The 110415-nt window shown below is 43.5% G+C and overlaps 9 protein-coding genes and 1 long non-coding RNA gene across 10 annotated transcripts; 5 read left to right on the forward strand and 5 right to left on the reverse strand.

The window, feature by feature from the left end:
* The first annotated feature begins 21026 nt into the window (after window positions 1–21026).
* Window positions 21027–22184, forward strand: LOC130197204 (uncharacterized). The gene is made up of 2 exons (XR_008832401.1): window positions 21027–21256; window positions 22087–22184. It is a non-coding gene; the product is annotated as an uncharacterized LOC130197204 (long non-coding RNA).
* A 20251-nt stretch (window positions 22185–42435) lies between these two features.
* Window positions 42436–53981, reverse strand: psat1 (phosphoserine aminotransferase 1). The gene is made up of 9 exons (XM_056419992.1): window positions 53816–53981; window positions 47354–47414; window positions 47020–47089; window positions 46270–46475; window positions 44457–44629; window positions 44114–44283; window positions 43464–43592; window positions 42978–43115; window positions 42436–42793 (listed from the first exon to the last, which is right to left on the reverse strand). The coding sequence occupies exons 1-9, from the start codon at window positions 53870–53872 to the stop codon at window positions 42691–42693; spliced, it is 1107 nt and encodes a 368-aa protein (XP_056275967.1). The 5' UTR covers window positions 53873–53981; the 3' UTR covers window positions 42436–42690.
* Window positions 53982–55731: 1750 nt separating this feature from the next.
* Window positions 55732–59688, reverse strand: kiss1rb (KISS1 receptor b). Its single transcript, XM_056418943.1, is given in 7 exon segments — window positions 55732–55968; window positions 57112–57264; window positions 57337–57575; window positions 57780–57811; window positions 57813–57883; window positions 59029–59153; window positions 59466–59688. Coding segments are annotated over 7 exon segments (1080 nt in total).
* Window positions 59689–62227: 2539 nt separating this feature from the next.
* isca1 (iron-sulfur cluster assembly 1) lies at window positions 62228–66788 on the reverse strand. The gene is made up of 4 exons (XM_056418896.1): window positions 66691–66788; window positions 63499–63552; window positions 63184–63289; window positions 62228–63086 (listed from the first exon to the last, which is right to left on the reverse strand). The coding sequence occupies exons 1-4, from the start codon at window positions 66769–66771 to the stop codon at window positions 62938–62940; spliced, it is 390 nt and encodes a 129-aa protein (XP_056274871.1). The 5' UTR covers window positions 66772–66788; the 3' UTR covers window positions 62228–62937.
* A 496-nt stretch (window positions 66789–67284) lies between these two features.
* tut7 (terminal uridylyl transferase 7) lies at window positions 67285–82600 on the reverse strand. The gene is given in 29 exon segments (XM_056418956.1): window positions 67285–68909; window positions 69273–69301; window positions 69303–69331; window positions 69412–69476; window positions 69665–69834; window positions 69941–70056; window positions 71351–71442; window positions 71536–71583; window positions 71725–71902; window positions 71985–72062; window positions 73969–74082; window positions 74196–74285; window positions 74406–74509; window positions 74781–74832; window positions 74994–75094; window positions 75243–75329; window positions 75824–75974; window positions 76151–76806; window positions 77605–77782; window positions 78086–78214; window positions 78321–78567; window positions 78708–78777; window positions 78907–78958; window positions 79151–79239; window positions 79325–79502; window positions 79662–79772; window positions 79958–80112; window positions 80199–80695; window positions 82522–82600. Coding segments are annotated over 28 exon segments (3906 nt in total). The 5' UTR covers window positions 80677–80695; window positions 82522–82600; the 3' UTR covers window positions 67285–68850.
* An 808-nt stretch (window positions 82601–83408) lies between these two features.
* Window positions 83409–84966, forward strand: LOC130197019 (cyclin-O protein B). The gene is made up of 3 exons (XM_056419471.1): window positions 83409–83750; window positions 84191–84376; window positions 84471–84966. Exons 1-3 carry the CDS (start codon window positions 83409–83411, stop codon window positions 84960–84962), a joined length of 1020 nt encoding a protein of 339 aa, XP_056275446.1. The 3' UTR covers window positions 84963–84966.
* Window positions 84967–86299: 1333 nt separating this feature from the next.
* On the forward strand, window positions 86300–89400 carry mcidas (multiciliate differentiation and DNA synthesis associated cell cycle protein). Its single transcript, XM_056419670.1, has 6 exons — window positions 86300–86616; window positions 86744–86823; window positions 87344–87404; window positions 87555–87775; window positions 88378–88488; window positions 88567–89400. The coding sequence occupies exons 1-6, from the start codon at window positions 86541–86543 to the stop codon at window positions 89005–89007; spliced, it is 990 nt and encodes a 329-aa protein (XP_056275645.1). The 5' UTR covers window positions 86300–86540; the 3' UTR covers window positions 89008–89400.
* A 4369-nt stretch (window positions 89401–93769) lies between these two features.
* Window positions 93770–105123, forward strand: LOC130197245 (cell division cycle protein 20 homolog B-like). Its single transcript, XM_056419819.1, has 11 exons — window positions 93770–95772; window positions 99537–99746; window positions 100663–100730; window positions 101128–101179; window positions 101458–101574; window positions 101893–102110; window positions 102232–102326; window positions 102532–102760; window positions 102875–103000; window positions 103218–103341; window positions 103773–105123. Exons 1-11 carry the CDS (start codon window positions 95721–95723, stop codon window positions 103868–103870), a joined length of 1389 nt encoding a protein of 462 aa, XP_056275794.1. The 5' UTR covers window positions 93770–95720; the 3' UTR covers window positions 103871–105123.
* Window positions 96789–98351, reverse strand: gpx8 (glutathione peroxidase 8 (putative)). Its single transcript, XM_056419818.1, has 3 exons — window positions 98074–98351; window positions 97656–97917; window positions 96789–97090 (listed from the first exon to the last, which is right to left on the reverse strand). The coding sequence occupies exons 1-3, from the start codon at window positions 98275–98277 to the stop codon at window positions 96927–96929; spliced, it is 630 nt and encodes a 209-aa protein (XP_056275793.1). The 5' UTR covers window positions 98278–98351; the 3' UTR covers window positions 96789–96926.
* Window positions 105124–107049: 1926 nt separating the features above from the next.
* LOC130197243 (granzyme A-like) lies at window positions 107050–110139 on the forward strand. The gene is made up of 5 exons (XM_056419817.1): window positions 107050–107116; window positions 107273–107420; window positions 108985–109117; window positions 109625–109900; window positions 109981–110139. The coding sequence occupies exons 1-5, from the start codon at window positions 107050–107052 to the stop codon at window positions 110137–110139; spliced, it is 783 nt and encodes a 260-aa protein (XP_056275792.1).
* The last annotated feature ends 276 nt before the right edge of the window (window positions 110140–110415 follow it).

The following is a 110415-nucleotide window of genomic DNA, read 5'->3' on the forward strand; positions in this document are numbered from 1 at the left end:
TGAACTGAGGTGTGTCATGTTATTTTTAATCACCAATTATTACTTTATGCTGTTACGTCCACAGATTGTCCTCCTCTGGATGTGAAACAGGTCAGACACAATTTTGTAAACACTTTAATTAACTTCAATTTGAATTAGTATAGCTGCTACAAAGGTACATTAGATTTGGGTTTCTCAACCTGAGCCCATTTTAAAGGTCTTCTACACTCAAAAAAACGATTCAAGCCCTTCTTAGAGGTGACACATTTAAATATTGTTTGATACATTTAAATAAATCAATTACAAAACGAAGATATTTATATTGAATGGGTGTAACACAAAATGTATGAATACTTTCATTTATTAGATTTATTTAGGTTACACTCACAAAAACGATTCAAGCCCTTCTTCGAGGTGACACATTTAAATATTGTTTGATACATTTAAATAAATCAATTACAAAAATAGATGTTTATATTTAATGGGTGTAACACAAAATGTATGAATACTTTCATTTATTAGATTTATTTAGGTTAGATGGTGTGCATATCAACTCAAAATAAATGTGTTTCATTGAGGACTACCCTTTGCGCATGCACTTTCTGAAAATCAGTTGTTTACATGAGGTGAACACACTTTCAGGGCTGTATGGTGGTGTAGTGGCTAGCACTGTTGCCTCAAAGCCAGAGGGTCGTGGGTTCAATTCCCAGTTGGGGTGTTCCTTCTGTGTGGAGTTTGCATTTTTTGTTAGTTAGTTAGTTTATATTTTGAGCTGGACAAACATAAATTAATTTAATTTAATGAATATCGTTATTTTATTTTAGATGTATTTGATACAAATGAGTTGGACTAACTTAATTACATTGTATTGCACTGATGTGCTAAATTTGAGTTGGAGTTGCATTTAATTATTGGATGGAAAACCTGCCAACAATTTCATTGAGTTCATCCAATGAGTCATTTCTTTGAGTGTAGGGCAGTGGTTCTCAAGCAAGCATCACCCCTGTCGCGATCCACATCGAAGAACATTTCTAAAACTGATTCAATGAAAAGATGGTGCAGTTTGAACCTGAGAATATCACAGCATGCCAACACAAAAAAACAGTTAGACATATTTCTTTTTACGCTCAATTAGTTGCATTTTATTTAAAAACCAAATTGTGCATCTTAGGGACACAAGGTAATACAATATACATAACAATTCAGTAACTTCCACCTTTTTTAACAGACTCAACATGCTTTCATAAACACACGTGAAGTAAAAAAATAGGGGAAATAGTTTCAAAGCTTAGAATACTCACTCACTGATTCTATGACAGACCCGAGTATGGAGGAATTAATCATAAAATTCAAAGTCAATTTCTCAGCATTACAAAACATACAGAGCAATTGAAAAAAAATTTTTTTATCTTGTCCAATGGGAGAACTGGAAATGTGTGTTTTGCTCCTCACAAGAGTCTAAAAGTCATGGAGGACTGAGGTCATAGTAGTGCAGTAGTGAGGTCATAGTAGTGCAGTAGTGAGGAGTGAGGTCATAGTAGTGCAGTAGTGAGGGGTGAGGTCATAGTAGTGTAGTCGTGAGGAGTGAGGTCATAGTAGTGCAGTAGTGAGGGTTGAGGTCATAGTAGTGTAGTAGTGAGTAGTGATGTCATGGTAGTGTAGTTGTGAGGTCATAGTAGTGCAGTAGTGAGGGGTGAGGTCATAGTAGTGTAGTAGTGAGTAGTGATGCCATGGTAGTGTAGTTGTGAGGGGTGAGATCATAGTAGTGTAGTAGTGCAGAGTGAGGTCATAGTAGTGTAGTCGTGAGGGGTGAGGTCATAGTAGTGTAGTCGTGAGTAGTGAGGGCATAGTAGTGTAGTACACTCAAAGAAATGACTCATTGGATGAACTCAATTAAATTGTTGGCAGGTTTTCCATCCAATAATTATATGCAACTCCAACTCAAATTTAGCACATCAGTGCAATAAAATGTAATTAAGTTAGTCCAACTCATTTGTATCAAATACATCTAAAATAAAATAACTATATTCATTAAATTTAATTAATTTGTGTTTGTCCAACTCAAAATATAAACTAACTAACTAACAAAATATGCAAACTCCACACAGAAGGAACACCCGGACTGGGAATTGAACCCACAGACCTTTGGCTTTGAGGCGACGGTGCTAGCCACTACACCACCATACAGCCCTGAAAGTGTCTTCACCTCATGTAAACAACTCATTTTCAGCTGGCGCATGCGCAAAGGGTAGTCCTCAATGAAACACATTTATTTTGAGTTGATATGCACACCATCTAACCTAAATAAATCTAATAAATGCAAGTATTCATACATTTTGTGTTACACCCATTAAATATAAATATCTATTTTTATAATTGATTTATTTAAATGTATCAAACAATATTTAAATGTGTCACCTCGAAGAAGGGCTTGAATCGTTTTTGTGAGTGTAACCTAAATAAATCTAATAAATGAAAGTATTCATACATTTTGTGTTACACCCATTAAATATAAATATCTTCGTTTTGTAATTGATTTATTTAAATGTATCAAACTATATTTAAATGTGTCACCTCTAAGAAGGGCTTGAATCGTTTTTTTGAGTGTAGTGAGTAGTGATGTCATGGTAGTGTAGTTGTGAGGGGTGAGATCATAGTACTGTAGAAGTGAGGAGTGAGGTCATAGTAGTGTTGTAATGAGGAGTGAGGTAATGGTAGTGTAGTCATGAGTAGTGAGGTAATGGTAGTGTAGTCATGAGGAGGGAGGTCATAGTACTGGAGGAGTGAGGTCATGGTAGTGTAGTTGTGAGGAGTGAGGTCATAGTAGTGTAGTAGTGAGGAGTGAGGTCATGGTAGTGTAGTCGTTAGTAGTGAGGTCATAGTAGTGTAGTAGTGAGGTCATGGTAGTGTAGTCGTTAGTAGTGAGGTCATAGTAGTGTCGCAGTAGGTAGTGAGGTCATGGTAGTGTAGTTGTGAGGAGTGAGGTCATAGTAGTGTAGTAGTGAGGATTGAGGTCATGGTAGTATAGATGTGAGTAGTGAGTACATAGTAGTGCTGTAGTGAGGAGTCAGGTCATAGTAGTGTAGGAGTGAGTAGTGATGTCACAGTAGTGTAATGTTGAGGGGTGAGGTCATAGTAGTGTAGTAGTGAGGAGTGAAGTTATGGTAGTGGAGTCGTGAGTAGTGAGGTCATAGTAGTGTAGGAGTGAGGAGCGAGGTCATGGTAGTGTAGTAATGAGTTGTGAGGTCATAGTAGTGTAGTAATGAGTAGTGAGGTCATAGTAGTGTAGTAATGAGTAGTGAGGTCATGCTCAGAGTCTATTACTTTGTTTAGTGTTCAGCTGAACCAGATATGAGAAGATGGGTCTTTTACTGTTTTTTTACTGCTCGAGTGGGACGGATACACACTCATCACACTGCTGTACCAGAACTGGGGCGTTTGCACCAATTGCACAAGTTTTTTGTACAAATAGATTACATACACGGTCAATGCACAGACCCGCATGGAATGCGAGTAACGTACACTCCCGCCAGACGGACTGAATGATGCGAATGGTGCAACGCAAACAAATGTATCTCGTGCGAATGAAGCGAAATATTTCACAAAGTCCAGTGAGTAACCTCACGCTAGTTAAGAATTGTGAACAGACGACACGCTGCATAAAAATCCCCTTAAAAATAAAAGCATTGGGGATTTTTTGGCCTTGGAAAGTCCTGAGAAACTAGAAACGGAATCCCCGCCAGTGGTGGAGAAAGTACACAGATGTATTACTTAAAGGGACAGTTCACCCCATATATCAAATCCCCATAGATTCCCTCTTATTCGAAGCACTGTTGTTCAATCTAAATTGTTTTTCGGTACAAGTTGCCTTGAAGATATTTTCGTCCGTAGAGAGTTCTGCACTCGCCATCCTCAAAGCGCCAAAGAAATTAAATTAAAATAAGTTAAGAAATCTCAGTGTCTCTTTTCAGAAATCATGACCGGGTTACTCAAGATAATCCACCTTGTTGTCAGTAGTACAATTTTCTTTTCAACCATAGTTTCTTGATTTTAGCGGTGTACCGCCCCTTTAGGTAAATAATTGTAATTCACACACACACACACAGTCCTGCATTCAACTGTGACTCCATTAAAGGTACAAAATATTAGCATTTAAATTGATTTAATGAGTATCATAAGTACTATATATACTGTATATATATATATATATATATGCATATAAGTATAGATGTGTACATCACTTCAATGTTGCAGCTGTTGAAGGTGGAGTTGATTCATCTATTTACCTTACAGCTGGGTGACTCTGGAATTCTTATCCGTCCATTCAATAAAGTCTAATCTTAACCTATAATGACGGAACAGAATGTATTTGTTTCCTGTGTTAATAATAAGTATTAATAACAATAAATGGAAAAGGACCAGTCGCTAAAGGTAAACCGTAGGATTAGAAGATGTAAAAAATGGGAACACAGAAAAGTGATGACTTAAAGGTTTTTAATTGGCCTGCAATCGAATTAAAGGACATATCACTGGGTTGATTTACACTACATTTCCATTTTAAAACGCAAGTCTTTTGCTACATTCACACTGAGCTTCGATGGTTTTAGAACACCGAAAAACAATTGAATTTGGAAACGCTCTTGAGGACGGATACGCTTGAAAACTCTGGGTTAAGTCCTCATGTGGACGGGCTTGTACGGAGAAGTTTTGAAACGATGGCATAGGTACTCGCGTCCGCTACTTGACTGGGTCTTATGCAGCGTTCACACCAAAAGCGTTGCCAATTTTTCGCCCGAGTAAAACTTTTGATGTGAACGCAGCATTAGCAGTCACGACGTGTCCTGATCCAGAGATGTCATTCGTCACGCCCTAATCACATGAGCAACAGTTTGACCTTGTAGTCAGTTTAGCGAAGAAATCTCTGGTCCCACTTTTGGCCCTCCTCCGCATTGTTTTCTGCAACTAAACCAACTGCAGTGTGTAGAATATCTTTGTGGCAGCTGTCTCTGATTTGGACTCGGCTGCTGATGATTGGCAATCAGTCAGCAGCCGAGGCCACTCTTATAAAAGTTCCCACTTGAGAGTGGAGGAGGGGAGAGTGAGCAGAGGCGCAGTGTTGCGGTCTGCTTGGTGTGGGTGTAGCCGAAATAAACATGTCGTTCAACGAAACCTCTTGGTGCCTGCCATGGCTGATCCTTGGTGCTGGTGGGGGAAACCCACGGGTAGCGGCGTTAGACCTGCTACAATCTTCTTCCTGTTTACACCATCACGTGCATGCCCAGTCACGTGTTATCGCATGTGTGCCGGACAAAAGCCTCCGCGCCGCTTTAAAGGGACAAAGAGCAGGACAACGAACAGGACTTGTGCAGTCTCTTTGCCACAAACGGTTATCCACAATTTGACCCCTTCATCAAACCTCTCTCAGTCTGTCTAATCCTGTGTCTCTGTCTTCCCTGTTGTCTCTGGCTCTCACACGTGGAGTGTACACACACATAGCCGACGCCTCAGCCATTCAAAAACACACCTCCATCTACCGCACATACAAACTAATATCTCAGGTAAGCACGCGGGCCTAAAGTGACCTGCTGTCGTCTGCGTGAATCCACTAAAGCTCCGAAAAGGTAATATCAAGCCCTCCCCCACCTCTTTCAAGGGCCGTGATGTGGAGGCACAGGGGTGAGGGAGGGGAGATAGAGGGGGGGAGGAATAAACAGATTTATTTGCCTGTGCCCCTCTCTGATTATTTTGCCCCTGCCTTTTGTTCCAGACCTTATGAAACCCAAATGTCAAGTGAGGCGAGGGGCCTCATATCGAGGCCTGTCAATCACGTCCCTCCATGCACCTGAAGCCCCGGCGCCGGATTATTGGCTTCAGCACGAGGGCCAGCCGCCTCCGCCACACAGCCTCGGGCGATGCGACGGCCAAGTTGGCTTTTTCTCTTCTTTTTTTCTAAAGAGGAACTTCATTTGGCAGCTGATGCGCGAGGAAGATTGCAAGGTAGCGGATTTTGAGGTGAGCAAGCGAGATGTGTGTGTATATAGGAGGCAGGTGAAGGGGAGGGGGCTTATCGGGGTGCGGAAAGGGATTAAGGGGGGTTGAGGGGGGGAGTGGGTGGAAAAGAACCCCCCGGCTTTAGCATCTTGCTCGGTGCACTGATCCCGACCAGCTATCAGCACCTGTACACGTGTCTCTTAATCTCGCTGCAGCCCTCTCCCGTTCCAGTCCTGCCTCCTCTCTCATACACACACACACACACACACTTCCATATGAATACACACACAATGACCTATCTGCGAATCTCTAATATCATACTCCCTCACTATATTTCTAACTTTGACATCCATGTACTCATCCCACTGGTCAAAGTATTTACCCTTTGTCAGGCTATAAAAGAGCACTCCACCTATGGTAGCGTTCCTATAATAACGCAGTCTGACGCATTGTCATTTGTGTCAAATGTATTGCATTCCAAAGCATTTTTGAGCCAAGACAGGTGGCGTAGTATGAATAGGCTCCATGGAGGGAGGAGGTTAGGGTTGATGGGCGAGACTAAAGGTGCGTTCACACCTTAAAGCGATGCGATTTTTCGCGTTGCCCAAAACTTGTGAGGTTACTCGCTCGACCATTTGCCGTGTTCACGCCATAAGCGTCCAGACGCTCCGCGAGGGGCGGGGCTTATCTCTGTGTCTCGTCTCCGTAAAGACCGTTATCATCTCCTTCATCCACCAGAATAACTCACCACTAGTTCTGCTTTATATTTGTTGTGGACATCCCACACACTAACGCCCTCGTGTTTGGGTTCATGACGTCACCCGTAGGCTCACCCAGCTCGGTCACTTTCACCGATGAAGTTAGTGTTACGTCTGAAAGACTTCCGCTTCCAGCGCTACGAGAGCGGAACATCTTAACGTGTGTCATTGTGTTCATAACATTATTGTCCGTCTTGTTCTGATTCAACAGCGGCAGATCAGACGCATCTCTTAATCATCTCTTAAATTGCCTCGCGCGTAATACATAGATATCCGACCGATGTATTCAGTGGATATCCACATCCTCGGGGGAAGTATAGAGGCCAACGGCCATGCTGGGCGTGATGGAGATGGATGGAACCCAACCAACAGAGATTTTTAAGGCACCTAAACCTAAGTAGTTTTGTGCCTAAATCTATATAATATATATATATATTATATATATATATATATATAATATATATATGTCTGCATATTATATAGAAAAGACCAAATTCATGTAACAAGACACATGTTGAGGGCTTTCTTCGGAAAACGCACAAATTATGGACCAGACGAACCGCTGTATGAAGATACTTTACGTAGATGCAAAAACAATCGAAGAAATATAGCATGGGACTAAAATGTAAAAGAAGAACACTAGATAGAAACAGGCAACTGTTCAAGGCATGGACACGACAATAGTCCTGCAGGTCCCAGCTGTTGTCCCCCGGGTCAGTCACAGGTTTATTTTCTAGACCACCAGCACAATGGTGTTGTCCTTTCACCACCTTCCCTCCTCTGGGTATATAGAATAATAACCTGTCTGTCATTGTCCGTGTGCGTTGGGGGTTAAATGTCTAACTAATCACACTGCACTGAGCACGGGTCGTGTAAATCTCTTGTCCTGACTGCAAGCTGCGTCCAAATCCCTCATGCTCGCCCCTTTAACACGTCATTAATCCCCGGCGGCCGCCCCTTTGAACAGGGAGCTTGTGTGAAGGGATAACCAGGCCTCCTCAGACTCAGATATGGAAGAGGCAGAGGCAGCGCTGGATTTACTCCGCTACCAGCAGGTTAATCCTGCCTCTGCACTGAGCGAGGGTGTGTGTGTGTGGTGTGGGGGGGGAGGGGGGGGGTCTTTATTGGAGACAGTTAAGGATCGGCTCCATCACAGTAACGACTCTGGGGGAACATCAGCATCTGGTGCTCAAAGTCATCCAGTCCCCCCAAAAGGAAGAAACAGATTTGCTGCCATTTCTTTATTAGATTACAAATGAATGGATGCAAGTGTTTGTGCTGAAAGAAGAAAAAAAGTGAAAAATACAGAAATAGCACGCCAGATGACAAACAGGGCGAGACGCCGAAGGGAGAAAAAAGGGAGACAGACGGAGATGAGGTACAATTAATTAACAGGAAAGTGGTGACATCGAGAACAGCAAAAAAAAAGAAATCCCGAGGGCCGAAATAACGCAGAGAGCTAATCATGACATCAGTTTATGGCAGACTTTGTAGAATGAAAGTCTCCTGGGTGACCCTTCATTTTAAAGATGAAATGAGTAGGATTATCCCAGAAAATATGAATAAACCACACAGTGCATAGACTTAAAAACAACCCCTCCCAATCGTCGCTTGTGACCTTAAAAGACATAAACAGGGAAATGATCTATAGAGGGGGCTGTAAACGTGTTTATTTCTGCGGACATGTAGGCCATTTTAACATTGGAGAATGTTATGGGAACAATGGGAAGGACTCACTTTTGAAGCCTCAAGTGACCTTTGAGGAACTGCCATTTTTGGCACTTCCGTGTGAGCTTCATTTGTTTTGTTTACAACTTACAAAATAACGCTTAACACTGGCAAATGTACTTATTGTTCAGTTTAGTGCCTTTGTACCCTTCACAAGACGACCATAAGGCGGCTAAGTTCGCCTCCCGTTTTTTGGACATGAAGCCCATTCCTTTGTCTGCTGCGCAGAAGAGACTCAAAATATGCGGGAGGGACTTTTTGTTATTATTTTTTTGTACATTCTGTCCTCTCCTCAACCTAAAAGACTAATCAGCCACTCGACGGGGCTCTGGCGGCTAACCAGGACTAATTCTGCCTCCTGCTGGCTGGTGACACACACTGGGACGGCACATGATTGGCTGTTTAGCACCGGGGGGTACACCTCTGATTGTCTGCTTAGCATATTTTCTCCCCTTCATTCTGATGGCACATGCTCGCCCTTATCCTCATCACCTTGCACAAAGCAACACAGAGTGTGTGTGTGTGTGTGTGTTTGTTTTACATCACGTGCCAAAAAAGTGTGTTTGTGGAAATACACATGAACAAAATTCATCATCAAGCTCCCTCCTCTCTTTTCCTCCCTCCTTTATTGTTCTTCTTCTTTTTTTTCTCTTCCGCGCCGCGGTGCAGATCACACAGAATGTCACCTCCGGAAACTTCCGAAAGCTAATTAGCTGTTAGCCGTGTTTGTGTTCTTGACTGACGACAGGATCATTTACTCCGGTCTCCAGCTGGCTCTGTTTGTCGGAGCCGTGTCATTAGCATGGCAAATGAGTCCCCCGCTCAGCCAGGGCTCTGCCTCGCCCAATGAGAGGGGATCGGAATGCAAATCAATCGGAAGGGAGGGCGTGGAAAAATGGCAAAATCCATAAATTGCGCCGGAGAGTGTGTGTGTGTGGGGGGTTGGGGGGGGGGATATTGGGGAAAACATTTTTTAGACTTATTTTGTTGTAAATAAGAAACACAAAGGTCAAGATTGAGGGGGATGGGCTTGTTCCTAGCAGAAATAGAAATGTGTGAGTTTAATTCCCCTAATAGCTCAGATTTTGTCAACTGCCGCTATTCATCACATCGGTGCCAGGCCAAACTAGTTACAGTTACATAAAAATAAATACATACATCAATAAATTAAACCCGGCTCAGCATATTATGCCTCGCAAAGGGACCCTTGTTTGTCATTGCTTCTTCGCAATTCTGCTAAGTGAGCCGCTTGTACATTTCCTGGCGTAAAACAATCTCTTTAATTTAATATTCTGTCATCATGATGTGTTTTTGATGTTATTTCTTGTCTCTTCAACAGCAGGAAGTGATCGGTTACGTTGCTTTGTGGCGAGACGGCTGCGATTTCTTTCTCTCTCTTTCTCCGCACCGTCCTTCAGATCGGATCCTTTCGGTATTTTCGAACTGAGGAAAGTTTGCGAGTGAAGGACGTAGCACACCTAGGAACCTACGCCGTGTTTTTCTTCTTCTTCTTCATCTTCTTTTGTCCGGCTCAGAACAATAGAGGAGCAAGCCTCTGGGGTTTTCTAGTTACATTTATGTTGTTAGGGGTTGCAGGAGGCCTCTCTCTCTCTCTCTCTCTCTCTTCTCTCTCTCTCTCTCTCTTCTCTCTGTGTGGATTTTACTCCGTCGAGTCAATCTCTGCGAGGCTGCCGCCGTCTCCGGTTTCATTTGTAGACAGGTCTGGCGGCTGGGTGGGAGGGGAGGGGAGGGAGGGTGTAGGAGGGGGGGGCGGGAGCAGTAATGTAAGAAAATTGGAGGATTAGACGCCGAGCCCTCTTCCTGTCTGCAGCATCCCCCTCCTCCTCCTTCCCCTCCTCCCCCCTACTCTCCCTCCTTCTCATGCCTCCATCCAACCCCCAGACTACAATAACACAGCATGACATACTGATGACCGCCCCCCCACCCCTTCACCGTTATCCCTAATAGATCTGTCATGCCTTTCCTTTTTTCTTATTTTGTGCGGCTGTGATACCTGGACCCGACTCCCTCTTACTTGTTGTCTCTTTTGGTATAAAAGCAGACTTACGCTCTGTGTGCGTCCTCTTTCTCGCCGCCATTCTCAATCACTCTGCTCCCGTCAGCGGCTCCCCTCATCTTTACCTAGACCCGCTCCGGGCCATTGAAGATCTCTGCATGCCAGTTTGAGGTCAATTTTTCATCGCCATTGTGTTTCTTTGCACGCATGTATCAGAGCGCAGAGATGTGGCGCTGAGGCCACACGAGGCAAAGAGGTATGCAGCAGTGGTGGTGGAGGTGGACCAGGCGGAGAGGGGGGGGTGAGCAATGAGCGGGAGTTCCAGAGTGTACGTGGAGGGGTCTGAAAGGGCCTAAATGGATCCGCGATTGGACTCTCCGAGGTCGTCATCAGCCCAGATTGGAGGCCATTAGGGCCTATTTAAAAGAATTACTTCCAGGATGCAATCAAAAACCCTGATAGGTAATCAATGGCAACTAGATCAGGGCACAAAGGCAGCCCATGTGTCTCAATCAGCCACCATTCAGCAGGACAGGGGAGATCAGTACTGGCCAGGGAGAACTGCCGTCCACTTCTTCTGGGTTGCGCGTGCACGAGGAGCGGAGAACATTCGCAAAATACCTAAAGACGTGCGAGCAAACACACACACACCTCGCTCTCGCTGTAAGGAGGGCGCAATCACTTGGACAATGCTGTGGATCCGTCAGGGAGTTGGTCCGCAGATGGGCCACGTTACTCCGATGTGCTCCCAGACAGTGATTTATCAGGAGGCACAGGTAATGCCTCCAACACCCCCCCCACCCCCGAGCTTCGAAAGAAGAATTACAGGACATGAAGGAGGCAGACTGAAAGAGCGATGGCGGAGGAGAGAGAGGGGAGGAGGCAGGGGTAATGGGGGTGGGGGTGGGGGGAATGGGTGAAGAGAGGTTGTGGACAGACAGGTTGATGTATTAGACCTTCTAGATAACTGAGCCCTCCACACACACACACACACACACACACAAACACACACCTGCAGCATCCAGTGAGAGCGATTATGAGCGAGGGAGAGGGTGGTAATTCCGCTCAATGATGCATGTGGCGTTTAGTTCAGTCTGAGTGCGCCCCGCTTCTCCGGCCCGCTCGCAAATCCGCCCGGCTGAGGGACAAAAGAAGAGAGAGAGAGAGAGAGAGAGAGAGAGAGAGAGAGAGAGAGAGAGAGAGAGAGAGAGAGAGAGAGAGAGAGAGAGAGAGAACCGAGGCCACAAACTGGGTCAATATCGGTCACAAACAGAGCAGAGCCCTTGATGTACCCCCCCCCCCCCCCCCTGACCGGCATGCCCAAGTGGGGGCAAAAAATTAGCACCCACATCTGAGCTGCAGGGACCTGTGGGGGCGCACGCACGCAAAATGCTCACGCACGCATATGCAAACAGCAGCCGCTGCTCGAGGAACGCGCAATAACTCGATTTATGAGGTTCTATACGCCAGCGCATATAAATGCAGAAACACACATATATAGCAATCTGAACAATAATAGCCCTGACATGATAAAACACCATCAAGAAGGGGATATGAAACGCTGCCTGCAATAAGATTACAGGCCGTCAGTCCCCAGTAGGTTCGCCAGCGGGAGTCCCCAGTATAATAAAATCAGATTAAAGGACAATCATATTTATTTCGAGTTTATACAATATATCAAGGTTGCTCAGCAGCTCTTATTGTGATAGGCTGTGGAAAAAGGCGCACCTCTGTGTGCTCTCCTTCTTCTAAGTTGACGTTAGGCTGTGTTTAATGAGCTCCAGGTGTCAAGGAGTCGCGAATGTAACAGGACGTGTTGGCGAGGGCTTATTGATTTATTGTTTTTCAAGGGAAGTTTCGCTACTTTTGTTATTGCCTGGCTGTCGCCGGTAATGTAATTTCACAATCATCTTTCGGGTGAATGAAAGTTGAGGGACGGCGAGTGTAAATGCGAGCGTGCGATCGCTCCAACGGCAAGACGGAATATGAGATGAGTAAGATGATATGATGATGAAGATGACTCGGAGACGTTCAATGTGACTGGTACACGTAAACGGATCTCCTGCTCTGGAGGCGGTGTGCAAATGTTTTAATTTTGAAGAAATGAAATGGATTCATTATTTCCACCAGTAGTAACCACAACCACATATGTACGTAACATAGGTACGTAACATAGGTACGTAACATAGGTACGTAACATAGGTACGTAACATAGGTACGTAACATAGGTGCATTAACATGGGTGTACATTAACATAGGCACGTAACATAGGTACATAACATGGGTGCGTAACATGGGTGCTTAACATAGGTGCTTAACATGGAGTGCGTAACATGGGTACTTAACATGGGTGCTTAACATGGGTGCAACATGGGTACGTAACATGGGTAGCTACGTAACATGGGGCATAACATGGGTGCTAACATGTGCGTAACATGGTGCGTAACATAAGTAAATAACATGGGTACTTAACATGGTGCGTAACATGGGTGCGTAACATAGGCGTAAATAACATGGGTGCTTAACATGGGTGTAACATGTACGTAACATGGGTCGTAACATAAGTAAATAACATGGGTACTTAACATGGGTGCTTAACATGCACGTAACATAAGTAAATAACATAGGTACTTAACATAGGTACTTAACATAGGTACGTAACATAGGTACGTAACATAAGTAAATAACATAGGTACTTAACATAGGTACTTAACATGCGTAACATAAGTAACATAGGTACTTAATGTTATGTTGTGATGTTGATGATATAGAGGTTCAGGTCATTTATGTTCGCTTTCTCTCATTCCAGGCTTCCTGATTGTTTTCACCTGTCATCACACCTGTCTCCTATGCTCATCAGTGTCAGCCCCGCCCCTGATTGGTCCCACCTGTGTCTTGTTACCATGTGCTTAAATTCCCTGTCTCCCAGTGTTCCTTGTCAGTTCGTCTGGTCTTTTGCCATGATCAGGTCGGGTTATGTTGTGCTCTTGAAAGTTTTGATCCCTCACTACGTGAGCGCTTTCATTTTGTTCTCTGCAGAACAAAAAAAAAATGTACTAACAAATACTTTATCTCTGTCTCCCGGGGCGTGAAATGGGGTCCTACTTCCTAAGGGTCTGAGATCGTAACAGAACGAACTGACCACATTATGGACCCAGCCGACCCAAGAACGCTTCACGCCGCTCTGTCGGTACAGGGCGTGACGATTTTTCATCACGAGGAAAAACTGGACAAAGTCAGCCGGAAATACAAGAGCTGAGAGGACGCCAGGGGTTCAGGAAGAATTATCTACACAGATGCAACAACTGGTTGCCCAAATGAATAATTTTTCACTCATCAACAGACTGCTCCTCCGGTGACGTCATCCACAGCTGAGAATTTGCCTGTCAATACTCCAGCTGACGACCCCAGTCAGGCTGTTTCCTCCCATTCTGCTGGCTCTTCCGGAGAGATTTTCCGGAGACTCTTCAATTGCAGAGCCTTTCTGGTACAGTGTGATCTGCATTTTCAACACAACCCAGCAGCTTTTTTATCTGAACATGGTAAAGTGGCGTTTATTGTGTCTCATTTAACGGGAAGAGCTGCAGCCTGGGCTACTGCAGAATGGTCTAGAGACACCGAACTATGTTACTCATTGGCCGATTTCATAGAGACTATGAGGCGCATTTTGACCACTCATCGCCTGCTACGGAGGCCAGCAGAAGACTGTTTCAAATCGTCAGCTCAACCGTCAGGTGGTTGATTATGCCATCGAGTTTCGTACAGCAGCAGCGGACAGCGGATGGAATGTTCCGGCTCTTCGTGACGCCTTCATGACAGGACTTTGAACCGATAAAGGACCAGCTGGCTCCACTGGAGACACCCGGGATCTGGAATCCTCATCGCTGTGGCCATCCGGATCGATAACCGTCTTCGAAAGAGAAGAGAGCCGACGACGCCGAGATGTTATTCCCAGCCTCCAGAATTCGCCTGGGAGGTCGCGGCGCGCGGCTGAGGATTCCAGCTCATGTTACCGGACCATCTGAGGACTACAAATGACTCCGGTGAACCCATGCAGCTTGGAAGAACCAGGCTTTCTCTGGAGGAGAGGCAGCGCCGTCTGGTCATCAACTCGCTTATGCCCCGGAAAAGATCGTGCTCACCAGTCAAAGGAGGCGCTGGTGAGCAAGTTTCCGCAGACTTCCCTCCTCGACCTGTTACTCAGGTAGACATTTGTATTAACAATCAGACCATTGACCAGGGTGTGTTAATAGACTCAGGGGCTGACGAAGCCTTATAGACTGGGGCCTAGTCAAACAGCTAAAAATAAAAACTGTCCCGCTATCTCATCCTGTTAGTGCCAGTGCCTTAGACGGCCGCTTGTTGTTCTGATTACCCATTGCACTGAGCCCATACAGATTACTATAAATAAGGACCATACCGAGCATGCAATTTCATATTTTTGAGTCGACTCAGCACCCGATTATTTTGGGGTTTCCTTGGTTGAAGATCCACAATCCTCACATAGACTGGCCTTCAGGCAAAGTTAAGGAATGGGGAGAGGATTGTAAGGGCAGGTGTAAACTTTCGCAACCTGTTAATGCACCAACAGACTCTAGTAGGATCATTATAGATCACCCTGACTATCCTGATCTACACAATGTACCTTCCTGTTACCATGATTTAAAAGAAGCGTTTAACAAGTCTAAAGCCTTGTCGCTACCTCCTCACCGAGATTTTGACTGTCCCATTGATCTCTTACCGGGCCCCCATTCCCAAGGAGACTTTACTCGATTTCGAGACCTGAGAGAACAGCAATGGATGAATACATCTCCTCTTCACTCAAATCAGGGATTATCCGTCCTTCATCGTCTCCAGCCGGAGCGGATTCTTTGTGGGAAAGAGACGGGTCTCTGAGACCTTGCATAGACTACAGTCCACTAAATGACATTACGGTGAAGAACCGCTATCCTCTGCCACTCATGTCATCTGCTTTTGAACTGCTTCAAACGGCCAAGATATTCACCAAGTTGGATTTAAGAAATGCATATCACTTGGTTAGAATAAAACAAGGGGATGAGTGGAAGACTGGATTCAACACTCAGAATGGTCACTATGAGTACTTGGTAATGCCTTTTGGACTGTGCAATGCACCGCTGTTTTTCAAGCTTTTGTGAATGAGGTTTTGCGGAATTCTTGAATATTTCAGTGTTTGTGTATCTGGATGACATACTGATTTTCTCCCCAGACGCTAAATCTCATGTTAACCATGTCCGCCAAGTTTTGCAGAAACTACTGGATAATCAGCTATATGTCAAGGCAGAGAAGTGCGAGTTCCACACAGAAGAGGTGTCTTTCTTAGGATACATAGTCTCACCTAATCATATCCAAATGGATCCTGCGAAAGTCAGTGCAGTATCCCAGTGGCCCACACCAGACTCCAGGAAAAGGTTCAGCAGTTCCTAGGATTTGCTAACTTCTATAGGAAGTTTATTAGGAATTTCAGTTCTGTTGCTGCTCCTCTGCATGTTCTGACTTCTCCTAAGGTTCCTTCAAGTGGACCCCAGGCGGATCTTGCTTTCAAACTTCTCAGAGATAGATTCACATCAGCTCCCATACTCACCATTCCAGATCCCCAGCGCCAGTTTATGGTCGAGGTGGATGCTTCCAATGAGGGAATTGGAGGAGTACTGTCTCAACGTTCTGCAGAAGACAACAAGATGCATCCATGTGCTTACCTGTCGCGGAAGTTGACAACGGCAGAGCGGAATTATGACGTGGGAAACAAGGAATTGTTAGCTGTAAAAGCTGCCCTCGAGGAATGGAGACACTGGCTGGAGGGTGCAGAGCAACCGTTTTAGTCTGGACAGATCACAAGAATCTAGAATATATAAGAAAGGCTAAGCGTCTCAACTCCCGTCAGGCCAGGTGGACACTTTTCTTTAGTAGATTCAACTTCACACTCTCTTTTCGTCCCGGTCTCAGAATCAAAACCCGATGCTTTGTCTCGTCTTTACGATCCCGAACCACTTGCGGTGAGCCCCAGACCATCCTTCCACTTAACCGGGTGATCGGAGCCTTTTCCTGGCAAGTGGAGTCAGGCGTTAAAGAGGCAAATGTCATGAATCCAGCGCCATGCGGTGTCCCAACAATCTGCTGTTTGTTCCTGAGGCTCTTCACTCCAAGGTCATCCACTGGGCTCACTCATCTGTGCTTTCGTGCCATCCGGGAGTAGCAAGAACAATGTTCAGGATTCAACAACGTTTCTGGTGGCCATCCATGAAGAAAAATGTGGCCGAGTATGTAGCGGCTTGTCCGGTGTGTGCGTGTAATAAGACCTCATCTCAAGTTAAGATGGGCTTGCTCCAGCCGCTGCCGATTCCCCATCGTCCTTGGTCACACATTTCGATGGATTTTGTGACAGGATTTCCCTCATCCAGAGGCAAGACTACGGTTCTAACAGTGGTTGATCGATTTTCAAAAATGGCTCACTTCATCCCATTGACCAAGCTTCTCTCTGCCAAAGTCACCGCAGAGGTCATGATGAATCACGATTCAGGATCCATGGATTCCCTAATGACATTGTTTCCGACAGGGTCCACAATTCATTTCCGCCTTCTGGAAAGAGTTTTGTCGACTCATAGGTGCCACCGTCAGCCTGTCATCAGGATATCACCCTCAGTCAAATGGACAGTCGGAGCGTCTGAACCAAGAACTAGAGACTACGCTCGTTGTCTCGTCTCCCGAACCAGACCACCTGGAGTGACCACCTCACATGGGTCGAGGTTGCCCACAATACCCTTCCTACGGCGGCCACAGGTCTCTCTCCATTCCATTGTGTCAATGGTTTCCAGCCTCCACTTTTCCCTAACAACGAGGAAGAGGTGATGGTTCCATCGGCACATGCCATGATCAGGCGTTGTCGCAGAGTTTGGGCTGGTGCTCGCCAGTCTCTTCTCCGGAGTTCAGCTCGGATGAAGGCTGTTGTGGACGTTCATCGCAGGGTCGCACCCTTCTACAGTCCAGGCCAAAGGTTTGGCTCTCTACCAAAGACTTACCACTCCATGTCGCCTCAAAGAAACTGGCTCCGAGATTTGTGGGTCCGTTTCCAGTGTCCAGAGTCATCAACCCGGCGTGTCGCTTGCAACTCCCAGGACCTTGAGAGTGCACCCAACGTTTGACGTTAGTAGAATCAGGCCGGTGTGTGAGAGCACACTTGTTCCGCCGCCGTGCACCGCCCCAGTTCTTTGAAGTGGGTGACGTTTACAAGGTCCGTAAGCTACTGGAGGTCCGTAATAGGGAGGGCAAGCAATTCCTGGTAGACTGGAAGGTTACGGTCCTGAGGCTAGAAGCTGGATAGCTGCTTCATTTATCGAGACAAGACTCTTATCCACGACTTTTACAATCAGCCTGGGCCATCAGGAGTTGGCCCTAGAGGGGGTACTGTTGTGCACCGACAGATATGCTAGAGAGGTTCAGGTCATTTATGTTCGCTTTCTCTCATTCCAGGCTTCCTGATTGTTTTCACCTGTCATCACACCTGTCTCCTATGCTCATCAGTGTCAGCCCCGCCCCTGATTGGTCCCACCTGTGTCTTGTTACCATGTCCTTAAATTCCCCTGTCTCCCAGTGTTCCTTGTCAGTTCGTCTGGTCTTTTGCCATGATCAGGTCGGGTTATGTTGTGCTCTTGAAAAGTTTTTGATCCCTCACTACGTGAGCGCTTTCATTTTGTTCACTGCAGAACCGAAAAATAAAGTACTTACAAATACTTTATCTCTGTCTCCCGGGTCGTGCAATTGGGTCCTACTTCCTAAGGGTCTGAGATCGTAACACTTAACATAGGTACTTAACATAGGTACGTAACATAGGTACGTAACATAGGTAGGCTACGTAACATAGGTACGTAACATAGGTACGTAACATAGGTACGTAACACAGGTACGTAACACAGGTACGTAACATAAGTAAATAACATAGGTACTTAACATAGGTACGTAACATAGGTACTTAACATAGGTACGTAACATAGGTAGGCTACGTAACATAGGTACGTAACATAGGTACGTAACATAGGTACGTAACATAGGTACTTAACATAGGTACTTAACATAGGTACGTAACATAGGTACGTAACATAAGTAAATAACATAGGTACTTAACATAGGTACTTAACATAGGTACGTAACATAAGTAAATAACATAGGTACTTAACATAGGTACGTAACATAGGTACGTAACATAAGTAAACAACATAGGTACTTAACATAGGCTTAACATAGGCACGCAACATAGGTACGTAACATAAGTAAATAACATAGGTACTTAACATAGGTACTTAACATAGGAGCAACATAGGCACGTAACATAGTAACAACATAGGTACTTAACATGGTAACATAGGCACGTAACAGGCACGCAACACAGGCACGTAACACAGGTACGTAACATAGGTAAATAACATGGGTGCCTAACATAGGCACGTAACATAAGTAACAACACAGGTACTTAACATAGGCGTAACATAGGCACGCAACATAGGCACGCAACACAGGTAAACAACATAGGTACTAACATGGTGCGTAACATAGGCACGTAACACAGGCACGAACATGGTACGTAACATAGGCACACATAGGCACGAACACAGGCACGCAACACAGGCACGTAACACAGGTAACAACATAGGTACGTAACACAGGTACGTAAGATAGGTACATACCACAGGTACGTAACACAGGTACGTAACACAGGTACGTAACAGGCACGTAACACAGGTACGTAACATAGGTACATAACATAGGTACTTAACATAGGTACGTAACATAGGTACTTAACATAGGTACTTAACATAGGTACGTAACATAGGTACGTAACATAGGTACTTAACATAGGTACTTAACATAGGTACGTAACATAGGTACGTAACATAAGTAAATAACATAGGTACTTAACATAGGTACTTAACATAGGTACGTAACATAGGTACGTAACATAAGTAAATAACATAGGTACTTAACATAGGTACGTAACATAGGTACGTAACATAGGTACTTAACATAGGTACTTAACATAGGTACGTAACACAGGTACGTAACACAGGTACGTAACACAGGTACGTAACACAGGTACGTAACATAAGTAAATAACATAGGTACCTAACATAGGTACGTAACATAGGTACTTAACATAGGTACGTAACATAGGTACGTAACATAGGTACGTAACACAGGTACGTAACACAGGTATGTAACATAGGTACTTAACATAGGTACGTAACATATGTACGTAACACAGGTACGTAAGATAGGTACATACCACAGGTACGTAACACAGGTACGTAACACAGGTACGTAACACAGGTACGTAACATAAGTAAATAACATAGGTACCTAACATAGGTACGTAACATAGGTACTTAACATAGGTGCACTAACATGGAGTAACATGAACATAGGTACGTAACACAGGTACGTAACACAGGTACGTAACAGGTACGTAACAGGCACGTAACACAGGTACGTAACATAGGTACATAACATAGGTACTTAACATAGGTACTTAACATAGGTACGTAACATAGGTACTTAACATAGGTACTTAACATAGGCACGTAACATGGTACTTAACATAGGTACTTAACATAGGCACGTAACATGGGTACAACATAGGTACTTAACATAGGCACGTAACATGGGTACTTAACATAGGCACGTAACATGGGTGCTTAACATAGGTACTTAACATAGGTACTTAACATAGGTACTTAACATAGGTACGTAACATAGGTACTTAACATAGGTACTTAACATAGGTACGTAACATAGGTACTTAACATAGGTACTTAACATAGGTACGTAACATAGGTACTTAACATAGGTACGTAACATAGGTACTTAACATAGGTACGTAACACAGGTACGTAACACAGGTACGTAACATAGGTACATAACATAGGTACTTAACCAAGACGCTGCAGGACGTGTGCTTATCCTGTAAATTCAATACCTCAAGTGAAATTATCCTGTCATGAGTTTGAAAGCTATTTGTGTTCATCATTGCTCATGTGGCAAAGACACTGAACATACACATGGCATTCAGAACAAACAACAATAAATAAACCAAGGCCCCTTGGCCTCCGAAATTGAAAGTCTAAATTACAGCAAATGAAATACACATAGTGATTCATGTTGGTCTGTCTGATTCTGAGTCAAGGCTGTATGTAAGCAGTGTTAGTTCATCACTCTCATTCCACCCTTTGCATTGTGGGCAACACTGAATCTGGTTCCCATCTCTTTTCCCATCCACACTTTTCCCTCCACTGAATAGAGGCTCCAGCTTTGTGCTTATGCAACCAGCAGTTTGTCTGCTTTGCTCTCGCTGTCCAGGGAAAGCAACTGTCTAAACAAGCACTCGTATCATTGGACCGAAGAGGTTGTTATCAGAGCCTGATAATACAAAGAAGGTAAATAGATTAGACTGATTCCTCCAGAGGTTGGGGCTGCTTCTTGTGCAATGTAATGTAATACTGACATCATCTTTTTTTAACAACCTTAACCCTGTAAGACCCCTCGTTGTAATATTACAACGTCACTTTTATCTCTCTAAAAAACACATTTGCAAAAACGTTTTTTGGGGAAAGACCATATTTACATAGTCAATGGGTCCTATTGTCTTGCCTTGCAATGCCATTGGATTGTAAATGTGTATATAAGTGTGGCCATAAGGCCATGAACTCACTCTACCTGCAAACTTTCCCGGAAGCACATCTCCTTGTTTCATTCAACTGGTTATATCAACATTGAAGTAAGTAAATTCCATGAAATATTTTTTTTGGTGATTGTTAGAATATGTAGTTCATGTAAATACTAAATTACTGTGGAATTAATGCATCACATTAGATTTTCAGCTTGTTATGTCATTGTTGTAATTTTACAACGTTGGGTGAAAATGGTAGCTAAAATAGCAGGTGCACCTTGCACACTACATGGAGACATTCCACTTCTCGGATGTTCAGATACAGGATAAGTATAATGTATTTGATCATTCACACTTTACAAAAGGGTTATTTGTTATAATTTTAAGTTTAGACCATATTTGATTAATTCTAAATGGGTTAGGGTAACCTAAACCCTATGTTATTTCTATGTTTGCAGTGCGATATAGTCAACTGTTTTTTAAATCTGGACTTTGTTGGTTTGCCCAAATATCTCCTTGTAACACAAGCCAGATAATGTGTGTAGAATGCTTTGGAGGATGGTTGTTCAGGGACAAGTTGTAAATGTTTTGGAATGTGGGAGTTGCATGTATTTTGCATTGGTCAGGGAGAGGGGTAAATGTTTTGGAATGTGGGGGTTGCATTTATAATGCATTGTTCAGGGAGAGGTGTAAATGTTCTGGAATGTGGGGGTTTCATTTATAATGCATTGTTCAGGGAGAGGTGTAAATGTTCTGGAATATGGGGATGTAAGAGTTCTGGGGGGGTTGTATTTTCCTTTTGTAAATGTAAGTAGAGAGCACATTAGGCTAGCCAGACAGTATTGTGTGCCATCAGTGGAGTGTATTGCCTGAATAGGATTAATTTGCATTGGAATTAGTTATACTTGAACATTCTCTAACTATTGTTTCCATTTCAGAATGCCACCAGCAAGGAGAGCAAATGCTGAAATTCTGCTACCAACTAGGCCCAACGTTGCAATATTACAACGTTTCCCTAAAAACTTACAAAAACATTTTTTTTAAATTAATCCTTCATTATCTGCATCAGAAGACTCTTACAACATCATCTGACTTAAAAAAAAAAAGATTTAGATATTATTTCTATGCTTGGGTCTTACAGGGTTAAGGTTGTTAAAAAAAGATGATGTCAGTACTCACAATGGACATTTTCAATCAATAGTTTCCAAAAGCTGCATTTTTTAAATGTAATTAATGACAATAATTTACATATTAGCAACTTACAAAGTTTGTGAACATATGAGTACATTTCTTCCGTTAGCACGGAACAGATTTACTATTTACATCGATGCTGGTGCTGTTTTCCCCAAGTCTGAGTGTCTGTGGACCGATTTTGTGAAGGAGGATGGAGTTACAACTGCACAAGATGTGATCACGTAAACAGATGCGTAGAAAGCAAGGAGGGTGGGATTTTGGGCCGGGGCCATCAGCCCCCCACCACTTTACAACCTGGTGTGATCCCAGCACTAGACCTAGTGCCCCAACGCTGGCCTCCAGCTAACGGCTGATTGAAGGTCTGCTTCCCGGAGTAGTCTCCTGGTGGTGAGGAAAATCAAACTAAGGTATTTGATTCAAGTAAATTAATAAACAAATGTACACGAACCGTCAACATGCTCTACTCCTCTTATGTTGGAGTGAGGACAGACTGGACGCTAGTGACTCACTATCGCTGGTTAGCATGCTCATTTCCACAGATATCTATTCAACGTCAATAAATATACGTCTTTGACATAACTCCAACACTGTAAACCACATTTTGTGCACATTGTTAGGTCATTGTTGGCAAGTTCCAAGACAAAAACAATAGACGCGAACGAGAGCTGGAAAAGTGAAACAAAACATTAAAGCTGAAGTCTGAAAGAAACAAAACAATGAGCTGAAAGACGATAAAAGAGTAACCGCATAGAGTGATGACAGTCTGAGCCCTATCACCACACACAGCCATTTGATTAATTGTTGACTTAGAAATAATGAATGCAAAAGCAATAAATGTGGGTTATTTTCACGGTGTCTTATGTGACCAAGGCTCGCAGCAAAAAACAAAAAGGTGTTGCATTATTTTTTAAATAAACATGCGTCATCCAAGCTTTGCGATTTGTGTTTGAAGCCAATTTTTTTTTTTAAGATCAGGGAAATTGCAAAAGTGCCTCATTATTTCTAAATCACAGCCTTAAATGCAAAAACTGGGAGGCTCAGCCTTTTCAGCGGCCCTCTCGCCCATACCCCCTTGAAGTCCCTTTCCTCTCCCTAAATGCCACACAATTATGAGTGGCTCCAGGTTTGGCAGACCAAGACGGTCGGGGGGGTTGCTGAGGAGTGAGATTGCACGCGTGAGTGCACAAGCGCCCGTGTGTTTGAGCGTGTGTACATTTGTGTGTGAACAGAGAAAGTCATCTTATTTACCCACCTTGGTGTTAGGGGGTGGCCATCGCCCGCCCAGCTAAATGCCATGCAAATGCTGCCGCTGCCGTCGAGCTGCCAATCACGGCGCTTTTGGCATTCACGGCATGCCGCGGGAGCATTTTTACCGCGTCTGTGATCTTTACTAAATGAGAAATAACCCTAGCCTGTCCGAGCCGGGCCCTGCAACGTTTAAACAGCGCTCTCTCCCCAAATTCCCACAGGGAAAAGGCAGTGGAGTGAAGACATCGCATTGTGTTTGAATGATAAAGAAAACAAAGTGGGTGGGGGGGAGGTGGGTGGCTGCGTGGGTGGGGTGCACGAGGGAGGTGTCTTACTCCCGTAGTACAGCCTCATTATGATGATGTGATTTGCCGGAATGGCAGCGGCGGCTCTCGTCACTAATACCAGCTCCCCTGAGCCACGAAAACAGCGCTTTATTAAACTTTATGAAAGGCTTAGCTGTCCAATTTATGAGCCTTCCTGCTGAGGACATGAGCGTGCAGAGACAGGAGGAAACACTGCAGCACTGCATCAGATGAGATTACGCAGAACCAAAAAGTTTTACCCCTGACAGTACTTTTTCTCTCGCTTCATTCTGAAATGCAAACATAAGACATTGTGTTGGATCGGACCACAAACGAGAAGCTGTTCCTATTGGCTTGCAAAAAAAGAAGCTCAGGCTTTAATTTACTCATATTAATTGGCTTTAGTGGGTCCAAATTATATTAAAGCAAGGGTATAGACACCTTTTTTTAACTTCTCTTTACATCCCGACATCATCAATAATTGCTCAATTATTAATTGTCAGTGATTAAAAGACAAAAAACTAAACCTGGTATCTGTGGCAGACACAGGACTGTAATACGTCCGTACAATGGCCATGCTTATTGTTTACATTCGTTATGATGATTTGGGGGGAGGGGCTTCAGCAGACATGACAATTCTCTAGCTAGATTTATTTACTTTTGGAACTCGTGCTGCTAGCTACTTTCATTGGGAAAGACTTGGCAACACTGGACTGGGTTTATTGATTGGACACTTTCCAGATCTAATTTACTCTTGTCAGTTTCTCCAAACTTGTGTCCAACTCCAGCTTTATTGTATTGGAGTCATCATGAAGTAGTTGTGTGTAAAAATAAACTACGCTAATCTAAGAGAAGCAGAAATAAAACATATCTAAAATGGGTTGTAAAACCACACAGCCATCAATTAGGAGAAAGTAAATATAAGATCATGTTGGTTTCATCCTTTTGCCGTGTTCACACCGAGGGCGAACGCGATTTGGGCGGCATGTTTTGGGCGGCGCGAGTTGGGCGGCACGATTTGGGCGGCGCCCAAGTCACACCCCCACGCGCCGCCCACGAGTTTTTGGGCTGCGCGATTTTCGCCCCTAGTTTAAATATTTCCACTTTGAGGCGATAATTTCACAACTTGAGCCAATCAGCTCTTGAGTTGCTCCCCGCGTCATCACTTTCCCGCCATTGTTGAATCAGAACAAGACGGAGGACAAACTTATCATTGCGGTTTGTGGGCACCTGTAGCTCTTTAATACAACCTCTTATGAGTACCGGAATTGCAGAGAATAAGACAGGCACGGTTGATGTTATGTATAAATATAATGTTATGAACACAATAACACACGTTTAGATGTTCCGCTCTCGTAGCGCTGGAAGCGGAAGACTTTCAGACCTAACAGTTAACTTAATTGGTGAAAGTGACCGAGCTGTGTGAGCCTACGGGTGATGTCATGAACCCAAACACGAGGGCGTTAGATGTTCCGATGTTTGTGGGATGTCTACAACAAGTATAAAGTAGAACTAGTGGTTAGTTCTTCATGCTGGATGAGGGAAATGATAAAGTATTTTACGGAGACAAGCCACAGAGATATGCCCCGCCCCTCGCGGAGCTTCGCAGCGCTTTTAGTGTGAACACGGCAAATGGTCAAGCGAGTAAACTCACGCGTTTTGAAGTGAACGTAGCATTAGCCTGCAAACTGACAACAAGAGATGGAGGGTCGATGTTTAGAGACACAACCAGGGTTGGAAATTAGCACCAGCCAGCAGCAAGCAACCAAACGCTGGTAAAATATGCATGTGGAGGCTGGACTTTCTTTACCAGCCAAACAATGGCTCACTATGGGACTGTAGATTTTGGAATCCACCAGCTACATTGGCAGTTGGACAAAACGTTAATGTCCAACCCTGGACATACCCATTCAGTTCTGGCTTTATGACCGTTATCATTATTAATACCTTAATGACTTAGCAACAATTAGAAAATTGAGGATATTGATTATTGATTCTATCATATATAAAAATTACATATATAAATATATATATATATAATATCAGTGTATTCTAATTGGCTAACAGTTAAATTCACTTGTAAAATGCCAGTAATGAAGAAGAAAAAACATGTTGTCGTTTTATTGTTCTGCCATTTGGTTTACAATTAACAATTAAAGCGAATTGCTGCTCAGATACAATACAGAACCTTTTCGGAGCTCCACATTTGACGTCAGACTGTCATTTCATGAAATACCTTTCATAAAATGCCAAACAAAGCAAAGAAACTAAAGTATACAAGTATACCTTTTACATCCTTAAAGCAAAAATATGGCCTTTGTGTTGTCCATTTTATTTCTGATGATCAACAGTTACGTCATCAGACACAGATATGAGTTTTAATTAGAATTTTCTCTGGAACTCCCTCCCTGCCCACTGAGATGTGTATCGAGTTAAATTCACTCATCATATCGGGCTTAAAGCAGATCCACAGTGGAATACAGTTTTTACAACAAGCAGCAAAGCTTCAAAGCAGCATCATAACACCATTATTCATAGCATCGTATAATAACTCCCTCTTATCCCCCATTACAGATCTAGGAAATAAAAATGGCGATGATTGTTTAATCACAATAACACGAGGCTGATAGCATCGTCTCTGTGCTCTGATGAATGATGTATCTGGGATAGCAGAAGCCGGTCTGTTGTGTTTGGCGAGTGGATTGACAGTCAGCCGTACTGATGAGTATCCGTTCTGATACTCGGCACTACGGCTGCACAGATTACCCGTGACAGTCGTGATTATACACAGAAATAATGCCCACAGAGCTGTGTGCGCCGCGCTTGATCCACTCCTGGTGGCAAAAAGGAAGGCCTCATTAACTCCTGTGTCTTTGCTGACATTCTGTTATCACACGCTGACAGACACACGCAGATAAACGCGTGCATTAAATATTCACTAAAGTGTTTATTTTGGCAGAAAGACAGTCGGGCACACACACACGCACACACACGCACACACATGAACACAGATCCCCAGGCAGCAATTAGTCCACCCCCACTCCTCCCTCATCTCACTGGGCTGTAGGTGCAAATTAAATTTGTCTGAATGCACCGACACTGGTCTTTCATCATACATGAACATGTCAGGGTCACATAGAGGCAAGGACCATTTATTTTCCCTCAAGAAGAGATTCATTTTCTGTGTGTCGCTCGCCGATTCATCACAGAACTGAGCTCACGGTGAATCTACGAGCTTCGAAGGCAAAATGGGAGGTCTTAGATCATTTAAAAGCATGGTTACAGACAGGCAGGAACAAATGTTCATTGCCAGGAACTAAGGGGAACAGACTGAGGTCTGCAGAGTGAGAATATGTCTAATTCTTTCAATAGTTACTTTTTTTACTTTCATGCCAGTGATTATTTGTTCCTGCTGTTTTTTGGGACAAAGTGTCAGCCTCGTCTGTCCTACTTTTTCATTGGAAGGTTTTACATTGTAAAAGAGCGCTGGAACAAATTCAGCGGAGGTCAGAGGTTAACTCATACGAAGTGCCGAGTAAGTTTCTTCCTCTGCTAAGAATGTTTGCTAGAAAGTTAAATAATATGACTATAAAACTATACAGTTTTTGTTTGTATTAGGCTACAAAGGCGCAATATCAGCGGCCACGCGTGGAACTCAATAATTGCAATTTCGCAACAGTAATGAAGCAAATGTTATTAATATTAACTATATTTAAATCTGATTACGTTTTTGTATCTGCATTTTACCCAAATAAATTGTATTGGTAGCGTTACACTCCATTGAATACTTGCTTGTAGACCCATTTAAAAATGTTCAGCTATAACCTGCTGTGCACTGGTGTCAAGACTCTTTAGGTTACACACACCAGTAAGTTAATTCATTCATGAATAGTGATAATTCATTTATTTTAAACACAAGATTAAAGAGTTATCAAGAAATGTCTTAAAAGTTATATATGCGAGAAGTTTTTTGCAATTCAGCCCCGATTGTGACACCACATGGAGTATAATCCATGTCCAACCATTTAAATTGAAGAAAAACGATTATAATTGTATTACTATCTACAGGGAGGATCATGTGATAGCATGTGTGTGCCTGTGTGAGTGAGTGGGTGTCCACGGCTAATCTCACATTCTGCTGCAAAAACGTCATCATATTTTTTATGCACAGTTACGATCGCATGCTAAAGGTCCTCTCAGGGGAACTGTGACTCACACTTCATCAAAACATCTTTGACTTCCTGTTTAAAACTGTAATTGACTGCATTGCTCTCTTTCAATGTGATGGATGGTGTGCTTGGCTAACAGCTAATAGCAGTACTATTATCTATTACTAATCACCAGTACACACACTGATGAGTACCTCGCTGCCACTCAGCCGTTGCTAAGCCAGCAGACAGCTTGGTGCGTTCAATTTAGTTTTCGGTAAGATTTTATGAAATAATTTACACGGCGACTTCAAGCCGATTGCCCGCATATATCGGCGCTTGTTTTTATAGTTTGAATAAAGTGTGTTTAGCAATGCCTTAATTGGCGTCTCAACATCAGGATGAGTGAAATATAGGCGATATTCATTCAATCACACAATACAGCAGTGGTCGTTGACACACCTGGCGGAGATCTACACTCTACTGAGGGCGCAGTTCTAATTGGCCATGTGAAGGATCAGGTCAGGTGCTTTCTAGATATCATTTCATTGGAGGACATCTCACATTAACCAGGTATGCATTTGCATTTTCCAAAGCCCATGGACGGAATGGTTTCCCTGTCAGAGTATGGGACATGTGGCGAAATCAGAGAAATATCATAAAGAAAATAAATCCATTACCGGATTTCTTGCATCACTCTGACCGGATGTATCACCATAATCAGGTTTGCAAATGGAGTCAGCGTCTCAGCAAAACCACGAAAAGAGCAGCCGTGCAGTGATTCCGTGCCATATGGCTAAGTTATTAAGTACGCTTGTACCACAGCGGGCGCTGAATGAATAAGTGTCAGCAGTGGCAAAATGACAATGTAACTCTAAAATCAATGGCACTCTGCCGCTAATGAATGACAAGGCTAATTGCGGGAACGGCTTGTTGCTCTTTGGTTTAGATAAATACTCCGACAAGTGAAGTGCTTTAATTATCCCCGGTGTGTATGTGGCTGAGCGCCGTCGCCGCCGCTGCACTCGAGATGCCTGCCGAATGAGACAAGCTAATTAAGAGTGATTTTCCCCGCTCCCCACTCATTAATAACACAACAGCAATTAAGAGTAGCTAGCGGAACATGGTGCATTTGGTGCTAACAAGATTAGCCTCATGGAGCAATGAGTTTACGAGAGAGAGAGAGAGACAGGCAGCAAGAAAGAGAGAGGTGAAGCTGGGGGAAGAGATTCAATTGAGGGAGAAAGATAGTAGACGGTGTTGAAAGGAAGGAGAGAGATAGTGTGGCTGTTAGTAACTGGGAGTGAGAAATGAGGACAAATGGAGGCAAGAAAAAGACAGAGCAAGACAAATAAAGTCAAATAAGATGGAGAAGGACGCAGAAGTGAAGGAGGCCGAGAGAGCCAGGATACAGGATCGTTGTGTGTTAAATTGTGTGCTTCACATTCAAACAACCTATTTTATTTTTTTCTTCTTCATTTCCCTGCATGAATCACCCGACTGGCCTTTAAATGAGCTGCTGCATAGAGGACATTCAGTTTCATGAGCTCACTGAATATTAACAGAGGCAAGGACGAGACTGTGCACCTCTGACAGCGTTAAATTACCAACTATACTTGAGCCTGTGGGAGAGAGATTATGGAGGTAACAAACAAATTCAGGATGTAACACATATGCTGTATGCAGGTGATGTTTACACACGGGGACCAGCTAATTACGTGGCGACACAAATCGGTATATTAACAAATTATGTTAATGTTAAGTACAGTGAGTCACATGGCTGGTTTGCTATTTTTAAAAAGCCTCAGTGATTTGGAGCAGGATACAGCTGTCTATGTTTGCCAGTGTCAATGAAGCTCAATGGGCAAAGACTGCAGAGCCGCATTGAGCTAAATGCTAACAAGCTGTTTTTCATTCACTACCATAGTTTAGCATGTTAGCATGCAAATAATTTTAAATTAACATCGAAGACTGTACAAAAATTGAATGTAGTCATGTGACGTTTCCCATCTCGAGTTCACCATGTTGGCCGTCTTGTTTTTTTTGCAACCGGAAGTGAGACAAGAGGGTGGAGCTTAGTATAACCGAATGCCGAATAAGACTTATTTTAGACGATCAAATTGTTACAATTAACTTTCAGGAACTGAGAATACAACAGGTTAAAAGGGTTAAAGCTAGAATTCAATTCAATTCAGTTTATTTGTATAGCCCAATTTCACAAATTACAAATTTGTCTCGGAGTGCTTTACAATCTGTACACATAGACATCCCTGCCCCAAAACCTCACATCGGACCAGGAAAAACTCCCAAATAACCCTTCAGGGGGGAAAAAAAAGGGAAGAAACCTGCAGGAGAGCAACAGAGGAGGATCCCTCTCCTAGGATGGACAGATGCAATAGATGTAATGTGTACAGAAGGACAGATTTAGAGTTAAAATACATTCAATGAATATGACAGAGTGTATGAATAGTTCATAGTAGGCATATTCCACGATGGAGACCTCCACGATCCATCAGGCAGATGGCGGTGGGGAGGAGGAGTGGGCAGAGTCTCAACAGTGGGCGGAGTCTCAACAGGACAGTGGCGTAGTCATGAGCAGGAATTCCACGACCCAGACGATCCATCAGGCAGATAGGATCTATGCCGTCTCATAGGGTCCGATGACCCCATGAGACGTAAAGTCAAAAGGACTTCCGGGGAGAAAGCAGAGTTAGTAACGTGTGATTGAGAGATGAAAATTCATCCTTAAGGAGAGAAAAAAGAGGAGATAGGTACTCAGTGCATCCTAAAACGTCCCCCGGCAGCTATAAGCCTATAGGGGCTGGACCAGGGCAAACCTGATTCAGCCCTAACTATAAGCTCTGTCAAAGAGGAAGGTCTTAAGTCTACTCTTAAACGAGGTGACTGTGTCTGCCTCCCGGACTGAAATTGGAAGCTGGTTCCATAAAAGAGGAGCTTGATAACTAAAGGCTCTGTCTCCCATTCTACTTTTTAAGACTCTAGGAACTACAAGTAGTCCCTCATTTAGTGAGCGTAGCTCTCTAGTGGGGCAATATGGTACGACAAGCTCCTTAAGATATGATGGAGCATCACCAATCAAGGCTTTGTAGGTTAAGAGAAGAATTTTAAAAGTGATTCTTGATTTTACTGGGAGCCAGTGCAGAGCAGCTAGTGCAGGAGTGATGTGATCTCTTTTCTTAGTTTTAGTGAGAACACGAGCTGCAGCATTCTGGATCAACTGGAGGGACCTAAGAGATTTATTAGAGCAGCCTGCTAATAAGGAGTTGCAGTAATCCAGTCTCGCAGTAACGAACGCGTGAACCAATTTTTCTGCATCTTTGTGAGACAAGATGTGCCTGATTTTTGAAATATTACGTAGATGAAAGAATGCAGTCCTTGAGATTTGCTTTACGTGGGAGTTAAAGGACAAGTCCCAATCAAAGATAACGCCAAGATTCTTTACAGTGGTGTTGGATGCCAGGGCAATGCCGTCTACAGAAACCACATCACCAGATAATTGATCTCTGAGGTGCTCAGGGCCGATTAAAATTACTTCGGTTTTGTCTGAGTTTAACATCAAGAAGTTGCAGGTCATCCATGTTTTTATGTCTTTAAGACATGCTTGAATTTTACAGAGTTGGTTGCTCTCCTCTGGTTTTATCGATAAATATAGTTGAGTGTCATCTACATAACAATGAAAGTTTATGGAGTGTTTCCTGATAATATTGCCCAAAGGAAGCATGTATAAGGTAAATAAAATTGGTCCAAGCACAGAACCTTGTGGAACTCCGTGATTAACGTTGGTGGTTATCGAGGCGTCATCGTTTACAAATACAAACTGAGATCGATCTGATAAATAGGATTTAAACCAAATTAGTGCCGTGCCTGAAATGCCAATCGACTGCTCCAGTCTCTGTAACAGGATGTCATGGTCAATGGTGTCGAATGCAGCACTAAGGTCTAACAAGACCAGGACAGAGAGGAGTCCTTTATCTGCTGCCATTAAGAGGTCATTTGTAATTTTCACCAGTGCCGTCTCGGTGCTGTGGTGTTTTCTAAATCCTGATTGAAATTTCTCAAATAAACTATTATGATGTAGAAAGTCGCACAACTGATTTGCGACCACTTTCTCAAGGATCTTGGAGAGGAAGGGAGGTTAGAGATCGGTCTGTAGTTAGCCAATACCTCTGGATCCAGAGTGGGCTTCTTCAGGAGAGGTTTAATAACAGCCACCTTGAAGGAGTGTGGTACGTGGCCTGTTAGCAGAGACACATTGATAATATCTAATAGAGAGCCGCCAATTAAAGGCAAAACGTCTTTAAGCAGCCTCGTCGGGATGGGGTCCAAGAGACAGGTAGACGTGTTCGAAGTAGAAACCGTTGAAGATAATTGGTCACGGTTGATAGGAGAAAATCCCTCCAAATATACACCAGGGCATACAGCGGTTTCCAAGGCCATTCCACTTGAGGACAGATTGGCACTGGTTATGGGCAAGAGAATATTAATCTTGTCCCTAATAGTTAAAATCTTTTCATTAAAGAAGTTCATAAAGTCATTACCACTGAGGTTTATAGGAATGCTCGGCTCCACAGAGCTGTGACTCTCTGTCAGCCTGGCTACAGTGCTGAAGAGAAACCTGGGGTTGTTTTTATTTTTTTCTATTATTGATGAGTAATAGGCTGCTCTGGCATTACGGAGGGCCTTCTTATATGTTTTAAGACTATCTCGCCAAACTAAGCGGGATTCCTCGAGATTAGTTGAACGCCATATGCGTTCAAGCTTTCGTGACGTTTGCTTCAGTTTGCGGGTCTGAGGGTTATACCAGGAAGCAAACCTCCTCTTCCTCACTGTCTTCTTCTTCAGAGGGGCTATCGAGTCCAGTGTCATTCTCAGAGAGCCTATGGCACTGTCAACAAGATGATCAATCTGGGACGGACTAAAGTTAGACCAGGAGTCCTCTGTTATATTGAGACGTGGTATCGAATCAAATACAGAAGGAATCGCTTCTTTAAATTTAGCTACAGCACTGTCAGTTAGACATCTGGTGTAGAAACTTTTGACTAACGGAGTACACTCCGGTAGTATAAATTCAAAAGTTATGAGGTTGTGGTCTGACAGAAGAGGATTCTGTGGGAAGACGTTCAAATGCTCAATGTCAACGCCATAAGTAAGAACAAGATCAAGCGTGTGGCCAAAGCTGTGAGTGGGTTTCTGTACTCTCTGACAGAAGCCAATCGAGTCCAACAAGGAGATGAATGCAGCACTAAGGCAATCATTATCAACATCCACATGGATATTAAAATCTCCAACAATAATAACTTTATCGGTTTTAAGAACCAAACTTGATATAAATTCTGAGAATTCAGATATAAACTCTGAATATGGACCTGGTGGCGGTACAGAATCACAAATCGAATTGGCTGTAGTGTTTTCCAGGTTGGATGTGAAAGACTAAGAACAAGGCTTTCAAATGAGGTGTAGTGTAATTTTGGTTGAGGATTAATTAATAGGCTCGATTCAAAGATGGCTGCTACTCCACCTCCTCGACCGGTGCCTCGAGGAATGTGAGTATTAATATGACTTGGAGGAGTCGATTCATTCAGGCAGACATATTCTTCATGGCTCAGCCAGGTTTCAGTTAGGCAACATAAATCAATGTGATTATCTGATATTAAATCATTCAGTAACACAGCTTTAGATGACAGAGATCGAATATTTAGGAGACCACATTTAATAGACCTATTTTGTTGCACTGCTGAAATAATGGTGTTAACTTGTATAAGGTTATTGTGTACGACTCCTCTTCTGCTTACTTTTGATTTATTTAATTGAAGTGGCCGTGGGACAGACACAGTCTCTACTCTAAAGTCAAGGGTGGGTAACTGCTCGAATGGAAGAGCAGAGAAGGGTGTTAAACTACAACTCTGCTCCCGGTTCCTGATCTGAACCCTGGAAAGAGGAAAACAAGGACAACTCGTAGACTGAACAACGCCTTGGTGCCCCGCCCTAAATTATACTCTGCTTTATGGTCAATTTTAATCATGCTGTAATGAAGAAAGATTGAAACTAGAGATTGATACCATAAACTCATGTTTACTGATGGAATACATCAAGTGAGAAGGCAGTTTCAGATCCGGAGGTTGCCATTGGATTAACATTAAAGTACAGTGGAGGCGCAATTGGACTTGGAAACACTACTGGACAATTTTACATTTTTTATCTCATGGTGGCGCTACCTGAAACATGAAGGGATCACTGAAGTCGTTACTATTCATCTCCAGGGGAGCATGAAAGTCTTTATCAAATTCCATTGCAGCTCATCTAAAAATAGTTGAGATACATCACTCAAAAGAAAAATTAAAAAATTAAAAATATGTTTTAATATTTTATTTGCAATTTTGTACAAAACGGAAAGGTCAGACTGAGAAACAAAAACATTGGGCAGATGGGGTAGACATCCACTACAGGCTCATCTAAAGACCCTCACTTCAAAAAGAACAAATATCAATAAATACAAACAACAATGCAAATATAAATGAATATGCATATATGAACAGGCCTAATCGCATCATAGGATGCTATTGATAATGTCAAAAAAGATTGAGACAACTAACACAATATATTTGCCTTGCGCTTCTCTTGTCAAACCATCCAGTCGCTTGTTTGACCGGTCCAGAATCATCTGGACAAAAGTCTTTGAAGCGATCGTCTTGTTGGCTCATCAAATCTTTGTAGAATGTCTTTTGTTAACGCACACCGTGAGTCATCCATGACAGGAGGCCGGCCCACCAGGCAGGAGGCATCAGACCCAGCCAGGTCCAATGGACCCTATGAGACGTGAAGTCACAAAGACTCCGGGGAGGAAGCAGAGTTAGTAATGTGTGATGGAGAGATGTAAATGCATCCATAAGTAGAGAGAGAAGAGAAGACAGGTGCTCAGTGTATCCAAAAACGTCCCCATTTCAACCACGCTCCTGCCCTAGACATGGCTGAACTTAAAGTGGTAACTTCTTAGTTACCTTCGCATTGAAAATGTGGAAGGTTATGTTTTGATCGCCGTGTATTTATTTATTTATTGAAAAATAAAAAATATATTTTTATGCGTGTTATTCGCAGAACTCAAAAAGTATTGAACCGAATCGCATGAAATTTGGTGGGATGATTGGTTATTATCCGGGGACCAGTTGATTAGATTTTGGGATCGATCGGGTCAACGGTCAAGGTCAAAGGTCATGAACAGGTCAAAATCTTCTTGAATCGCATGAAATTTGGTGGGATGATTGGTTATTATCCGGGAACCATTTGATAGATTTTGGGATCAATCGGGTCAAAGGTCAAGGTCATGGAAAGGTCAACATCTTTTTTTTAACCATAGCACGATACATTTTTGTCCAATTGTCATGCAACTAATGCCAACATGTTCATAATTCAATGCCCAAGCTTGTGATATGCGAAGTTATGCGCTCTACCGAGTGCCCATTCTAGTTTAATCTGAAAAGACGCTGTGCTTACAAAACTGATGCTACCGGGGTACCTGGAGTGTCATAATTTAAAGCTAATACCTTAAAACCACTGACCAAGCATTGGAAGTGAGAAGGTGTATATGTTAGTAGCTGCTTCACTGTTAATGTTACCTGCTTACAATGCGAGTAGTGTTAACCTCACGATGTCACAAGAGGAGATCTAATTGACACCAGAGAACAATGTCCAAAATGTTATGATAATCCATCCAATAGATGTTGAAATACAGTATTTTACCACAGTGGTGGACAGAACCAGCGACCAACATTGCCATGCTGTTAAGAGGGGCGGAAAGGAAGTAAAATATCCCACTCACACCCATCAAAAGATTTTGAAATAGAGATGGGCGCATTTACTTTTTCTGCCAAGAGCATCAAAAATACATATAAGAATGAATTTCCATTCATGTCCATCGTATCTGAGTGGTGGCTGCAGTCCCAGCGTTTCAACACCTCTGCAAATACAACCAAGTGTTTGTGTTCTGGGTGAATTTGCCCGTTCATGAGAACATGCATCTCTGTGCTTGTTGCATGTGCGATGTCCGACGTTGCACTCAGCAATTAAAGCACAGATCAGTTGTTTTGTTCTCGCGCTGACCTTGTTGAACAAAGCTCATTTACAGTACGCAGACATAAAGAACACAAAGAACCATCCTGGACTGTGTTTATTTTTGTAATGCTTGCCCATGGCCGCTACAAACAGGTTTATTGGGTTTTTGGAACTTTTTTGGACAATTAAAGCTGATTTAATTCCATATATTTATATTAAATTCAATTGATGTAGGTTGTTAACTAGGGAGCCATTTAAAAAGAGAACCAGACATGCATACATCTTTTATATAGCATACAGTCGCAGCCATGATGTCAAACTGTGGATACTCAAATCCACATGAATTCGCCATATCCCACTTAACCCTTGTGTTGCCTTCAGGTCATTTTGACCCGATTCAATATTTAACCCTCCTGTCGCCTTCGGGTCAATTTGACCCGATTCAATGTTTAATGTCGGTGTTCTTTCGGGAGTCAACAAACAAACATAAAGTACCTCACACTTAAACTTGGAAAACAATATTAATTCTAATAATTTTCTGAAGATTTTAATAGCTGGGGTCATATTGACCTCAAGGGTAAAATATGTTAGGAAATATAAAGGTAACAGGAGGGTTAAACATTGAATCGGGTCATATTGACCCGAAGGCGACAGGAGGGTGAAACATTGAATCGGGTCAAATTGACCCGAAGGCAACACAAGGGTTAAAGCATGTGCATTTTCCATTGCAGAGAAATACAATCACTCTTTTTTTCTCCTATTTGTGGGCGAGTGCACTAAATGCTCCGTAATGCACACCGAGGGAGAAGGAATGTACTGGTTCAATAGAGTGATCTTCTTTGAGCAGACGGTGTACACACAGTATCTATAGAAAACAGACGGAGGCAATGCAAACTGTGTGTGTGTGTGTGCGTGCGTGTGTCTGAAATAAAGGATGTCAGTCAGAGTAACTTTTTATGCTGCAAGCGTGGAGCTCTTGACAAGAGACTCAATCAGCAGCACTAAAGCCGGGCTCTGCCTCCTCTGCCTCTGCCACCCGACTTTTGTGCCGACTAATCTCCACTGTAGGATGTAGAGGAGCCGTTTGATATTGTCTTCCCCGGTGTTTTTCATTATCACCGTCTTACTGCAGCCTGCCGCTGGCATTACCTCGACATTAGTGGGCTTGACAGGATGAGAATCACCTTACAATCCTGTCACAACCTCCCGTCTCTGCTGTAACCCTACCCGCATTTCAAAGCCCCTCTGCCTCTTCTTATTTCTCAATTGCCTTCTTTTTTTCTTCTTCTTCTTCTTCTTCTTCTTCTTCCTCCTGCTTTGAGGTGGCTCTGCAGCGGGGTCGTGGACAATATTTTCTCGTGGAAATTGCTGAGAGGTTAGGCAGTTTGTCAGAATCCAAATTGCATTTAGGCAGAGAGTAGAGTATAAAGAACTTGAGACACAAGAGCAACATCTCTACGCTGGAAGTATTTAAAGTGAAATGTTTTCCTCACATTTACTTCACAATTATTGATGACTTGTTTTTTTTAGATGTGCTTGATTTTACCACCGTCGTATTGCGACAGGGATTCTTTTGTCTGGACTGTCATAAACTTGCACAGTGCACACAGTCCATTTCACAGCCACGAGCACAAACAGCAAGGTCTGCTCAACACAGTCATGCACTTGCAAACATGCACAAATGGTTGACAGGCTTGTTCCAATTAATGCATGACTGCCATCAATTACTGCGCCCTCCGGCGGTTGTTGCTGCCCGAGCAGCAGATTTACAGGTTCTACGGCTTCATCATCAACATTTCTAATGAGCAATCTTAAATCTGTCAGAGGGATGGATTCTTTCCTCATCTTCCTCTTGTATTTACATCTTCTGATTTGTTGCACATCTTTCTCCACTTTTATCTCTGTGTGCTTTAATGGCCTCTTTACATAATTGACTGTGCCTCACTTGCTTCATGCATCTGTATATCCTTCTGTATTTGAGCCTGAACATGAGGTCCCCAACCGACTCCATAGACTGGTGGATTTTCTTTTGGTAGGGCCATCCAATCATTTACAATACATCAACATCCCAGTATGATGCAATGCAAAAAAAAGTATCAAACTCGTAGTTTAATATTTAACATTTATTCCGACACTGATATAATAAGGACATCTTATTCATTCAATTCAGTATATTAATATATATATATATATATATATCATATAATAATTTTATTTTATATTAGAGAGGCAGAGAGGAAGTGCAGGAAAAGCATATATTTTGCGCAGATATCCTATTTTACAAATATTACTGGGTATATCCCATACCTCCAAAACACACATATTGACAATTTGTATAATTTATAAATATAATTATAATAATTTTGTATACTTTTTTGGGGGGCTCAAGGTGGGTGGGGCCATTCAATGTAAAGTGCCTTTAAAGACAAATGTATTATTATTATTAGTATTACTATTATTAATGGAAGCATACAACTGACAATAAAAGGTATTTTGAGCAACAACAAGAGGGATTTTGTATGTGATTCCCTCTGTTGAACATGGTCGGCCATGTGACTTTGCTTGTTTACACTCATCATGTGACTTACCCATATTGACTTTGTGCCTATATATTTGCCTGATGAAGGCCTTAGGACTTAAAATAACTTAAGTATAAATAAACAAATGCATGAATAGGAATAAATAAATAAATGCTTAAATAAATGTTTAAATAAATACAGGAATAAATAAATAAATGCTTAAATAAGTGTATAAATAAATAAATAAATACAAGAATAAATGTATAAATAAATAAATAAATACAGGAATGAATCAATATAAGCTTATAACTCAACAGGACATCATTAAATAAATGTATTTCTACATTTCTGTATTTCTTCATTTATTTATATCTCTATTTATGTGTCCACACGTATTTCTTCATTTATTTATGCGTGACATGTACGTGTCCTTATATTCAAATGAGCTGGGGCGGTCCGAACCTCATTGTTAAACAGGATTGGTCAAGTAAATACATTTATTTAATGATGTCCTGTTGAGTTATAACTTATATTTATTCATTCCTGTGTTTATTTATTTATTTATACATTTATTCTTGTATTTATCTATTTATTTATACATTTATTTAAGCATTTATTTATTTATTCCTGTATTTATTTATTTATTTATACATTTATTGAAGCATTTATTTATTCTTGTATTTATTCATGCATTAATTTATTTATTTATTTATACTTAAGTCATTTTAAGTCCTCCATACCTTAGTGGCTGAAATCGGCAAGTTTGCGTGCTGTAAAAAGGGGCCACCAGGGGGCGACTTCTCTGGCTGCTAAAAATGTATAGAAGTCTATGAGAAAATGAATCTAATTCTTTGTTGATTTCTTCCCTCAGTAAACATTGTAAACATGAGTCAAATAGTCCATAAAGACATGTTAACCCTTTCACTGTGTGTTTTCAGTCCATGGAAGGTAATCGTATCCGTTTCAGGCGTCAAGAAATGTCTCATTCAGTGTTCGGTCGTACGTAGCTCCACCCTCTCATGTCACACGAAAACAAGATGGCTACGGAGAAAATGACGAACTCGAGGCTTCAAAGCGGCAGTCCACAAACCAACGGGGGATGTCATAATGACTACGTCCCCTTGCTACATACAGTCAGACTGTGTTTAAAGTTAAGTTGAGTTATCAAAGGCCATTTAAAACACCTCCTTAAGAAAATGGAAGCCCTATTTCTATGTTTTGAGAGAGCGTGGCTATGAAGTGCCGTTAGGAGATGTTAGATTAACTAGAAGCTGATCCAAAAGCTGAAATAGTTTGCATAGAGATACAGTTGCTGAATGTGCAGAGGGTGCGCTGAAGATGACCAGATCAGGCCGCAGGAGAGAAGGTTTTCAAAGCCGCCATTGAAGATGACCATGAATTAAGACAAGCCTGTTACTGGGAGACTTGCACCTTGAATTTATCTTATCGTACCGACTGAGGGAACTCATCTGGCTTAAAGCAATACCTCCGCCTGGCAGAACTTTTTTTAAATGTGTGTTATCTCTCAGCACACACACACACACACACACAGCAGGCTCAACATCTCTGGCTCTGTGGATCCACAGTCAACACCAGCATTCAGACTTTCTCCCCTGCTCTTGGTATTGATATTTGCCAACGGCCAAAATTACTTTTTGGGAAGAATCACCCGGGATGTTATATAAAATAATAACTCCTGGATCAACTTAACCTTGTGTTTCATTACATTTTGAAATGAAAGTAAGAGAATAGCCAGTCACTTTTTTTCTTTGCTTTTTTTGACTTTCAGGGGCAGTTCATGAAGATGGTTCTCGAGAGGTTTATTGAATCTATGTGGGACAAAAATAACTAAATATGAAACATCATTAAAGGATCTTGCTTCTGCTGAAGTGGGCTGCGACATAATATAGACGCTAGGCCCGAAAACGTTTCGAGAAGTTGTGAGGACGGTAGTTCAATTCCCACTTTTTCCACCCATACAACAATTCATGCACCGATAGATTTGTAAAGCATGAAAGAGAAAAGCGCTGACAAAGCGCCGCAACTCATGTCCTATTAGCAGCATGCCCGCTGCACATTTATAGCCCTTTTTACTCAAGTCTGCATCAGGAGAGGGGTCGTTCCACCTCCAATGTCCAACTCCTGCACGGGCCTCGGCGACAATGACTGCAAAACAACGGGCCTTTACTTCTGTGTCGAGTATGGACACAGAATTATATTATTATCTTATATTATATATGTATTATTTTTGAAAAGATTCTGCTCTCTAGTTGAGGACCCTGTGTGTGTGTGTGTGCGTGTGTTACTTATGTTGCGGGGACATAAATCTGTATTTACAGTCACATTGTGGGGACTTGAATTCCTTTTGGGGACAGGCCCCAATAGTGTAAATCATTACATTTTGGGGTAAAGTTGAAGGTTTAGGTTAAGATTAGATGTGCGTGTGTGTGTGTTTGTATGTGCGTCCGTGCATCTGTTTGTGAATATACAAAACAATGCATTTTCCCTTTTTCAATTGAGCTGTTAGCAGTGATAACTTGTTTCACTACATCTTCTCTTCATTGTTCATGTGTATTAATAATCAAATTATCGATAATGGAACACTATAATACTAATTACCAATATTAATTATTATACATTCTCTATCTATATGCATTGTTGCAGACACACGTTTCTTGATGAACACTTCCACCTAGAGGTCATTTGCAGGAAGAACGTCTTCTGGTTACATTTTTGAGTCTGAGCTTGTTTGAGGCACGTGTCTGAATATAAATATGTTCTTAAGAGTTCATCTTGATTTTAAATGAGCTTTTCTTTGTTTATTTTAATGAGATTTGACCTCACTTATTTTCTTACTGTATGTTAGTTGATTGTATGCGATTTTAATGTAGGGCCTTGTGTGATAACCTGGGTTTTATCATGGTTTTTTTGTGATAATTTTTCAATCTTTGTGTGTATTTTAAATACACACACCGGACAGTGCAGTGGACCCTTGCCACCCCAAGAACTCTTCTCAGGGGGAAAGCTTTTTACAAGTTCATTTCCGGACAATCCAAACATGAACAAACCCTTTATGAAGGATAACATTTAACTCCGTTTCTCCTACCACCAGCAACTTGGATGTGGAAAAACATCAGGACTCGCTTATGCTGTCTTTTAATGTTTAACATGTTCAAATCCAGCTTGTTTGGGGTTATTGTAATTATAATCTAATAAATTTAGGCAGACAACACATCTACATACATCTAGTTGTGTAGCCTGTAAGGACAAGATAAGTCATTGATCTCGGTAATAAATAAACCTCTTATTTTTCGTACCTCTCGTTGAGGGAGGTCAGGCCCAGATACACTCTGTTCTCCTGGAGCAGCAGGCGGTACTTATTATTCTATTTCTTTACTCCATTGAGCTGTAGAGTCTCCCCTTACATAAGTGTTGATTCATATACATGGATTTATACAGAAGTAATTAGTTAAGATAATGCTAAAAATAACAGCTGCTGAATTCCATTCACTAACATTGTATTTGGTTGGCGGCAGAAATCTCAGATTGATATCTCAAAACCCAAAGCTGTGCGCATGCGGATACCACAGATAGGTGTGGTGAACCAACCCTTTAAAAGGGTGTATTAGTCAATGTTCAAACAATATCTGTAATGTGATGATTAAAAAGATACCAGGCCGGTATCGCACAGCTCTGAGAAAATGAGGGAGAAATAAACATTTACTGATATGTGTTCGTTTGGATTACCCACAAAAAGTGTTCAATAGTAAAACACTTGAGACAAGAAATGACATTGCAACATGTAAATATAATCAAGTTAGATTTACTGGAATGTATCGAGCATCACCTACAGTACGATAGTCAACATTAAGATGAAACAGATGTAATTGAGACAACAGTATTGGTTAAAGCTAGTTCTGGGCAATGAAGGAGTTTTACAAAACATGTTTCTAAAAAGGTGCAGCGTTCAACATGGATCTCTAGTAAACCAGGAGCTTTTTAAACTGGAGTGATGAGAGGCAGATGTGCGATATCAGCCGATCTTCAGTGTGGCTGGTTTATTGATGCTCTTTCAGGAACTCTTTCATAAAGGTGGCCAGGGCTTCAGTGTCCTCCACCGTCACGGCGTTATACAGAGATGCACGAATTCCTCCAACTGACCTGCAGGGGGAGACAAACCACCACATTTGAGGTCCAACACAAAGAATCCCTCATTCACCCAACTGCTGGCGTTCATGTCCAACTTTACAGAACATAACTAGGGTTCTACTTCGGGACCCGGTATTCTGTCGTTAGTAACTCCTTGAAACAGCAATGAAGTGGTCTACATGCAGGTGGGACTAACCTGTGTCCTTTCAGCGATAGCATCCCACGTTTGGACGCGGCGGCCAGAAACTCCTTCTCCAAGGCTTCGTTTCCCTCTTTCGTCCCCACACGAAACAGGATGTTCATGCGGCTTCGACAAGTCACGTCCACGGGACACCTGGACGGAGGGACACAGCCTTACGCAGTTCAGAGTTTAATTCGTCCCCTTCGTGGCATACATCAGAAGTGTTCTTCGTCGTATGATACATGGCCTTTCGTTTGCTTACGTATGCATTTGCATTTTTGTTGTGAAAGAAAGCTCATATTTTGAAGGTGCAGTACAAGTGTGTTTTCCAAACGGATGAAAAAGCATTTTATTTTCTAAACCTGTTACCGTTGTAAGCACCGTTAGCCGCTGGCTCAGCAGTCACAATGCCGAGAGGCAATAGAAATGCACCTTTTAGGTTTTACCCTTCACTGAATTTCCCATTTCAACATCCGTTGCCGCCGTTTTCCCGACACTCACTCGTAGAAACCGTTGGAGGCGTTGATGATGTCATAAATGATGGAGGACTTCTGCTTGTTGAGCGTCTCCATGGCAGCGCTGCCGCCGTTGTTCTTAATCCACTCCAGAACCAGACCCATGATGTAGATGCTGAACCGACAAAAGAAAAGTTACTGATAATTTTCGACACAATGATTGTGAAATGTTTTTAAATTAAAATATCATGAAAGAAAGAAAAAAAGTTCAATATTTTGGAAAACACTCGTATTTGCTTTCTTGCCGAGAATTGGATGAGAAAAATCAATAAGTCTCACGTTATTAAGCTACATAGAGCCGGTTAGCTTAGCATACAATAAAGCCTGGAAACCGCGAGACCGGATTCATTCTCACAATCTGAAACATATCAGGCAAGTTTCCTCCATCCAAGAAACTAACTATAAAAATGCACCGCTTTACCAGAGGGGTATTTACTGACATAATTAATGTTGAAGAACAAAAACACTGAAATCTCTTTAACTTGTTTTGACCAAAGACCTTTTGTTGTTAGGAAAATCCCATCGAGTTCCAGACCAGAGGAAGCGGAAGCCGACTCCTCTCCCGTTAGGACCGATTCCTGCAGCGCTCTTACGTCAAGTACATAATTTAAAAAAACGCAACCAAACAGCCGGTACCTGAAACACGGTGGCGTGTTGTAGAGGGAGTTATTTGCAGCCTGCACCTTGTAGTCCAGGATGATGGGACACTCTTTCAGGGCGTGTCCAAGCAGGTCCTCTCGCACGATGACCACGGTCACCCCGGCACAGCCCACGTTCTTCTGCGCTCCAGCGAAAATCAGCCCGAACTACGCGGCGCAGAGAGGACACGTTGCGATGCGTTACCTCGCCTCAATAGAACTTCAAACATGTTATCTCATGCATTTTGTTCTAAGATTCCCCATTTTTACTTTACACATTTTCGGTATCATACATTGTGGTGGAGGGGCAAGGAGTCTAGAAGAATCCCTCCGGTCCTCACCTTTGACACGTCCACGGGTCGAGACAGGAGGTTGGAGGACATGTCGCTGACGAGTAGCGCCCCGTTGGTTTCTGGCGTGAAGTCGTACTCCACGCCGTGGATCGTCTCGTTGTAGCAGTAGTACACGTAGGAGGCCGAGGGGTTCAGGGTCCAGCTGCTGGGGTCGGGGATTTCTGGAGTGAGCAACAACAGATCAAACGTCAAACCGCCGTCTTTGGTTCAAGTCCTGTTAATCAAGCCATTGACTTGAAGGACCAAGAACATTTGCCTGGCTCTCTTTCTGGATCTTGTTCTTTTAAGTAATGTTTATTATCCCTCCCCAATTGGCAAAAGTGGAAAAGAACCAGACGTGCCAGAGACTCGTCTTTCTGGTGATGGCAGCTTGACGAAGGTACATTTCCATTAAAGCGCTGTATGAAGCTGCCTCCAAACGACAGGACCAACCAGAACTCGGCTTTGAAGCCCCGGAAAACACCGCTCTCATACCAGCCTCTCGGCTCTATTGTTCATTGTGCAACAGTCTGGGCACACAGCCAGCACTACTTTTGATGTGGTAATTTAAATTACAGCTTCGGTGATGTGAGGACTCTGAATTGCGTCAACGGTCGTCCCTGTTACCGCCCGACTACATTACATTTCATTTAGCTGGCGTTTTAATCCAAAGCATTTTACAATCATACACCAATCCAGGGTTAAGCGTCTTGCTCAAGGACACATCAACTCGCACCGTGACGGGATTGAACCACCGATCCTCTGATTTTGAGACAGACCAGCTACCCACTGACCCATTTTGGCTCCAGGTCCTTCACCCCGGTTGTACGCCTCCTTCAACCAGTCGAGTCAGTTTAAATACATGTCGGTCCAAATATGTCATCACTTTATTTCATTCAGTTAAGACATGTGAGAAATTGTCCTAATTATATCCTAATTCTTGATTACAGCCACCCACAAAAAAATGTTTGAGAGTTCACCAACCACCAAAATCGAATCTGTTCGTTCTTGAGTTCAGTGTCATAAACTTTGCATTCTTACCAACTGTCAAACTGTGGGGCGTCCCCCTCTAGTGGGGCGCCAAGGCATTACAGGCGGGGCCCGAGGGGAAATGCTAATTTTTTTATTTCAAGAACTTTATTGAGACCGTCACATTCTACAAAGTACACGGATATAAAACAGTGTAGAACTCAGTAAAACTCTTTATTGCCAATTATTTGAACTTGTTTGGTCTTAGTTTTTCACAGGTTGCACCAAATTGTTATTATCTTGAAAATATATATAAATAAATATATATTGTATTCTAATAAAGGTAAACATATTAGTTTTTTGTCTGATGGAGCAACCTGCTTTAATTGAAAATGACTGCAAAATTTTAGGAGTCATTAGGAGTTGTTTTTCCAATACAAATTCAGCATGGACCAGTTTGTTACAATCTGGTTACTGTGATTGACAGGTCACTGTCGCTACTTATTTACTCCACATTCCAAACACGGTGACTTCTATTCATCGGTTGTGAAAACCAACAACACCCAACGGCTGTTAATCAAAGATGGCGACAGCAAAAATCAGTGAACGAGATGCTTAAAAACATCCGCAAACCAACGGGTGACGTCACGATGACGCCGCCCACTTCAGGTAACAGTGGTTGCAGATGGACGCAGTCTGTGGTTGCAGATGGACGCTGGTGCTAAAATAAAATTTTAAAATACGCTCCTTCCAGGCGTTCCTGAGATACTGCGCTCATGAAATGTTGGTTGTCGCATAGAATAACCAAACCATAAAAAGATTGTTATTAGTCGGCTTTTGAACACCAACTCACTTGTGTATCGATCCAGCTTCGGGTGGACGATGTTGACTTTGCCGTACTTCTCCGCCTCTTTGGCGGCCCTTTCGGACCACGTGCCGGTCACCAGGTAATCGGCGCAGTTGTTCTCTTTGAGGCCGATGAGGTTGAGGGGAACAGCGCTGAACTGCCCCGACCCGCCGCCCTGCAGGAACATCACCTTGTAGTTGTCGGGGATGTTCCTGTGAAGAGGGAAAAAGGCCCCACGTGATAAAAACGCTGTACGCTGATGGACCAGTGAGCTCATTTCACTGGCCATCAGCGCAAGGTTCACAAAACGTCTAAAAACAAGATTGTTTGGGGCATCAATAAAGTGGATTAAAATTGACTGGATGTTGCCGTTGTCGTGCTGCGTAGGCTCGTTTTTGATGAACAGTGGTCAGCGTCCAGCTCACTGACACAAACAATGCATTACTCTGTGAACACCAGTTAAATGTTTTTATGTGGAAAAGCAGAAAATATTTGATTTGCATTAGCAGCAACAAGATAATTTAAAAAAAAAAATGTTTTTTTACAAGGAATCTTGCCACAGTTTGTAACACTGCAAACATTCTAATACTTTCCTAAGTGTGCCATCTCAAAACTCAATAACCATCTTTGTCCTTTTGGCAAGAGTGATCTATCTTACATCTTCAGGATTAAAATTTGTGCAATTTTAGCAGGAGATAAATTATTTATTAACGAAAAGAGAAGGAGCCATGAGAAAAGACAAAAAGCAGCACTCACATCAACTCTCTCATCAGACTCTCCGTTTTGTTGAGGATTTTGCTGAAGTCCTCCGATCGGTGACTCATCTCTGGTTGGAACAGAATCAGAAAACACACAACTTCAATCCCACCGCCGTTGGCATTTACACACAGTTCGGATTATTATTACATTTCACACTGGAACACAGTATGGCCATTATGGCTTCAGATGAACTTTCGAAAAACAGACGGGGCCTTTAATTATTGTTGTGAGACTTGAAGCTTTGTGAACTCATCCTTTAATTAGTTTGGATCTTCCATAGCATGCAATGATCGGGAAAGAGACAGCAGTTTGGTCTCCTGATGCGACTCACCGAGAACACTAATGCCGATGCCACCGTAGTCGAGGAACTCCTTCTGTGCTTGAAGCAGCACCTGAAATATAGAAAAGCACCATGTTAAAAAGGAAGGTTTGGTAATCTTGAGTAACTAGCAGGAGTAGGGGAGTATTTTTATTTATTATCCAATCAAACACATTACTAACTTTGCTTTCTCCCCGGAGTCCTTTTGACTTCACGTCTCATGGGGTCATCGGACCCTATGAGACGACATAGATCCTATCTGCCTGATGGATCATCGAGGTCTGAGTCGTGGAATTCCTGCTACGGACTACGCCACTGTCCTGTTGAGACTCCGCCCACTCCTCTCAACCGCCATCTGCCTGATGGATCGTGGACGTCTCCATCGTGGAATATGCCTTCTATGAACTATTCATACACTGTCACATTCATTGAATGTATTTAAACTCTAAATCTGTCCTTCTGTACACATTACATCTATTGCATCTGTCCATCCTGGAGAGGGATCCTCCTCTGTTGCTCTCCTGAAGGTTTCTTCCCTTTTTTACCCCCTGAAGGGGTATTTGGGAGTTTTTCCTAATCCGATGCAAGGTTTTGGGGCAGGGATGTCTATGTGTACAGATTGTAAAGCACTCTGAGACAAATTTGTAATTTGTGAAATTGGGCTATACAAATAAACTGAATTGAAAACACACACACCAGAGTGTTGCCAACTCTTTCCCCATGAAAGCAGCTAGCAGCGTTAGCCGTCTTAACCTACAAAGCCTTGATTGGTGATGCACCGTCATATCTAAAGGAGCTTGTAGTACCATATTGCCCCACTAGAGAGCTACGCTCACTAAATGCGGGACTACTTGAAGTTCCTAGAGTCTTAAAAAGTAGAATGGGAGCCAGAGCCTTTAGTTATCAAGCTCCTCTTTTATGGAACCAGCTTCCAATTTCAGTCCGGAAGGCAGACAGTCACCTCGTTTAAGATTAGACTTAAGACTTTCCTCTTTGACAGAGCTTATAGTTAGGGCTGAATCAGGTTTGCCCTGGTCCAGCCCCTTGATATGCTGCTATAGGCTTATAGCTGCCGGGGGACGTTTTAGGATGCACTGAGCACCCATCTCCTCTTTTTTCTCTCCTTAGGGATGAATTTTCATCTCTCCATTACACATTACTAACTCTGCTTTCTCCCCGGAGTCCTTGTGACTTCAAGTCTCATGGGGTCATCGGACCCTATGAGACGGCATAGATCCTATCTGCCTGATGGATCATCGAGGTCTGGGTCGTGGAATTCCTGCCACCAACTACGCCACTGCCCTGTTGAGACTCCGCCCACTGTTTAGACTCCTTCCACTCCTCTCGACCTCCATCTGCCTGATGGATCGTGGAGGTCTCCATCGTGGAATATGTCTACTATGAACTATTCATACACTGTCATATTCATTGAATGTATATTTAACTCTAAATCTGTCCTTCTGTACACATTACATCTATTGCACCTGTCCATCCTGGAGAGGGATCCTCCTCTGTTGTTCTCCTGAAGGTTTCTTCCCTTTTTTTCCCCCTGAAGGGTTATTTGGATGTTTTTCCTGATCCGATGAGAGGTTTTGGGGCAGGGATGTCTATGTGTACAGATTGTAAAGCACTGAGACAAAATTGTAATTTGTGAAATTGGGCTATACAAATAAACTGAATTGAACAATAACCCCCACCCTTTCAGGCCTCATTCTGAAAGAAAGCTGCTGATATAATAGGAAAGAGAAGAAGTCACATGCTATTGTTTTTACCAGGTTATTCGTTATGTATATTATTACAGTAATTGTATTCTAATTTCTTTCAGGGTCATTGTAACTGATCATAATAAAAAAGAATGCTAATAATAATTATGGATATGGCTGGATTACAGTAAAGTGCTGTACTTTTTTTAATTTACCTTTACCCACGAAAATATTATATATCCCCATTACGCAACTTAATTAAAAATAAATGGCACATTTTTACAAAGTAAATATTTAGCATATATTTTATTTTTCCTCACAGCCCTATGTAGTTCGTGGGAAACTATGATCGTACCTTGAACGTCTCTTACTATTACAACCCTCATGTCAATCAGTGCATCAACACCAAAACCTCGGATTCAGAAGTAACTGAAACAAATTACCACCTTTCAAGAAGACGCTGCTTTTTCTCAAATGTATTTATCTCGGTGTTTGTTTTACCATGAAACAAATAGTTTGAGAAGTCTTTCTCCTGACAGTTCACTCTCTGCCATCTGGAGGCAGCGAAGCACAAAAAGGGAGAGAGGGCGAGTGCAATCACTGGCAACGACAACTCAGTGGCAAGTGCCGCTCAGTGCCAGTACTAAGCGACAACTCAGCGGCAAGTGCCTGTACAGCGACGACTCAGTGGCGTGTTTGCGACGAGTCGCCGGCAGCAACACTCAAGTGGCAGGACGGCAGCAAGCGAACGACACTCGCCGAGAAGCTGTGGGTGGAACAACCATTGTTGTTACGACAGATCAGCTGCCGTTAATCAGTTTTATGATCATAGAATGGAGAAGCTGCAGGGTTTTTCTTTTGTCATTGCCTAAGTGTACAAATAGATAGATACTGTATTTTTTTTAGACTTACAATATGCAATACGATATTGCTGTACTATATTGAATATTGTTTTGCTACTCCTACGTTTCACTTCGTAATATATAACACTTATATACCATGATATGTATAATGTACCCGCCTTTCTTTAATAAAAAAATATATAATACATTTTTTTACCATGTCATACCTCCATGAAATTCTACTTTGAGGAGATGCCACTGTTAGTCTAAAGTTTAAGCACTGGCACTCAGTAACACTTGCCAGCAGGTGCTGCAGCTACTCAGTGGCACTTGCCAGCAGATGCCAGCAGATGCCACAGCTAGTCAAAAAGTGCCAGCAGATGGAGGGTCGGACAGGCGCATCTGCGGCATGTCTGCGCAGTGACGAGTCTGCGACGACTCAGTGACAAGCTCCACTGAAGTGCCCGGACAGCGGAAGAAATCACTTTCATGATCACAGAATGGAGGAGCTGCGGTTTAGCTAGATATATAGATAGCTAGCTAGATAGACAGATGGATATATATTAGTGCTGTGAAAAATAACGCGTTAACTCAGTTAATTCAATTACAGATTTAACTAGTTGGGTTTTTTTTACGCATTTAACGCATGCGCAGAATGAGCTTCCAATCAGTCTGTTGTTGGTCGTCGGGACGAAAAAAAAGTCACTTGCAAAATGAGCTTCCAATACACCACTTCAATCTGAACTCTGTCCGCTCTCATGCAGACGGTCTGTTCATCGGTAATGATCCTTCCGCAGGTTCACCAACGGAAACCTTGTTACGACTTTTACTTCCTGTAGATCAGGGGTCTCAACACGTCGATCGCGACCTGCCAGTCGATCGCGGCGTAGTGTTGGTGGATCGCATGACATTAAAAGATTGGCCCGCCCTGACATGTTCTCTATAGCACGTCTTTGTTCTTTTATTAAACTAAACGTCTGTTGTTGATCGTATCTCCACAGCAGCATGTCATTTCTGTCTCTTCGCGTTGCGTTAACACTTATCGATCTCCGTCTCGCGCGCCACAGAGCTCCGTGCGCGCATCGGGACCGAGCAAAAAAAAAGTCACTTGTCAATCTGTCCCCGTGTCCGGGCCGGTGAGGTTTCAGCGGTGTCCCCGCCGTCCCTTTCATCACGGCCCAGTTCATGAAGAAAACCCACAGTCAGTTTGCCTCAGCAGCTGCTAGAGGAAGACTAGAGGCCTTTAGATTATCTTGAATCTTGAATCATGGTGGAGTTAATGGTTGACAAACAAGAGAAAAATGTTCTGTTTAACCCTCCTGTTACCTTGACATTTACTAACATATTTTACCCTCGGGGTCAATTTGACCCCAGCAATTAAAACCTCCAGAAAATTATTAGAATTAATATTGCTTCCCAAGTTTAAGTGTGAGGTACTTTATGTTTGTTTGTTGACTACCTAAATAGCCCTTTAAATAAATAAAAAAGTTGATATTTCTTATGTTTGACACAGTGAAAAACAGCCTGGGGTCAAATTGACCCCAAAGAACACCGACATTAAACATTGAATGGGGTCAAATTGACCCGAAAGGTAACAGGAGGTTAAACATTCTGTTTAGGATGAAGATGTATTAATGTTCCATATGGAAGAAAACTGCTAAATAACTGCTGAGTTGCAGCACCATTGTATAGAAGAATGTATAAATGTATATATCCGTCTTTTGTCATAAATCTCTATGTTCTCACAAAATATACCGAGAATATCGGTAATATGTGATTAATCATGATTAATCCACAGAAACCTGTGATTAACCCGATTAAAATTTTTAATCGTTTCACAGCCCTAATATATATATATTGTCTTTTTGTAGACACTTACAATATGCAATAAGATAGTGCTGTACATTACTGCTGTACTATATTTAATATCGTTTTGCTACTACTACGTTTCACTTCGTAATCTATTACACTTATAAACCATGATATTGTAATGTCTCGGACGTCATGGCACTGATGACACGGAGACGGGACGACATTATTAATCCTCCCTTTATTGGGCATCCACCAACACAGACAGCGTGCTCCTCTCAGTTAAGCAGCTCGAACGTCAACAACAACGGTTCCCGTCAACCACCCTTAACTCCCGTTTTCCGGCAGGTTAACCCCGCCTCCCCTCTACTCTGCCAATCACAGGCACGCCCCCTCGACCAGCATGCACGGTGCCACACTGATTGACAGCCACTTCACAGGGTCACTACAATAGATAGATATGTACTTTATTAATCCCCAAGGGGAAATTTGTCATAACAGTAGCAGCACCAATAAACTAAACACACAAGAATAAAAAATAAAAAACAGGGATGAAAGATAAAGATGTATACAAAGTAAAATATATATGTATCTATACAACATATATGCATACACAATACAAGACTAATGACAGATTAAATTAAATATTAAATATAGACAGTGTGCAAAATGCCAAGTGTGTGTAGTGTAAATGAAAATGAAGTGTGTGTGTAGTGTAAGTAAATGAAATGTGTGAAGTGCAGATCAACATAGTGTGGATATGAAGTTATTATTGCAGTTATTGCACTATGATCTGGCAAGAGGTGATCTGTTGTAGAGCCTCATAGCCGTCGGCAGGAATGTTCTCCTGTATCTGTCCTTGTGGCAGCGGAGCGTGAGGAGACGTCTGGAGAAAGTCCTCCTCTGTCCCTGTAGGAGGTGGAGAGGGTGGTCCGGGTTGTCCAATATGGACACAAGTTTCTTCAACGTCCTCCTCTCCACCACCTGTTCCAGGTGCTCCAGCTGGCAGCCGATGATGGAGCCAGCCTTCCTAACCAGTTTGTTAAGACGGCTGGTGCCACCGGCTCCGATGCTGCTCCCCCAGCAGACAATGGCGAAGTGCAGCACACTGGCGACAACCGACTGGTAGAATATCTCCAACATCTTGCTGCACACGTTGAAGGATCGAAGCTTTCTCAGGAAAAAGAGTCGACTCATCCCCTTCTTGTACACAGCGTTGATGTTGGCCTTCCAGTTCAGTCGGCTGTCGATGGAGACGCCCAGGTACTTGTACTCCTCCACCATGTCTACGTCCACTCCCAGGACACTCAATGGATACAATATGTATAATGTACCCGCCTTTCTTTAATAATATATATATATATTTTTATATATATATATAATTTATTATTTTACCATGTCATACTGTTATACCGCCATGAAATTCTACTTTGAGGAGATGCCACTGTTAGTCTAAACTTTAGACTCTAAAGTTTAACACTGGAGGATCAGGTATGAATTTGTCGTGCTTGGTCTTTAAACTGTAAAGAAATTCAAGTTTCAGTGATTCATGTTCTATACAGACTTTAACAGTTAGCAAATTTCCGACTGGATGGCACCACAGTACAACTATATAGATTCTAATTAACTGGAGGATACCCTTTAAAAAAATAAAGTGTTGCTGAGTTACATTTCATAAATGTAAGGAAATCTGCTGGCAACTACTGGCAAGTGCCACTGAGTGCCAGTGAGTAGTGCCACTGAGTAGCTGCAGCAACTACTGGCAACTAGCCTACTGGCAAGTACTGGCAAGTGCTGGCAAGTGCTGGCAAGTGCTACTGGGTGCCAGCGTCGCTAGGGGGATCTCGCCACTACTGAAAAAAGGAGCCGGTTGTTCACTCTGAATGAGGATGATGCAACTCGGCCCGCAGTTTTCAGCCGACAAATCACCACCTCGTAACTGCGCGCGAGTCCACGCAGTTACGAAGAGAAAGTAGTGACGACGGAATTACGAACGCTGCATTGATTATTAGAGAAACAAGTGAGCTCGTTTTTTTCACACCTTTTCTTCCCCTACCTCCCACCAGCCCACCCACTCACATGATTAACGTTGCACAAGCAAAGTGCGCGTCTACACTTACGGATTGCGGGAGTTTTGCAGGTCCGGCGCCAAAGTTGATGATTTGTTTCGGCTCCATGATGTGAAATTGTAGTACAAAAATCGAGAGGAAGAATTCCCGGTGGATGTTTGGTCTGCTTTGCTTCAGAGATGTGGATGACTCCCCCGCCCCTTTTTAACCGAGCGTGTTGTCGGCGTGGATGCAAATTATCTCGCGGTGTGTGAAATGTTGCGTTCATGTACCCCGCGTAAACTTGTGTACTCGACTGAACAAGCGACTGTACGGCTGTAAATTTTAAGGCGTATAAAATAGAGAAGACATCTCTAAACGCCTTTTAGCTTCTTCATGTTAATTTATGTTAAATAATTAATATAATTAGTTTGATATTTTTCACATATTTGCATCATTTTGATGTTTAAAAAAGCTTTAAATACCATGTATTCAGAGATATTATAACAAACGGAGCAATAAATGCCACACATGTTGAGTCTGAATCCATTTTTGTTTTATTTTGGTATTAGAACTGGTCAACAACAACAGTTACACAACAATAAAACAAAGACCATCCTATAAGTTTCATGTGTGTTATATTCGTTCACGTCTGATGTAAATACTAATATTTTCGGCGTCACATGAAGGCAGCACGATAACCTCGAACTGCCAGGCAGCCGTTTCATTGGCTGGTGGCACATGTAGTGTTGGGTGAACGGCTTTCATTGGTGAGCTTCGTTTTAGGTCCTGATTGTTTCCACAGTCACACCACAAAACACACACAGAACTGCTGAGACAAACAGAAAAGAAAAGAAAACGTCATTGCTTTTAAGTTGAAACTATTAACATCACAGTTAACAATGTAGCATCATGAAGGGCTATTTAAACGACAACATGTAGCCACATGTAAATATAATGGCCATGTTATGAACTGTTTGAAATAAAAAATAATGTAGCGAAATTAGATGAGTAATATGGTTGTTCTATCATAACATCATTATTTAATGGGGTGAAAACAAAGTGAGTGCTGCTACATTTTAAATGATTTTGACAAAACCGGGCACTATAATGTCAACTTACCTCCATGTCCTCTGCACATAACATCTGCCAAGAGCCACATCCACCAATAGAAACTCCTGGCTCATTCAAACTCAACTCATTCAATTCAATTCAATTCAGTTTATTTGTATAGCCCAATTTCACACATTACAAATTTGTCTCGGAGTGCTTTACAATCTGTACATATAGACATCCCTGTCCCAAAACCTCACATCGGACCAGGAAAAACTCCCAAATAACCCTTCAGGGGGGGAAAAGGGAAGAAACCTTCAGGAGAGCAACAGAGGAGGATCCCTCTCCAGGATGGACAGGTGCAATAGATGTAATTTGTACAGAAGGACAGATTTAGAGTTAAAATACATTCAATGAATATGACAGAGTGTATGAATAGTTCATAGTAGGCATATTCTACGATGGAGACCTCCACGAACCAATCAGGCAGATGGAGTTAGCTTCTTATTTTTTTTTTAAAGAGCAAAGTTTTTTTATTTGCAGCCAAAAAATGTCGTTTATAAACAAAAACAACACATCATTTATTATTATTATTATTTATTTTATTTTGGTTTGCGTAATAAAGACACAAATCTACCTTCATAAAATCACAAGTCTACGGAGTACCTGCGTGTACGTGCGCAGATAGATTCACAGATAAAAGAAGCACGTTTCAAGACTTCAAAGGAAAATGGAACGTATTTGTCTCGTGCATGTCTTACCAATCTTGTGGGGACATACACATTGCTATTGCTTTTGGGGACAGTCTAATGTAAGTCAATGCAAAGTCATCGAAAGTGATGTAAACACAAATGTGTGTGTGTGTGCGTGCGTGCATGCGTGTGCGTGCTCTCGTCTCCAGAACAAATCATAAATGAACAATGAGCATGTGACCTTTAGGACCCAGATGAAAGAAAGGGCATCTCTGCTTCTCCTTTGGGTGCCGGGCGATCCATCTCTCCCCGATCCTCCGGGTCCATGTTTCCCACCCTGACTCTCCTCCTCATGCGCCACAGAAATATGGCGGGGAAGACGTGCTTGAAGGCTTTTCTGAAGTTGTTGCCCAGGAAGGCGTAGACCAGCGGGTTGACGGAGGAGTTGGAGTAAGACATGCAATGACCCCAAATCCTCAGCTGCAGGGGAGCAGAAGGGAGACGGTCTACGGCACGGTGTTTGAAGCAAAAGCCACATCAACGTGTGTGACCGCGGTCCTGTTATTCACCGCCGTTGCCTTGGAAGAGCTCAATTTCGACTGCAGGTCCACACCTCATCACAGCATATTATACAAATTATTTCAGTTTCCAGAATTGTCAAGATTATTCCCTGTATGGTCGTTTCAAAGGTCGTGGGAAAGGTCACAACACTACTGCCTCATTTTTTATGATAAGTGATGTTGTTTTTGTAGCCTCAGCACCTGTTCCCCTGACAAAGAGCCAATGGTTTAAAAAAGTAAAATAAAGAAGATTTTTTTTAAACAGCCAGATGTAGAACACCAACGGGATGCGGCCGACTTGAAGCAGACAAGACTACATGAACACATTTTGTAGTCTCAATTCCACACTTTGTTTGTAACCGCCTTTTCGAAGATGTATAAAATTGTTGAAATTCATGAGAAGGGCACATATGTTATGTCGTAAAACTCTTTTCCGCTTGCGTTCACCACAGATCATATCTCAGGCATCGAACCAAAACACCTGTTCAAAAGAAGAACGTTGACTTTGTGACAAGGGAACCGCGAGGGGCAACAATGCCAACTCATTTCCTGGTTGCCAGACTAATTCCAGTGGTTTTCTATTGGCGACTAATCCTTGATCTTTGGTTGCAACTACTTTTTAACGATTGGAAAAAAACAGCAGAATGTGAAGCCCAAAATGAATTCACTGGTAATATTTGTGGCATTAGTGATAGTTAAAATCAACATTTCTACATGTGCCCACAAGCATATGTTTGAGAGACAGTGACGAAGCAAATGAAAGTGCAAATTGATACAAGCGATCTGAGCGAAAAATTGATACAAGCGATCTGAGCAATCTGAGCGAAAAATTTAAAAAAGACAATTATGAAGACTTCCTTGAGCTGGACGAGAATTCACACCGGAAAGTATGGACAACAGTTTGACCTATGACCCTAACCCTGGACAACCCTAACACTTAAATAAAAGGGGAATAAAAGTAGCAACCATATTCTTTCGTATATATTTCCGTCTCAAGGCCGGTTAGTTCTGAGCCCCGTATTCGGTTACACTACCGACCCGTTTGCAACAGAGGGTCAGTCACCTTGTACAGAACGTAACTGCGGAGGCCAAAAGCTTGCAGGAGGATGCAGACCTGGATCGGGCCCCAGCAGATGAGGAACAGGGTCACCATCACCACCACCATCCGGGAGACTCGCGCCCGCACTGCTGCCGCTCGCTGCGCATGAGCCTGGAACTGGAGTCAGGGAATCACACACTTGGTCCTCTGTGGATTCAATACGCACAAGTAGCAAAAAGCAACTCTTACTTGGTGGCTGCTGTCGATGGGATCCACGCCGGCCTGCCCCATACGCTTGAGCATAAAGGCGTATCAGGCGCCGATGGTGAGCAGGGGCAGCAGGTAGACGGCCAGGAAGCTGTAGATGATGAAGGCCCTCTGGAGGCGGGCCGAGGGGAAGACCTCGCTGCAGTACGTCTGGGGACCAAACCAGTCCCCCGCCTCCAGGCGCTGGTACACGGCGACGGGGATCGACAGAAGCAGAGAGCCTGGAGCAAACAGGACACACACACACAATCTCTGTGGGATGGTTTCTTTTTCGTTTCCATCGGTTTTCTGACTTTGGGTTTAATGCCGTCGATAATTATCATCAAAAGGAAACAAGGGTTATTGAGAGTTGTTCCCTGCTGTCGTCATTTGCCGATGTGTTGCACGAGGTGCGTGGTGTGTGTGTTTGTTTGTTTGTGGCGTACCGATCCAGATGGACACGGAGATGGTCAGAGCCAGGGTAGACGGTCACGTAGCAACGGTCCAGGCTCATAGCGGACAGAGTGATGCACGTCGCCTGAGCGGTCACCTGAACCCCACACACACACAAACACACACTTTGTACTTGTACTGCGCAGATACATTTTTATACCGATTGGTATAATAGAGGGCTGCAGGGAGAACCCCGGAAGTTAGCATCGCACTGGTTCCCTTGACCAGTTGAATTTTAAATTATTGCAAAAGATTAGCCCTGTGGCAAACACATCTTACCCAGCGGGATGATCTTCACAAACAAACACTACTTTTATTATGTTTGAAGCATCATTGCAATCAGCAGGAGTAAAAAGCTAACGTTGGGCTATAAAATAAGCTAACATTGGGCTATAAACTACGCTAACATTGGGCTATAAACTAAGCTAACGTCAGGCTATAAACTACGCTAACGTTGGGCTATAAACTATGCTATCGCTGGGCTATAAACGACGCTAACATTGGGCTATAAACTAAGCTAACATCAGGCTATAAACTACACTAATGTTGGGCTATGAACTACGCTAACGCTGGGCTATAAACTACGCTAACATTGGGCTATAAACTACGCTAACGTCGGGCTATAAACTAAGCTAACGTCGGGCTATAAATTACGCTAATGTAGGGCTATGCTAACGTTGGGCTATAAACTATGCTGCGGTCACTAGTCGGTCTGATGGCGTTTTGTTGGCGTCTCATTTAGTCACTTTTTTAAAGCTGCGTTAAATCTTCAAATGTCACAAATACTGATTTGTTTTAGTTTGGAGAACAAAGCTGTATCTTCTCTTAACCCAATTCAAGGTAGGCTATCTGAACCCGAAAAACATGGACTTAAAGATGAGGAAGTGCAAAGATTCTCATTTGCGTTCTAATAGCGCCCTATAATGCAGAAACTTCTCATCTGGCGCCTCAAAGCCTCCTCGCTGGCTACAGCCGTGACCGGACGCTTTGTGGTTTGGGGGTTTCTGCCCGGTCCATTCTCAGGAACAGGATACTCGGTTTTAGAATTTGGTGGTAAAACGTCACTTTGACCTCACAAAATATGTGTTTTTATTTGGCCATGACTTAATAAATCAGATGCTCTTGGTGACAGTTTCACACAAAAGTGTTCCATGTGATAAAGGGTTGAAGTGCTGACGTTTTGGACAGAAATTGACGGAGGCACTTGTTGGTACGTCCAAACTCGTGCGCAGCGCCTCTGACCTGCTGAAGGTAGTTCACCAGTCGGCACATAAACTCTCCAAAGACCCAGCTGGGCAGCGGGTAGAGCGTCGCAGTGAAGGGCACGCAGCAGACCAGGAACAAGATGTCGGTGGTAGCCAAGTTCACTGGAACAGGACAAGAGCAAGTGATTATTAGAGAAATGTCATTCGAGACAAAAGGCCACAAATAAACCTGTTGATGGCGATAACATTTGGAGTTGCTGAGGTTCCACCAGCTAGAACCCTTTTAGAAGGCTAAGAACAAGGAGATATACAACTTCACACAGTTTCTTTACTTCAGTAAAAGTATTGTTGCTCTCCAGTCCAACTTATAGTGGAACAGGGTCTGTACCTCATGTATAAGACCCCCTCCACTTCTTTCACTGGACAGACTGAAAGGATACCAAAATATATATATTTTGGAGCCGGTGATGTTACCGATGTAGAAGTTGGTGACGGTCTTCATCTGCTGGTGTTTGGTGACTACGTGGATGACCAGCGAGTTCCCCACCAGGCCGACCAGCATGATGAGGCCAAAGAAGATGGGCACCAACCAGGCGTCGACCAACGCAGGCGGCCCCTGCCGACCCGCCGTGGCTGCCGACTCGTTGCACGCCGACCCACAGTCCGGACCGCGGTGGGCCGCTGGTTCCACGGGCATCTTCACCGGTCAGAGCCAGGGGTGTATCCTATGGTACGGAGAGCGCGTTTGATTTGGGCAACCACTTCAATTCATCAATGCCATTTAAATGCAACTCAAAAAGTCTAAAGTTTGATGAATTACCATGAACTAAAAACTGAATAATGGTACGTTTAAAATGTTTAATGGATTATCATTTCTTTCTTTTAGGTAGTTAAATGAATACTTGCTCATTTACAATATATTACCATATATATTATCATGGAGGTAAAATGTGAAACATTTGCTGCTGGATCTTGAACAGTCGTTTAATTTCTTCATCTTGTTGACATCCAGAAGTTGCAGTCGGTGTTCGATGTCACCATGAGTCGATCGCCCACATTGAAACAAATACTTTCTGCTGAAATGTCATTTTTAAATATGCAAATAAGGCGTAATTTAATGGTAACTTTTGCTGAATTTAGTAGAAATCTACAGGTTATAGTTAACAGGTAACCTCATTTTGAATCTTCATCGATCGTATATATTATATAGTTATATTCCTAATAAGATGCTGGTCTTTTCATTTTCGCAAGGTGCTCTTTTGGTTGGATAGGTTTTAGAATTATTTGTAATCATCTCCTGCATTTCTAATATTTAAAGTGCAACTCCTTCGATTCATATGTTATCTTGTGTCTAAAGAGCCATTGTTTATCTTTATGCAATGTAAAAAAAAGAACAACAAAAAACAACCATCTCTTGTTTCAGCTAGATTTAATCTTGCATGCATCTTTGTCCTAAACTGGTAGACACGGGGTCCTCGGGACTCCAGATTTCTTTGAGGCACCTAAAAACAGCTTTCTCTGGAGATCCTCCAAATCTTCAAAGAACCATTCGCTGGTTGGACCTGGATCGGGATTACAAGTGTTGCAGTTAGCACAGGAACAGTTGGAAGAAAAAAAAATTGTCTTAGTTAGTTCTGCGTCTGATTATGTGATCGTTATTGTGGTTACTTGTTTCTAATAACCTCAAGATAAAATGTGTCTTATTGAAAGAAATGTAAATACTTAAAAGTTAAATACATGACCTCACCTAGTGGTGAGGTCACGTATTGCAACCGACTAAAACTTGAGCCGTAGGATAACTGTCTATAATAGTCTTCATAATCACGAGTTCGCTAGTTATTTGGTTTTGTGACATGTGATGGCCGATTGCCTATTGACCGGTTGGACCAGACGATTCGGGCGGCGTCCACGGCGCTCCACGGGACGGCGGTCTGGTCCAGGCCTGCAAGCCCAGGATGTTCGGGCGCATCTCGGAGGGCAGCGTCTCGGACTTTCCGGCCAAGAGCGTAAAGATGACGGGATGCGAGGCGGGTACGCCGGGTCGCGGCTGACCCTCCCGAGACGGCGGCGAGGCGGCCGCGCTCTCTCTCAGCCAATCCCGCCTTTCAAAGCGACAGCTTGACAGCTGGTCGAGGTTTTTGGGGAAGACGGCTCTGGATCGGAAGTCCCCGGCGGAAGTGCCTGGCCTCGGCGTGGAGCGGGCGACGCTGACGTTTCGGCGGCCTGCGGACGATTTCCTCTCCGCCAAAGTTTTTAGTAAATCGGAAATCTTGAGAGAAGTAGCAGAAGGGGGAACATCAGAGATCTGACACAAGATTCTTCCAAAACACATTGTCGACTTTGCTGCCGTAATTCATATACAGGATAGGAATCCAGTTTTTTTTTGGATAGCTCAAACTGTCTAAATCAAATCTGCTCTTAAAGGGCCAGTGTGTAGGATGTGTCGGTATGAAACGTCTCCCGTTTGAAAAGCGCGTTGGGAAAGAACTACGGTGGCCGACGCAAACAATGTGAACATCTAGGAACCAGCGTTTGCTTCGTCCCTCCTGGGCTACTGTACAAACACGATGGTTACCTGCTTGTAAACATGAACGCAACGAAAACGCAACTATTCTTATTTTCAGGGGATTATACATCCAATAAAACATACTTGTCAATATTATACTATATTACATTTCCTCATGCATGCTACACAGTTTTCTTTCAATTTAAAATGAATACGAATATTACTGAGATGCTGCTGTAAATAGGTAACTTTGCTACAACGGGTGACCAATAATGGATTGACAGCTTATTCTTCTCCAAAAGTAGCAAAAGATTACTACATTTTAAGTTTAATTACTAGTCTTACATTGTTTTCCTCAATACCTATAGCCACTATTTAAGATATAGAAGAAAAACATGGATAGCCATACTCTTTCCCTCGGTGATGTCAGCCTTCACAGAATTCAAAATTTAATTTGGATGCTAATAGTTAATCTTACCAATACTGTCTTCATTACCTTCAACCCATTGGACTCACAGTTGTCAGAATCTTTATCCTTGCCTAGACTGTCCATGACCCAATCACTTAAAAAAAATTGAAGTGACTCAGTAATACTACAAAACCTCTAAGAGTGATTATTAAAAATGTTCAAAATGACAGTATGAGGTACGGTCATTCTGCTTCTCCCCGAGCACAAAATAAAACAAGAAGCAGTGGGGCAATCAACCTGAACATTAAAAACAGAGTCATATTTCCTGAATTCAGCTATTTATTAGTTCATATGTACAGATATGACATATTGCACGATACAAACGCAACGGCTTTAATCAAGCTTAAAAGAAAGAACACAAACCTCAAGTACTCTATGAGGGATGCATGTTATTTTTGTGCGCTTGCGTGGTTCAAGGGAGATATACATTCTTTATATTTACACACAGATAAATATACACTTTACAAATGAATAAAGCGCTTTCAAGACACTCACTCATCCACTTTTGCATACTGCTGCTGGGTTTGTGATGGCACACTGTCTGACAAACAGCCGCCACTCAGCTGAGGTTGGCCTACGGGCTTTTAGTGGATGGATTCAAGATTTTCCAACTTACAAATTTGACTTTTCTGAATGCATTGTGTATTATGTGTGTTTTTTTTAAATGGCAGCAAAAACATCTCGCTTTTGAGGTCATTTTGAGTTTTTTGATGGAGATCACAGTTATCAGCACTTGTCAACATCAGAGGTAATTGAACCTAAAATCAACATGTTTTTGATTACACAGGTTGTATTAAAACACAAGATTTTCCTCTGTTTTGTGTGTATGCATACACTCAGGCTTTGTGTGTGTGTGTCTCGAGTGGTCTGCAGTTAGAGCCCCACTTCCTCGTCACTGTTCAGTCTCTCGGTCTTCGTGGAGGGGACAGGGGTTCAGAACATTGGGATGTTGGGGGGTGGGGAGGGGGGGGTCAGATGTTGAAGCTCTCTCCGCAGCCGCACGTGCTCTTGATGTTAGGATTGTTGAAGACAAACTCGCTGGACAGCATGGACTCCACAAAGTCCATCTCGGTTCCCAGCAGGGTGAGCTGGGCCTTCTTCTCTATGAACACCCTCACACCTGCAAGAAAGAGTCGCAGCGGACATGTCACTACTCTCCCCCTTCACGGTTCATTTTTTACTGCACGTGAAAAGCGCAAAAAAATAACCAGACTCACCGTCCTGCAGCACCTCCTCGTCAGAGTTCCCCTTCTCCTTTGTGTAGTCTAGTGTGTAAGTCATCCCGTTGCAGCCGCGCGTTCTCACCCCGACCGTCAAACCGATCTATGGAGAGCCACAAGGACGTCACAGTTTGGTGTCATCTTTTGGGTTTTTGGGTCAATCTCTTCTTGAGAGTTTCACGAGTTTTGAGTGCCAGACGGCTAATTAGAGTATTTAAATGTTCAGGTTTTAAAGGGAGTAAACAAGAATGTGGATTGACAGACTTAAGTTACAGAAGACGGTCTAAACCGCTGGCCTTGTCGGCTACTCACGTATTCTGGCTTGTTCTGCAGCAGAAACCTTATCTTGTTCACAGCCGCTGGGGTCTAGAAGAAAAGAGGAAAACAGGAGGTTGAAAAAGGTCAACAGAGCACACTGGTGGTCAAATAGCTGGGTGTGTTTGTTTTTTTGTTGCAAAAAAGTACATTTGGCAAAAAGCAGGAGAGAATAGAGAAATGCAACGTGGTGCCGGTTTAAGTTTCTTTGGCGGGGGGGGCGACCATTATAGTTGGATTTGAGCAGGTGCCTACAGTGTCATGAACACAAGCCTCCGCCAACCAGCCAAGTCGCAGATTGCATCCCGTCACATGTTTGTGTGACGTGAAGCAGGTTACAAAAACATGAAGTAATTTGTTTTGATTCGTCATATTTTTGCGTGTGAATTCTTTGGGTTTCAGGCCACAGGGACCACCAAATCTTTGCTGGACACCCGTGAGTCCAGGAGGACGTTGGTGCCTTCAGGCATTCCCGAGATGAGACAAGGCCCTGCCCACTGACCCAAAAAAAGGATAAAAATGCAGTGTGGTTACAGTGCAGCCATTTAAATCAGCTGCATGTTCAAAGAAAGTCTTCGTATTTCGCGTTGGCTCTGCATCTCAAGGAATAATGCTCACATGCATATGATAACAAAAACGTAAAACAAAAAAACCAAAGATGTATTTTTTTATGTATCCATTATCCATCCATACCAACTGCAGTTTGTTTGAGGAGGAGCTGCAGGACCCTTCTCCCAAACAACCACCCCATTTCGCAGCAATAACAATCTCGACAGATAAACAGAGCGAACCCTGAGAAGGATGACGGTGTTCAGACTCTGTGGAGAGGAGACCGAGGTGAACCCCGTCGGGCACAGGGTGCTGACCAGTGGCGGCTGGTGAATTTGGGGGGGGGGGGGTGCGCAGTTGGGCGACGCGGTTTAAATATCACTCAACAATGAGAAGAAAAGAGGTTTTGAGTAGAATATTGTAAAAAACAAAGCTTTATTTCAAGAAAACACCGTGCTCAACACTGTCCAAAAACAACCAGTGGCGGTGCGTCCATAGAGGGCGCTAGGGCGCCACCCCTCTTAAAATTTTGAGATGAATTTTTAAAAATAAAATATATTGACTTTCCATCAGCAGCACCCCCCCCCCCCCCCCCCCATTTTCGGATATCAGTCCGTCGCTCGCAATTCCAGGATGCTTTATTTTCATTGCTTGCTGGATTAAATCTTACCCAGATACAACAGATACAGGTTTTTTTCTGATTGGCTATTGTGTAGCCCATTTCTTTTTTTTGATTGGCTGATAAGTGGCTCCTCACAGCAACTCTCGGGGGGGCCGCGATTCCACGGTGGTGAGGGCAGCGCGGCTCATGTTGGCAGCTGCATTACATTAAAACATTAAATAGCCGAGAGTTTTTTTCAGCATGAGAAATACGATGTGTGGCGGGAGTGCGTGACTTAAAACCGAAATGCGTGATTCTCACGCTCAATGCGTGACACTTGAGAGCCCTGGTATATATTATATTTTTTCAGTCTTCTTTTTTTTTTCCATCTCAAAATGTTAAGAGGGGCGGCGCCCTAGCGCCCTCTATGGACGCACCGCCACTGGTGCTGACCCTTACAGTTCACCTGCTTGTGTATGTGTAGCTGCTCCTGCCAAACACTAAAGGTACAGTATAATCCTAAATGTGCCCCAGCCTGGGAATGTCAAACAAGTGCCATGGTCATGTCTAATAAACAATAACATTAGATTAGATTCAACTTTATTGTCATTACACATGTACAAGTACAGAGCAACGAAATGCAGTTTGGCATCCAACCAGAAGTGCAACAGAAAGTTATCATAATAAATACAGGATATACAGATGATAGTAAATAAAGCGCTATACAAGAGGGCGGCTTAAGGTCTGACCCGGTACTATTGGTGATAAGTTTAGACAACACAATAGACAGATAAAATTAACATTTAAATAATGTGGAGATATAAACATAAACTATCTTAGGTTGCTAAACTAGTGCAAATATTCAGTGCATATAGGTCCTAGAAGACTATTTTGCTCTGGATTTTTCTTTATTTACTCTCCTCTTAATTCACACAGGGTAGGAGGGCTACTTGGAAATTCGACTGCATCATCCCACCCTTAACATTTAGGCCTACTTCCGCACACTTCCTTTATCAGCTCGGACCACCACAGGCTAGAAACGTATCTTGCACCGAACTATGAGCCTCCCCCAGCACCGACAGCTTGCTATACCGACCGTCTGTTATATTTACACCAATACTACGTTGAGTACTTTCCTCTCTCCGTCACAGATAGAGATAGGCCACTAATTTAAGCGGGAGCCCACAAGACCAGATATTCAGCTCTGGTGATGTGTGCCCCTCATATAAAAAAACAACTGGTAGAAATGTGTGCATTTAATTTTGAATCATAAAAACGAACAAAAAGATATGCCTGATACATAACAAAATATATGTTACGTTTGATATTAAAATGGATGTATACATATTGCTACAATTGTATCTTTATATCGCTTGTAAATTCAAAAGATGAGGAAAGATTTAACAATGAGTTTATTTTTAAGGCCGTTTGTTGCATTATGGGGGATGAAGTCTTGGTGGCTGGGGACTGACTGCTGCGTCGATTTAAACAACTTTTAACCTTCCTCTTGTGAGCCCCTCGACTCGTTAATGTTCACGCGTGCTTTTATAATTATTTCAGTGAATTAAGACAGTTTAAATTACGTTACCGTTTACGACAGTTATAAACTGTTACGGTTAGTTAATGTTTACGGCCTGACAAGGTCCTCCGTATTGAGGCAGCGACATTGTTTGTATGCATATGACGCCATCAGTGGCTGTGACAGAACATCATGTTCCGAAACCTCTTAGCTTAGCAAAGGAGCACCGTTAGCTTCTAGCTAGGCGATTTGATTCTTACGACAGAATACCCGCCGTAGCGCCCATGTGTCCCTCCGCTAACGCAAGCTCAACACGACAATGTAATGTCACGAGAAAGCTCAGTCAAAGTTGGACCAAGGTCCTACAGTGTATGCGTGTGTCGTTCAAGTCAGTGTCGGTTAGCTAACGTGGGATCACGTAACTAAGGCAAACAAAACGGCCGTTGGAGGGTTAGCGCCCCACTTGGTGTGTTTAGCATGTACGAGTAGACATGCTTTTGTAGCCACACGTATGACTTACCAGGGTCAGTGCGGCTCTTGTGGCTAATAGTTTCCTTTTGCTGACCGCTCGGACGGTAGCCCGCACCATGGAGGCAGACATGTTGCTTCGGCTAGAATCACAACATTGAATTACGCAACGTGACAGGCAATCCGCAATGTCCTAAACTAAGAGGTCCGTTTGTTGATTGGCTGATATTATGAAGGACGGGCCTGTCCGCCAATGAGCTCACGGCGGACCGGCCCTACACAAAAACACAGATGCGTTGGTTATGTAACCTACTCCATCTAGACCTTTTCTACTGTCATTTACGCTTCTAAAATACTCGCCAGGGTCGTTTATTTCTTCTGAACCAATTTATTACTTCGTAAAACAAGTCTAGACCGAAAGGTAAAGGTACTATGTTCGAGCACTGTGTCAAAGGTGAATACAGAAGATTCACGTTCGCACATGCTAGTCTGTGGCATACTGTAAAGATGGCAACGTGACCAGATGGACATTTTTCAATTAAATCCAGTATCTTAAAAAATAAAATTGTGTTTCGTGCATACTGTATTCAACAAATAGGAAGGAGAATAATACAAATTCTAAAAGTACTTAACCAGCATCCACCCATACTTTGTCTGTTGTTTCCAGTTTTATTATAGCAGTGGTACATTACTTTGTTTTAGAAATGCACAACAGTTAGATATCAATAAACATTGTACTAAAAAACAACAACATGTTCAAGGAACTATTGGAAATATTGCACACTGGGATTTGATTTTTGTTTAATGAATTATTTGAGACACAAAATGGATTGCAAGACAACATTTCCTGGCCGGATGAGGGGGGGGGAGTTCCCTTCAATAACAAAACTGATTCTCACATTTGAGTCCTACAAAATAAACTTTTAAAAATGAGAATTTTTTGTACAATACCGCCAACGACACATTTCTTTGAATAAAAGTCAGCCATATTAGGACAACGACAAAGCCACACAATCCATCTTCGCATTTGAATGACAAGCAGGTTTTTGAGACATTAACTAGCAGCAACATCATTGTAGAGCGTGTACCCTCGCACAGTGCAGCTACCAATCTGTGGCGCCATGAAAACATGAAGCCTTTTCTGTGACAAATAAATACTTGCATCTCGTTACCGAACCAACTGAGATGAACTCTAGTTTTGGAAGAAGTGAGCACAGCGTAGTACACCGTCAGTTATATGGAAAATAATGGGGGGGGGTGTCATTGAAAAAAGAAGAAAAAAACACAGAAAGCATGAAACTCTTGTTTAACTATATGTTCTCGCACGTCAGTCGCAAACTTTCCTAGCGCGTGTGGAGACACATACGGGTTGTCAAAGGAAGTCTCACGGTGCGTGCTTCCCCACACGCACACACGCAGTTGAGGGGCATGTTGTCTATGAATCGGGTGGATAAGCCGTCTCGAAAACATCAAAGACCCAGAAAAACTAAATATATATACATCTACATGTTGGTTTCTCTAAAAGAGGCAGTCTGTGGGCAGAGCTGCAATCGAGGCTGAAGACAGACGGATGTCAGTGCGGAGGACAAATAAAACAGGATTTAAAAGAAATGCAATAAAAACAATTTTTTAAAGATCCTGGCATTACATACACTGCCATTCAAACGTTTTTTAAAACCTCTAGAAATGTTTTTTTTTGTTAACATTAATGAAACAGGAATATATCTCTATTAAACTGTGAATTGCTAGAGACTTCTTCAGAATAACGGACCTTAAAATCACTTTACGTAGCAGACGACACGCCGTACACAGATGTAGAGAATGTTGTCCGCAAAGGATTGAAGCCATTAACTATTAGTCACGGTAGACACTTACATTTTCTAATTCAAGACATTTCACTACGATGTTTTAAACATTTATAAAAAAGAGAACTTGACTGGCAGTGTAGGTAAACAAAGAAATCAGGTGCATGCAAAATGGCTTCTCTTTTAAATGAAATCATTTAAAAAGCTCCTCTTATGAGGAGAACTTTAAAAAGAAAAAAAGGAAAAAACCCGCATAAAAAGGCCCTATTTGGCTTCAAGTCAAGGCGTCCTGTTTTTGGCTTTTAACAGGCTCCCATTGGCCCAACAGCACCATTCAGATTAAATGGTTTCTGGATTTTGGGTCGCTGTCTGCCTGGACAAGAGTAGAACCACGTGGTCACGTCTGCTCATTCCACCGGGCTCTTCCTGTGACCAGAGTGACCCACGTTTCTGCAGGCTGAACTACCTGCAACAGAACCAGAATGAAAATGTCAACCATCACTCGAAACCACCACACTGTTAAAGAAAAAACTACCCATCCTGCTAAATGACAATGAAAGAAAAAAGAAAAGAAAAAAAGGACAGATTGCTTTAACCAACACATTTCAAGCTACAAGTACGATCACACAGAATGCATGTTCGTGGATTAAATAGAAAACAGGAGGCAAATGATCAACTTTAGCACAAACATCAGCAAGCATGCTCTCGCTCTCACACCCACAAAGTCATTTGAAATAAATACATTTTAAATACAAATTCAGTGTTAAATAAGCGATACAACTGCCGAATAGGTACTGCGCTCAGGAACGTCAACTGGAACTTTAAATACCTGACTGTGGGCTTCGTATCACATTTGTGTCGCTTTCTCTTTTCTCGCATTGGTGAACCCTGAAAAAAAAAAAAAGGAAGAATATAGGTGTGCGTATGTATAAAAGTGTTTTGTTACTGTCGCAATATCAAGATCATACCGGTCGCTCTCTCAAATTCCTCCCGTGAGCGGAAGAGGTGGAAGCAAAGCCATCCATCCTGTTACCTGTCAAATGACCAATAACATATATATATATATATATTTTTAAAGAGGTCAGTTTGCTGCCTTTAATCTTCATAAACGTTGATGCAAAAATAATCTTCATTGAATGTATCTGGCGAGGGAGTTGAACTAAATGTCTTTTAAGAGGGGCTTCAGAATGCAATGGGTCAAACTCAAACGGCTGCGTTTACCTGCGTGGCTTCGGTACTGCGGGCAGTCCCTCTTGATGTGCGCACTGGATCCACACAGGAAGCAGCAGCGCACCTCCATCGAGTCCCGCTTCCTCCAGGGCTCGTTCTGGTGTCTTCCGTCCTCCGCCATGTGCTCCGGCCTTTTGTCAGAGTCCCGTCTGCGTTTGTACCTGGACCACAAGTCATTCACAAGCGTGACGCAAACGCATAGCTCGACACAGAGTAGGCAATTAACACGCCAACGAAGTCAGGCTTGCACTGGGATTTTGTACCTACTTCTTACGCATGGGGCAGTCCTTCATGAAGTGGCCAATCTTGCCACAGATGCGGCAGCAGCGGTCATTGGGCGCGACCTCTCCCTCTGTGAGGACTTCAGGATCAAAGAAATACTCCTGGGACATGAAGACAAATCACAACTTTAATGCTTTGATTAAGTCACTTTGGGAAAACACCTGTAGTCAAGGCTTTTTTCTGACTTTTTGTGTCATTTTAGTTTACGATTTAACTTTCATGAACTATAAACACGTTGTGAAGTTCTTAAGACAAAAATGACGTGGTTGTGACCTGTCACTCCCAAGGTAGCCCCGCCCTAAAGCATCCCCTGCATTATGGTCGGTTTGACTCTAAATGGACCATAATGTACTAAATGATGAACTCATGTTTACTGAGGGAATAATTTAAGAAACTCAGGAGTTGCCCGATTACAATAATCTAGACAGGAGAAAATGTAAGTGTAGATTATTCATTTAAAGCCCCACTATGTAGTTTTTCACTTTTGGCGCCCCCTTCAGGTTTTTAGGTATTTAGGTATCGATTTCAGTGTCGTAAATACCCAGTGACGATAGATGCAGCCTCGCATACACTTGTATTGAGTTGGGATCATGTGTTGTCCTGTATTATAATATTATTATTATTATTATTATTTGTACGTGTCACGGGTTATAAAAGGTGACGAGGGGGAGGTGACGCAAGGTTTTTTTTGTTTGGAGCGCGCTGACCGACGGCGGACTTGTTGAGCGGACTCAGAACGGCAACAATCCGTTTCTATTTTGGATTCATACCAACGGGCGGGATCACCAATAGAAGACTGCTCAGGAACACTGTGAACTGGCCCAGCACCGACCGGACTAGGGTGAAGGAGCGCAGGGATTGAACGCGGCGCCTCGCCACATCTCTGGCTGGTCGAGGGGGGGGGGGGTGCGCGGGTGCGCGCGTGCAGTCATTTCCTTTTGTTTTGGGGGACTGCAAATGTGGAGTACGTGTGATCGAATACAATATTGTTGACAACACCAAAAAGCTACATAAAAAGCTACCCTTATACTGGAGCTGCGAGCGTGGAGTGGCACTTTATGACATTGCGTAATCACTGCCAGAAAGCAGGTCAAGTACATCCGCCGGATGTACCGGGCGGCTCCAGAATCTTACATAGCGGAGTTATTTCCCCACAGACCCCCGATGGCAATAGCGGAGACGCAAATCGTCATATTAAAAGTCATTGTAGCGGCACAATTTTTTTCAAGCTGTTATTTTAAGGTCCAAAAGTTACATAGTGGGGCTTTAAGATGCAGTGCTATAATTCTTAGCTGGATAAAATAAATAAAGAGAAGAGGCCGACAGCTGATTCACGCTCATTGATTTGATGCCACTACAATATGGAAATGTGGCGCTTAGACAGCAGACACTCACCATCCGAGAGGGGTACGCGGGAGGGAAGTCTGTGACAGGTGTGCCATACACGGTCCTGCCATTGATGAAAGCCTTCATGATGAAGTTAGTCACTGTGTCGACGACAGAAAGAAGAAAACGCATCAGAAGACAGCCAGGACAAATGGAAACCAAACAACAAAGACAATCGGACGCCATCTTCTTACTTTTCCTGGACAGACCAGCACCGAGGTTATGATTCAAGTCAAACGGATCTGGAATATGAACAAAGAAAAAAGATTTATGAAATACCCAGACAGGCATTTTGATTTAAAAAAATATATATTTAAAAAAATAGATGTGCCCATATAATAACTATAACAGCCCCCCGACCCGGATTTGTCACACAGGCCGACCTTCAATAACGATATATTTCGACGTCCACTGCTTGTTGAAGGTGGTGAGGCGGCCGTGCTGCCGGAGACAGATGACGTGCTCTCTGAAGTCAAAGTCCTCGGTGTAGAAGCGGAGCAGGCCGAGCCACAGCTCCCCCACAGTCTCCACGTTCTGGCCGTGCTGCGGCCAGCGGCTCGGCTGCAGGAAGACCGCATCGACACGTTAACACGCGGTGGGGGTGTCGGACAGGAGAACAATACATAAATAGAAAACGACTCACAAGTGCTTTTAAATCGTCAAAGAAGTACACGTTCCAGCCGTCAACCAGCACCTCCGGCTTCTTCTTTCCATCGTAAATCTGCGGCACAGTTGAGAGGAGAGGAAGTTGCGCAAAATTCCTCTCTCAAGGCCTGAAAAGGTGCACGATCAGCTGGTGCTTAGGATATAATGATGTATCAAATAAAAATAATTCTGATGGCACAAACAAGTGTTGAAAATTAAAAAGTGTGTTCAGACGGGAGAGATAAAACGTAATTCGAGATATTTTTAATTGAATACATTTTAACTCGATTATGCATTTTTGCCGTTTACAGGAAAGTGTTGATCAGACTTTGGTGGCACCCCAAAGTCAAATTCTTCCCATCAGTGTTTCATAATGATCAAAATATAATATTACTCTTCTCTACTGGGCTTTTGTCTCAAACTAGGAAAGGAAATATCGTCGGCTCCTAAGACACCATCTTGTCTTGCGATGTCAGCAGGGGCGGCTTGTCCATAAGGGCGATTGGGGCGACGCACTGCCTAGGGGGAAAAGAAAAAAAGAAAAAAAGAAAAGAAAAGTCGCATTCTACCACTAGACGTCTGATCTGCCTCTGTATGTCATTGTCCAATCAAGTAACAGTCATTCAGTCAGCCTAAAGTCGTGCTTCAAATGGCCCCGCCCCTTCTGGGGCGACTTTGGGCGAAATGAAAATCGCCCCAGACCTCTCCCATTGACTCCAATGTTAAACCCATTTCTTTCACAAAACAGAGCTCTCAATGCATTCTCTATGGCTTCCGGGAGGACTCGCCCCTCCAGGTCTTGTCATAAGTAATCGACGTAAAAGCAGCTTCGACAGAGGCGTATTCAGTCGAGATGGCCGGTGCTCAGGGCAACAGCAGCGATTCAATTCTTTCTTTGAAAGAGATCCTTTCGGTCGGCGTAACAATGAAGACACATTGGCAACAATAGAAGTAGGACCTCCTCGAGCAGCGGTCGCCAACACGTCGATCTTGATCGACTGGTCGATCTCGGAGACGTTCGCTGTCACTCTCCAAAATAAAATGAAAATAAAATCAGAAACACATTGTTCCTCATTCTCGAATATTTTCTAAAGTCTCTTCTGAAACGTTTTCTTCCTGACGATCGACGTCAGAAAAGATCTCCGCCTGATTTTAATGAACGCCTGTAAACGGGTTCTCTGACAGCGGTGTCAGCTGTGCTCCCTGAAAGAGGAACGTACCACTACAGGTGAGGCGCAGGGGAAATGCAGAAAGACCTTTATTGATAACTTCACATATTACACAAGGTCAAAGTACAAAGACATAAAACTAAGTCATCAATAAATAAATGTTGAGATGCCTGTACCTTCGTGTAAATGTTTACGTTACGGCATTAACAACTTGCGCCTGCGCATGCGCGACAGCCGAGATTCTGGGCGACTTGCCAGGTCTTACCTCTGAGTTCGGCTTTTCTGCTGTTGCCCTTCAAAACAAAAGCTCAACATTGAGCTTTTTTCTTGTCTGGTGGAGCAATCTGGTTTACTTGAAAGTGATTGCAATTGTATTTCTTCTATTATTTGAAAAAGCACAGATGCAGGAGTCACAAATGGGGATCTCATATTTATTCTTATTATAATTATTTAAATCTTGCTGAAAGAAAATCACCAAATCGAAGACCAGGAGCTGGATTACTGACAGACAGCTCACAGACTGCCTCAGACTGTCTGTCTGCTTATGAACTAACGACAAGCTCACAGACAGAGTTCAGTCACAGCCATCACACTGACTGGAGTCACATGACTTGATGGCATTGTGACGAAGCTACACATAGACAGCTGTCTGAAGGTCTGTGGTTTTGGGTTAATCATTATCAAAAAAATTGCCCCTCCTGAGAATTTTTTCAGGAGCCGCCACTGGATGTCAGTATGATACCCCATTTTATTGGTCCCGGATTTTTCGCAGCAAGGTAATGGGAACCTTTTTTTAGTTCATGTAATTTGTACCTCTTGCAGCACAGGGATGACCGGTGGGTTTCTCTGCTGGAGAAAGAACAGCACCATTAAGGTGTAGGCGTAGGACGAGAGGCTGCCACGGGAAGCATCCCCAATGTCGCAGATCTGTAATGGGACCAAAATAAAAAACAGGATTGTAATACTTCAAACACAATATAATAATATCGTATGACAATGGAGGCGTAGAGAGACACGCCGAGAGTCAAAAGGCCGCTCACCTTGGCGAAAACCTTCATGACGTAACAGAGGATCTTCACTCTTTCGTCAATGTTGGCATACAGAGCGAGCAGATTTGTGTTATGTAGGGCCTGCAGGAGAAAAGGGGTTGACGTGACAGCATGAGGAGTTAGCACATGGCAAAAAGAGACCAAATGCAAACAGAAAACTAAGAGGGGGGGGGGAGGGGAGAGAGAGAGAGAGACCCCTACCAGAGTGTTGTAGAGGCTGATGTCTCCCTCCAGGCCGGTGCGAAAGTGGAAAAACTTCACAATCGGTACTTTCGCTGTCGTGATGGGCAGGATGTTCTTCAGATCTGGTGACGGGGTAGAAACGGGATGCATTGACATTGTATTGTATAAATAATTACATTACGAGGAATTATGGGACAAACTCATTCAATAAAATGAATAAAAATGGAATGGCTGCAAGCTGAGAAACTCTTATTGCTTAATAAACATTTAAAAACCTCCCTCCACTGCTTTGCCATCAGCTCATAATATGTAATTTACCAGAAGATACGTTTTGGGGAGTATGTCTTTATCTCAACCGAGGGTCTGAAAGGGTTGTACTGATTTAATACTAACCTTGGTGTTTCCTCAGCGTTCTCGCCAAGCTTTCAATGATGCAATCAACATCCTGTGGAATGAGATGAACAATAAATTACGCTGACAAACCAATTACCGACAACTTCAAACGCCTGGTCGTTTCATTTAATCCTCAAATGGCTGGAGCAGAAACGCAGAGTAGCAACAAAACGTTTTTTTGTTGCCATCAATAAAATAAATTTGATAACTTACTTCTATGCTGTCCTGGCCCTCCAGCACCATACAGATGTCAAGGTCACTCTGTCTGAACCCAAAGCCATTTTTGGACGATCCAAACAGTTGCAGCCGAGCTCCTGTCAATCAAAAAACTGAATTTTAAAGTCAACATTTAGGTGGGTTTAGGGGCAAGTCAACTAAATGCAAAATCATCTTCATTATACTAGTTAAAAAAACGAAAAGATGGTAAACGGTGAAGATGGAGGGGGGGTGGGGCAAACTCACCAGCAAACTGTCGTCTGACGAAGGTCTCCAGGTCTTGAAGGATGTGCTCTCTAACAGCCTCTTCCAGTTCATTTGGGGAGAAGTCAGCTGGAAAGGAAACGGACCTCATCGTCAGACACTAGATTTTAAATGATTTCGCCCATCTGTAATGACAGCGGACTGTTCTCCATCCAAATTACACCACGACAGAGAAGGCGTCGTTGGTAAGCAACGTGCAAATGCATCTTGTGACGAACCAGGAAGTTCTAATCCCACCGTTTAGACAGCAGGATTTTAATTTCCGGTTGTTATTGTCTTTTTTTTTTTTTTTTTTACACACACACACTTGCACAAGAACATTTGGCCTTCATGAAGCTGAAACAAGCGGTTTAAAATTCAAAAGTAAAAGATATAGGATCAGAAAATTAAAATGTTATTGCATCAGCTCCATTGTTCAAATGACATTATGCCACATGTAAAATATAATCAAACGCCTTGAAAGCCAATTCATGAAATTCAAAACATTTGAGAAAAATGCAAATATTTATATTTTGTAAAATACCAGAAGTGTTGTTAGCAAGCTGTAACCACACGATACTCACCGAAGCACTGCTTGCAGACTTCGTCGAGGACACTGAGGAACTCTGGCGTTATCGGGGGCAAAGGCTCCAGCTGCACCTTCTTGAAATCCTCTGGGCAGTCTTTCTTCAGGTGGCCATCTCGCTTGCACAAGCTGCACACGACCATGTGGGACTGAGGGCGATGGGAAGGGTTCAAACACAAGTGACACACGGCTCATTTGCCACAGTCTCTTGTCCAATTTAACTTACAGTCGTCCTCCAACCCAATACTGTAAACTGTTTGCCCAAGTTTGACATTAGCCATTTGTTTTCCCAACACGTCGAGACAAAGTCAAAAGCAACGCTTACCTTTCCTCTGGTGAACGCTTGACTCGTGAACGCAAAAGACCGTCTCTTCAGTTGTTGGGTTTTAGCTTCTGGGCTCTTCTCCTCAATCGTGTCCTCTAAGTGTGTCGATGCCAGACTCTCTGACACCAACTCTATCCCCTCCTCTTCGTCATCCATCGAACCAGGCGTGTCCAAATCTGGGCCCTCCTCATCAGACAGGAGCTCCTCCCCGGAGATCTCGTCCACGAGGAAGATGTCCTCATCCTCCGTGGTCAAGCTGTCCAAGTGTTGCCTGTTGTGCTCGGCGTCGTCCTCCTCGTCGTCGTCTTCAGAGAGGCTGCTTTTCCCGAGGTCCGCTTTCTCCTTCTCGCGCTCCTCGTCTGAGTCGCTGAACTCTTCGACCTCCTCCTCTTCCTCGATAATGCAATCGGAGTCCTCGGGACCGCTCTCGGCCGCCTTCGATTGACCTGCGCCAGGGGACTGGACGCCGAGCTGGCCTAAGCTGGCGGTCACCCCACCGACGGGTCCGCGTCGGGCCTTCGCCTTGAGGCCGCCAGCGGGCGCGTTGAGCGGCAGCCCAAAGTACTTGTACGTGGTTTTGAGACAGTGTAGGATGTACTCGTACATTTGCTGGCTGTTCAGGGTGCGGGCCACATTTCTCTTCACGGCGAATGGGTCTGCAGGAGACATTACATGGAGTCAAATTGTGTCAGAGTGACTCTACAGAAATGTAGATTATGTTTGAGTCAGCCTATCATCACAAACAGTAGCACCGTGTCCATTACTGGCTGGGATTAGAGGTGTGGAAAGGTCTCCTTTATAAAGATGCATCGTGATGCGGTCGTAAACGACACGGCATCGATGCCGATTGTTTGTGTCAACACAAGCACAGAGACGACAATTAAACACACTTGTTCTCCCATCAATGTCAGCTGCTCAGATTAAACAATGTTGAAAAAGGGGTATGCAGACTGATATTCAGAGATTAAGTGACTTCAAGGAAAAGTCTTGCTTGGCGCTAAGCTAAGTCCTGCAGTATAAACTGTACCCCATTTTAGAGCTGCTATGGGGGAAGAACCTATAAGAACACTTGTAATGCACTGCAGGAGGATTTAGGTTTTGTAATGCGTGTGTACAGAGGTGGCGTATACAGATTTAGCATTTCCCTAAATTAAGGGAGTTTAGACTGGTCGCTTGTATTGATTGGCAATGTAAAATAACTTTGCGCTGCAGATGTAACATTAAGGATGCATCAAGAAACGGTGCAATAAAAAGGTCATCGTGAGGCCGGTGAAGCTTCACACCTCTATCCAGGATGGACTTAAACTCTGAACATGAAAATGGCATTCGGTTTCATTGCAGCTCATTTATGTAAACACACTTACATTTTCTCTTTTTAAGAGCATACCTCCTGTGTGGAGTTTCCCTACAAGCATAAACCTTCTAATTCAGACGACAAAATGAGAGTTTCTGACCCTCTATTGCGATGCGTTTCTTTGGCCAGTCCTTCATCTCCCGGGAGAGGACGGCACCCGTCCGAACACTGATGACATTGTCGGCCAAGTTGAACTCCAGCGAGTAGAAGCGGAGCATCTCCACCCAGAGAAGCCCAACTTCCACAGGCGGGTGGGGGCTCTGGAACGTCAGCAGAACCTGAGAGGAAACGCAGACGGCACAAACTTTCAGCCGCTATTAAGACGGTAGATTTTAAAAAGAGGACAACAAAACCATTATTATCTCCGGGAACTCTGACAAAACCTGTTCACTATGATATATTATCAATGGTAATATAATGTTTCAAGTCTCTAAGAGTTCTGTTTAATTACTGTAGTGAAAATATAATGAAAGATTCAATCTAGAAAAAAAGCACATTCATCTAAAAATAAGAAGACTGCCGAAACAGAGGAACAAACGCACTCCTATCGGGTAACAAAACGACAGTGTACTCGTAACTACCTTTCCCTTTATACAGGAGCTCTCTGCTGGCTGCTCTTTGGAGGGAGCTGTGTAGGCCCAGTGCACGTGTCCGTCTTCCGTGTGCGTTAGATTGAAGTCCGACAGCCTGCTGAGTGAAAATGTCTTAATCTAAAACAAAAAGACAAAATCAGGCGATAGGATTAGTTTCATCCTCGGATCAATGCTAAAATTAGCCAGTTTACTGTTATTTTAGCGGCAAAGATAAACGGCACACCTCTTGTTTCAGGTAGGCAGGCAAGAGGGACTCTTTGCGCTGCTGCAAGAAGAAGATGACCATGAGGGCGAACACATACGGCGGCAGCCCGCCTTCCTCCGAGTGGTCGATATTGCTGATCTGGGCCCAGCGTCTGAGACCAAAAACCAGCGGGAGGAGGAGATCCTCCCGAGCGGACAGAGCAGCGAGATAGGAGGTGGTTTGGAATGCGTTTTCATTCCCGGCGCTCACTTTGCACACCAGGCCGCTGATGAAAATAGCAACGCGTTACCATTAGCGGTTTACTGCATTTGTGTTGCGGTAGCTTCATAATATTTTAATTAATGATGAAGCTGGAGTTTCTATTAATCAGTTTGGTTCATAAATATGTGTGATAATAACACCGACCTCTTTATCTCTTTGCAGATGACCACCGGCACCCGGGCATGAAAATCAGCTTCCATTTCGATGAAGACCGCTGAGGAAAAGAACAACACGTGTTGAATTTTAAACTTCCACGGCGGTCTAGCGATAGAGGATTATTCCTGCGGCGGAGTCGTGTCACCGAGGACACATCTCGCCGTGAACAGAATAAGAGGCGACTCACGGCTCACGGAGAGGCTCTCCTTGACCAACAACAAGACGTCTGGCTGATGCATCTGTGAATACATTGCATGTCAAAGTCATTACAAAACATGAATACAAAAGTAAAATTAACAGGACAATGTGGCTTGTCTTATGTAAGTCACATTAAAAAAAAGCTATAAAGTAAAGCACCCTCGAGGTGTAAGAGGAAACCCATTTTGAAGAAAACCATTTAAAAACTGTCAAAAACAATATTTTAAACTCACGTGAGCTGGAAACAGAATGTCAATGTTGACGTCAGAATCCTTAAATCCAAACTTGGTGCAAGACGATCCATAAAGCCTGAGCCGGACCTCTACAGACGAGAGATGGAGCAATGTTTTTAACGCGGGCAAACCACTTGTGAACCACTCCAACATGTTGTCCACCGGGTGACATACCAGGCAGGACGGACACAAGGAGGTCTTGCATCATGAGGACAACGTTTTGTCTCGTCGCGACGTCCTGGTCACTCATTCCGTGTTCCAGGACGACGGCCTCCAACACAGCGCTCACTGCGGCAGCGTGCTCCGGGCCGGGAGGCAGTATCTCCGTCAGCATCACCTCCTCCTGCCTCTCCTATTAAAACCCAAACAGGCCCATATGGGCTCAGAGCCGTCTTCAACGCAATAAAGACTGCAGCCACACGTTGAGCGCACAGCAGCGTCATCTGCTGACAAGCGTTTACTCTGATCATCTAAATGGTGATTTGCATAACACTACGGTCATTTTTCTTACCTTGGCCCTCTTCTTGTGCCGTTTGTCTCGGATATGTCTGTAGGCGTCCGACACGGAATCAAGCAGGACGTCACACAGAGCACAAGTGTAAAGAGCACCGCTGTGGGACCTCTGAACCAAAAAGGCAGGAGAGTAAAGACGTCAGACAGTGACTGCAATAATTAAACTGTTGTGGAGCTTCTGCCCCATAACACATATTAAATATGATAGCACAGAGGACACAATATTAAATAAAACGTCTTATCGAAGAAAGAAGGCTTTGTCAAGTCTTCCCCAATTCCTGTCCGACCCCGTACCTTCTTCAGGGTGTAGATCTCCTCCTTGTTAAGCCGCCGCTCTGCTTGCTGTAAGCTTTGCAGCTCTTGGGCCGAGAGTGTGGACTCTTCGATCACCGGGCCCCTGTTGTCCTCGGCATACGGTCTATTTTTGTTGTGGTTTCTCCGTCGTCTCCCTTCGGGAGGAAGACGGTGTCAATGTGTGTTAAATATGCTGCAGTGAAGTTGAATCAGCCAGTCCGATTTTGTTCAGAAACCTCACCTGATTTGTGAGCACAGTAACTGTCCTCTCTGCCCCCCTGCTCCCACTCCTCCTTTGGCCCTTCTCCTGGTCCACTCCTCTTCCACTGCTGCTGCGAGCGCTCTCTCCAGGCGTCTTCTCGACCCCCACCACTGTTCTCAGGACCCGAGAACCACCGGGGGTCATCCTTCTGCGAGGGGCTGTGACCACCTCTAAAACCTCCGGGGGAGTAGCTGAGGGGTCCCATCCCTCCCTTTTTGGGACTAGCCCGGTAGGGCCCACCTTGGTTCTTCCCCGGCAGACCTCCCTCTGATCTATAGCTCTGTCCTCGACCCTGGTCCTGCGTCCTCCAGCCTTCTGGCCTCTCTGGTCCTGCTCCCCTCTCCGGTCCTGCTCCCCTCTCCGGTCCTGCTCCCCTCTCCGGTCCTGCTCCCCTCTCCGGTCCTGCTCCCCTCTCTCTGCCTCTCTGCCGCCGGTAAGGCCTGCCCGAGTTTTCCATGGTTCACTTTTGCAAAAAACTGCAGGATGAAATATTTGGTTAATAGAGAAGGCCTCATGTAGAACATCCTAGACACAAACTGTATGGCAACAGAACGAGTTGCCCTTTTTACGATGGAGAAGCATTCCAGTTGCCTGCAGACATAGACGCAGACTTCGGTGCTGATTAAGACACAGCTACAATCTGATCTTCAGGGTGTTAACCAACAGATATCTGGCAGAACAAATAGTTTCAGGCCTACGTAACATAGTTGTTGAACGTCTGTGAACTCAGGTTAACCTTAACCCTTGTGTTGCTTTAGGGTCATTTTGACCCGAATCAATATTACACCCTCCCCCCGCCTTAGGATTAATTTGAGCCCATTCAATGTTTAATGTCGGTGTTCTTTCGGTAGTCAACAAACAAACATAAAGTGCCTCACACGTAAACTTGGAAAACAATATTAATTCTAATAATTTTCTGGAGGTTTTAATTGCTGGCATCAAATTGAACCCAAAGGGTAAAATATGTTAGTAAATATAAAGGTAACAGGAGGGTGAAACATTGAATCGGGTCAAAATGACCCAGAGGCGGGGGGAGGGTGTAATATTGATTCGGGTCAAAATGACCCGAAGGCAACACAAGGGTTAACAGACTTTTCACAAGATACAATCCTCATCACTCAGCCTTCTGTGACTTTGCGGCCACAAACAAGAGTGGAGGTCTCAGTCAGCGATTGAGGTCGACAGGGGAGAGGAAATTGTAACTTTGGATCTGGGAAAAAAGGATTTCCCCACAGAAGCTGGAACGATAAGAAAATCCCTAACCCACCAATATTCCACAGAAAGACCTCAAGGAAAGCTGCACGTTAAGTGAAGATGTATCTTTCGGTTCAAAAAAGCAGGAAAAAGTAATGAATTTTTCAGTTAAGACACTTTTATAAACAGGCTTATATGTAAATTCCTCCACCATTTAATTGTAAACGTGTGTTGGTGTGATTAGCCAGCTTATCTGTTAACCCACATATTATCTTTTACTCCTATTTTATTGATAGTTTTAGTAGTTAGGTTGTATCCCATGTAAGCTTCAGCATTAGTTAGCATAACATGTGTTTGTCAAAGAGCAACGGCTAATATCGTTATTATTATTTCATAACGTTGACAGTTCCCAACTGAAAAAGCGGAGCTCCGTTGAAGCACTCACTCGCGGTGGCTAACATTTCAATTCAATTCAGTTTATTTGTATAGCCCAATTTCACAAATTACAAATTTGTCTCGGAGTGCTTTACAATCTGTACACATAAACATCCCTGCCCCAAAACCTCACATTGGATCAGGAAAAACTCCCAAATAACCCTTCAGGGGGAAAAAAAGGCTTCCCGTGTGAACCAAACCAAACACAACATCACTGCGAGGTGAACGAGCGTGCACCAAACGGAAACAAACGGCTCGAGTTACCTGGCTAACTGTGACGTGAGCTAACGAACAGAACTTGTTATTGCACACCGTCCGCGTAAGTTAGCTCGCTAGCTCCTTCGTTTCTCGCGTCGCCGTTTCCTCGTCCCCGAGTCAACGAAGGATAACTTCACCACGCACGCGTCTCTCACAGCCACTTTAGAGTTAATTTCCGTTTAGTGTTCCCCACCAAACGGAGCGGCAGATAGCAACCCCCCTGCTAACGTTACCGTTAGCTCATTAGCTAGGACGCCGTACAGCTAACCGTAGCTACCCAGCTATCAACAGATAAACGATACGGGCTCATTTCAGTTGTTTCTTTAAACTGCTCAAGCTGCAACCGCTTCAAACAGAAACACATTAAAACGCCAGTAGTAATTATCCCCCAAGAGCACTGAAGTCGGTGAAATACCGTTTGTACGTGGAAGCCTTGTTCAGGTCTAACTTGGCATGATCGCTCGTCCTGCGCTGGAGTTTGAAAGATGACGTACGGGCTCCTCTGTTTTGTAGACGTCATCGTTCAAGTTCCGCCCACAGTGCGGATCCCACTGATACTTATATTTTAACACAAAAAGATATTGCGAATGACTCAACACTCCGGCTCTCGTTTTGAGACAAAATAATAACATAATTTAAAAAATCGGAAATGAGGTTTACGTCATTGTTAGGGATAAACAACCAGGCTGTTGTTGTTCCATTTTGATAGACCTTCCTGAATTTTGAGAAATATAAAATCATAACACATAATAAATGTTTTACATCGCAAAATGAGCTTTTTAAACAATGGGATATACATATGTATCTCACGTGAAAAGCCTATAAAGCACTATAGAGGCTTGAGTTAAAAAATAAACACATTTCTGGAAGTTGTTTTAGAAATGTCACTCCCAACGTCACGAGTGAAAAAGAAATGTTTGTATCAGATGAATTCACAAAGTAGCATGTGGAACAATGCAAGACATTAGGCCACATTTGTGAAAAAAATGTGGCCTCATGTGTTGCATTGTTTTTTTACATGAAGTGTTAATGTATTTATAGTTTTATTTTCGTGAGCATGCAGCGAAAGCCATAACCAACATATGGTTCAAGGTTTCGGGTAATTAATTCCTACATGGGGCAAGTGATTGTTTTGCCTCGGTTGCCCGGGCGATGGGAGAAAAGGTGCGCTGCAGGAGCGCGGGGCAGACCCCGGGAAAACTACCGTCACCAGATGGAACTCCCCTCCCCATCCCGCGGCCAGCATCCAAGAGGCTGCTGCGGTGTTAGGACCCGGCCTCAGTGACACAGCCCACCGGAGACATGGTGTCATCTGTGAACGGAGAGCATGCGAGCTCCGACGCCGCTCACAAACAGAGGCTGACGGCCGACCCGACCCCTCCACCAACAGAGGCGCGCGCGACGGCCCGGCACAGAAAGCAGACTCTCGTTTCCAAATTGAGCGACTCCGGTTTCGAGGAAGACCTGGGATCGTCCCCGATTTGCTCCCCGGTTCGGGCGGACGTGTCCCCGCTGCACTCGGCGGACCCTCCCGCGGGACAGCTGTCCAACTGGTACCTCCAGTACGGCGACGTGGGTTTCCAGATCCAGAGGGACAACGAGGCACAGTTTCATTCTGGCAAAAGCTTGGCACGCCAGCCACAAGTAGGCTATAGCGCACATGATATAGTGTTATAGGTCAGAATATACAGTATAGATGAATAATAAACATGTGTAATGTATTCCACCGTTTATAGAAATTAGGTTAAATGACATGTTTGCCTTATTTTATTATTACTTAGAACTTTTATTCATCCTAATTTCCACATTGCATTAACCTCAGTGAACAGCATCTGTAAAACCAATACATTTTCATAAGATATGTTACTTTAGCATTGCTATTTCTTCAGAATATTAATTGGTGATTACCTTTTTTAATCACTAATGATATAGTCTCCACCTCTTAATATAATTTGTTATCAATATGATTCCCACAACAATCTTGCCATATTGGAGCTATAGAAAGGTTGCTGGATGTATAAATAATGACATGAACATGTTGTGAAGATGGCTAAACTAATGAAGTCTTTGCTCTGTGCTCGCAGCTGACAGCGGAGGCCCGCTGTAAACTCGTCAGCTGGCTCGTCCCCGTCCATAAACACTTCCGTCTGTCCTTCGAGTGCTGCTGCCTGGCGGTGAACATCGTGGACAGGTTCATGGCGTCCACGCCGGTGGCCGCGGACTGCTTCCAGCTGCTGGGCGTCACTGCGCTCCTCCTGGCGAGCAAGCAGGTGCGGCCTCGTACTCCCGTCGCCATGATTGACCGTTGGATTCGTCGCCACTCACTAAATCTCTTTCTCTTTCTCTCTCTCCGTGGTCACCCAGGTGGAGGTGGGCTCGCCGCGCATCGGCCATCTCCTCGCTCTGTGCTGCGACGCGTTCACCAAGGAGCAGCTCTGCAACCTGGAGTGTCTCGTCCTCCGCCGCCTGAACTTCCGGCTCGCCGCGCCCACGCTGGCCTTCTTCCTGGACTACTACGCCAACTATCCGGACGCAGCGGGACCCGGGCGGCGCGGCAACCTCGCGCGCAACGTGTGCGAGTTGAGTCTGGCGGACTACGCTTTCAACAAATACCCGCCGTCCCTGACCGCCCGCTGCGCGCTGAGGATAGCCGGCGAGTTGCTGGAGGAGCAGCGCGCGCAGCCATCCAAGCGCCCCGAGATCTGTGATATGGACCCCGTGGAAGCGAAGAGCCACTTCCGGTCCCAGTTGGGTCAGGGGGGCCGCAACCACAATCTGGCCGAGGAGTGCAAGGACAATCTGAGGCTGCTGGTGTCGTTAAACCAGGAGTCACTGGAAGTGATGTCTGACGTGTGATACATGTGTGTGGATATGAAAAGGAATCCCCGCTAAACTTTGGAGGGAGGGGGGGGGGGATTAGGGTTTATATATAGAGGAGAAGTCTGTTGTTTATGGAAAACCTTCTAAAGTGCATGTATACCTCGTAGATCAATTAGTCGGTTGAACTGAATGAACGTTTTACATTATAGCGTTTTATTTATTTTACTCACATGGCTTTTGTTTATTAAGTACATTAATATATATATATTTAATATATTGTAGTCATGGTTAAATGTGTATGGCAAGTTTACGGGATGTGTTATAACTGTTACAACCTATTTCATGAAGGACCTGCACAAAAAGAAGACAAAGAATGCACTCGTTGTCATTGATTGATTGTTTGTATTGTAAGAAATAAATGACCAGTGAATTATTTCGTGTTAGTCTCTTGAATGATCATAAAAAACGTGAAGCCATAATTCACACCCACAAGGAGCCCTTTTTTTATATGAAGTATAAATATATTGGAAATAAATCTGACCAGATTATGGACTGGAGACATTACTCGTCCGTGGCATCTTCATGCATGCGTAAAACATGGGTTTCCACTAATTTATGCATACATTTACATTTACTCTGTTTGGTTGCTTAACAATAAACACCAGACTGACATGGCTTTAAATGTGATGTTTAAAGCCCTCTTTAGGGGGCAACAGCTGATACAAGTGCCATTTGGCCCATAGCTGCTGAAGGTCAGTTCACTCACGTCCAATCATATAGCGTCACAATTTTGAAACTGACCTGTGCCAACATATCCCAGCCAATCGAGGTTCCCTTCTCTGATAATCCATTACGCGTGGCATCTCGGCCTGCTGACACAGTGTCGACCACACAGGTGCATTCAACGTAATGGTCAACAAGGCGCACTCTTGTTTGTTTACTAAAAGAGGCATTTGTCACCAATGTTTGCTGAGCTGTCTGCCGTAATTGCGCTTTTCCTTTTTCACCCCCACCTTGCGACAAACATTGACCTATTTCAAGTGTTTTACGTATTTCAACAGAAAGTATACGCACATGCTGGTATTCCCTTACGAGGACTGTGCGCACAAAAGCAAACATTTTCATAAAACGGACATGGTCCAAGTGCGCCTTTGGCGCCGCGCAAAGGGAATATGTGGCGGCGGGCGGGCAGGCGGGACGTATAGGGAGGGAGGAACACGTCAGACGCAGAGCGCACCTGCTGTAATGGCGCCGTTGTGCGCGGTACCACTTTACACTTCAGACCATAAAAAAACGTTCGTCTCCGAGGACGCGTGTCGCTCCCTGGAGACCATTTAAGTGCATTTGATTGGTGCCGAGGCCGCGGCATGGAGAGCCACGAACCGGGAAAGATTCCGTTTATAAATCCGCTCTCAATCAAACAGTGCTTCGTTTCTCCTTCAGTCCTGCAGTCAGACCTGAGACGATGGAGACGCAAAGAGGCAACGGGGCGTTTGGCGTTGCTCGCGCCAGCCAACAGTGGAGGGGGGCTGCGGGAAACACAAAGGTACGACACACGCCACACTGACCCACAATGCAGCTGTGTGCAGTGCATTAATATGCATTCTCTAACCTATGCAGGACAAGCTGGTGCCAAGGAGCAGCAGCCCGGTCGGCGGGTACGTTGAGTTCCCGTGCGTCATTGAGCAAGGTATATATGCGCATCTCTGCCGACACTGCTTCATGCAACGTGCATCTACAGCATAGCACGTGACTGAAATGTGCACATACATGGTCCGCACTTGAATCATTGAAGACGCGCTTTACTTGCTTTCCAGCTTTTTCAACAATCGCGTGGGATGATTTGGAGGACTGCGCGTCTGCGGTGAGAAGGGAGAGCGACTCCCTCGGCTCGCAGGTGAGTTAAAGAACAAAAAAAACAAAAAAAGACTATTAATTGCCTAAAGGAAACGTCTTATTCTTAATTAGACGTCGTGGGTCTGCAGCGCCAGATTTATCATTTAAATCAACGCACCTCAAGCAATTAATAACATGCCAGAGAGAGAGAGAGAGAGAGAGAGAGAGAGAGAGAGAGAGAGAGAGAGAGAGAGAGGGTTAATGTTTGACGCGATGTGCTGGAATTCTGCACGAATGAGATCGTGGTTCCCTCGTGACGCGCTGCAGGGCTGTCTGCAGCTAATGGGCAGGACCGCCCCAGTTTTGGTCCACAAGCTGCGTCTTTGGCACACACTCACGCGACGGGCACACTTAGCTGAAATGAGCACTCGGACGCTTTGTGGCTTGCAGCCGCCACACCACGCTGCGTGGTCGTGGTGGGACTACCAGGTTTGGGGCAGTTGTGACCTCCATGTCGTGCTCAGATGTAATGCGAAAATGAATGTGGATGTATTTTCATCGTCTGTTGACTCGCCTTGCAGGTGAACGACTCTGATGGAGATGACCACGACTTTGGAGATTACGCGCTGGATTTCATGGCAGGTGAGTGAAGCCAAGCGAGACTTCTGCTGTGGAGATGCAAACATTTACATCTAAGTGTTGATATACTGCTAATATTAACAATAATAATGATTGTAGAAATCCTCAAAAATAAGACATGCTGACCTTGGTTGTTTTGGTCTCCTCTGTCAGATTCTCCGGCCACCCTGGAGAGCAGTCTGTCTCCTGCTGAGCTGGTTTCATTCCAGGGATGCGTCCTACCCCTCCTCACCCCTCAGCGGTGCTTCTCTTCAGGTGCTGGTCTGGTTTGCTCTTCAGCAGGAGACCCATCTGCCCAGGACGGAGCTCCCTGGGTGGGCATCGCTCAGTTCCAGGGCAGGGCGTTGGGAGATTCCATGGACGTTAACAATCAGGTAAAATCCTCACGGAGATGTATGTGAACAATGTTCAATGTTTCTTTTCTTTTTTTGATCTGGACTTGGTGACTGTGGTGTATGTGTTCAGATGTGTTTACATGACATTGTTCATATAGGTTTGAGTTAGCGAAGGGATCCCAAAGACTCATTGTTCTGTCTTCATGCTCATATTTCATTAATAATATCATGTCCTTCAAACTCAAACATTTCTAAATGTGTCCCAGTTAATTTCCAGTTATCAGTGTTCATGTGAATGACATCAGCTGACAGGAAGTAAACACAGATCCAGGCTGTTGCCTATAGCGACACAATTATATTGAAACGGAGAGTTTCCGAACAAGGGCGACGACAGGAAAATTCAAACAGACAGAATGAGAGAACAAATTAATTATTTGAACATTAAAGCATGTAAACATGTTAAGACGCCAACAGCATTGGGGAATATGCCATCTTCAGTTTGTGTCAACCATGTCAAACGAGAAATTGTGGTTCCGATTAAACTTTAGGTGGAATTTGTGGTTTTCATGTGACCGGAAGCCCCATTTGTGTTGTGTGAGATCGTCAAAAAGCTTGAGCGACATGCGTTTGTGCGTTCGCAGCTCCACGAGACCCTCCAGCGACAGCAGGAAGAGATCGACTCCCTCCAGGAGCGGAACCTTCCCCTGAGGCAGCTGGCTAGCCGCGCAAAGCACCTGGCCTCGGTCCTCGAGGTGAGTACGAGACAAGCACAGCCGTAGGAACGCGTGTAGGCGTCGCTCCACGAATCGTGAACCACTCTTTGTCTTCAGAAGCTGATGATGGACCGAGGGCCACAGGCGAGGGAGCCGGCGACGCCCTGGGGCGACCGAGCGACATCCCTGAGTCCTTGCAAGCGGCAGCGGCTCCACGAAGGCTGCAAAACGGAGCCCTCCTCCGACTCCGTGGAGGACATGCTGAGGGACATCAGCACACGCTGCAACGCCGTCCTGCACGGCGGCGCCAATGCCGAGGAGAGACCGCCGCTGGAGCCGGAGACCATACGCATGCACGGCGCATTCTCCGGCCTGCAGATGTCCTCCGCTTGCGGAAGCTCGGACGGAGAAGGGGCCGCCGAGAGCGTCTCATCCTTCCGGACGTCCGTCCGAGAGCACTGCACCATGAGGACTCGGGTGTTTCCTCACGGACGGACCTTCACCTCCACGACTTCGCAAGGGGGGTACCGTTTCCGCTGGGTTCCCGACCACAGCTGAAACCAGGAATCGGCGGCGTTTTTTTCCGCCGAAATGCAAAAGCTTGAACCCTTCAGGGATTTGGGAGGACGCGGGGGTGGGTGGGCTCAGCGGCTGTTAATGCTTAACAAACACATCTATAGGGAGAGCTGTAAATGATTCAGTGATGTCTTCCTCAGGTAGCTCGCGAGCTGATCCGTCAGAGGTGGCGCCGGACAAAAAGGAAATGACACTGCCACTTTTCATTGTGTTTCTGTTTACAGGCCTCGAAATGCAATGATCGGCCAACAATGGAGCGCCGTTGGGTTTGTCTTCACGCCCCGGCGATAGGATTTGTCTTGGCGAAAATAAAAGTTATGTTTCATAAAGCTTGTGTTGGAGTACTTTTTGTCAGGAGGTGACGTTTGGGCAAAGGGAAAGAAACAATTCTTGTTTGCAGCAACGCAACAAATGTGACCCCGTGACCCCAACTTTAAGATGCAGGGACTTCCTCCCCTTTTGTCTGAGTGACCGCAGACTGAACAACGGGCGATGAGACATGATGCATTGCAGCAAACATCCTTGTTTAGATTCTTGGTTTTTGGAAATGTAAATTGTTTGAGTTTTTTCCCCCCAGGTTGCATGATTTAAACCATTCTAAACCCAAAACACTGAAGCCGTACGAGCAGTGAAAAAAAATCATATTTCCTAAATCTTCTTTTTTACTTGGTAGGAGAAGAAATTTAAACCGGAAGAAGAGATAAACTTATTTCAAGAAGATATGACTTTGTGACCTTTGTGTATATGTCCCGTAATCTTAAATGAGGGGCTTTAGCAGTAAAGCGGTGGGATTGTGTATATATTTCTACTAGGGCTGTCAATCGATTAAAAAAAATTAACTAATTAATCGCACATTTTGAAATTCATTAATCGCGATTAAAAGTTTGTTCTTTTTCTTTTTCAAGACGAAACTTCACACAGAGCTGTGTTTTCAAAGAGGCTCCTACCTATAAGGTGCCAGCGAGGTATTTAATATTGTGGATGATAAATTGTTTCTTCAGTGAAACATCCAGATCTTTCCGCGCCGCCTCTCCGTTCCTCTGTGTATCGGAGGGGGAGACGGGAGGAAGGAGGAGCAGGAGGAAACCCGACTGATTCATCCACGACTTTAAACTGATTTCTGCTCCTTATTTTCGCGGAGAAATAATTGTTTTAAAAATGGAAACAGTGTTAAACTGTACTGCCACGGTTTGACACTCAGAGTGTAAAAACTTCAACGAACACCGGAAGTAAACAAAGTTGCGTTAAAATATTTTAGTGCATTAACGCGGCCAAATTAATTGTATAGATTAACGCGTTAACGCTGACAGCCCTATACATATATGTCTGTCTTTATATATCCATATATCTACATCTCTTTCTATTATCTAAATGTATATATACAGTGCATCCGGGAAGTATTCACAGCGCTTCATTTTTTCCACATTTTGTTATGTTACAGCCTTATTCCAAAATGGATTAAATTCATTATTTTCCTCAACATTCTACACACAAAAACCCATAATGACAAAGTGAAAACTGTTTTTTGGAAATTTTTGCAAATCTGTTAAAAATAAAGATAACATAACATGTACATAAGTATTCACAGCCTTTGCTCAATACTTTGTTGAAGCACCTTTGGCAGCAATTACAGCCTCAAGTCTTCTTGGGTATGATTCCACAAGCGTGGCACACCTATTTCTGGGCAGTTTCTCCCATTCTTCTTTGCAGAACCTCTCAAGTTCCATCAGATTGGATGGGGAGCGTCGGTGCACAGCCATTTTCAGATCTCTCCAGAGATGTTCAATCGGGTTCAAGTCAGGGCTCTGGCTGGGCCACTCAAGGACATTCACAGAGTTGTCCCGAAGCCACTCCTTTGTTATCTTGGCTGTGTGCTTCAGGTCGTTGTCCTGTTGGAAGATGAACCGTCGCCCCAGTCTGAGGTCCAGAGCGCTTTGGAGCATGTTTTCATCGAGGATGTCTCTGTACATTGCTGCATTCATCTTTCCCTCAATCCTGACTAGTCTCCCAGTTCCTCCCGCTGAAAAACATCCCCACAGCATGATGCTGCCACCACCATGCTTCACTGTAGGGATGGTATTGGCCAGGTGATGAGCAGTGCCTGGTTTCCTCCAGACATGACGCTTGTCATTCAGGCCAAAGAGTTCAATCTTTGTTTCATCAGACCAGAGAATTTTGTTTCTCATGGTCTGAGAGTCCTTCAGGTGCTTTTTTGCAAACTCTAGGCGGGCTGTCATGTGCTTTTTACTAAAGAGTGGCTTCCGTCTGGCCACTCTACCAAACAGGCCTGATTTGTGGAGTGCTGCCGAGATGGTTGTCCTTCTGGAAGGTTCTCCTCTCTTCATAGAACAACGCTGGAGCTCTGTCAGAGTGACCATCGGGTTCCTGGTCACCTCCCTGACTAAGGCCCTTCTCCCCCGATCGCTCAGTCTGGCTGGGCGGCCAACTCTAGGAAGAGTCCTGGTGGTTCCAAACTTCTTCCATTTCCGGATGATAGAGGCCACTGTGCTCATTGGGACTTTCAATGCTGCAGAAATCTTTCTGTACCCTTCGCCAGATCTGTGCCTCGATACAATTCTGTCTCGGAGGTCGATAGATCATTCCTTGAACTTCATGGCTTGGTTTATGCTCTGATATGCACTGTCAACTGTGATACCTTATATAGACAGGTGTGTGCCTTTCTCAATCATGTCCAATCAACTGAATTTAGCACAGGTGGACTCCAATAAAACATCTCAAGGATGATCAGTGGAAACAGGATGCACCTGAGCTAAATGTTGAGTGTCATGGCAAAGGCTGTGAATACTTATGTACATGTTATGTTTTCGTTCTTTATTTTTAACAGATTTGCAAAAATTAGCAAAAAACAGTTTTCACTTTGCATCCAGTACAATAACATGAGACATAATACAAGTGATTCTGGCCCTTAAACATTAAATGATATTTTTAAGTGAAACATAACTGAAATATATGAAATCAAAAGTGTATTCATGAAAACGTATATGTTCCTCGTATAACCTGAATGTAAACAAATCAATAAAAACTTTACTTGAAGTGAGAAAGGAAACTTCACTTCACCGATGTGAAACGGCTCGTTTTTCTCCCATTTTGTTCATTCATTTTTTTCTGCATCTTCTAACGTGGAAACCCTTGTTGACGGTACGATACATAACTAAACCTTGTGCCATTATTTTATGGTCGTATTTTTGCTAATTGTGAAATGTCAAATGTTCTGAGAAAATTGTACGGTGTTGCATTTTTCATTGGTAATGACATTTTTCTGAGATGAAGATACAAGGAGTGGAAAGCCATGTGCCTTTATTCTCCTACGTAGTGGTATGTCATGTTCACTTATTAATCGTTCCATTACTGAGGTTTCTGGGCCTTAGTAAATTGATATTATTACATTAAACTGATTCTTATGAATATCAAACAAATACGCTTTATTAATAACGAATACATAAATCTGGTTATGAATTTGAAACACATTTGACATTTTATATATTTATGTTAATGCTACCTGTTTAAAGTGTATTTAAAAAAACATTTGGATCATTAGTATTATGACATAAATTAATTCTTAATTGTTTCATTTATGTTTCACTCAGAAATATCCAAGGTTATTAGTTTGTTTATGTTAAACTGTGTAAGCTGCAATTAAAATACATAAATCTGCAATTAACTATATGTTTCTATCTATCTATCCATCCATCCATCCATCTATTTATCTTTCCATTTGTCTCTATATCTATAGATGTATCTTTCTATCTATATCCATCCATCCATTTATCTTCCTATCTTTCCATCCATCTATCTATCTATCTATCTTTCTATCCATCCATCCCTCTCTCTATCTATCTATCTATCTATCTTTCTATAACTCCATCCTTCCTTCATATTATGATTTGAAGGGGCATCATAACTATATTATATGTTTTGCATGCAAAATAAATGACTCAGCGATTTCATTCATGCTCCAAACTAAATGGGGAACCAGAATGAAAAGTTATGTAGTCATTGTGAGATGTTTTTAATACGCCGGTCAACCCTGTAATGTTTCTAATATACAAATCTCTGCTTTTTCTGTTGTCGCTGACTACTTACAAGAATACCACTTGTGTGTATGGATGCCCATGCTGTGTGTTGCACCGCCCTTTCTATCTGAGTGGCAACATGTTACCGTCAACAGAAAAGTCAGTAATTATAATACAAAATAAATAATGTATTTGTGCTATTTCATTTTTTATCTCCCAAAGTATCTGAATGTATCGCAATAAAGTAAAAAAAATGCATTATTCTAGTGACCTAGAATTGCAACAAAGTATAGGCTTCCTCAATTAAAGAAGTACCTGACCCCCGCAGCCGTCAACCACCTCACTTCCTGCTGCCAACGTCCCAACGACCACGACGCTTTGTCTCACGAGCCCTCGCGGGTCCGCGGGAACCTTCACAGACAGGCGCGCGCGCCTCGCGACACTTTTACTGCAAACAAATCCGTTTGGTCGCCGAGAGCTAAGCACGTGACACATTTTGACCGGTTAAGCTGCCGCCAAACGGCGGGGGGCGGGAGGTGGGGGGGGATTACAGACACAATGAGTTTCTAAGGTGACAAAAGCCAAACCTGGAGGGAGGCTGCTAACGCCGCGGGAAAACAGTCCCAGTCCCGTGGAGTGACGCAGAAATGGAGCTGCAAAGGACTCTGGGTAAATATCACAGATACACAGAAGTTAAGATTTAATTTGTGCCCATTTTTCTCATGAAAGTGAGACTTTATATCGGGATATTGTACATTTATTTAGATACAATCACTTAAGGAATATGATATTCTTAGAAGTAATGCAAAACATGAGGCGCTTATGACGATTAAGGCAAACGGTGCACACACAAAAAAAGATGATAAATTATCAACAATAATTAAACAGCCCATACTCGTTTAAGTACCTGCTTATAACGAGACCCGCACGTGCACCTTTAATAATGGAGTAATGTGCATTATGGCCCTTTGTCGTGTAATGGAGCTCGTGAGGGGAGCGCGTGTCTGCATGCTTTGCGTGTCATTGAGAGCACGCACCTGTCGCGCAGTTCCGGGCTCGAGCTCGTGGTGTGCGAGCGCATATGGAGGTGGCAGGTGGCGAGAACGTGCGCCGCTCGCGCCATTCGGTCCACTTAGCGCCAGAGAGCATGAGTGGAGTCGCGCGCATCGCAAAACGAGGCAGAGCGCTGAAGAGCAGTCGCGAGATTTTTCGAAAAATACTTATTCTTATTAAATGTATATTTTGTTTCTCTGGTCTCGGTGTGTTTTGTGTTTATTTACCTATTGTGAGATAAATTAAATTTCACAAAGTTATATGTTATTCTTTTAATTGTTTCAGTTCAGTTGTTAATTTAAATATTTTTGCTAAAATTTAAATAAAAAATATATGCACACGGCAATATTTTGTTTGTTGTTTACATCATGTATACTTTGAAAAAGTAAACAATGTTATATACTTCTGCTGCTATGATGTTATTATTGATTGTAATTATAATTAGTGCGCGTGTTTATCATTATTACGTCTTTTTACTGTCTTTTAACAGGAACCCTAATTAATTAATTAATTTAAACTCATCATCGTTCAGACTCTAACCAGTGGCAGTTGAATAATAAACGGTGCGCAGCCCCTATACGTCTCATCCTTGTCACTGATAACGCGTTGCCGCCTCCGCCATTAAAACATTACCGCGTTGCTCTCTTTTTATTTTCTGTATCTATTTGTTTCCAATAGAAACCAGGATGCAGAGGTAATCCCAGTGAACAGGACACTACTTAAAAAATAAAACACTTTAACCTATGAGCACCAATAGCAGAGCAGATGACGGCGCTTCCCGCTCCGCGGTCCGCCGAGGGAGAGTATTTAGGAAGCAGTCGGTCCGGGAGAGAGCAGACGACAGGTGCACCGGGCACCACCGCGTCCTCAAGGGTGTGTGTGTGTGTGTGTGTGTGTGCGTGCGCGGGCTACTCAAGATATGGAAAGTGGAAATGAAATTTAAAGGTGGACCATCAAACGCCTGGGTGAGTCATTTATATATATTTTAATGTACTTTACAATATGGCTTTATTGGTGTTTTTTCATTTATGAACTGTTTCTGTTGCTACCAAGGCAACCACGTCAATGTCTAAACACACGGCTTTGTCTCTTTGGTACACATGGATAAAAACTGAGCTTATTATATATTACAAATAACACCTATTAATTACATTATTAAATATAATTTCAAATTAGAGGGCTGTGTTTAGCCGACAAGACAGTTTTATTTATGCTAATGAGCAGCACTTTGACTGAGGTGGATTTCATTTGAATTGTTTTATATAACCGTGCAAGAAAGTCTCGACATCTTCAGCTGGAAACTAAAAACACACACACTTTTCCGACTATACCTTGAATATGGTATTACTCATGATATTACTCATGGTATTACTTATGATATTACTTATGATATTACTCATGGTATTACGTATGGTATTACCCATGGTAGTACTCATGGTATTACTCATGGTATTACTTATGTTATTACTCATGGTATTAAATGGTATTACTCATGGTATTACTATTACTTATGGTATTTTGTAGTTTAGCTTTCTTGATTTTTGTTTTTCTGATTTCATGGTTGAATACACTTATTGTAAGTCAGCTAAATGACATTTAATGTAATGTATGAGGAGAATGCTGAGAGATATTCTAGGAAAGAGAAGACCGTGCCCCTTCAACGATAGGTGAGGAGGAAGAATGACCTGGTGTTCAGTGGTGAACTGTCCCTTTTAAACTCAGCTCAACAGTCAAATCCATTCGTTTGCATACAGGCCTTTGAGCGGTGGCTGGTTGGGAGGCAGTGTAATGTTAGCTGATGTTTCTTGAGCCAGCTCACTCTGCTCTGCTACCCTAACAGTTACATTTGACTCTATACGTTTATTACCCACCCACCACCCCCCCCCCCCCCGGATGGTGCATCAGGAGATACAAGCATCCAACCAGTTGCTATATCGTCGTGGGTGGCTGGTAGGCAGTGTCTTGTTAGCTGGTGGATTCTGCACACCAGCTTACCTGCTGCTGCCCTCCAACTGTCCACAAGCCAGGAGACCTCTGCGTATCTTTTGGAGAGAAAATGAGGGCAGATGCGGAAATGTCTTAAAGCGTGCATTCTCGAAACTGACCAGCAGGGGATGACTCCTCCAGAAGTCAGATTGTATGTAAGTCTCTGAGAAAATGACTACTTCTCTCTCGATTTATTCCCTCAGTAAATATTGTCAACATGATTTTATGGTCTCAATCTCTAGTTTCAAGTCTTCTTTTAGTAAAGTGGCAACGGACACATTTACGTTTTTGAAAAAAAAATCAATTAATGATGCTGACTAAGCCACTTATTTGACTGTGGTTCGTCTTATTCAAAGATTCAAACTATAAGATGATGTGAACTGTAATATCCCTGTTAGAAACTATTTGTTTTGCAAACTGTTGTTGCATCAACAGTTAATTAAGTAGCGTGACAAAAATGTCAAGCTTTGAAAAAACATACACAACAGATTCCGAGCTCATGAGTGCTAATGACTTATTCCTATTGTCAGATGGACGTTTCACAATATACTGAAATAAGCTAAAATCAATAAAAAAAATCGGAAAATCTTATGCTCCGTGGTGAGACATTTATGTTAATGTTAACAATAGAGAGAGAGAGAGAGAGAGAGTAAATGGACAGAATATCGGCCAAACTGAACATTTGTAATAAAAAAAGTAAAAATCCAACACTTCAATGGCTAAACAATCCTTCAGCTGCAGCAGTGGTCATGTAAGGATTGTCACACACACGCACGCGCACACACATGCACACGCACAAACACACACACACAGTATCTTGTTGGACCCTCATAGCTCCACACGTCTTTTCAGAATGATTTCTCGCACCAACGCCGTGGCCTCACGCCGAACGCTCTCGGCGGGCTCGTCCGTTCTCCAGAATCGGACCACTCTGCCCTCCGGATTCACCAGGAACTTCCAGAAGTTCCACTTGGGGGTCTTCTGCACCGAATCTAAAAACAAAGCAGCACATACAATACACATGTAACAACCTTTTTTCGATAGAGATAGAGGTTATGTCTCTGGAAGGGTATTTGGAAACTGTTGGGATTTAATCACCAGATGTTGGGGCCAATTTGACACGATGACAATTCAACATACCTTAGCAATTTTCTGGTTTGAACTTACATTCAACACAAAAGTGCATTCAATTAGTTTATTTTTTGTACATTTCAATAACCTCAGGAGCTCATAGATAGCTCTTCAGATGTGTTCTTAAGACACTTGTTCATGGAACCAATGTTAAAAAAACACATTAATGAAGGTAGTCCCCCCACTCCAGAGGAAGCATACATACTGTATGTATTGTGTAGGTTTTGTTTGGGAAATGTATTTCTGGAATTTTTCCATGATTTGATTCACAGATGCAAAGGCATCTATTTCATTATGAATAGTGTTGATATCAGATTTGGCATACTATAAAAACAACAACATTGAGTTGCAGCTCTGAGGGGGAAACGTGGCACTGCGGAAGGTTCCAGACTCGGCGGTCGGTCCGCGGTTCGGTTCGGTACCAACCTGTGAGGAACTTGAAGGCGGGGTCCGCCTCCGAGCCCATTATTTTGATCTTGCCGAAGAACGGGAAGGTGACGCCGTGGACGGACTTGGCGAACGCCTCGATGTCCCGGCTAGTCCCGGGCTCAGTCTCCCCGAACTGGCCGCACGGAAAGGCCAGCACGTTGAAGTGAGAGGTGCCCAGCTCCCGGTGGAGCTCCTGCAGTGACGCGTAGTTCTCCTCCGTCCGCTCGCTGTGACTCGCCACGTTGACAACCAGAGACGCCTGTGGGAGAGAGAATGGAGACAGACCCGGGGAGGGGGGGGGGCACGAGGTTAACTTTAAGTGACTTTAAGATAACTAAAAAAGTTTGCACGTAACCCCACGTACCCCCCCCCCCCCCCCCCTGAAAAAACCCGACGTGTGACGTTGTGGACTCACTTTCCCCCGGTACTTCTCCAGAGGCACCGTCCTCCCCTTCGCGTCTTTCACCTCGAAGGAGTAGAAGTCCGTTGGTTTTCTGGGCCTCAGCTGACTCTGCAGGAGGAACAGACAGCCGACGCCGACCGTCATGCTCAGCAGGACCGTCAACGTCTTCGTCTTCGGGCTGGAGGACTTACTCGGGTAGCCCCCTAAGACCTCCATCTTGGAGGAGGGGGGCGCACCGAGGACTCCTGCATAGAGTGCCCGAGTGTTACTAAAGTTAGCGAGAACGCTCCGGCCACACCGGAAGCTGGGCGCGAGATTGCCCTTCAAAATAAGAGAGGGAGTAAAAAGTGTTGCTCTCTTAAGAAGATTTTGCCTTGTACTTTCTTCTGGGTCATGTTTGTGAGTGGAGTAAGTCAGTTATATATGCAATATGTACCATGATGACGTTAAACTCTTTCTTTCCGGATTATAATATCTAAAAGTTGTTTTGGGGCAACCTCGAGCCATGTGGAAGTGTCTTAAAACGTGCATTATCTCTACTGACCAGCAGGGGGCGACTCATCCGGTTGCAATAGGAAGTCTGATTGTATTCATAAAGTCTATGAGAAAAGGACTCTACTTTTCTCTTGATTTATTGCCTCAGTAAATATTTGAAACATAAATTTTTACGTATGTATATACATATATATATATATCTATATATATATACACTACCGTTCAAAAGTTTGGGGTCACTTAGAAATGTCTTTATTTTTCAAAGAAAAGCACTGTTTTTTCAATAAAGATAACATGAATCAAAAATACACACTATACATTGTTAATGTGGTAAATGACTATTCTAGGTGGAAACGTCTGGTTTCTCATGAAATATCTCCATAGGTGTATAGAGGCCCATTTCCATCAACTATCACTCCAGTGTTAAACAGTTATGCTGGTGATATAAGCTATACAACTGGCCTTCCTTTGAGCTTGAAGTTTGAAGAACAAAATTAATACTTCAAATAGTAATCATTATTTCTAACCTTGTCAATGTCTTGACGATATCTTCTCTTCAATTTTCAATTCATTTGATAAATAAAAGTAAGTTTTCATGGAAGACACGAAATTGTCTGGATGACCCCAAATTTTTGAACGGTAGTGTATATATATATACATATGTATATATATATACATATATATATATATATTAGATGTTTCAGTTGATTGCAATCCTCACTGCTAGATATAGCGAAATAATGCACCTTTAAAAGCAGGCTTTTGGACTGGAACCTTAAAGAGGTATGAGCATTATTATTTATAAGAAATAAAGAAAAAAAGATCATTACAAGTCTTGTGCTTAACCGTCAATTTTGCTCTTTATCTCCCTTACTTTGCACTAGTAAAGGTATGCGTTTTGAAACTTGTAAAGGTATAACGTTGATGATTCATTCCTTCTTCTTTGTCTTTCTCCTCTTGCTCCTCCATCTTCTCCTCTCAGGGACCGAGCGAGGCCCAGCGCGTCTCCTACAGTCGCTTCAGGAGACGGATCATCCGGAAGCGTGGCAGCGAGGGGCCAGCTGCAAGTACACCGCTGGCCACTTGGCGGCAGCGTGAGCCGAGCTTTGAGCTGGACGCGGTGCGCCAGAGGCTGCAGCTGGATTCTCCACCGAGACACCTTGAACCAGCACCGAGAGGCCCGCGCCGAGGTATGACTAGAACCCCGTCTGTCAATGACCTCACTCACTCACACAAGCGAAAAAAACAAACACACCCACAACACGATGAAAAGTGAAAGCAGGAGGGAATTAACCCAGACCTTTTTGTGATCACTTTACATTTATTTGCTGTTTTTGATTTTAGCAGCTACATGGAAGAAAAAAACACTAATAATGTAATTACATTTTTTAAATTATTTGTGTTGTAGCTGTTTCCACAATTACAGTAGGCCTACAACGACACAGGTCATGCACTTAGCATCACATTTGTACTTTCCCCCCAGAAACATCTGAAATTCAACATTATTCCCATGAAGGAGTGTTAATATTAATCTGATTTGTTGAAGGGACCATAATGTCTAGGTTCCAGTAAAACATCAGGAGAGACGGCACTTTGCCGCTAGAAATGGGCCGGAGAGAGAGATATTGTGTCTGCATCTCAAGGCTAGTTACACGACTAACAGTATTCAACATTCACACTTACTATCAGTATTTACACATACCAAGAGGGGGCGCGCGGCCAACAGACAGCCCCCACCCGGGGGTAGGAGTGAATTCTCATAAGAGACTAGAGCCAAGAAGAGGTCAGGGGGTGGGAAATGTACCTGTGACGAGATCTGTGTATTAAAGATTGAACCTTAATTTGGGGGACGGTGTGTTTTTGGCCTCAACTTGCATGTTGAGAGAGAGCTCCCCGTGTGATTGCAATCGTTGGTGAGTGTTAGTACTTTGCTTTTGATCAGTGAATAAACGTCTCCCTAAAGGAGAGAACTATAGCAGACTGTGGATCTTATTATTGTAGAAGCTCTTCCAGGCTGCCAATTTTGGATTACGTTATAGGAGTTAGAGTTGCACCTGCATGTACGAGTTCTGAAAATGTCATATTAACTTAATCTCTCCTGATCAGAGACGGCCAACGCAGCACACTCCTTCACCGTCGGGAGACGGACCGCCACGGAAAATTCCCCAGAACAGGTTTGGTTAAGAAACTTCTACCTGTGCCACTAAAGTTATAGAATTCCACCTCACTGCCCACAAGGTTTTAGACTCCCATCTGCAGGCTATCTTTTATTGATCACAAGATCCTATCAATGACAACGTGAGAGAGTGACCTCTCAACAGCGCTTAAAGTGTCGTCGGCTGAGTCGGGGTCGGGAGTTGACACCTAACAGCGCCAACAGTGCAAACTACGGCAACAGTGCTGACAGAGCTAACAGTGTTTACCTGCTTCGCATCCGCTGTAACCGCCGAGTGACATCATAACTCGCTAAGGCGCAGATTCCCTAACGTCACCCCAGTTTGGGCTGGCAACCGTTAGGAACAGAAAATCCTGTTGAAAAGCTAAAATATTTCTTTCTTCTTTTTTTTGCAGGGATGGGTGTGGAGAGCTGCAGTTCCGGAACATGGAGGTCCACAACCGGACGGTACAGCACATTTTCTTTTCTCTTTTTTTCTTCAAAATAGAAAGGGTGAATGACACGCAGAGCGATACCGCACTCCGTCACACACATTTGAAGCGAGAAGGACCGGGGGTTAAACGTCTTCAAGCAGCAGATGCTGCTCGAGGAGCGTGGGCGGCCTACGTTCATGGGGTCTCAGTGGTTTTACGAAGGTGTTTTTGTTGCTAATCCAAAAGATGCAATGCTGTTGGATGTGAAACGTGGTGCATGTGTTTCACGTCACTTCTTCTCCCCCGTTGCAGGTTCGGATGAGATAAGAACTGCTCGGCAGCCGTTTGCTCTCTTGGACAAAACCTCCGTGAGTCAGCGGGGAGAGTCCGTGATGAAGTTGGCGGCGCCGTCGCTCCTCAACGACTACTGTACGAAAAGATAGACATTGTTTTTAAACAAAAAGGCATTATTTTTTGGGGTCAACAAGTCCCTCCCATGAAAAGAGACCAACAGTTAGGCCGTCTCAACCAGCCGACCTGTGACACTCAACGTTAATCTGTAAAAACATGCAGTTTAATTCGTATAAAATGCTCCATCTTTTCTTAAAACATCTGGACACCCTATTCTTTTTTAGCAAATGTTATATAAATTGGAGGAAATAGCGTATTTTCTGGGGGAGGTTTTTAACTAAACCTGTAGCCCGTATCTCTCCTTTTCATGTTTTCCATCTTCTCCAACATTTTCAGACACGAATCTCCTCGACTGCAGTTGCCACGGCGTGATTGCATTGGCACTGGGCTCTTCTGTCCACCTTTGGGACTCAGAAACCCGCAGCCCGGCGGGATCTTTGGACACGAGTCCGCAACCGGGACGGCCGCGCCATCGGACGCCGGCCGTGTCCTGCCTGAGCTGGAGCACGGACGGCAGCGCTCTCTGCGTCGGGACCCGGGGAGGAGAGATACAGGTGAGCGCTCTCCGGAGCCAATCAGGGTGGAAACCGATTCATGCAAACTGTGGAGGGGGAGGGGAAGGGGGTGGTTACCATCAGCAGGATGACTCTCTCTCTCTCGTTATGACTTTAGTAGCTGTGGGATGTTGAACACAAGCGGAACATGAGCTGCCTGCCTTCACACCTGTCAGTGGTCAGAGGGCTTTCCTGGAAACAGCAGTTACTCAGCAGGTGTGTGTGAATGAAAGTTACAAAGAACTCCAGCATCATTCTTACCTCAACAAACTTCATAAGCGCAGGAATGAGATCTACATCCAAATGGAAACGCAGCTTTTATATAAAAAAAAGAGAAGAAAATTGGCTTTGCACTCGGTTATGATATGAAGCTTGAAAGTATTCATGCAGGCGGGAAATGACAGTTCCCACACTCCCACAGCGGCTCTGCACTCGGACACATCCATCACCTTGACCCTCGGGCTCCTGCGCCCCTGGTGGGTGCCGTTGTCCAGGAGGACGGGGTCTGCGGCCTCCAGTGGTCGCCAAAAGGCGACTGGCTGGCCAGCGGCTCCCCAGAGGGCCTGCTCCGTATTTGGGGCGGTGGCATCGCCGGGGTCACAAGGTCACATCAGCCAATCGTCACGATGAGACAGCCCAGCGCTGTTAAGGTGAGTGTGTGATCGAGTGAGTGTCTGTATGTGTGTGTGTGTGTGTGTGTGTGTGTGTGTGTGTGTGTGTGTGTGTGTGTGTGTTTTTGGACTCATTGCACTTTTTGTGTTCAGGCAATGGGTTGGTGTCCATGGCAGAGAAACATAATCGCCACTGGAGGCGGATGGAACGATGGAGAGCTGAGAGTCTGGGACACAGATTTGGGGACTTGTGTGACTTCTGCCAAAACCAATTCTCAGGTGATTGAAGAAACTGTTCACCCCCAAAATAAAAAAAATATATTATTCCTCCTTACCTGTAAAGTTTTCTATTGATCCAGATGGTTTTGGTGTCTAGACTGACTAGACTGTCGCTCATTTATGTTTATTTTTAGACTGTCCCAAAGTGTATCGGAGGTATTTCTTTTATTTATTACTGCGCGTCAATATTGGACTGACCGTTCTACACGACTTGCAGATCTGTTCTCTGCGCTGGGCCGAGAAAAAGAAGTGTCTGGTCTCAGGTCACGGCCTCCCTCATCACCAGGTCAGCTGCTGGTCCTGGGACTTCCCGTCCCTCAGCCCCGTCCGCCAGCTGTCAGGTCAGAGGGCCTGAAGCCAGATGCGTGCACAGCGACACCCCTCAACACATTCACAACAGCCTAAACGCATTAACATTGAGTATTATTCACGCGTGGCAGCGACAGTTGACGACACCTTCAGCGGTGTCATAGCTCACTGAGATATTTGGTCGAGCTGTTTTGACTCATTCGTGTCCCGGGGCTTCTTAAGAATGTGAAACTGTAACTTGAACACATCAAAAGTCATCACATGTCACCATTTCCTGAGGTAGCGGGGGGCTTACATATGAAAAGACATCCTCTAAAATCACGATGAAGATCATTTGAACTATCTATGGCGTTCCTTACTTGTAATTGTGGTGTTCATAGATACAAGGAATTTCAAAAATAGTTTTTCAGAAAATAGGTATTGAAGGTCAAAGTTCTAATCGTGTCTGATCTTTATGTTTCAGGTCATTCTCATCGAGTCCTGCACTTGGCCGTAAACCCCGACGGCACTCAGATTTTCTCTGCCGGAGCGGACCAGCGGTTTCACATCTGGGATGCGTAATTATTACGCAACATCGCTGAACATGGAAGGTGAATGTGGGTGACATGTGAGAGGCTCACCCTTCTTGGTCACGTCATTGTGTTCCTGTCCGCTGCTCTGAGCTCACCACCACGAGAAGCTAACAAACCAGTCGAACCTATTGTCATGCCAAGATGCTTCATTTCAGGGTCAAATGTCACATTACAAAGTTGCTCAAATATGCACAATACATTCCTTTTTATTTCATTTTTAGCTGTTGTTTTTTGGGGTTAGTGAAATATGCCTAACAGCCCCATAATGTGAGAAGAGTACAGGAAATACTTCAAATGGACTTTCAGGATAGTAATAATGATAATAATTATAATAGTGATTTAATTTCGATAGCAAGAAGAAGAAGAGGCTTTCTTGTGCACAGAGACAGCATAAAAGCGACACACCTTTAAAATCAACAGCCTTTAGGCAGCTACATACAAAACCATCAGAAAACGATGTAAACAACAGACAAGAAGGCGTAATCCACCACAAATGTTTTTTTAAGGTTTTCAGAGCCGAGACATCTCTTGAATTCAAGGGTGGCGACTCAACGTGGCGGCGGCTGGCGGTGACAACGGTGATAGCGGTGATCGCTACGCTAACAGCGCAAAACTGTGTGAAAAAAAGTGCCGACGTTGCTCAGAGCCGGCGGGAGCGTGCAGAGGTGCTGTGCAGAGGTGCTGTGCTTCTGCAACCCGACCGATGGCGTTGTCGGCCGGGACCGTGGAGAGCCAGCCGTACACTCACGTGCACTAAAGGCACGCACGGCGGGCCCCGGTTGTGTCAGCAAAGCTCGGATAACAACACACACACAGAAGGAGAGACATTACCCAACTTTATCTTGACAGATCAACTCATTGTTTACCGCAATATGGATACTCTAAATCCTGGATATTGCACCTTTAACCTAATTTAAGCAGCCTTTATGGACAGTATATACTCACCAATCCACCCCTTTGTGGCCTGTATGATGATGTAAAGGAAAGCCAGACGTTGTTGCCTGGTCTCAGGGGAAGTTTGAATGCAATCTGTCATTCTGATGGAAGCATTTTGCTCTTTGAAATCAAATAATGTGCACACGGGACTGATAACCATTTATATATTTACTTGTGTAGCTTGTAAAAAATGTGTTAATGTTTGATTTCATGTATTCTATCCGTTATTTTCTTGCCCCTGACCTCCTGTGATATGTAACCCAATAAACCTTGTGGGGGCTTGATTCTCTCTGCTTATCAGATGTATGTGTTGATGTGTTTTTGTTTATCATATATCCCTTCCTACAGTGAGAGTACATGTCAATAGATGCCAAGTGTGAACGGACCATACCTCAGAGATGTCGAGCAAAAGTAACTGTGGTGAAGACTTCCTTTCAATAAAACAAAAGAACAAATCTCCCATCAACTTCTTTCGGTTAAAATGTGCAGATACAGACGTGTTGAAGACGTCCGGACTTCAAAGACAACACTGACGTTCAGCATAGACACACACACACACACACACACACATGATTAGACACTGTTGTGTTTCAAAAATCTTCGAGTGCAGAACCGAGGAAGAATGTCTGGACAGTGGCAAATTATAATAAAAAGTGTTTAGTGTTTAATTGAAAATATTACCAATGGTCAATAACGGTTGCGATACAGAGTATAACTCAGCTGAGGGAGCATGAATCACTGCGTCCACAGACCGCCAAGCTGTCTAACAGTAAGTCACGCTCACTAAATCTAATCGTCAGCTGAGGGCTTCTCAAGGATCACGGCCGACATGCAGCTGACCTGCATGCAGTGAATCTCTGCTGTCATCCAAAAGGTCAAAAAGCCTGTCTCTCTGGTCAACATCTGTTTTATTCCTTCTGGGCGTCCCGGCTCCAGGGGAGATATTCACTTCTCATTGGTTAACCTCTCTAGGTAAAACATTAGTCCTAATTCTATTATTTAAATATTTCCCCCTTTTCCCCCTCCTTTCTTAATGCAGACAGGCCTTGGTGCCGCCTGCATGAAGTCTCTCCCTGAGAGGTGAGAGTGAGGGACAGAAAGGCGACGCATAAACAATAATAAGATACATTCTGTTATTGTCCACCACAGTGACCTTTGGGATAAATATTTTTTGGGACAGCCCAATTATGAGGGAATGAGTGGTATAATTCGTGAAAACGTCCCGACAGGCGTTAATATAGCCACTCCCATTCGTGATAGTATTTGTCATAACAGTGCATGGTATTTGGCATTATTTTTATTTTGCAATTTTATGTTGTTTCTAGTCTTTTTTATTTGTTAGTATTTCAAATATTGGGCCTAGAATTACATGCGGACTATATCTAGACAAATAATCATTATTAAGGGCAAAAATTCCCATTTTTTAAATATTAAAAACATTTACAGTATTCTGATTCAAAATGATATAATTCTGAAAATTGAGCTATAGGTCTAAATCACATGATGATTCAGACAATAACTTGTTTTACTTAAAGAAAACATTTGTGACCACAAATCTCTCATGTGCCTCGTTAGCTAATTAACTAACTTATTTAGGAAATCCAAACCGTATTTTAACCAAGCCCTACAGGTTGTTGAATTGCACAATAAGTGCAATGAGATTAGAAGGTAAGCGTTCCAAACAGCAAGCAGACATGCTCCGTCGGCATAGTTACTGTGTCTGATGACATACATGGAACCACATTAAATCGAGCATCAAGTTCCTCTGAGTTAAATCTTTTTTTCTTCACCATTCACCTCCACGAGCCTCTGTGTCACATCGTCCGGCATGTTCCACTTTCTCATGATTTCCTTTACAGTCGTGACATGATGTTATTAACTCATAAGTGTAGCGGGGGGGTTTGTCGGTAGGCCACCCAACTGTCTGCACCCTGATGATGGGAACTGCTGCATGCACCGGCCCACAGACCGTCGGTAACAGTGATGCTGATTGAATTACTGGGAAATGACAAACATTTTTTTTAAAGAACTGTGACCACAAGGCCTCTCAATGAAGATGGGTCGTGTCCGATCCTCGCGTGATGCAAGCGCCCCATTCTGCTGACTCGTGCATTTCCATGGTCAGACCACATCCTCCCAGCTTGACTTATAAAGTGTGTGCCTCAAGGTTAGTTTTAAAGCCTTCAAGTGTCACATTAAAGACAGAGAAGAAGAAGAAGAAGAAGAAGAAGAATGTTCCACCCGAGGGATTTCACTGTTTTCATCTCCTGCGTGGTCCTCCTCATCGTCGTCCAGTCCAGTGAGTGACATGTTCTTCATATCGTAGTCATTTACTCTGCGATGTTCTCCTCATTCATGTAAACAGGCACAATGCAAAGTCATGCTACTTTCAATATTACAGTGCAGCTGTTCTGCAGTAAGTTATCTACTGAGCTGATAGCGCGTTCGGTTTCAGGTCACGGTTCAGAGATTATTGGCGGGAAAGAAGTGAAGGCCCACTCGCTGCCTTTCATGGCTCTGATGGAGAACCCGAAAAAGAAGGAGATTTGTGGGGGGACACTGATCCACCCATCATGGGTCCTGACTGCTGCCCACTGTACCGGGTAAGAACACCATGTTTAGTTAACATTATGAATGTTTTTTATGTTCTGGCTATTTTCAACTCTTGCAATAGTTTGAGTTTTAGTATTGTATTCAGAGAGAAACACGTGGGAACCACCTGGATGAACAGACTCTCACGGGCGAGAGACAAAGACATGCGCTGCACAAATGTCATTCACACGACCTGAGACAGGATATGCTCTCGGGCGTTTATAATTTTTTAAAATTTATATCTGCACCTTGAGTAAAACTTTTAAAAAATTATTTCATGAGAAAACACGAGGACACAAAGAAAGAGAAAAAGCAGTTAATGATCCGCATGGTGTTATTTCAGTCAGGTTTGGGTCCTACTGTAGTTTATTCAATTCAATTCAGTTTATTTGTATATCCCATTTTCACAAATTAGAAATTTGCCTCAGAGTGCTTTACAATCTGTACATTTAGACACCCCTGTCCCAAAACCTCACATCGGATCAGGAAAAACTGCAAACAACCCTTCATGGGGGAAAAAAAGGGAAGAAACCTTCAAGAGAGCAACAAAGGAGGATCCCTCTCCAGGATGGACAAATGAATAGATGTCATGTGTACAGAAGGACAGATTAGAGTTAAAACACATTCAATGAATATGACAGAATGTATGAATAGTTGGTAGTAGGCATATTCCAGACCCCCTTGATGATCCATCAGGCAGATGGAGGTAGAGAGGAGGAGTGGGCGGAGTCTCAGCAGGTCCATGGCATCGTTGCTATGTTTGACGAAACAAGAACATAAATATATATGATACTCCTTTTGAATTAGTTGACTTCTGGTTGGTTGCCCAAAAGAGGACGATATTGAAGAGAATTTATACACACACATAAATATATATAAATACACACATACATATATATATATTTAGACATGCATTTATATATTTATATACACACATATTTCTACATACATTTTCATATAATTTTTTTACACACACATATATACGTATACATACACACACACATATTTATACATACATTTGTATATATATACACACACAGATGCACTTATATAATGATGCAACTGTGATATTCGTGGAATTCTTGCTGCCGACTACGCCACTGGCCTGTTGAGACTCCGCCCACTGTTGAGACTCCGCCCACTCCTCCTCTCTACCTCCATCTGCCAGATGGATCGTGGAGGTCTCCATCGTGGAATATGCCTACTATGAACTATTCATACACTCTGTCACATTCATTGAATGTATTTTAACTCTAAATCTGTCCTTCTGTACACATTACATCTATTGCACCTGTCCATCCTGGAGAGGGATCCTCCTCTGTTGCTCTCCTGAAGGTTTCTTCCCTTTTTTCCCCTGAAGGGTTATTTGGGAGTTTTTCCTGATCCGATGTGAGGTTTTGGGGCAGGGATGTCTATGTGTACAGATTGTAAAGCACTCCGAGACTAATTTGTAATTTGTGAAATTGGGCTATACAAATAAACTGAATTGAATTGAATTGAATAACATCATATTTGTATAATTAATGTATTCCCATGTTAAAGTTGCTAATAAAACCCGGTGCCCTGCTCTTGCAGCGTTAAGAAGGTGTTTCTTGGGGTGCACTCCATCGCAGAAAAGGAGTCCAGCCAGGTCCGCGTTGTTAAGAAGGAAGTCTGTCACCCTTGCTATGATTCAACTGATAAGGTCAACGACCTTCTGCTAGTGAAGGTAAGGAAACAGTAACAGGAGTGAATGACAGGTAGATGAAGCAACAAGGGAACAATCTGCTTCGGGAAGCGGTTCAATAGGACTGGGAAACGTATGTGGGGAAATTAGATTGAACTCAATATTTGCTTTTGATGCTTTTTTAGGCCAAACTGCAAATCGATATACATTAAGAGAAACTTGCATTTTCTTCAGCCAATTCTATCTATATCTATATATCTATATATATAGATATATATAATTAAGCGTTAAAAATTGAACAGCAGATGTGTTTAAAAAGATATTGTACCTCCCCCTACGCTCTAATTGTATGCATTTTTCTATGTAATTTGTTTTGCTTTGTTAGTGCTGCAACACTTCATGAGGGAGACAGCATGTGAACAGGGGATGGGGCAAAGTGAGAAAGCCTGAGGGGCATCTGGTGGATGGACGGGGAAGTCCAGAGAGTTCCAAAGGAAGTGACATCCTAAAGTCCTTTTTTCCCCTCCTCTTTCTTTATCCAACTTTCAGCTCAACAAACCGGCGAAGCGAACCACGACGGTGAAATGGCTCCCGTTGGGCAACAACGCCAAAGACCCGGTGGCTGGCGCCACCTGTCTGGTGGCCGGATGGGGGGTAACGGACATCGTTGCCAAGAAGATTTCGGACGTCCTGAAGTCGGTCAACGTGACCGTGATCGACCGAGTGAAGTGCAACAGCCCAAAGTATTACGGCCTACGTCCCGTCATCACCAGAGGAATGATATGTGCCGGTTCCAACGGCCAGAACAAGGCCGACACCTGTCAGGTGAGTGTGTCTCCAACATTCTTTGTTTGCATGTGTGTGAATCAAAAACGTGACACGTCGCATATGTATTCTCTCGCCAGGGGGATTCAGGAGGCCCACTGTTGTGCGATGGAGCGCTAGTCGGCGTCACGTCTTTTGGAAAGGGGTGTGGCCTGATTGATAAGCCCGGAGTGTACGCTTTCCTGTCAGAGAAACAACTCGTCTGGATCAAAAAGATCACGAACAAGTCTGAAATATAACCTGTAGAGAGCAAAGAGACATCTCTTCGAAGATGAAAGTGAAATGTTTTTTTCAAATTTCCTGCATCAGAAGCGTGAATTGACTCATAGGCTTTTGGGCTAAACACTTGTGGAAATATTTTGTTATTAAGGTTAATTCACGGTCAGGTGAGTTATTATTACCTCATTATTAATCCGTATTCTTAGCATACGGCTTGAAAAAACAAAAAAACAATGACCTGTTCCAAAGACACCACTTTATATATCATTATTGTGTCACCCTGAAAACACTTATTT

The sequence above is a fragment of the Pseudoliparis swirei genome, chromosome 7 (assembly GCF_029220125.1).
Source record: "Pseudoliparis swirei isolate HS2019 ecotype Mariana Trench chromosome 7, NWPU_hadal_v1, whole genome shotgun sequence".
Lineage (NCBI taxonomy): Eukaryota > Metazoa > Chordata > Actinopteri > Perciformes > Liparidae > Pseudoliparis > Pseudoliparis swirei.

Excerpts from the sequence above, each read along its gene's own strand:
- LOC130197243 (XM_056419817.1), top strand. The coding sequence starts at position 107,050 with ATGTTCCACCCGAGGGATTTCACTGTTTTCATCTCCTGCGTGGTCCTC. Across the intron at positions 109,118-109,624 it reads ACGACCTTCTGCTAGTGAAG|CTCAACAAACCGGCGAAGCG; the intron begins GTAAGGAAACAG and ends TCCAACTTTCAG. Across the intron at positions 109,901-109,980 it reads ACAAGGCCGACACCTGTCAG|GGGGATTCAGGAGGCCCACT; the intron begins GTGAGTGTGTCT and ends TTCTCTCGCCAG.
- LOC130197245 (XM_056419819.1), top strand. The coding sequence starts at position 95,721 with ATGAGGAGAATGCTGAGAGATATTCTAGGAAAGAGAAGACCGTGCCCC. Across the intron at positions 99,747-100,662 it reads ACCGAGAGGCCCGCGCCGAG|AGACGGCCAACGCAGCACAC; the intron begins GTATGACTAGAA and ends TCTCCTGATCAG. Across the intron at positions 102,327-102,531 it reads AAACAGCAGTTACTCAGCAG|CGGCTCTGCACTCGGACACA; the intron begins GTGTGTGTGAAT and ends ACACTCCCACAG.
- gpx8 (XM_056419818.1), bottom strand. The coding sequence starts at position 98,277 with ATGGAGGTCTTAGGGGGCTACCCGAGTAAGTCCTCCAGCCCGAAGACG. Across the intron at positions 97,918-98,073 it reads TGGAGAAGTACCGGGGGAAA|GCGTCTCTGGTTGTCAACGT; the intron begins GTGAGTCCACAA and ends TCTCTCCCACAG. Across the intron at positions 97,091-97,655 it reads CGCCTTCAAGTTCCTCACAG|ATTCGGTGCAGAAGACCCCC; the intron begins GTTGGTACCGAA and ends CTTTGTTTTTAG.
- isca1 (XM_056418896.1), bottom strand. The coding sequence starts at position 66,771 with ATGTCTGCCTCCATGGTGCGGGCTACCGTCCGAGCGGTCAGCAAAAGG. Across the intron at positions 63,553-66,690 it reads CAAGAGCCGCACTGACCCTG|ACCCCAGCGGCTGTGAACAA; the intron begins GTAAGTCATACG and ends CTTTTCTTCTAG. Across the intron at positions 63,087-63,183 it reads CGAGGAGGTGCTGCAGGACG|GTGTGAGGGTGTTCATAGAG; the intron begins GTGAGTCTGGTT and ends TCTTTCTTGCAG.
- psat1 (XM_056419992.1), bottom strand. The coding sequence starts at position 53,872 with ATGGAGCCGAAACAAATCATCAACTTTGGCGCCGGACCTGCAAAACTC. Across the intron at positions 47,090-47,353 it reads CATCGGCATTAGTGTTCTCG|AGATGAGTCACCGATCGGAG; the intron begins GTGAGTCGCATC and ends TGTTCCAACCAG. Across the intron at positions 46,476-47,019 it reads AGTCTGATGAGAGAGTTGAT|GAACATCCCCGACAACTACA; the intron begins GTGAGTGCTGCT and ends CCCTCTTCACAG.
- LOC130197019 (XM_056419471.1), top strand. The coding sequence starts at position 83,409 with ATGGTGTCATCTGTGAACGGAGAGCATGCGAGCTCCGACGCCGCTCAC. Across the intron at positions 83,751-84,190 it reads GCTTGGCACGCCAGCCACAA|CTGACAGCGGAGGCCCGCTG; the intron begins GTAGGCTATAGC and ends CTGTGCTCGCAG. Across the intron at positions 84,377-84,470 it reads TCCTCCTGGCGAGCAAGCAG|GTGGAGGTGGGCTCGCCGCG; the intron begins GTGCGGCCTCGT and ends GTGGTCACCCAG.
- mcidas (XM_056419670.1), top strand. The coding sequence starts at position 86,541 with ATGCAGGACAAGCTGGTGCCAAGGAGCAGCAGCCCGGTCGGCGGGTAC. Across the intron at positions 87,405-87,554 it reads CGCGCTGGATTTCATGGCAG|ATTCTCCGGCCACCCTGGAG; the intron begins GTGAGTGAAGCC and ends CTCCTCTGTCAG. Across the intron at positions 87,776-88,377 it reads CCATGGACGTTAACAATCAG|CTCCACGAGACCCTCCAGCG; the intron begins GTAAAATCCTCA and ends GTGCGTTCGCAG.